At 41.8% G+C, this 144,179-nt stretch overlaps 2 protein-coding genes across 4 annotated transcripts; both read right to left on the bottom strand.

Moving 5' to 3' along the window:
• Positions 1-37,408: 37,408 nt before the first annotated feature.
• On the bottom strand, positions 37,409-50,082 carry STRIP1 (striatin interacting protein 1). The gene is made up of 21 exons (XM_063451966.1): positions 49,885-50,082; positions 46,913-46,982; positions 45,923-45,997; positions 45,631-45,765; positions 45,370-45,490; positions 45,136-45,204; positions 43,847-43,953; positions 43,534-43,661; positions 43,279-43,461; positions 42,953-43,170; positions 42,744-42,809; positions 42,519-42,582; positions 42,289-42,360; positions 42,116-42,190; positions 41,152-41,249; positions 40,939-41,065; positions 40,015-40,115; positions 38,686-38,752; positions 38,380-38,484; positions 38,090-38,294; positions 37,409-38,007 (listed from the first exon to the last, which is right to left on the bottom strand). The coding sequence occupies exons 1-21, from the start codon at positions 50,005-50,007 to the stop codon at positions 37,760-37,762; spliced, it is 2,457 nt and encodes an 818-aa protein (XP_063308036.1). The 5' UTR covers positions 50,008-50,082; the 3' UTR covers positions 37,409-37,759.
• Positions 50,083-68,018: 17,936 nt separating this feature from the next.
• On the bottom strand, positions 68,019-131,063 carry AHCYL1 (adenosylhomocysteinase like 1). 3 transcript variants are annotated; one of them, XM_063452012.1, is made up of 17 exons: positions 130,819-131,059; positions 108,371-108,482; positions 105,169-105,312; positions 104,938-105,038; positions 103,045-103,147; positions 101,981-102,078; positions 101,764-101,870; positions 100,757-100,873; positions 99,790-99,853; positions 94,941-95,029; positions 79,389-79,459; positions 78,689-78,783; positions 77,950-78,048; positions 77,299-77,367; positions 69,565-69,643; positions 69,350-69,470; positions 68,019-69,243 (listed from the first exon to the last, which is right to left on the bottom strand). In XM_063452012.1, the coding sequence occupies exons 1-17, from the start codon at positions 130,906-130,908 to the stop codon at positions 69,237-69,239; spliced, it is 1,566 nt and encodes a 521-aa protein (XP_063308082.1). In that variant the 5' UTR covers positions 130,909-131,059; the 3' UTR covers positions 68,019-69,236. The 3 variants fall into 3 exon arrangements, with proteins under 3 accessions (XP_063308082.1, XP_063308090.1, XP_063308098.1); XM_063452020.1 differs by having other exon boundaries at positions 108,371-108,479; positions 130,819-131,057; XM_063452028.1 differs by lacking the exon at positions 68,019-69,243 and having other exon boundaries at positions 69,346-69,470; positions 130,819-131,063.
• Positions 131,064-144,179: the final 13,116 nt, after the last annotated feature.

Below are 144,179 nucleotides of genomic sequence, written 5' to 3'. Positions count from 1 at the left end.
CCTCCAAAAGCCAGGGACAAAGGGCAGTTGGTCACATAAAAAGCCAGTGACAAAAGGCAGTTTGTCACAGTGTTATTCCAGATGTCATTAAAGAGAAAATGTGAGTTAAAAATTACCCCATATTTGTAAAACATAATAAAATGCATTTAAAAATGGAATAAAAATTCTATAGCGTTTGGAATACAAACCTGTATTCCTAATGCTATGGTGCGCCTTGTCCCTAATTTACTAGGTTCCCCTCACCTCCGCCTTTAAAATCCTTTTTTACACTTCTATTTAGCACTGAGGCTCCCTTGGCACTTGTAGGTCTCCTCCTCCCGCAATGTCACAGAGCTAGTCTGACATAATGTGCAATGCTCACCGCATGCGCATTAAAGCTTCCCTATAGTAAATCATGAGGACGTCCAGTGCAAAAGCATGAGGATGTCAAATGTAATTTCAGAGTGAAATTACAATATTCTTACTAATTTTTGGAAAAATACACAAAGAAATATATATGCTGTAGATTCTTCTAAGGTTTTTATAACTAATTGAAATTATGCATATGCAGTTGTTGTTTTTTTCATAGATTATATGTTGAGTACCCAGTACATAATTGAGGATTTCTCCAATATAGCGCTAACAGGTTTTAATTTTTTGTACTGTTGATTGTGACATTTTAAGGAAGTTTCAAGTGTGTTTTTAGCTGCTTTTGTATATCTTATATTATTATTTTAATTTTTATTATTCATTGCGCTCTCTTATTTGTCTTTTATAATGTTATATGACTGACCTATTGGTCTTCTTCCTGGAGCTGCTATACCTTTTAGACCTATATATCCACTCTCTGAACCTGAATTAAAGACTCTTAAAAAAATCTTGAAGAAACTTTGCAAAAAGGATTCATCAGACCATCTACTTCTCCTGCTTTATCTGCTATATTCTTTGTTAAGAACAAGGACAACGCTATTCGTCCCATCATTGATTACAGAGCGTTAATTAAAAGAACTATAAAAAACAGATATCCTCTACCTCCAATTCCTAAACTAATTGAACGTCTGAAAACAGCAACCATCTATACAAAACCTGACCTTCGTGGAGCATACAACTTAATCAGAATAAAAGATGGACATGAATGGAAATCTGCTTTTCGTACTAGGTATGGATTATATGAATATCTAGTAATGCCATTTGGACTTTGCAACGCTCCTGCCACCTTTCAACACTTTATAAATTATATATTTCATGACCTCTTGGACACATGTGTCATAATCTATCTCGATGACATTCTCATTTATTCCAATAACCTTCATGACCACAGAAAACCTGTAAAATGGGTTATTTCAAGATTATGTGGATGCTTCAGATAATGCAATAGGTGCTGTTCTTTCTAAACAAACAATTCCTCAAGATCTTTTACATCCTATTGCCTTTTTTTCTTGTACCCTTTCTCTGGCTGAGAAAAATTATGCAATCAGAGAAAAATAATTATTAGGAATAAAAGCTTCTTTCGAGAACTGGCGTCATTTACTTGAAGGAACTAAAAAAACCTATACTTGTTTACAGTGACTATAAAAACCTTGAATTTTTACAGACTACTAGAACATTATCAGCATGACAACTCAGGTGGAATCTGTTCTTTTAAAGGTTCAATTTTCACACAGTGTATAGACCTGGTTCAAATAACAAAAAGGCCGGTTCTCTATCACGTATGCATCCTCAAGATGAAACTTCAAATGAACTTATGCAATCGTATCACCTTCTAAATATACTGGAATAACATCTCAATTTATAAACAAATTGATAAAGAAGAACTTCAAATTCCTATCAACTCCAGTTTAACTGAACAAGAAGGTGTTTACTTCAGTGGTGATAAGTTGCATATTCCTTCTTCTTTAAGAACCAAAGTATTATAATTAGTCCATGATCTTCCGCTTGTTGGACACTTGGGAATAAAGAAAACCATTGATCTAACAACCAGGCATTTTTGGTGGCCTGATTTAGTCAATACTGTTTTGCCCTATGTGTCCTCATGTGATGTCTGTCAAAGATCTAAACCAGTCTTACAAAATCCTTATGGACTATTAATGAATTTGCCTATTCCTGATCGTCCATGGAAATCCATCTCTATGGATTTCATCGTTGACCTACCAATGTCTCAAAAACAAACCACTATTCTTGTGGTTGTGGATCGTTTCAATAAAATGTCTAATTTTATTCCAATTTCAAAAATTCCTACTTCTCTCGAACTATCTAAATTGTTCATCTCTAATATAGTACGACTTCATGGTTACCTGACAAAATTATTTCAGATCGTGGATCACAGTTCACATCTAAGTTCTGGAAAGAATTATGTAAGAGTCTTGGATATGTAAATAAATCTTCCTCTTCATATCACCCTCAGACAAATGGGCAAACTGAGAGAGTGTTAGATTAGATGCTTCTGTACCCATCTTCAAGATGATTGGTCATCATGGTTACCTTTGGCTGTATTCGCTTATAACAATTCTCTGCATTCAAGCACTGCATTCAAGCACAACGTTGACTTTTACTCCAATTATGGGTTTCATCCAACCTCTTTTCCTACAGATCTCATTTGTAGTTCCAATCCTTCAGTTAATTTTCAAATCGTAGAAATTATGAATTTGTTCAAAACCCTAAAAAGCAATCTTGAATCTTCCTCCTCAAGCCAAAAGAAATTTGCTGACAAAAAGTGAAGCCCTCCTCCTGAATATAAGGTTGGAGATAAAGTCTTGCTTTCCAGAAAAAACTAACAGACCTTCTAAAAACATAGTTCTTTATTCATTGGGCCTGTGGCGAAAGGAACCTTCCCACTGGTTCTTGGAGGGGCTTGCTTGCCAGCCTCTTGTCCCAGGACTATGGCCCCTGTGATAAACCTTGCTTACAGACACTGTTCGTGCCTTTTGGTACTTGTATGGGTCGGTATAAGGGGCTTGCTGAACAGATTAGATGGATACTGTTTGTATACCGAATGAACTGTCGAACAGATCGACCACCCAGAACAGTCATGTGCTGCTTGTTATCTTCTGACCTCACTAACCGCAACATTCTATGTGGATAGCTGGGTGGCTGTCGTTCGTATGTGCGAACACGTGGTGGCGGCCATCTTTAGCCTCGAACACAGACAGCAGTGTTTGGTCGTCGAGTGCAAGGAACTATAATCAGACACTCGACGGCGCGAACACCACGGGAACTTCCACCTCCAGTTATGTTCAGGAAAATGGATTAGAATGAACGGCATTCGGTGGGTGCAAACTCCTGAACACAGGGCACGAGGCAAGCCTACGCACGAACAGTTTATTCGTTGATTGACTGTATTAATTAATCCCGAAGGAGACGCTCTAAAATGACAACTTGGACCATGTAGATGAACCAATGTTGTTCTGACAAATATCAAAAGGCAGTAATACAAGGCCAAATAATAGCATATGTATCTAATTATAAAAAACAATGGAACCAAAAATACAATTGACTTAATACTGATTTGGCAAACGCCCATTTAACTTATATGTCTGCACCAGTTGATGTGACAAAAAAACAAGTCTATGTTAAGTATCTACTTAATATCAGCTCCTGGCATCAGGGCTGTCGTATGTGGCTACACAACCGCTGATGTTCAACAACAGGGGGCGTGTGGTTACCCTGCACCAGACCCTGATTATCCACTTCCACACTGATACTCCTATTTTCAACATCAGACACACATGGGTCCCGATCTTCGGACCGCCACCCATGACAGAAACACACACAGAAACACACCATGCTTTCCTTATACACAGAAAAATATACAATGCAACCATTACACACACACACACACACACACACAATGCAACCATTACACACAAAGACAATGCATCCCTTGCACACATACACAGAAACACACAATTCATCGCTTACACACAAAAACACACAATGCATCCCTTACAGACACACACAAACACACACACAAAGCATTTCTTACACACACTTAATGACTTAATGCACCCATTACACACACTGAATGCACCCCTTACATACACAGAAACACACCTTGCATCCCTTACACATACAAACACAGATTCACACAACGCATCTCTTAAACACAACCAGAAACACACAACACATCCCTTACACACAAAGACACACTGCTTTCTATCCCTTACACAAAAACACACTGCATCCACTACACATATACACACTGCATCACCTACACAAACTGGTATCCCTATACACTACATTCCATAAAAACATACTTTAGATCCTCTACACTAACACGTAACACATCACACATCCCATACTCACCATCAGGCCCTGGGGGCCCAGACCTTGAGCTGTGCAAGGTGCCCAAAAAAATGGAACTGCTTCCTGTTCTCCCAGAACATTGACTTTTGTGACCACAGTTACAAACAGTCGCCAGAGAGCCTGTTCTACACCAGACCAGTAGAGCCAGACTGCAGCTAGAGCCCATCATCATCCTCATCTGGTTGTAAGTAGGCAATCTAATATATAATTAGTGACACTAATCTCTAATTTATCTCACATTAAAGGGACACTATAGTCCCCTGAACCACTGCACACACTGTGTGCAGAACTGGCGTTAGTTCATATGGCAGATCATATGGGTGGGCATTGTGATGTCACATGGGGGTGCGGCAAATTTCTCTTTTGCCTAGAGCGGCAAAAATCCTTGCACCGGCCCTGTCCACCATTATTTAATTGTTTTCGTGTACCCCTGGGGGTTGGGAACCACTGTTGAACTCTGACATGTGTAAGCCAGATATCAGAGCCACAGTGGGAAGTCACATCATATTTGTACATGTCAGCCAATTTTGATACTGTATTGTATTCTCATAAGAAATTAGTAATCATGAGATTAGTGTCACAGTGCTTAGAACTCTAGCTTATTTCTAAAAGATTAACTTTTCAAATGGATGTTCCTTATTTTAATAAAATGTGTCACATGTTAATGTCAGTATAAACACTTGCATTAACTTTTCAAAAGCTCAACTGAAAATCCACAATACATTGCTTATCTCTGTAACTATTTAGAAACGAGTTGAACCAACAAACCCATTCAATAGGCATTTATAGAAATTAGTCTTACATTTCCACATTTACCTGCAGTTGATGAGGTCTGTAGTAGATTCCCTTTCACAACGCTATTACAGTGGAAATATGATTTCTACCCTGGCATTGATTGATCTCCAAAAGACTGTGTATGCATTTCTCTCAAATGAGCTCAGTGACACAAGGAGGATCATACTGCAAGTCATGTGAACTGATATCATGCCTTTTGGTATTTAAGAAATACCAATCCTGGAAACCATGGAAACGGATAATCTAAATCATCCAAGAGCTTTGATATTGGGACATCTCATCCACTGCTAATAAGCACTGGCACTCGGCTCGCTACTACATGTAAAAAAGAGAATTCAGCCCCATACTCTATTATTCTTCACTTGATTGAATCTGGTGTATTGAACACAGCTGCCTTGTGGATCAGTCAGCTCACAAATAGGAAGGGACGTGTAACTACTGCTGTGGATACAGTTGCAATTAAACTAAACACACTGTGCTGTGCTTGTAAACGAATTAAAGGGACACTCTTAGCACCAAAACGACTGCATCTTTATTTATGGTTTGGTATATAGATGTTGTCCAATTTGTCTGGTAATATAGATCATTACCATTTTGGCCTAAAACATGTCTCTAGTGGCTGTCAGACAGACAACCACCGCAGGCAATTCTTTCTAAAGACATCTAATTTTAGATGATCTTCACTTTCAGCATCATCACATACAGCATGATGATGCTGAACATCAATCTGGTAGAGTAGCAGTGCATTAGACACAAATCATCAGAACTGATGGCAGCACTGGAGGAGTGAGCAAGGAGGAGACTGTCTCGATGTTGGATAACACATAAGCTTTATTGTTATTTTTAAAATTGTTTTTTTTTTTTTATTGATTTATAACAAGGGCTGCCTCAGTAATGTAAAGTAAAAAAGGAACACTTTAGGCCTCAACACAAGCTCTGTGCATTTTAAAACTTTTGTCTAAATATTTACAGGGTGTTTCACTGGTCTTTTACTGATTGGGGCAAAACTATACAGCTGCATATGAGACCATGTGGACTGCAAAATCCAAGCATTGTTCACGCTAGTTAACAATGTCCATATTTTGCAATTCAGGCCCCAAAAGGGCACGAATGTAGTCTGCAATTCAGCCTGAACGCTGCCGGATAGCTAAAATATGGACCAAAACCTTCAAATCCAGGCCCTGATTTTAAAATAATCCAAACTATTTGCCTGCTCGCAGCACTAGCTCATTTATGATTATGTAGGGTGTGGAAAACCTGAGTACAGGAATAAGTCACTGTAGGTCTTGTCTTGTTTTGTTTGCAGAAGTTTTTTTTATAAATTAATCTATATTTAAATTATTATTTTAATTCTATTTTTACTAAATATATATATATCTTTTTTTGTCTGCCGCGATATTCTGGTGATTTTTACCTTTTAATACTACTATATATTCTGCCTATGCTACTATCAAATACCTTTTTTTTTGTTTATTATTTTATTTTTTACAACTCTATATTTTTCCAATTTTTGACCACGTTTCTTGATATTTTTTTACTATTTGTATTCCTTTTTTTTCTCTGTATTCGATAACATATTTGGTCCAAGTTACACCTATATAGTTTACACTTTTTAAGCCTTATTCTTTTGCCCTTTATTTACCCTTCATTATTATGGTGGTTTTAGATAGAAGGGGTATTTTTTATATACATCCCCACATAACCTTTTAATACCTACCGCCCACTTGTGTATCTTTGTTGCTGCTAACATTTATTTACAGCCGACTAGTGCCGCAGTAACTAGTTTTATAGTGCAAGTGCAATTTTGTTATTTTTTTTCTCAAATATGTACTTAAATGTACCTTTTTTCTATTTTCTATTCTCCTTTTTTTTTCTATGTGTCTGAAGGGTGTAGTGTGTGTGAAGGTTGTAGTGTGTGTGTGAAGGGTGCAGTGTGTGTGTTTGTATGTGTGTGAGGGGTACAGTGCGTGTGTAAGGGGGGCAATGTGTGTGTGTGTGTGTGTGATGGGTGTAGTGGGTGTGAGCGGGAAGTCTGTGTTTGTGTGTGAAGGGTGCAATGGGCCTATGCTGTGTGAGATGTGAAAATCTATCTATATGTCTCACCCTCCCTTCTTCTTACCTTTTATCAGGGAGGGGGGACATAATGCTTCAAACCCTGATGGTCCAGTGGTGGGGTGGCATGTTCACTTTAGCCTGCAGCATCTCCAGCTGCTTCATTAGGCTAAAGTTTTTATAGTGACTATAGCACCCCTTCAATTGTTAGCCCCAAGTCTCTTCTATTATGACATAAATGAAACACCTCACAAACATATTTGGGGTTAATTATACAGCATGCTGTGGTTACACTATAGTCGTCCTTTAATTGCATTATTGCTTTATTTAAAGCTGTATTGTCTTGTTCTGCTAGACTGAACATGTAGATTAGAGGTCCTTTAAATAAAGCAATAATGCAAGTAAAGGAACACTATAGCTGTATTTCTAGCACTGCAGTGTCCCTCTATCCCCTGCACCCTCTCCAATTGCAGGGTTAGGGAAAAAGGACACTGCACCCAGACCATTCCAATGAGGTGATGTGGTGGTCTGTGTGTCTATAGTGTCCCTTTAAATTATCTTTGTCTGGGAGGCTGAAACATCATCATCTGAACATCTGAACCAGAGCAAATAGTTGGATGTTTATCAGCCTATACCAGCTTTGGAAGAGTGCACTGTGGCTAAATACATATTTAATGAGTAGTGCAGAGTAGACTTCCAAGTCTTGTTGAGCCAGACTAATCTGTAGATATATGTCAAATAAACTTTAGAGACAGCACATGTACCTGCAGTCCCAAATGCCTTATAGTCAGTCACTGGCCTTGCTTGTGCCTATGATTTCCCCATCTTTGTTTGGATCCAGGGGGCTTGATGATGCTGCACAGTCCAGGGAAAGGTGAGGTGTGCTCAGTTAGTGAGGTCTGCATGCTACTGTTAGATCCCCTTCTGCACCATACAAGAAGACAGTCCTCCTTATGTCTCGGAGTATTCCCTCTCCTTTTCAACATCATCATATGAGAGCTGGCAGCCCTCTTAGAACAGTTGAATAGACTGTCAGCTTCCCCCAGCATATTAAGGTTAGCCACAGTTGATGAAATACCTATGAAACAATTAAATCTGGGGAAAGAAAATTAACTTTCTAGGAGCATGTTGATCAGGTCAGACCCCCACATATTAACTTCGAATTTGCATATGGTGTACCTTAGATTTTATACATCTTAGATATTAGCTTGTATTGTATATTTGTTGCCATATAAGAAAACATTAGAAACACTGCAGTAAATGGCAGAGTAGGAGCAGAGGCATCCCAATATAATGTGATGGGTACACCCATGGCAGACATAGGACATTTTTAGCACTTTACACAGGTCAAGGCCCCGGTCCCAGGCCCGAGTCCGACCACAGAGTCCAATTAATTCTGGACCAAACTGTGTGTTTGCATATATACATACACACACACACACAAACATACATCTGTCTACATATACATCTCTATATATCTATCTATATACACTATATGGACAGTAGTATTGGTACACACCTCTTAGTTATTGAATTCTAGTTTTTCAATTAGACCCATTCCCCCAGGTGTATAAAAATCAAGCACCTAGCCATGCAGTCTGCATATACAAACATTTTTGGGGGAAAAAGTGTTGTTCTGAAGAGTTCAGTGAATTCCAGTGTGGTGCTAGGATGCCACCATTCAATAAGTCAGTTTCTAAAAATTTCATCACTGCTAGATATTCGATGGCCAATTGCAAGTTGTATAACTTGAAAGTTGAAGCAGAAACTCAACCACGAAGCGGAACACCATGAAAAGTCAAAGAGTAAGGCCCACTGAGTGCTCAGGCGCATAAAGGTTTCCAACGCTCTACAGATTTTGTAGCTAAAGAGTTTCAAATTTCCACTGGCATTGATATCAGTACAAAAACTGTGTTGCAGGAGCTTCATGGAATGGGTTTCCATGGTCGAGAAGCTGCATGCAAGTCTCACATCATTAAATACAATGCCAAGCGTCAGATTGAGTGGTGTAAAGCATGCTGACACTGGACTCTGGAGCAGTGGAAACGTGTTCTTTGGAATGCCGAATCACGCTTCTCTGTTTGGCAGTCTGGGTTTGGAAGATGTCAGGAGAATGTTATCTGCTTGTGCCAACTGTAAAGTTTGGTGAAGGAAGGATAATGTTATTGAGCTGTTTTTGAGGGATTGAGCTAGGCCCCTTACTTCCAGTGAAGGGAAATCCTAATGCTTCAGCATACCAAGACATTTTGGACAATGCTATGCTTTCAACTTTGTGGGAACAGTTTGGGGAATTCCCTTTTCTATTCCAGCATGACTGTGCCCCAGTGCACACAAGGTCATAAAGACATGCTTGGATGCGTTTGGCGTGGAAGAACTTAACTGGCCTGAACAGAGCCCTGAGCTCAACCTCATCAGGGCCGGCCTTAGGGGTGTGCGAGCTGTGCGGCCGCACAGGGCGCCATGGAGCAGGGGGCGCCGTGCGGCCGCACAGCCGATTTAAAAAAAGCTTACCGTGCGGCGGGGGCGGAGCTAAAAGCGCCGGAAAACTGCTGCAGGGGAAGCAGGAAGGAGTCCCTGCTTCCCCACAGGTCACCAGGAGCTGCACTGCCTCCACAATTAACTCCACAGGTAACTGTGTGATTGTCATGTGAGTGTGACTCTCTGCCTATGTGTATGACTGTCTGCCTCTGTGTGTGTGTGTGTGTGTGTGTTACTGTCTGTGTGTGTGTGTATGACTGTCTGCCTCTGTGTGTCTGTGTGTATGACTGTCTGCCTCTGTGTGTGTGTCTGTGTGTATGACTGTCTGCCTCTGTGTGTATGACTATCTGCCTGTGTGTGTCTGTGTGTGTGTGTGTGTGTGTGTGTGTATGACTGTCTGCGTGTGTGTGTGTGTATAACTGTCTGCCTCTGTGTGTATTACTGTCTGCCTCTGTGTGTTTGTCTGTGTGTATTACTGTCTGCCTCTGTGTGTGTGACTATCTGCCTGTGTGTTTGTCTGTGTGTGTGTGTGTGTATGACTGTCTGCGTGTGTGTGTGTATGACTGTCTGCGTGTATCTGTATATGACTGTCTGCCACTGTGTGTCTGTGTGTATTACTGTCTGCCACTGTGTGTCTGTGTGTATAACTGTATGCCTCTGTGTGTTTGTCTGCGTGTATTACTGTCTGCCTCTGTGTGTGTGACTGTGTATGACTGCCTCTGTGTGTATGACTGCCTCTGTGTGTATGACTGTCTGCCTCTGTGTGTATGACTGTCTGCCTCTGTGTGTCTGTGTGTGTCTGTGTGTATGACTGTCTGCGTGTGTGTGTGTGTATGACTGTCTGCCTGTGTGTGTGTGTATGACTGTCTGCTTGTGCGTGTGTGGATGTCTTCCTGTGTGTGTATGGCCGTCTGACTCTGTGTGTGTGTGTGTGTGTCACATACAACCAATACACGCATATCACACACTGTTAATATACCCATTACAAATATCACACATAGCATACATATCACACACAGTCATCACACGCACTATTACATACACAGACAACACAAACATAACAGCATACATGGATGACAGGGGGGGGGCGCTGTGAAGATTTTTCGCACAGGGCGTCTAAATGCCTAAGGCCGGCCCTGAACCTCATCAAAGACCCTTGGGATGAACTGGAAAGGAGATTGAGAGCCAGGCCTTCTTGACCAACACCAGTGCCTGACCTCACAAATGCTCTACTTGGCAAAATTCCCACACAAACCCTTTCAAATCTTGTGTTAAGCCTACCAAAAGAGTAGATGCCATTATAGCGGTCAGGTGGTGTGTGTCTGGGGGAGATTAATGTCTATGTATTTAGAATGTAATGTCATAAAAGTCCATGTTGGTTTAATGGCCAGTTGTCCCAATACTTTTGTCCATATAGTGTATCTCAATATATATACACACACACAGATGCACACTTGCAGTATGGTTGCCTGGCCGCCAACGGGAATATTGTTTGTACCGCTTGTGTACACCTATATCAGTACTGACACACTGCCTCATGAAACAACTGTTAACACATAAGAGCAGGAAGCTAGAATAATGCATGCATGGTGCAGCAACTTGTGCAAAGCATTATGGATAAGCATGCTTGTTAACTACTCTGTGTCAAGCGAATATTCTGACATTAATGGCAAGAAGTGGAACAAATTATGGATATAACAAAAAAATAAAAATAAATGTTACAACAAAAGGTAATATGACAAACTGGCCATAGCAAAAGAGAAAGCAGACGTTGTAATATGTTACAATTTAATATTAAGGATAGAGAATTACTTTTTGTAGAATGTTGTAATATAGATCAGACATAAGGAATACATAATTTGGAAGACTATTTCAATTGATGATTCACAATAATAATAATAATAATAATAATAACAATAACAAAGTATTCAACCAGGAAAGGTACATTCCGATTACCGTATATACTCGAGTATAAGCCGAGTTTTTCAGCCCATTTTTTGTGCTGAAAAACCCCAACTCGGCTTATACTCGAGTCAAGGTCTGTATTATGGCAATTTGCATTGCCATAATACAGACCGGGGGGAGAGGGGGGCTGGCAGAGCTGTAACTTACCTGTCCTGCAGCTCCTGTCAGCTCTCTCCTCCTCTGCGCCGTCCGGTCAGCACCTCGGTCAGCTCCCAGTGTAAATCTCGCGAGAGCCGCGGCTCTCGCGAGACTTACAGTGTAAGCTGACAGAAGAGCAGAACGGACGGCGCAGAGGAGGAGAGAGCTGACAGGAGCTGCAGGACAGGTAAGTTACAGCTCTGCCAGCCCCCCTCTCCCCCCCACTGAACTGCCACTGGACCACCAGGGAAGGAGAGCCCCCCTCCCTGCCATATATCAAGCAGGGAGGGGGGACGAAAAAAAAAAAATATAAATAAAATAAGAAATAATAATATAAAAATAATAATAATAAAAAAAAATAATAATAACAAAAAAAAGGGGTATAAGGACCACTATGGGAGGGGGGGGGGGGGTATAAGGACCACTATGGGAGGGAGGGGGGGGGATAAGGACCACTATGGGAGGGGGGGGGGGTATAAGGACCACTATGGGAGGGAGGGGGGGATAAGGACCACTATGGGAGGGAGGGGGGGATAAGGACCACTATGGGAGGGAGGGGGGTATAAGGACCACTATGGGAGCGAGGGGGGGATAAGGACCACTATGGGAGGGAGGGGGGGATAAGGACCACTATGGGAGGGGGGGGATAAGGACCACTATGGGAGGGAGGGGGGGGGGTAAGGACCACTATGGGAGGGAGGGGGGGGATAAGGACCACTATGGGAGGGAGGGGGTATAAGGACCACTATGGGAGGGAGGGGGGGGATAAGGACCACTATGGGAGGGAGGGGGGGATAAGGACCACTATGGGAGGGAGGGGGGGGATAAGGACCATTATGGGAGGGAGGGGGGGATAAGGACCACTATGGGAGGGAGGGGGGGATAAGGACCACTATTGGAGGGAGGGGGGTATAAGGACCGCTATGGGAGGGAGGGGGGGGATAAGGACCACTATGGGAGGGAGAGGGGGGGAAAAGGACCACTATGGGAGGGAGGGGGGGATAAGGACCACTATTGGAGGGAGGGGGGTATAAGGACCGCTATGGGAGGGAGGGGGGGGATAAGGACCACTATGGGAGGGAGGGGGGGATAAGGACCACTATGGGAGGGAGAGGGGGGAAAAAGGACCACTATGGGAGTTGAGGGGGGTATAAGGACCACTATGGGAGGGAGGGGGTGGGATAAGGACCACTATGGGAGGGAGGGGGGTATAAGGACCACTATGGGAGGGAGGGGGGGGGTATATGGACCACTATGGGAGGGATGGGGGGGGGATAAGGAACACTATGGGAGGGAGAAGGGGGATAAGGACCACTATGAGAGGGAGGGGGTGGGATAAGGACCACTATGGGAGGGGAGGGGGAAGTAAGGACCACTAGGGGAGGGGAGGGTAAGGACCACTAGGGGAGGGGTGAGTCAGGACCAATGGGGGGGGGGTGAAGGAACACGGGGGTGGGGAGGTAAGGACCACTGAGGGAGGAGGAGGGGAAGTCAGGACATATGGGGGGGGGGAGGGGGCGGCAAAAAATTTTTTGCCTACGGCGGCAAATATCCTTGCACCGGCCCTGCACACACTGCATTCACACACTGCATTCATACACACACACACTGCATTCATGCACACACACACTGCACTCATACACACACGCTGCACTCATACACACACGCTGCACTCATACACACACACATACACTGCATTCATTATACACACACTGTAAATAAATATTCAATTAATCTATTTTTTTTAGGATCTAATTTTATTTAGAAATTTACCAGTAGCTGCTGCATTTCCCACCCTAGTCTTATACTCGAGTCAATAAGTTTTCCCAGTTTTTTGGGATAAAATTAGGGGCCTCGGCTTATATTCGGGTCGGCTTATACTCGAGTATATACGGTACTCTGGTTTTCAAGTACGTCCTGGGTGTTATAATTGTACATTTAGGAAAGGGAAAAATACTAATTACTTTTTTAAATTTGTAATACATTTTAAACAGTAAAAAAAAAAATGAACCTTTAAGCTACCATATAAAGCAGTTCCATACAGTTCTTCTTCTTCCACCAGACTGTAACTGTCAGTAAGCAGTCATGCAGGTTTTATTTTCCTGGCCTCACTTAGAAGACTGCTAAAATGGCTATGCACAACCCATTATAATATAGTGTACATGTTTCCTCTGCTTAAAGGACCACTATAGGCACCCAGACCACTTCAGCTTAATGAAGTGGTCTGGGTGCCTGGTCCAGCTAGGGTTAACCCTTTTTTTTTTTTTAAAACAGCAGTTTCAGAGAAACTGCTATGTTTATACTGAGGGTTAATCCAGCCTCCAGAGCCTCTAGTGGTTGTCTCATTGACAGCCGCTAGAGGCGCTTGCATGCTTCTTAATGTGAAAATCCCAGTGAGAAGACGCCAGCATCCATAGGAAAGCATTGTAAATGCTTTCCTATGAGAACGGCTGAATGCGCGCGTGGCTCCTGCCGCGCATGCGCATTCAGCCGATGACGTCACGAGGAAGGAGGAGGAAAGCTCCCCGCCCGGCGCTGGAGAAAGGTAAGATTTTAACCCCTTCCTCTCTCCAGAGCCTGGCGGGAGGGGGTCCCTGAGGGTGGGGGCACCCTCAGTGTACTAGATTGATAGGAAAATGAGTGTGTTTTCCTGGCACTATAGTGGTCCTTTAAGACCAATGGCAGCATGCTATACACCACTCAAAATTATGCTCATGGACCTATGGAAACACTGTATTTCCTGCAACTCCCAATGAACAGTGTAACAGTTAATTCCAAAGTAAATTTCGAACTTTGTAGTATAGCCCCTGTTGCAGAACATTTTACCTGCTGCACTGTTTAGAAAGGCATTCATAATCTTGTTTGGGCTTATTTAGTATACACGTCTATATAAATAAAATGGCGCAAAAACTAACAATACACTAAATAAAGTTTGATTTTGTTTGCAGCAACCCGCTTCAGATCTTGGTAATAAGATTTTCAAACAATGAAACAACAAAAAGTGCTGGTGCGCAAGATTTAAAAGACCACCCTTCGTGATACTATGCAGCAAAAGTGCTCTCTGGGTGATTATATGCAAAATAGTGAAATAATATTAACCCACAATATGACACGTGTATATACTTGCAATTCCGTAAGTATACACTGGTGGTATCTGCAAATCGGAGACAAAAAGAAACACAGAAAGCACTCCTAGTGCAGTAAAGTTACAAAAATAAAACAAACATGTATAAAACCTCTGTAGGTAGGTATTGAACTCACGAGTTGAGTGGTAATAGCCCCACTCAAAGCTATAACGCCCAGGGAGGATCAGTCCCTAGAGTGCATGGGATCCAACAGATGCTCTGGTGACCCAGGTTACAGGTAAAAAAAACTCCTTTATTTTAAGCCTTAAAAAGACATATAGCAGCAAAATAAGTCCACCGTCTGCTCACCAGCCCTCTGGAAATGAAGGACAGGGTTCTTTTCCGTGATCCAATCGGCATATAGCAATCTCCTCCTTGCAGTCTCTGGAATACCAAAGTCTATCGAGTCCAAATAAAGTCCTTATTTCATCAGTTTAAAAAAAATGTAATGTTATAAGGATAAAGTATTAGAACTATTTCATAAAGGGGACAAAATAGGAATCTAATCAGAAATTAAAACGTACCTCACACTACTTACATAATATATTTACATAGGAAATATTGTATCCAAGATATACATAGCGCCTGCATTTTATACATGTAAAAAAAAACTCCTTTATTTCAAGCATTAAAAACACATATAGCAGAAAATAAGTCCACCGTCTTCTCACCAGCCCTCTGGTAGTGAAGGACAGTTAGGATGTAGCCGCTGTCCTTCTCCTTCCGATCGTGGTTGGTCTTGCCTGTGCGCAAGCTTCAAACACTTCCGTGTTCCTGGTCCCATGATGCGTTTCGCCCCTCCTCCTGGGGCTTTCTCAAATGAGCAGTATCTCCTCCTACCATTTGGTTTTTTTATTTGCAGGGCTCTTTGACGTGATCCAATCTCCACCTGCACAGAGGGAGTTTCTGGAATACTAAAGACTATCCAGTCCAAATAAAGTCCTTAATTCATCAGTTGAAAAAAAGGTAATGTTATAAGGATAAAGTATTAGAACTAATTCATAAAGGGGATTTTAATAATCAACATAGATCAATAAAAAAAAACTATTAAAAAATTCTGCCCAATACTAAAAACAGATAAAAATCTAAACTTACGATGACTTTTCGAGGTGCCCCATGTCTCAGGAATATTTTAGTCCATGGTTTCTCAACCCAATCCTCAAGTACCCCCTACCAGTCCAGGATTTAGGGATTACCCTGTTGTGTCTAAAGTGTTTTTTTTTCCCAAAAGCACCTTAGATACTATTGAGTAATCTTTATATCCTGGACTGTTAGGGGGTACTTAAGGACTGGGTTGGGAACCACTGCTTTAGTCCATAGTTTTTACAAAGAAAGGATAAATAGACCACTAGACACTTTTCTAGGGCGCCCCAAGGTCTTCTTTAAATGTAAAATGTGCTCGGGGGGTGGAGCCTGACTGTCAAGCTGTGCAGACGTGTGCTGAGTGAGCTCCTGCACTGGGCACATTATTATCTTTATTTACTGCAGTCAGACAGACTATTTCTACACAAAATGGATTAGAAAGGGGAGTCTTTGGCACACTGATCAAGACAAAATTTGTTGATACCCTCATCCTGATTGCCTGACTTACCCCTCTGTGGCCTAAGTGCACGGACGGTAGGGGAGAGACATGCACTCTCTGCTGCTGATACAGCCTACCTCACTACAATATCTCTGCTCCCCCCCACTTTGGATCGGCTGGGGTTATCCTGGTCCCCACTGGGCCACTGCTGAAGTCCTCCTGAAACCTCTCACAAACCTGCTGGCACTTTGGGGCAGAGAGGCCTACTCGAAACAAAATGGCCACCACTCTGAGACCTACAGCCACAGCGGACGACTCAAACCCACCAACATACATGGATACCTTCCTACAAGCTTTTGGCAAAATATGTCAGTGATTCTGGGACAAGCACTACACCCAGACACCTACCTCTGTTCCTCCAGTGCAGGCTGAGGTCCCCCAGTGGTGCCTAATCAGCCGTCCTTGCATCCCAACATGTGTGCAGCACTTCCCCCCTGGGACTGCGCAGAAAAAAAGGTGCAACAAGTCATCCTGGCGTAAGCTCACCCTGCGCAACTTAGACCTACAGGTCGGCTGTGACTCACCCCGCCAAGGGCGATGTACACCACTACATCCTCATCGTGACCTATACGGTCCGACGGATTACACCTCACAAACCCAGCAGGCCGGCTGCATCAACGGCAGTGTTGGACTCAGGGATGTGGAAAAACGGTACCCTCCAAGGCCTGAAGCCGAAATTGCGGAGACCTGTGGCAATCCCGACTCACTGCATACAGGTAACAGGCCACCCACCAAGCCCTGACATACCTCATGGAGGTGAGAGGAGAACACGCCTCCTGCCTCCCGGTGGTGATATACAGCGACCATCACAGGTTTCCAATTTTGGGCATCGGCTGATACCGGACTCACTACTCCAGGCTTGTAAAATGGTTCATACAAGTGTTTTTCTCATGCCATTTGCTCACAACCTGCATTTCTACATCTTTTCACGCCTTTCAGCCTACCTGTTAGCAACGACCTTACCTATTTGATCTTATTTGACCTCACTCTACCTGTGTACAGTGCATTAACATAGTGGGGAATGGGGACCCAGTGGTCTTCTAATCTTGGCCATCTAGTCAGGGCCAGAGTAAGAGTCCAGTGGGCCTGGTGCTGACAATTATGAGGGGCCTAAGTACAGAATCTTATCGACCAAAAACACTAAAACAGTCATACCTCTCAAGCATTATGTTCCTTTTGGAGATGTTGCCGGAGGGAAACCCATAGATGCAGCTATAAGAAAACTCAAATTCTCTTAAAATATGGTAATCTCTCTCTAACTCATGCTTTCAAGTAAATCCATATCCCCTAACAGCAGTGTCCAGTGAAGCAGGAAGTCAATGGGCGGTGTAAAAGGGTGGGCCACTGCGCGCGGATCATGTAATCAGAACTTTCGAAAGGGACGAACATGCCCAAAAAGAAGGCGTGTCTGCACAAAGAATTGGAAGGCTAGCCTGGCATGAATACATGAATAGATAAAAATTACAAAAATAAGTGCTCTCTGTCTGTAAATGAAGCTGCAGTTCACCAACAAGGTGTTCCCTCAACCTTGTGCAGAACAAGACAAATATATAAAGAAAGGTGAACAGCGCTAGCGGTATACACAGATATATATATATTTTACATACGTAATTGGAGATATTCCTCGATGGTATAGCTTAAAAGAAAAAAACAGAATGCAATAATAGTGCAATATGTATTGATGATATAATGGATGATGAAGAAATATAAAGTTCTCACTCACACTTTTAAGAGCTTTATAAGCTCAATGTCAAGAGCCTGGACGGAATAATCCCCGTCTATGGATTTCTTGGTGTGCAATCTTCTAGGTGAACTTTGTGGGTGTGAAATTTCCGTGGTATATGGAATGAGAGAGTACAAAAAACCAATGGTATAGATAGTAGGTGTATATACAGCGCAAATAAAAGAGAACCTACTTACATAGACTAGAGCAATGGACCTGCTCTAGTTTAGACAGCTTCAGGTGGAACAATCCCCACCTAAGGATGTACTGGACCCAAATGTAGCAGCAGCAGGATGAGGTAGGAAGTAGGACTAAAAATAGACTGGGTAATATAAAAATGTATATACTTTATTTTATCAAAATGTTTTAAAAGTGAATGACAAATATATAAAATACCAGTCAAAATAAAATTATAAAAGTCCGTGGTTCTTCCTCACTTAACGCGTTTCGCCTTGGCTTTTTCAAAAGTGCATGTCTGCTGCAGGGGGTCCTCTCGGTTATAAGTCCTCTGTAATTGTGGAAATGGATTCCGGTGTGTAAATTGCGTCACTTCCGGTTTTGTCGCGATGACGCGGACAGGAAGTGCTTCGGGCGCCATTTTGGATATGGGCAAAAAGTCCGTGAGTGCCCACAAAACGGCACAGTAGTTTACACATAAGAGTAACATGTTAGATAGATATTTTCTCATAAAGAAAGGGTAAATGTTATGCCAATACAGGTGTTTAAACATGCAGGGGAGGCATAGAGATATTACATACAGATAATAACTGTTTAGATGAACGTCTGGGCATTAATTTTGTATATACTGATATATGTAATCTAGATAATTAAGAAGGTAAAAAAATAGTAAAATAGAGATATGGGATAATAGAAACACAGGTATGTGAATGAAACAATTGTTAGCAACACTAAGTGCATATTGGAATGTGACCAAAAACAAGATTAAAAACATAAGATACTTAAAACATTATAAAGAGAATTTTTATAAAAAATGAATCAGATCGAATTCTATATTAAGCCCATTGGGGTGGAGGGTATCTAAACGGTAAACCCATTCCATTTCTAGTCTTCCAATATTTCTAATGATATCTCCTCCGCTCCAGTGTGGCTTGTATTTTGCAATCCCTATAAATTTTAGAAGGCTGGGGTCTTTATTATGTTGTAAAAAATGTGCAGACACTGAGTGTTTTTTTTTTGTTTTTTTTTGTATTCTTTATTTTGGTTGTGCAGGTGGTTACAGTATTTCAATCAGCGCCACAACAGCGTGTTTCAGTTGTCATACAAGTTAAACAGTGGCATGATAGTTTGCACATTTTTTTTTTATATAACATGCTGAACTAAACAGTTGATTTATCAGAATATAAGTGAATAAAATAAAGTAAAGTAAAGTTACTGGATGCTCAATATTGCAGGGTCGCCTATGCTATGGTAAAGATTGCATGAACACATGTAATACAGAGCAGAATCTGGCTACGAAGTACAGAAAAATAATTAAGCTATGAATATTAAGGTAATAAAAATACCAGTACATACAATAAAAAATTCAAGGTACCACATATGGAGGCATAGTTTGGTAGATTGGCAACTATTAGCAGTACCTCATTATCTGTATTAATACAACAACGTTAAACAGTGGTGGTAATGCACTTAAGAAACACTGTATAAACACAATAAACTATTTGTGAGGCTATATTATCTTGAGCATGCACAGTGAGTGCAAGGTGAGCTACTGCTTAATATTTTCGTTGGAATGTCTCACTGTAACAGGTCAAGGCAATTATGTCCAGCATATTGGGCAAGAGAATTAGGTAGTAAAAGGCATACTAAAGGAATAATATATTGGACAAAGTTAGACAATTAAACAGGGGCAGTACCGGGATACAACTGCATTCCTGAAGGCCTAGCTAGTCAGACGTCGATAAAGCTGAGTAAGTACATAAACTGTGCACCATTAAGTTATGAGCAATTTGAAACGTATTTAAAATATAAAAGCTTATGTAAAACTCATTATTGATGCTGCATTTAAAGTTAAGAGAACAGAGTTGGTACTTTATGCTATTAGTTACTACAGGGTAGTACAGGCAAAGTAATACATTTAAGAGTGATAAAGGTGAAACATGTGAAGCCAATATTTAACAGATTATAACCATGAATAAGACCGTTAAGCCGCCTGGCAGCCTCTGGGGCCCATGTCAGTCATGACAGAGTGATAAGCTGGTGTCCCGCAATAGCATTGGAGACTCAGATGTTAGGAGCTTAGTCCGATGCAGGGACTTGCCCGGTATCGGTTTCTTAGTTTTACGTCCCATGTAGTCTCGGGGACCTTTCCCGTCGTTTGGAGGGTGAGGGGATTAGGGCCAGTCGTTGATTTCCCCGGGTGAAGCACAGAGCTACAGGCACATGCGACCGTTCTCCTCGGCGTTCAGGCTCCGCCCACTGAGTGGTTTTTATAGCCCTTTTCGATATTTCGGCAATGCTCACTCATGCGTATCTTTAGTGGACGTATGGTTCTTCCAATATATTGAAGTCCACAGGGGCATTCTAATAGGTAGACCACATTGTTGCTATTGCACGTAATGATTTCATTTATATTACAACTTTTTCCATTTCTGTGGGATTTAAAATTTAAAGTGCACTTGTCCATTATGTGTGTTTTTTTACAGGCTATGCATGTGTTACACTTATAGAAGCCTTTATTAATGGTTAGGAAATTATTGTTACAGATATTTTGATTTTTTGTAAAAAATTTTGTCAGCTGTAGTTTTAGGTTGGGGGCACCTCTGAATATTATGGTGGGTTTCTCTGGTAGGGATTTTTTTAAAATTGGATCTTCTTTGAGTAAATGCCAGTTTTTATTGATAATTTTTTTAATATGTTTATTTTTATTATTATAATCAAAAATGAGGGGGAGAGTAAACTTGTTGGTCTGAGTGTCTTGAGGGGGTTTTTTGCTTAGTAATATTTCTCTTTGTGCTTTATCAATTAACGTAATTGTTTTATCAATTTTTTCGATGTTATAGCCTCTTTGTACAAACTTTTGTTTCATATCTACGGCCTGTGTTTGGAATACCGAAGGTTCTGAGCAGTTTCTCTTTAATCTGAGCATTTGGCTTTTGGGTATTCCATCCAACCATGTCGGATTATGGCAACTATCATAACTGATGAAGGTATTTGTATGTACTTCCTTGAAGTGGGTTTTTGTATATAGTGTGTTTTCTTTAATATAAATCTCCAAATCTAGGAAGGTAACTGTCTGTTCGCTGAGATGAGAGGTTAGGATGATCCCCTCATCATTATGATTCAGATGGTCTATGAATAATTGTGCTGAGGACATAGGGCCTTCCCATATAAATAGGAGGTCATCTATATATCGGTAATATGAGACCAGGTTTGCGCTCCAGCCATGTCCTTCCCATATTGTCCTATCTTCCCATTCTCTCATAAATAGGTTGGCATAGCTGGGCGCAAACCTGGTCCCCATCGCCGTGCCCTTGGTTTGGAGGTAGAAGGTGTCTGCGAACCAAAAGTAGTTATTTTGCAAGATTAAGTTTATCCCTTTTATAATAAATTCTATTTGAGTGGGGTCCATATCTTTGTATTTGTCTAGAATTGACTTGACCGCTGAAATCCCTTTTTCATGAGGAATTATCGTATAGAGGGATTTTACATCACAGGTAATTAAGATATAGTTGTCTTTCCATGTGATATCTTTTAGCTTATTCAAGAGGTCTATGGTATCTTTAAGGTCAGATCTACTTAATTTTACATATGGCTACATAAGATCTACTTAATTTTACATATATCAGTATATACAAAATTAATGCCCAGACGTTCATCTAAACAGTTATTATCTGTATGTAATATCTCTATGCCTCCCCTGCATGTTTAAACACCTGTATTGGCATAACATTTACCCTTTCTTTATGAGAAAATATCTATCTAACATGTTACTCTTATGTGTAAACTACTGTGCCGTTTTGTGGGCACTCACGGATTTTTTGCCCATATCCAAAATGGCGCCCGAAGCACTTCCTGTCCGCGTCATCGCGACGAAACCGGAAGTGACGCAATTTACACACCGGAATCCATTTCCACAATTACAGAGGACTTATAACCGAGAGGACCCCCTGCAGCAGACATGCACTTTTGAAAAAGCCAAGGCGAGACGCGTTAAGTGAGGAAGAACCACGGACTTTTATAATTTTATTCTGACTGGTATTTTATATATTTGTCATTCACTTTTAAAAAAATTTTATAAAATAAAGTATATACATTTTTATATTACCCAGTCTATTTTTAGTCCTACTTCCTACCTCATCCTGCTGCTGCTACATTTGGGTCCAGTACATCCTTAGGTGGGGATTGTTCCACCTGAAGCTGTCTAAACTAGAGCAGGTCCATTGCTCATGTCTCTCTTCGAATACAGAGAGAACTATAACATAGATATTAATGATATATTTAATAACTGTAATACAAATCATGAACAAATCATAGAAGAACCTTTGATTAAATTTGACAACATAGAAGAACTTCTAAAAGAATTAGAAAATTCCCTTATAAAAGAAATGAAACTAAAATGGGAAGTAGCTACATTAAGCAAATACATACAAGAAAATATTACCCCAAGAGGCCTAAGACTCTTTAAAATGCCAACCTCAGACACTGAAAATAAAATCTTTATGGCAGATTGGTTTAAACACCTAGAAACATGCACTTTTGGATTAATGAAATCCCTTATCCAGGTTAAAAATTAGAAACTTATAAATCTAGATAAAAAAATCAATTCAGTAAAGGAACAACTCACTCCATTCAGCGACACACAAGAATTTTATGACTCATCACTAAAAATTAAAAAAAATGTTGAAAAAACTGAAAATGACACCAAAAAAATGAAAATAAGTAAATACAACAGAGACATATATGACTATACACACAACCAAGTAAGAACTTACAACACAAGGAAAAGACCTAACAATGATAACAACACATATTTAAAAAATTATCACCAACGTAACACAACGTAACACATATAGACCCACACATTCACCTTATAAAGGCAATCCCTATAGACAAAAACCCCAACCAAACCACGAACTCACATACAAGAAACAACAATACAGACCCAGAGAACATATGTAGTGTGTTTGCAGTGAGTGCAAAGTGTGTATAGTGAATGTAGTGTGTTTGTAGTGAGTGCAGAGTGTGTATAATGAATGTAGTGTGTTTGTAGTGAGTGCAGAGTGTGTATAATGAATGTAGTGTGTTTGTAGTGAGTGCAGAGTGTGTATAATGAATGCAGTGTGTTTGTAGTGAGTGCATAGTGTGTATAATTAATGTAGTGTGTTTGTAGTGAGTGCATAATGTGTATAATGAATGCAGTGTGTGTAGTAAGTGCAGTGTGTATAATGAATGTAGTGTGTTTGCAGTGAGTGCAAAGTGTGTATAGTGAATGTAGTGTGTGTGTAGTGAGTGCAGTGTGTATAGTGAATGTAGTGTGTTTGTAGTGAGTGCAGAGTGTGTATAATGAATGTAGTGTGTTTGTAGTGAGTGCAGAGTGTGTATAAGGAATGCAGAGTGTGTATAGTGAATCTAGTGTGTTTGTAATGAGTGTAGAGTGTGTATAATGAATGTAGTGTGTTTGTAATTAGTGCAGATTGTGTATAATGAATGCAGTGTGTGTGTGTGCGCTGGATGATGTGTGTGTGCGTGTGCTGGATGATGTGTGTGTGCGTGTGCTGGATGATGTGTGTGTGTGGATGTGTGTGTGTTGGATTATTTGTGTGTGTGTGTGTTGGATGATGTGTGTGTGTATGTTGGATTATGTGTGTGTGTTTGTTGGATGATGTGTGTGTTGGATGATGTGTGTGTGTGTGTGCGCTGGATGATGTGTGTGCGCGCGCTGGATGATGTGTGTGTGTGTGCGCGCTGGATGATGTGTGTGTGTGTGCGCGCTGGATGATGTGTGTGTGTGTGCGCGCTGGATGATGTGTGTGTGTGTGTGTGCGCGCGCTGGATGGTGTGTGTGTGCTGGATGATGTGTGTGTGTGTGTGTGTGTGTGCGTGCTGGATGATGATGTGTGTGTGTGTGTGTGTGCTGGATGATGTGTGTGTGTGTGTGTGCTGGATGATGTGTGTGTGTGTGTGCTGGATGATGTGTGTGTGTGTGTGTGCTGGATGATGTGTGTGTGTGTGTGTGTGCTGGATGATGTGCGTGTGTGTGCTGGATGATGTGTGTGTGTGTGTGTGTGTGTGCTGGATGATGTGTGTGTGTGTGTGCTGGATGATGTGTGTGCTGGATGATGTGCTGGATGATGTGTGTGTGTGTGTGTGTGCAGGATGATGGGGGGGAGCATTTTTTTTTTAAAACTTTGTGTGTATTTTTTTAGTTTATTCCCCCCTCCCTGCTTCTTACCTTGTCAGGGAAGGGGGCGATCACCTGGTGGTCCGGTGGGGGAGCCAGCCGCTGCACGCAGGGGCCATCACACACTGTGTTCCCTCGCCAGCTCTAACTCCTGCGAGACTCGCCTGTGCGGAGCGATGCCATGGTAACCCGTGGCAACGCTCTCACAGCCACGGGTCTCGCGAGAGTTAGAGCTGGCGAGGGAACACAGTGTGTGATGGCCCCTGCGTGCAGGTAGCAGGGCAGGTCCTGCAGGACTGGGAACGGGAACGGCGTTCCTGCATTGGAAAAAGTGCAGGAACGCCGTTCCCATGCGTTCCTGCAGGACTCGAGCCCTGGATGTGAACAAATTTATTAGGAATGCGACATTAAAAAGGTTCTACACCTCCAAAAACTTAGAAACTAACAATGTAACCAAAACCCACTCCAATACAGATGTTTTTAAAAATAGTCTTTTAAAAAATAAATCTACCTTTTATCCATCTTATTATAAATCCGGAGCACTTGAAATCTTTGAGAAAAAGGTAAACAGAGACATTGCTAAAATAGAAACCAACTATAAATACGACACATTTAACCTAAATAGAAAAGAAAGAGAGACCATAAAAATTTTAAAAAATGATAATTCTATCGTTATCAAACCGGCCGACAAGGGGGGAGGGTTAGTTATCCTATCCAAAGAGATGTACGAGACTGAGGCCTATAAACAACTGAATGACCCACAAACATATGCTAAATTGAAAAAAGATCCTACAGGGGATATAAAAATATTATTAACAAACCTCCTAAATGACGGTAAAGAAAAAGGAATCTTGACCCCAAAAGAATTCAATTATATAAACACAACCCACCCAAAGATCCCCGTCATATATTTTCTCCCAAAGATCCACAAAGACCCCCTCAATCCACCCGGGAGACCTATTGTCTCTGGAATAGGCGCCATCTTGGCAAATTTGTCGGAATACATAGACATCATGCTTCAGCCATATGTAAAATTAAGTACATCTTACCTTAAAGATACCATAGACCTCTTGAATAAGCTAAAATATATCACATGGAAAGACAACTATATCCTAATTACCTGTTATGTAAAATCCCTCTATACGATAATTCCTCATGAAAAAGGGATTTCAGCGGTCAAGTCAATCCTAGACAAATACAAAGATATGGACCCCACTCAAATAGAATTTATTATAAAAGGGATAAACTTAATCTTGCAAAATAACTACTTTTGGTTCGCAGACACCTTCTACCTCCAAACCAAGGGCACGGCGATGGGGACCAGGTTTGTGCCCAGCTATGCCAACCTATTTATGAGAGAATGGGAAGATAGGACAATATGGGAAGGACATGGCTGGAGCGCAAACCTGGTCTCATATTACCGATATATAGATGACCTCCTATTTATATGGGAAGGCCCTATGTCCTCAGCACAATTATTCATAGACCATCTGAATCATAATGATGAGGGGATCATCCTAACCTCTCATCTCAGCGAACAGACAGTTACCTTCCTAGATTTGGAGATTTATATTAAAGAAAACACACTATATACAAAAACCCACTTCAAGGAAGTACATACAAATACCTTCATCAGTTATGATAGTTGCCATAATCCGACATGGTTGGATGGAATACCCAAAAGCCAAATGCTCAGATTAAAGAGAAACTGCTCAGAACCTTCGGTATTCCAAACACAGGCCGTAGATATGAAACAAAAGTTTGTACAAAGAGGCTATAACATCGAAAAAATTGATAAAACAATTACGTTAATTGATAAAGCACAAAGAGAAATATTACTAAGCAAAAAACCCCTCAAGACCCTCAGACCAACAAGTTTACTCTCCCCCTCATTTTTGATTATAATAATAAAAATAAACATATTAAAAAAATTATCAATAAAAACTGGCATTTACTCAAAGAAGATCCAATTTTAAAAAAATCCCTACCAGAGAAACCCACCATAATATTCAGAGGTGCCCCCAACCTAAAACTACAGCTGACAAAAAATTTTACAAAAAAATCTAAATATCTGTAACAATAATTTCCTAACCATTAATAAAGGCTTCTATAAGTGTAACACATGCATAGCCTGTAAAAAAAAACACACATAATGGACAAGTGCACTTTAAATTTTAAATCCCACAGAAATGGAAAAAGTTTTAATATAAATGAAATCATTACGTGCAATAGCAACAATGTGGTCTACCTATTAGAATGCCCCTGTGGACTTCAATATATTGGAAGAACCATACGTCCACTAAAGATACGCATCAGTGAGCATTGCCGAAATATCGAAAAGGGCTATAAAAACCACTCAGTGTCTGCACATTTTTTACAACATAATAAAGACCCCAGCCTTCTAAAATTTATAGGGATTGCAAAATACAAGCCACACTGGAGAGGAGGAGATATCATTAGAAATATTGGAAGACTAGAAATGGAATGGGTTTACCGTTTAGATACCCTCCACCCCAATGGGCTTAACCCCTTAACGACGCAGGACGGTTCAGGACCGTCATCGGCATTTTTGCATTGCCGACCGACGACGGTCCTGAACCGTCCTAAATTTAAAATGTACTTACCCGATCGCCGTCGTTCCCCCGGCGGCGATCGGCGGTGCTCCCGGTGTGGGGAGACTGCCTGCAGCCCAGACAGTCTCCCCATGGCGGTTTAGGACCCCTGGGGCCATGTGATCGCCCAACAGGGCGACCACATGGTCACAATAGGTGTCCTAGACTCTGCCTGCAGGGGGACTGTCTGTGCTGACAGGCAGTCTCCCTGCAACTGTAAAATCAAAAAAAAAAATTAAAGTTATAGTTAATAAAAAAAAATATATTATTATATATGTGTATATATATGATATATAGACATATATTATACCTATATAATATATGTCTATATATCATATATATAATGTCATGCTAAGTGTATTTTTATATTAATATGTACATATATTAATATAAAAATACACTTATGAGGGGCGGGGCCTGACCTCGGAGCCAAACGGACGCTGAATCCTGTAGCTCCTGCTTAAAGAGGCAAAAACATGAGAAATCTACAGAAACACGGCGATAAATCGACTCATAAAGGCCACCTGCTGAGAGGTGACAATAAGGGGCTTAAAATGATACCAAACAAGCAACCTTTCCCACGGTACTCCCCTGTACTTCTCTGGCGGCCTACAAGCATGGACGGCGCGGAGGCGACGGCCGCTCCTCCGCTGCCACAAACTGCTGTGAAACGCATTCCTGGCCCTTGCTCCCCCCCCTCTGGACCGGCGGGGGTTATCCCGGTCCCCACTGGGGTGATTATACACTCACCTCTCACAGATCTGACATACACCGCGGAACAGCACGGCTCACTGCTAGCTAAAATGGTGGCCGACAACAAGCCTGTGCCACTCCAGCCATCACTGGAGGAACGCATCAATCAGGCCTTTGAGCGCTTCTGGGAGCAACTCGAAAGCAAAACACAGTGCCAAACGCTGAAACCACCCGCCGCATCTCTACCTCAGCCTGATCAGCCACACACTACAGCCAAACAGAAACTCATCGGGAGAAGACTTGGAGCGGCGCCAAAAACGGGGAGGCGGAAACGGAAGCCTCACCGCCGACTGCTGTGCCCTACTACACAACGCTGCCGCCCTGGCCCAGAGCGTACCAGAGAAAACCAACTTAAGCACCCCTACTTCCCTCGAACGGCTCACATACAGCATACTCAACGGAACTCACACAAGGAGTACCAGCACACGATCCAGGTTTCATACCACCTCAACCCAAGTGACCTCGAAGCTCTGACCTTGCACTGGTGGGATATGGTGAGGAGAGCGAGGATTCAGCCTCACACAAGCCACGCTGAGCCCGAAGTTGGGGTGGGCTGAGGGGACAATAGTAGGCTCATCTAGGCTAAACCGCCTTACTATACAACATTGACAAGTCAAAGCCCCCAAGAAACACTCCTAAGCATTTTAGATAATTTTGATGATGGAACCCTAGTAGTTTAATGTACCTCCTACTCATTCATAAACATGTTCTGTTCTAGCATAAACCATGAGGGGTATAGGTTAACCCTGGTGAGAGCGATATAAAGCTTACTGTATATAGCTTGATGTGGGTAGGGAAGCAGACTGCCTGTCGGTGCCTCCTTGTTTGTTCTCTAATGCCCAGTGGATGCTAACTCCTGTTAATAGTTTGCTAACGCAGTATAATTGTTGACCTTTTTATTTTTACTTCTACCTGTTACTCGCCACGCCTTGTTTATACGCTTTACTTTCATTTCTGTGTACAATCATAAGACGTGTATGTTCTGCCTGACTAACTATATACCTAAAAATGTGCTAAAACCTAAATGTCATAACTGTAAAATTCTGTAATAATACCAATCTTGCATATGCTATTGTGGCATTGTGAGATGCTTATGTTCACTCAAGCACTCAAAAATAAAGAATAAAAAAAAAAAAAAAAAAATACACTTATAATTAATTTGCACACGTATATATATAATATATATAATAACTATATATATTGTATATATATATTATTATAAAATACGAATAATAAATAATTTAAATTAAATTAAAAAAATTAAAAATAATAATAAAAAATTGAAAAAAAATTATATATCTATACGAAATTTTATTCTAACTGTATTTTGATATTAATATATATATATTTATATCAAAATACACTTAGAATGAAATTGTATATATATCTATGTATATTTAAATAAATAAAAAGAATGCGAACTATTCATATGTCGATATACAAAATTACATAAATAATTATATAAATATACACGTAGACTTCAAATATATAAATATGCATATATATTTAAATTCTACGTGCGTATTTAGGTAATATTTTTACATAATTAAGTTATTTTATTGATTGCAATTTAAGGGACCTGCCTGCCAACCCAGGCCGAAAGACCAGAGAATTTAATTTGATATCACTGTATTTTACCCTGTAACGTTCTACGACACCCTAAAACATGTACATGGGGGGTACTGTTTTACTCGGGAGACTTCGCTGAACACAAATATTAGTGATTCAAAACAGTAAAACATATCACAGCGATGATATTGTCAGTGAAAGTGACTTTTTTTGCATTTTTCACACACAAACAGCACTTTTACTGATGATATAATTGTTGTGATACATTTTCCAGTTTTGAAACACTAATATTTGTGTTCAGCAAAGTCTCCTGAGTAGAACAGGACCCCCCATGTACAGGTTTTATAGCGTTTTTGAAAGTTACAGGGTCAAATATATAGGTCAAATATTTTTACATTGAAAATGGCCAGGTTGGTTACGTTGCCTTTGAGAGCATATGGTAGCCCAGGAATGAGAATTACCCCCATGATGGCATACCATTTGCAAAAGAAGACAACCCAAGGTATTGCAAATGGGGTAAGTCCAGTCGTTTTTAGTAACCACTTAGTCACAAACACTGGCCAAAATTAGCGTTCAATTTAGTTTTTTACTTTTTTCACACACAAACAAATATGAACGCTAACTTTGGCCAGTGTTTGCGACTAAGTGGCTACTAAAAAAGTCTGGACATACCCCATATTGAATACCCTGGGTTGTCTACTTTTAAAAAAATATGTACATGTGGGGTGTTATTTAGCAATTTATGACAGATAACAGTGTTACAATGTCACTATTGATACATTTTAAAAATGTATGTTTTGAAACCGCAATATCCTACTTGTACTTATAGCCCTATAACATGCAAAAAAAAAGCAAAAAGCATGTAAACACTGGGTATTTTTGAACTCAGGACAACATTTTGAATCTATTTAGCAGTTTTTTTCATTCGCTTTTGTAGATGAGTAAAAGATTTTTCACATAAAATTCAAAAAACGTGTATTTTTTTCAATTTTTCATCATATTTTTTCATTTTTTTAAAATTAAATTAGATGAGATTATATAAATAATGGTATGTAAAGAAAGCCCCTTTTGTCCTGAAAAAAACAATATATAATTTGTATGGGAACAGTAAATGAGAGAGCGGAAAATTACAGCTAAACACAAACACCACAAAAGTGTCAAAAAGATGCCTGGTCGCAAATGTACAACATCGCAAAAAAAGTCCAGTCCTTAAGGGGTTAATATAGAATTCGATCTGATTCATTTTTTATAAAAATTCTCTTTATAATGTTTTAAGTCTTGTTTTTGGTCACATTCCAATATGCACTTAGTGTTGCTAACAATTGTTTCATTCACATACCTGTGTTTCTATTATCCCATATCTCTATTTTACTATTTTTTTACCTTCTTAATTATCTAGATTACATATATCAGTATATACAAAATTAATGCCCAGACGTTCATCTAAACAGTTATTATCTGTATGTAATATCTCTATGCCTCCCCTGCATGTTTAAACACCTGTATTGGCATAACATTTACCCTTTCTTTATGAGAAAATATCTATCAAACATGTTACGCTTATGTGTAAACTACTGTGCCGTTTTGTGGGCACTCACGGACTTTTTGCCCATATCCAAAATGGCGCCCGAAGCACTTCCTGTCCGCGTCATCGCGACGAAACCGGAAGTGACGCAATTTACACACCGGAATCCATTTCCACAATTACAGAGGACTTATAACCGAGAGGACCCCCTGCAGCAGACATGCACTTTTGAAAAAGCCAAGGCGAAACGCGTTAAGTGAGGAAGAACCACGGACTTTTAGAATTTTATTCTGACTGGTATTTTATATATTTGTCATTCACTTTTAAAAATTTTTGATAAAATAAAGTATATACATTTTTATATTACCCAGTCTATTTTTAGTCCTACTTCCTACCTCATCCTGCTGCTGCTACATTTGGGTCCAGTACATCCTTAGGTGGGGATTGTTCCACCTGAAGCTGTCTAAACTAGAGCAGGTCCATTGCTCTAGTCTATGTAAGTAGGTTCTCTTTTATTTGCGCTGTATATACACCTACTATCTATACCATTGGTTTTTTGTACTCTCTCATTCCATATACCACGGAAATTTCACACCCACAAAGTTCACCTAGAAGATTGCACACCAAGAAATCCATAGACGGGGATTATTCCGTCCAGGCTCTTGACATTGAGCTTATAAAGCTCTTAAAAGTGTGAGTGAGAACTTTATATTTCTTCATCATCCATTATATCATCAATACATATTGCACTATTATTGCATTCTGTTTTTTTCTTTTAAGCGATACCATCGAGGAATATCTCCAATTACGTATGTAAAATATATATATATATATCTGTGTATACCGCTAGCGCTGTTCACCATTCTTTATATATTTGGCATGAATACATCATGCATGCTGGCCAACAGTATCCTGAGCTTGGCATAAATGTGTTTAATGATACGCTCGCTCCATGCTTTCTAAGGACTGTCCCCTAGCACTCACATGTCAACATGTCTCCTTACCTTCTTACTAGCAGGCAGAAGCTCCTGGTATACAGTCTGAGATACAGAAAAGGTGGATGTAGTGAGTGTAAAAGAAAGGGAACATGCCACAGTGTTAGAGAGACCAAAGTCAGCATTACCTTAACTAATTTCATTTTTGAGCTAGTCCACACAAGTTTTGTTTTCATATATCCCTCTTAATTTTCCATACTTAAGCAAGAGTATGTGAAGAGTTGTTAGGGTTGCCACCAATCTTGGAAAAAAATACAGGCCTTACTAATTTGCATAACTAATTATGTATGTGTGACATTACATGATGTAAATCCCAAGGAGTGACATAAGAGAAAATTCAGTGAAATCACCCAAAAACTACTTACAGTTTGATTCTGCTTATAGATGGATTGCTCCCAGTGTCTCTCTGTCTCCCAATGTCCCCTAGTTTCTGTGTCCCCATGTCTACCAGTGTCCCCAATGCACTAGGGGACACCGAGAGACATGGGAACACTGGGAGACATGTGGACACTGGGAGACATGGGCACACAGACACTACGGACACTGGGAGACATGGGAACACTGAGACACCAGGGACACTGGCTTGGAGACATGGGGAAATTGAGTCCCCAGTTTTCCCAAGTGTCTCAGTGTCCCCATGTCTGTCTGTTTCCTCATGTCTCAGTGTCCCCATGTCTCCCAGCATCCCCTAGTGTCTGTGTCCCCATGTCTCCAAGTGTCCCAGCGTCCCGAGAGGTCTCCCTGTGTCCCCATGTTTCACAGTGTCCCCATGTTTCACAGTGTCCCCATGTCTCCCTGCAGCCTTTATCCCATCTCTCACTTCCCTGAGCTGCAGGCTGTCTCTGCAGGTTGGGAGCTGCTGTCTGCACTCTCTGTGCTGTGTAGCTGCTCCCCAGTGGATCAGTGAGTAGAGAGATGCTGTAACTTCCTACCCCTGCCCCGCTCCACACACACAGTGACCGCTACTGGCTGGTGATGGTATTGCAGAGTAATCTCTGTTTATACTGAGAAAAATAAAAAAATTTACTGCAATATCGGCACCGGCCAGGCAGCCTCAAATAAATGCAGACCAGATGGCAACCCTAAGAGTAGTGTGTTTAAAAAAAAAAGTTTTTTTTAAATCAATCTATTCCATGGCCCTGGGGCTGGAGCTGCAGCTCTATCAGCCCCTATGTTAATCCGGCCAAGCATCTAGTTTGTTAAACAATGCTTCATGTATGTGCCAGTATGTCCCTTATTGCAAATCCTAGCCTATAACCTAATGCACATACCAATCTTGTCTACCCACGTAAGGCACTTATTGTCAGTTTGAAGCTAATGTTTTATTATTTGTTTTACTCTACCAAGACAATGTAGCTATTTCTTGTTACCTTTTCTACCAAAAAAAATAAAAGAGAGTGCCGTATATCTTGACGTTTAGCGTGTATAACATATGTCATTCATCAATATTGATCTGTGATCTGTGTACTTAACTCTGCACTTTGAAAAATAAAGAATTAAAAAAAAAAAATTAAATGTGCTCTGCATGTAAAAACACACAAAAAAAACCTAATGGGAAACCCGAATTAAAATTTAAGTCAGAAAGGACACAAAAAGAGGTGTGGAATGTCAGTGTCTCTGAACATTTTAAAACGGTACATGGGCAGGACCCAAGTGGCCTGGAATAGAGATTGGAGAGGAGGTGATTTTATTTGGAAGATTGGACAGGAGGAGATGCGGTGGATTTTCCAACTAGAGACTTCCAGTCTTGTGCATTTTTTTCCCTATATTTTAGATCTTTTTTAACTTTTATAGTGTTTTTTGTATTTAGACACCTCTCATCTATCTATATACATACCTATTTTGTCCTCTTCATTTTGCATAGTTTTATGATTTATTGCATATATTTTATTGCATGAGTTTGCCCATTTTTCCTACCGTTTTTATTCATATTTATATATATTTTTTTTCTGTTTTCTCACACTCCTTCATTTATTTTTTTTAACATACAGGAGAAGGTCATATTTGAATTTTAATAAGCGAATTGTTTTGAGTAAGACAATCTTTCCCTTTTTTTGAAATCTGGTATAGTAATGGGAAAATGAACATCGGTTACTTGGTTAACATGCAGACATTACGCATTTCTTGGATTCGATATTTCCTATGTAAATATTTTAAATAAGTAGTGTTAGGTACGTTGTAATTTCTGATTAGATTCCTATTTTGTCCCCTATATGAAATAGTTCTAATAATTTATCCTTATAACATTCCATTTTTTTAAACTGATGAATTAAAGGGACACTCCAGGCACCCAGACCACTTCTGCTCATTGGAGTGGTCTGGGTGCCAACTCCCACTACTCCTAACCCTGCAAGTGTAATTATTGCAGTTTGTTATAAACTACAATAATTACATTGCAGGGTTAACTCCACCTCTAGTGGCTGTCTTCTAGACAGCCACTAGAGGTCACTTCCTGATTTCTAGCAAGGAGTTTCCTTGCTAGAGCGTCGCTGGACGTCCTCACGCTGTGTGAGGACCTGCAGCGTCGCTCATTTCCCCATAGGAAAGCATTGAAAATCTTTTTCAATGCTTTCCTATGGGGAGCGCTAATGCGCATGCGCATTAGATCTCCCCGGCCAGTGGGCGGGATCAGTCTCGCCCACCAGCCGACGGAATCAGAAGGAGGAGCAGCGCGGGGGAGGGACATTGTCACTGCCTCAGGTAAGTGACTGAAGGGGTTTTCACCCCTTCAGTAACCGGGGATTGGGGGGTTGGAGGGAGGGGGAACCTCCAGTGCCAGGAAAACGGATTGTTTTCCTGGCACTGGAGTTTCCCTTTAAGGACTTTATTTAGACTGGATAGACTTTGGTATTCCAGAGACCCCTCTGTGCAATGTGGATATTGCTACATGCCATTGGAACACGGCAAAGAGCTCTGCAAACAAAAGACAAGCAGTGGTGGGAGCAGATACTGCTCGTTTAAGAAAGCCCCAGGAGGAGGGGCGAAACGAGTTACGGGACCACGAACACAGAAGTGTTTGAAGCTTGCACACCGGTGAGACCAGCCACGATCGGAAGAAGGACGGCGGCTACATCCTAACTGTCCTTCACTACCAGAGGGCTGGTGAGCAGACGGTGGACTTATTTTGCTGCTATATGTGTTTTTAAGGCTTGAAACTCTTTTTTTTTTTTTTACCTGTAACTCGGATCCCCACAGCAACTGTTGGATCCCACATGCTCTAGGGACTGATCCTCCCTGGGCGTTTTAGTTTTGAGTGGGGCTATTACCACTCTCAACTTGTGAGTTCAATACCTACCTTCAGAGGTTTTATACATATTTGTTTTATTTTTGTAACTTTATTGCACTAGGAGTGCTTTCTGTGTTTCTTTTTGTCTCCGATTTGCAGATACCACCAATGTATACTTACAGAATTGCAAGTATATACACGTGTTATATTGTGGGTTAATATTATTTCACTATTTTGCATATAAACACTCAGATAGCACTTTTGCTACATAGTATCACTAAGGGTGGTCCTTTAAATCTTGCGCACCAGCACTTTTTGTAGTTATTTAGTATATATGTTTGTCATGGAGATTTTTTTACCTACATATTTCCACTTCAGTGGCAGAACTAAAGTAGAGAGAGCCCTGGTGCAAGAATCTGTTATGCGCTTCCCCCACCCCCATTGCAAGGTAGGCCAAAAGGTAGATTTCCATCTGTTGTACAACTGTAAGCTTATTTTTGTATGGAGCAGTAGTTTACTTGTGTGTAGTGTTGGCATTTGAATGTTGAGACATATGCACATACACATATAAACACACTAAAACACAAAGATACACACATACACAGGTACAGACATGCAGATACACAGAAACACAAAGGCAGACACAAATATGCAAAATGTACATGGTTTAGCCACCAGTTTCCTACCTTTTGGGTGCAGGAGGGTGACTTCCCTGGGGTCCAGTTGGCTGGTTAAAGCTGTTGGGAGTCAGAGGATCTCCCACAACGCATCCCCTCCTCTTTGCCTTTCTCCCGCATGGCGCTCTGAGAAAGCTGGGATGATGTGACCAACTATCACTACCTCTTAGTGCTTCTACCTTTAAATGGACCAGTCGCGCAGTTAAAGGGCCGCAGTGCTGACCGGGCCCCTGAAGACACCTTGCCATCAGGTGGCACTAAGTGCATGGACCATTGATGAACCACACTTATTGTGCAAGCTGTAACAGTGTCAGGTTGAATTTAAGGAACTCTACAATGCAGGACATTCTTATGGGAATGCTTGTCTATAGGGAGTGCATGGCTATGTATTTATGCAATACATTAATTACATATCATCCCTTGAGCAATGGTAGAGGACCCCTTTTTCCTGCACAGCTCATTCCCTACATACAGGTTCGAAAAAAACGGAGGTACAAACTGAAGCATGCCGGGAGTTGTAGGAACAACTGGAACCCGGAAATGATGTATCGGCAATACAAGCCGAACCGGAAGTGACGCGACGGCATCTAACCAGGAAATGAAATTCAGCTGCAGGACGGCGAGGAAAAGGGCGCGAGTGGAGGATTTATAAACTGGATACCAGCAGACTCACAAGCACAGACTGAGGAAGCCGATAAGGACGGCGAAACGCGTTTCTGGGAGAAGAGGAGATTGGACATTTTAGTAGTAGTATACTTATACATGCTACTTCGTATGCATTTTATATTTCTTTGTGATACTCAATAAATGTAATTTTTTAAATACCCTTACTCCATCTCCTCCATATATCTGGTATCCACCTGAGGGAAGTGTCACCTCTAAATTGACACTGATGCCTACAGCACTTAGAGCCAGTCCCCAAAAGTCTCTATAAAAGGTGAGCACCAAATTTATACTTGTGTTCTACAATACTTAATTGAAGATAAATCTGCACTAGGAGTCTTCTTTTGTGCTTTATTTTGGAGATATAATCCGCAGACAGAAGGAAGAAAGGAGCATCTTCTATTCCTAGGTGTTGCTGCCTACCTTGAAAGGCACACTGGTTGATGTGTTTAGAGCCTATACCCTCATAAAAGGCTCTTTACAATGTGAGTTCCCCCTTTTATACTTTTCACTCTATTATCAAGTTATCTGACAGTACTACCCTATATATTTCCTTTGTTTATTTTTCATGTACACCCCGTGCCTATTGTAAGGGGTAAGTGCATAAGGATTATTTACATTATACTTTTTAAGCGCTGCACCTATATCAAGTGTTGGTTTAATGTTTCTCACACTCTAAACTCACTGCTTGGTATTCTGTTTTTTTGAGTGCATGGCTATATGCTTGATTTTATGGACTTGTCAGCACTGGGTGTGTATGCTACACAACTGAAAATCAGATTAAAATGAGGGACATCGACAATGCACAATACAAGATACATTGCTAAAAGGAAATATATTCATCTTATAAGAATATTCTACTGGAATAAAGAATCAGTTTACACAAGCTAAAGGAATCCCATTTATTTTAATGAGAACAAAGTCCACAAGTACATTTAAAAAAAAAAACTTTTTCTTCAAGACACATCAAAAGGAATGTGACATCATATGTAATGGAGTATCATAAATAATAAACAGAGCCTCTCCAATTAACTGGTTCTGGAATTTTCAGGATAACATGAGGCACACATCTTTACAGTTCAAAAAGGCTTATGGCTAAAGCTGGAAAATCAGGAGAGCTTGATCATATTGCACACTAAAAAAAAAAAAAAAAAGCTTGTAACAAATAGCATTTCGGAATTTCATATTGTTTCAAGGATTGGAGTGTTACGTAATTTAATCACTCTGCACAGATATGAATTACTGGAGTAGCTCCTCCCAGGATATGGGTTTAGAAAACACTTCTCTTTCAAGCCAGAGATCATAGTTCATCTGAAAGTCCTCTGGCAAATCCACTCTCTGTCCCAATACACTCTGAAGACAGTTATCAACAGGGAGAAAGTCAGGATTTCTGTGAGTCCGATCATAGCGCCGCGAGTTGAAGCGTTCAATGTTGGCTCTGAGAGCACATTCCTCTGCTTGGAAATCCCAAGGACGCGCATCCAGGTCTAAAGCACAGTGAGGAGAAAATACATAAAGGCAACACATCTTACCATGCATAAGGTAGCAAAATTTGAATAGGATACATACCATTCCCATATGCCCAGTCATCATTGAGACGATGCCGAACTTTCTGATATATGGCAGACATTGTTTTCATATTGCTTTTCCGCCATTGCCGTCCTAAGTACTTAGTTTGGACTTTAAGTAACTTCAGCACGTACAGCTGCATCATTGCTTGTTTTACTTTTAGGGCTCTCTTAAGGATAGGAGCAGACTTGAAAACTACAAGCATCTGTAAATAAATATAAAAAATAAAAAATCATGCCCATGTTACACACCAAAAACAAGCGATCTACAAATACCCAGTTTTTACTCACCATTGTCCTTGAGTGCTTCCACTTTGTCAACTTGTTCAAAATGCGCAGAAGATTAATGCAAGAAAATAAATTTCTCCAACAAAACCGATTGTTGTCTCCTGCTTCCTGCAATAGAAGTCAGTTGCGCCATATTAGCAAAGCTGTTAAAGAAACATTTTTCCCTACTTGCATTTTAGGAATTCTCCAACACAATTTAAATCATGTATTACTAAGCCATATAACAACTATTTTCCAGTGTTCACACTGTGCCAGAGGCAATAAAGCCCTTGAGATCAGCACTGGAGAGATTCAAAGAAAAAGACTTACTAAACTCTCAGCAGTTAACTCTGGCAGCTCATGGACAACGCTGTATGGATAATCCAGAACTGAAATACTGTAAAAGAATAAAGTTAGTGCAAGTTAGATCTAGGCAGTGTAAATACAAATCAATGATAAAAAAATTCTGATTTTGTTTTTTTTACATTTAAATTGGATTTATTTTAATAAAATGCTTTTGGATAAAAGAAATCTAGTAAGTTACAAAAAAAATCTAAATTGTTTTCTATTGAAGATACATTATAGTCCAAATATTATTTAGCATGAAATCGTGATTAGTTATGAGGCTCTACATTCATTCAAAATGTGAATTTTTTTGGTAAACAAATTTCATTAGTCCAAGTTAAAGGGGTTCTCTAGTGCCAGGAAAAGAAAAAAAAGTTTTCCTGGCACTGTAGAATCCTGCAATGTCCCCCTTCCAGCCACTTACCTGAATCCAGCATCGATGTCCCTCGGCGCTGGGTCAGGAACCGGCCGCGCTTCTCCCCCGCCAACGTCCGCTGGCAGGGGTGAGACCTAATGCACATGCGCAGCAATGGCCGCGCTCGCATTAGGATCTCCCCAAAGGAAATTATTCAATGCCAGAGGTCCTCACACGTGGAGGACGTCCAGCACCGTTTAGACGACCAAAAGTCGTCTAAGAACCCAGAAGTCCCTCTGGTAGACTGCCACTAGAGGAGGACTTAAAACTGAAATAATTACACTTACAGGGTTAAGGGTGATGGGAGTTGGCACCAGACCACTTTGAGGGGCTGAAGTGGTCTGGGTGCCAACAGTGTCCTTTTAATTGAACTTGTGTCTGTAGATATAACATGCACCTTTTTCACAGCAAAAATGTTATAAAATAAACAAAAAGAAAATGACCTATAATCCCATTGCTATTGTGCAAAAATTATTTCAGCGTTATCTAAATATTTTTATTTGGTATATACCAAAATCAGTTTTATATAACTGTTAAACGATGTTAAAATGTATTTTTATCATCTGGTTGCAAATATTAAAATTATAACACCTAGCAAGAATGAGTCTTTATGTTCAGAAATCCCGTTTTAAATCAAGTCTTACTTACTAGTGGTTTCAATTGACTTGATTTAAATCAAATTCACCCTGGATTTAATGTAGCCCATAGGTAGTTTTTGTATTCATATTAAAAAGCCCTGGGGTATTCAAGAGGCTGCACTCTAGTTGTTCATCTTCAGCACAATTATCCTTAAAGTATAGAACTAAAACAGTTGGTTAGCTACCTGTTGGCAAACCCTGTATTAAGATAAAGTCTTTGATTACACTTTTTGCCCCTCTCTTATTTCTTAGCATTATTACCTGTTCTTGGCAGTAATGTATGACATGATATTCTGATTAAAAAATTTCAATATTAAAGGAATACAATTAGCAAAAACTAGATGTTGTGCCATGTACTCCATCTGGGGATAGAAGAATAAAAGAAACAAAAATAAGTAAATATATGCATAAAATCACATAAATGGCATAAGTCTTAAAATGAAAAAATATGGAACATACATACAGTCAGTAAACAATGGAGTAGACAAAGAAGGATTATGTTTATTATAAGCAAATCAATAAATCTACGCATATACAAGCAGGGTAGATGGAATTTGTTACTTGAAACCGTCTCTCTACCTGTGCAATGGGTACTTCGGAAATGGCCAGGAGATTCCTAAATACTCATATCAAGCTTTCCCTTACAAATACGGCAGAGGTATGCGGTCACTTTCCAGCCCAATATATACACACACTTCATAGTAATTCTACTTGAAAATAAGTTCATGTTACTTTCTTTTAACAGTTTAAATGAGCGCCCAGTGTTCTTTTTAGAAGCGTGAGATGCCAACAACTAATGCAACATACACCATTATAGATTTTAAACTTCTATTTTTGAGCTCTGAATATGGTGGAAATTCGTGAAGAAATTATAAAAAGGCTGGTTTCTGGTAGTATTTATTTATTTCAGTGAAGTGGGTAAAATGCAGTTTAAATTGAATAAACTGTATTTGATATGCGTTAATGTTATATGGGGTAAATGTTCATAAATTACGCTAAAAATAAGCTAATTTACAGCTGGAGAAGCTATATGTGAAAAGCTACAAAATACACTATAGCGTACACAAGGCCAATATAGTGTTACAAGGAGATACGTAGTGAATCAAGATTATCAGTAGATCACTGATCATCCATAGGGACACTGGGGAGACTGACATAGTAAGTATTTATAAATTAAATACAAACCTGATAAACATGATTTAGTTTGAAGTGTTTCAGCAACAAAAGCAGCACGGCAGAAATTGCTTTAACAATAATCTCTTTGTGCCGATTTACGTCTACTCCAAGTTTCATGCTTTGCAGTACTGTGGTCCTAGATAAAACCAAATGTTTAATATTGCATACGTAAACAGGTGAATTTTCATTTTTTTTTTTTTAACAAAACTTCCCTCGACTTACGGCATTTCTTCAGGTAGCACATCTGCCAGAATATTAATGGAATCTGTTTTGGCTTTGGAGGTAGGAGCTGCAGCAAGCAGGATCTTCAGTAAGGCAATCTGAGACATTTAATAAAATATAATGCTAAATTAACAAGGTTAGGCACTTAAGTGTAATTGTCTTTAATTCGAAGTACGTTTCCGCTTTTGGGTCATAATAACTGATCTAACATCAGAGTTGACTGTTTTTTTTTCTTATTTTACAAAATTAGGTACCATAGCCCAACATATTAAATTCACGACATTTAAAATTTTAGGGAATCAACCAGGTATGTAAGCAGAAAGAAACTGACAAAAGTCATGAATTGAAGTGTGAAGGTTTGAGAATTCAAAAATAAATTCAGCTTTCAGGTCTCAACAGTTAAAATGGAAAGAAAAATCTCCAAGTCAGCTATTTGGCCTAAAATCTGAAATTGCTTATGTGTTTTGCATACTAAAGTACAAAAAAGGGACAAAGAAAACAAATTAGTGTGTGGTGTTTTCCACCTAGAAAGGATGTAAATCTATTTAACTATTTTTATCATTACATCAGATGACTGAAAGCCAAATTAGGAGTTCTTCTTGACACAAGCAAACAATCTGATATATCAGCTCACAAAGAACAGAAGATAAAATTCTGCTTCAGTTATGATGTATTGCATTCATTATCTTGATTGATTATGAGACCAGGATACCTAGGCATAATAGTGTGTGTAGCTTGTCTTGAAGTAAATATATTTCATTTATGTATATAAAGTAGCCTGTGAATCAGTAGCTCGATGTACTACTGAAAGACGCTTAAGCTAAAAAGGTAAAATCAATATAAGAGCAACCGGTCTTATTTTACGATTGACACAGTACAAAGCAAATCTGTGTAACTGTCACCATTCGAGTAAATGGAAATTGCGGCACATGGGTGCAAGTACCATTAGGCATGTCATATTTACCATATACTGGGGCAGACTAGGAAGGAGTCCTTGGTACAGTATTTCTGCAGAAACTTGCTCTACCTCCTCTTCTCCCTGAATTCATGAAACAGAAGTCAGAGATACAGAAATGCAAAAATATAAAAATAAAATACAATAAAAAAAAAAAAAAAAAAAAAAAAAAACACACATACCCCAGACAGAGGACATCTTAAGAATTCTTCTTCTAGCCTTATTTGAACCTCTGCAATAGACGTGTATTTGTGCTGTGGTAGACAAAAGCAGAATCGGAAGATAACATATGCCTCATAAGAATCAATGAAAAGACTAAAATACAAATGCTTACATTCTCAATATCACAATTAGCTATTCCAGGGCAGATGCAATCTGCAGATAAGTGCTTCTTCAAACTACAAAAACTCACCAACTTTAGGGTGCGAATACTTTCATGAATGGGACGTGGTAGCCCAACCACTGTGTCAGTGTCACTGGGGGAAGAAAAAGGCACAGCATATTAACACACCAATATTCCTACCAAGTGAACTAACGCCAACATCCGACACATAATGCAACGCACTTCCTACTTTGAAATCAAATCCATACACTGAAAAACACACATCATTCAACACAGTTAGATCCAAACACTCACCTGCCCAGAGTGTACCCAATGAATTTACTACGACTGGATTCCAAAAATATTTCAATATCTTTCTCCCTGCAGGGATGAACCATAAGAAAATAAAGCACAGACTAGACAGAAAAAAAAAAAAAAAAAGAGAGAAAACTGCTGTATTGTATTTCAGGACGCAAACACTCATATAAAGTCATAAAAAAAAAGTACAGTGTAAATGGTCTCACCTAACTTTGGGTGCCCAAGGTAAACCTTTTGGGAATGCTAAACGATCAGTGGAAGGATTTGTTACTGCTGGAGGCATAACCTCTTCCCTCTCCAAAGGAAAAGGTTCCCCCTCAAGACTGTTATCTTCATCATTTTCTTCTTCTTCATCACGAGAATCATCTGTTTTGTACGGGTCTCGCTCATTAAAAGCATCAAGGTTATCCTGCTTAATGAGGGCCTTGAAAAACAAATGAACAAGCAGACTTGCAATTAATCTATCTGCACCTTCCCAAATTCCCCAGCTTTTAGTCAATAGCTAAACTACCAAGATAATCCTTCCTTTTACCTTATGCTCCCGCCGACCTCTCCTTTGTTGCTGTTCAATTAAGTCAGATGCAGATGCTGGAGGGGATGCAGCTCTCATATTCCGAATTACTTTAATACTGTCTTCAGGAAGTGGTGGAAGGCCCAGCATCTCTCGCTTTTGAGATTTCAACTCCAGCAGCTCTTCAAAGCCACCAAGGGTGCACTGCAAAGGATGTAGGACATCAGATACAAATATATATAGACAAATTATTTAAGAGCACGGTATCATACTCACCAACACAGTTTTCCACAGGAGTAGTAACACTTTCTTCATGGGAAAGTGAGGAGCATGGCCACTGCAGAACTTTGTAACCATACCAAAGAGCATCACAGCAAAGGGTTCACTGTTGTACAGGGGGGACCCTGTAGTAAGAAAATTCAACACTTAATAACCATTCATAACTATTGTTTTAAATGTGTGTTTTAACAAATATAAGAAAAAAAATACACATTACTGAAGTTCACAATGTATTATGCATGAATACTATTTTTTTTGTCAAGTCATATGTGTATTGCATGACATTTGCAAAGTTTAAAAGACACTTCACCTAGTTCTGAGCGGAACGTCTGCCTCATGGCTTTCCACTCTGCACTGTCCCCTTCTCCCTCTTCACGCAAAGTGTCCACCATCAGGTACATAATGTTCAACAGAACTCTGCAAAGAAACATGCAGAAAGCATTCTGAGCTATAGACCTTTTAGCAGCACAATGAAGAGGAAAGGGAGAATAATGCATACTAAAACATAAAGGCTTATTCATGAAAGACCAAATGGCCCCGTACTCAACAGGGTAAATCCATCTTAACAGTAAAATTCATTGTTTAACAATGTCCAGATTTTGCAATTCAGGCACCGAATGCCGGATGCTGAAATTCGGACCCTATCTACTAAGTTTTTAAAACTAGCAACTGGGCAGTCATTGCTGCCCAATAGGTAGAAAGGGTATTTCCGGTTATAAAACCCCATTTGGTGCCGAGTAACTGCGGAGCAAATATGGATTTATTCTTTTGCAGCAGGGTATTTTTCCAGCAGGGTATTTTGAGATGAAATTCTTTTCTTTTTTTTTTGCATTGCAGGATTATGGATTTAAAAAAAAAAAATTTATTTAGGGAAGAAGATTTAGACAAATGAAGCCTTCAGATGGTAAGTATCATTTATTTCTTTACAAGTATTAGTTTTAATACACCCTCAGTATTACTCAGGTGAGCAGGTGTAGGTAAGGCTAGTTTACTTTGAGTGGTTTGTTAGAGGTGGACTGGTTTCTTTACATTATTGAGAACCCCTAACCTGCTGCTAATGGGTTGGGGCTGGAGGACACGGTTATATTATAATAGCCCCCGCCCAGCAGGTTTACAACCTCCATTATAATAATATGGGTGCCTTACAGACACCCATAGGCCTTTTTATTTATTTTTACTAAAAAATTATTTTTTTAAATTAAACATCGCATTGCTGAGGGTTTTTAACATTTTCCTTCTAGTGCTGCCAGAAGCTAAACAGAACTTCAGATGATCAATTGACTCACAAAATACAACTGAACAATAATTAGTGAATGTGCATCCTACCGGATGCATTCAATTCAGAATTTTGTAAATATTTGAGATTTGTGCATATTCCAAACCCTATTTGCATACGATTCGGATGTCAAAGCACGGATATCAATCCGGACACAAACTGCATCCAGGTGATTGCTGCTAATTTTATTGGCTTTACTAAATGTGAGAATTTCCGTTGCAGTCAGAATTCGGTGTTAAATTAATACGCCTAACAGAATTTAAAGCAAAACATATAGTTTAGAATACATTTGCGTTTAAAACTAGCTACATCTTCTTCCTTACCGCAAGTCTGTGCTGTCAGCTAATGAAATAGCAGGTTTCCTCACTGCATTACTGCAAGCTGCACTGTTTCTAGAAATATAAAACATTCGGGAATGTTAAATATATAAAATACATTTTTATAGGAGCAGGCATTTGGTATTTGTTTTGTTTGTCAATTGTGAAGTTTAACAATTGTTTTGTCAGAGGGACATCCATATAGGAGGGTGTAGTAATGTGACAAGATTTCGTACTCACTCTACTTCCATGTTTAGAAGTTCTACGAGAGCATTGAATGCGCCAGCTTCCAGCAAAAGAAAGATGTTATGTCGTACCCATGTCTGAACTTCAGTTTCTGAGGTACAGTCCCCAAAAGTACCTAAAAAAAAGAAGAGAGGAAATGTATATCAGAAACTGTGTTTAGAGATCACAGGCTAAAACAAAACAAAGCAGTAGACTAAACAAAAAAAATAAAAATCACTGGAGTGGTGTAGAGCTTTGTTAATGTCAACTGCTCACCTTGTGCTACATAGAGAATAGCCCGAGCCACCCTAAGTCTCTTCTCTCTTGCCGTGACTTCTAGTGCATCCAGGAGACGCATGGTGTGTGCACGCTGCTGAGATATGTCTAGCTCTGTCCATTTCTTATCAGGAACTACAGGAAATAAATCATGAAAACTAAATGCAACATGTTTAAGATATTTGTTTTCCTCTTAATAGCTTTGCAGAGAGCTTTCCCTACTTTATGTACCACTGGTTTGTGCACATATACACTTACTGCCATACAGCATATCACAGGAACAGAGCCTCACCATGTAATCTGAAATCCTCTTCAAAGCATTTCCTGTTCAGCAGGAATTCTGGACCCTCTGTGTAACTGTACAGCTCTAGAGGCACACAGAAACATATATAAAGTAATTAAAAAAACAGGAGAGAATAAACTGCCACAAACTTTAAAATATAAACTTGTTTTAATCTAATGATTCTTATAATGACAACAAATTGTGAAGATGCTGGATAAACTGTTTACTAAAAAATAAATAAAAAAACAAAAACAAACCACAAAAAAAAACAAAAAAAACTTGTCAGACAGGAACACAAGGACAATACGTTTTGAGAGTTCTACAAGGTTATGAAGAGGTGTGTTAAAACCATGATTTTGGGAGTTATTGAAAGTTTAGCATGCAACAACTGCAGATCTAGTATCAGAAGCTACTCCAAGTCGTTGCCTTCCCCATTGTTCTTGTTCTTCATCTGTGCCAGGGAATAACCTTTAAGATGCTTTTCATATTGAAGCCATGCAGACCAGCACATGTGTATGGCTGTCCAATCACAGACTTCTCAATCAGCTATGTTACAGCTCACTGAGAAGCCTTTGCACGGATGATGTGCTCTGGGCAAGCACCTACCATTTGTGCTACATGGACTAAGATAGCCAGAAGAGACACCTGTGTGTAACAGGATTTAATTATACAACTGATAATTTCTATAGAAATCAGCACTTTTATGAAATAAAAGTTTGTTTTTTTTTAAAAGTGATGCACTCTTCACATAAGGCATTTTAGCAAGCTTGATTGCTTTATAAAAGTATGAAAATATGTATCTGTATTCAGGAAGGAAAACAAAACAAATGTAACAATAAAATACCCATAAAAAAGCAAATATTCTAAATGTTGTTCCAATGAACAGCTGAGTGAAAGTGCTCTGACTTATATACAAAAGAAATGATTCATGTCAGTTTAAACAAATACATGGTTCTAGTTTATGAAATATGAGTGGAACCTATGACAGCAGTTCCCTACCTGATAGTTCTGCAGCCCATTTGTCCGCATCAGCATACACAAATTCAAGATCTGGTGACTCCGAGTAACCCTATATAGCAAAAGTATAAATCAAAATCACACAATACAAAATAAAATAAAAATAAAAATCTGAAGAAAAAAACAACAACTTAGGATTGCCATACATATCACATTTGGAACATATGTGACATTTTAAGAATTAGCAGGTACTGAAAAAGAAAATGATTTGCCATGTACAATCTCTTTAATACTTTACATTCTTTCATCTATTGTAGGACTTTCTCCCAGCTATTCTAAAATTGAATTACTTGGACATAATTTATTAGCACAAAGCCAGAGCCAGAATATCACTCATAAGGCAACATGGCAAATGCCCAGGGCACCTGTCTGGGCTTGGCGCTCTGGCTGTGAGGTGGCCCACCTGGAAAATATCTCCCTTCTTGGGAGTCCTGCGGTCATTGAGGAAGTGCTGCTACCAGTATTGGTGCAGACCACAATGCTCCCCCACTGAACCACAAAGCATCCTGTAAAAAATGGCCTCCACTGGACTACCATATATAACAACCATCCTCCTGGAAGCAAGCAGGGCAAACAAGAAAAAAACAAAAAAACAAAAAAAAACACATCTCTAGCAATCAACAACCTTCACAAACACAACAACCCCTTTGTTCAATTTATCCCCTCACACCAGTGATTATGCTCATTACTCCCCTTCTCATCTGCTTTTAAGAGTATACAACAGTTTTTTTTTTCTTATTGTAGCAGAAAGGAATAAAAAAACAACACTTTTTGTTGGAGCATTTGGCACATACTTTGTAACTTTTTAAGAATTAGAAGGCTGAAGAAAAGAGATGCCGTAAATGCTCATTAAAGTATGAGTCAACATCTATTTCAAGATCTTTGTTCTAGTGTACCATTCAAATTACATTAATATTTATCACAGGGCTTAAAATGTTGAGTTCTATGCCACTTGCCAGGCTTTGATCGTTACTTGCCACTACAAGCCTGAATGTGCCATGGAACATTCATTAGAGGTGAAGTTCTACTCACCAGGGCAAAATGTTCATTCGCCAATGGTTCGTCATGGTTGGTAATTTTAGGCACTCTTATCAGAACACCAGTTATTTTAAGAGTCACAGTAAGCAATATAACCACTATAGCTCACAGTAGTGGTTATTCTGCAACAAGTCTGCAGGTGTCATGCTGCCCCCAATTTGTTTCAAAGTGATTTCAAACTGTTTGACAGAAACCAGGGATTTTCCTAAGTTACATCAAATGCTTCTGCTGTGCCTTGACTAATGTAGAAGTGCACTTCCAAAATAGCCAACGAAATTTTAGAGGCAGTGATTAACAGAGTTCTAGGGTGGATTAACCAAAGTTCATAACCACCCAAAGCTAGAAGCGCTCTGACAGACTCTTTTAACTCTTTTTAACTTTTTTTTTTAACTTTTTAACTCTTTTAAGATATTTAACAAAACAAACAAACAAAAAAAAAATACAACAAAGCAGGTTACTCACCAAGCCAGTTTCTCTTTGGCCACAGACTTATGAGACAATGCAAGACACCTCAAATGTTTATAATTCTATGTTGCACTGTCACTTTACCATCACCTTCTTCCTCCAAATTAAATTAATACACCAAACACCATAACCACTATAGAGTTATATAGTGGTTATGATGCCAGGAGTGCCCTGCACCCCTCACTCCTTTGTAAGTAGTCTAACCACTTTTACCTGAGGTCTGCTGGTAGCTGCTTTACGCCTCCACTACTGCTCATGGAACGCTGGAAGCTCTCTGTCTGAGCTAAACTCTGGTTGTGCAATCAGCTGATGCCTACCTCCGAAGAGCAAACTGAAGCTCCCAAGCAGGACCTTATGGCTCTTTGTCGGCTGTAGTGAAGGTGAAGGGCAGTGTCTTGAGTACCCCATGTAAGAAGTCAAACTGTTCTAAAATGGTTTGACTACGTACAGTGAGGGGTACTCATGGCACCATAACCACAACAAAATGCTGTTGTGGATATGGTGTTTGGAGTGTTACTTTAAGGGCAAACTAGTCAAGCGGCAAACAAAATTGAACGGGTTTGAATTTTGTTAGGATTTGAGCTGGACTGAAGTCTCCAACTGGCTGAAATCCTGTAGGCTTAACCTCCGGGCCCAGATTAAAAAACAAAAAAACAGAACTGTTTGCCCGCTAGCAGCCAGAAAACAGTTAAAAACCCTTGTCAGGACTGGTTGCCCTGTTTAGTAGGTATGCCCACACCTGCCATGGAGGTCTTATTGATCCTCATAAAATGTATTTTTTATTAAACTTTTTTCAATGTGGCGGCTGGCTAGCTGCACTGGTCAGCCTTCACATAATTAGCCTTTGAGGATTTTTAACTATTTGCACGATGGGTTTCTAGTATTGCAAGTGGTCAATTAGTTCTTCAAATTATCAATTCAATTGCAAAAAGCAAGTGAATGACCATTTGCTGCCGTGCGTTCTGCCAGATGTATTTGGTTTATCATCGTCCGTCCTGTTGATGTTGATAAATTTCTGATTCCGGTGATGTAAATTGGTTCCGATGCAGATATTAGTTATTCTCCAAACGCATCCAAACCAAAAGAATCCTGACTGTATTATGTTTAATAAATCTGAGACTTGCCAAAGCTGTCTGAATCTAATGGTTTAAAAATGCTGTGTTTATTTAATAACCCTATCAGCCTCTTTGTTGAAAAATAAAAAAAACAAAAACCTTAATTGTGCTATTTAAAAACAATTCTTTTCCAGAACACATTCTCCCCCATGACACCTGTAAACATTTACCTGACATATGATATAGCTATGCTACCACTAACAGCATAAAACAGTTATCTGCATAGAAATAGGAGCCCAGAAATGTTCTACTGAATATATTACAGTAAAATATGAAAGCATTCACTTTTGATTACACAAGCTCCCCACAAATATCTACACCCCCCCCCCGTCTAACCTCCGAGTCTTTGCGTTGATTGCGGTTATACTCTCGCCCTTTGCCAGGTTGGGGACTTCCAACTGTAACACCCCCAACTCCCGTCCTCATCTTGTTATTCACCGTCAGACCGGAGGCCTCCATCTTCCACCGGTGGCGACACGCCCGTGACGTCAGTATCGCGAGCAGCGAAAAAAAAAATTAAATAAAACTACTTCCGTACAATGGAACGCAAGCATCATCCTGCGTCATCACACGTCGCCATCAGTGGTAGAGAGCTGTTGGATTACAAATCTTTATTTAAACATTCACAGTGATCGCAGTGTGTGAATAACAAGGAGTGGTGGAATCACTCAGTACTGTATCTAACAGGGTTTAAAGGAATACTACACGGGTGGCATTCATAGCTTAATGTGTGGGGTATATTTTTATATACAGATACTGTGAGAACTCACCCCCACACATTTTATTCCCCTTTAGAGATTATAAAAATCCTTCTGGACCAGTGGTCCTCCCTGTATTTTTCTAAAGAAGCCATGGTGGCAAGACACAGCCAATAGGGGAGCCACACTTACCATAAATCCCTGTGGCGGCAGTATTCCCTGGCATACCTCTCTCTCTTGAACAAATAAAATATAGTGGGAAAGGAGCCTAAAATTGTTACTGCCCTGTTGGATTTGGGGCTAGAGTTCACTCTCACTACTGCAACCACCAGGACCATTATCCTTGCTTCCTACAAGCACAAATTTGTGGTTTGGACCGTTTATTTTTAAAAGGGACAACAACCCCAAATAAGTTTTTCCAAATTTTTATACAGTGCACGGCAATTAGCTATAAGTGACTGGCGAGTGTTTTTCCTACCTCTTCGCACTCTGCAGAGACGTTCTCACTGTTTTATTGCTAGATATCGACGCACAGGTTATAGTGTATATTCGTATGGATCTAGGGGGCACTCAAGTGGTGCCCACATTGGCTGGTCCATGTCCACATCGCCCCAGGGCTCCGTTGCCGGGGAGATGGGACATCCACCCCTAACACGCCTGGCTAGGGGTAAGACCAAGCGATTTATGTACAAATAAAAAAAGGTTAGGTTAGCGCTAATAATACAGTGAATAGGCAGCGGCCTTGCAGAGGGTAACCCTCTAACCCTCTATGTGAGAAATTTACAATAAGAAAAAGAAAGGCTGCGCCAAAGGAAACATTTATCAAAAGAATATAAATATATATATAAAAAAAAAATAATAAGTTCCAATAAATATCTGAAGGTTTATATATATAGTCACTGATTCCGCTGGTAGAGTATCTTCTCTGTTTATAGTAGTTCAAATCGTCTCGTGATATGGAAGACACAAGAAGAGAGAACCAATCGTGTGGAGTGTACAGATAAATATTACAAAAAATAAAATTTAAGTATTTCACTCACATTTGGATGAGCTATGGCCAGCTCAGGTATAACAGGCATACAGCGGAATAATCCCTGCTTGTAGGATATGTTGATGTGATACCGGAGAAACTGACGGAAGCAAAGCACAGAGAGATGGACACAGGTTTCTTCAGGAAGGAAGAGATTCTTTATTGGATCACCGATCGGGACTCAGAGGGACTAACGTCACCAAAATACAGCAAGTTCTGAGCCCCGGACAATAGTGCAGGCTCCTTATATAGGCACATAACTCCTCCCATATTAAGCTCCACCCGCACATTCTCTTGACCAATCAATACAAATAAGAATTAACTTCCTGCTTGACCGCATGGCTTGTCCAGCACAATGGAGGAGGGGAATACTATATCCTGTATTCTTGCACATGCTCCGTACACTACTGATCGTATCTTGCCTCGTGCAACCAACTGATCGATACGTCAGCATATGCACGTACACATGCCACGTGGTAATCTCGGCCTACTAAATTTATTTTTACCGAGATTCCACCACATTCCCCCCTTTGATGCCTCTTGATATTTCACAATTACTTGAGGCATCACTTAACCTTAGTTTGCATACACCGCAAATTACCTTGAACCAGACCAGACTTATCTTATGATGTGAATCTTCAACACTCATCTTCCTGCATTGGTTCTCCCTGATCTAGAGCCTTATATTTATAAATTGCCATTATCTGTGCAGCAGCCTTCCTTTCTGCTATATTTTCTATCAGGCTTTGCACAGACCTAACTACTAAGGGTATAAGACACGGCAGGAGTAGACACAACATTAAAATCAGTAGGACTCCACCTACCACTGCCTTAAGCCCTCCAAACCACTCATACCAGCTACCAAACCAACTACTTGGATTATCCCCTTTCCATACCTGAGTAGGCACATGCGCTAGTTTAACCATATGGCTAGTAAGCTCAGCTATTGCTTGCCCTTCGTCATCTATTTGAAGACAGCAATTGCTCAGGTTAAACTTCCCACATACACCTCCCTCTACTGCCAAAAGGTAATCCAAGGCTAATCTATTTTGGTAGACTGCTGTCCTCATCCAGGTATTATGCTTCGCTAGAAGATTGAGCGCTTGTGATGTCTCGTTAGTAATGATCTCAACCACCGCCTGTAATCTTATAATACGGTTGAGCATATAAATAGGGGTTCTATAACCAAAGGTACCATCTTCTGCCCACGTGGCTGGCCCATAATAATCTATAATACGCTGGGGAGGCCATTCATTATCTTCCCAGGCGCCTATCTCTATGGGTCCCCTTTTCTTCCTATGATTCACATCATACACTTTAACACCTAAAGTCTCACCTGTTTCAATAGGTAACAAGAAGAAGGATGGTTTGAGCATACCCAACACACATGCCCCTTCCCAGTCCTGTGGCAACTCCGAATAGGCTTTCTTACCACAGATCCAGTACAAACTTGCTGGGGCTCTCCAGGTAGATGTGATAGATAGGTCAAACCACACATCCTTTAAATTGGCGTATCTAGCAAACGGGTTAGATGGCTCTGAGACATTTGAAGCCGACCACCAAGTTGTATTCTTTGTATCATCATCATAAGCTTTTTGCCCTAGACAAGTTAATTCTCCTACAGAAGTATTATACATCATTCCTTTCCTTGCTATGCAAACATAACCTATGATGGAGGTCTTTAATCTCCACTCAGATTTACCTCTAACACTCATATGATAATCGGCTTGTGTAGATATTAATTGGTCAACTGCCTCAGAACCGGACATTACCTCCTTTGCTTCCCAAGGCCATTGGTCTCCCATGTTAGTACCTCCACACACATAGCAGTTGGTAACATTAAGACTACCGGCAATACTTTCGGCTAAATCGATGAACAGGTTTTTAGCATTATGGGGGATCTTATTATCTATGCTCATCTCTTCATAAAAGGAATGGTATACTTGATGAGTTTGGGAGGATACCGTATCAGTCTCTATCCCTATAAACAATACTGTCCCAGGATCTAAACCCGTCCCATATATTTGAAACCCAAATAAATTACCATACTTGTCTAAGAACTTGTCGGGGTTATTTATAAGTATATGGACTGGATTGCATTCCATAGACTTACAATATGGGCTGGTAGGCAACTTAGTCACAATCATGTCCTTGTCTACTGTCTGTCCCCAAGTTGCCCACCCCACACAAGACCAATATGGGCAAAAGTTATAGTCTCTATTTGGGCATCTAGGACTCACATATTTATTTTTACTACTGGGACAAATATATTTATCGTTAGACCCATACGTCCTCTCCCATCTAAGATCCCCACATACATTCCACGGCTTTCTACCACTTGATATCGCCTTACACGCATCAAATAGCAGAACACCCGAAGAATGTACGGATTCTAACACCGTCTTATTAATTAGGGTCCCCTGAGGATCTCCATTCCTGAGAGTCAACCAAATTGTACGAGGTTGATACTCCGGACTGAAGCACTTAGGTTCTCCTACTCCTAAATGGCACACACTATATTCTATATTTAGGTATCTACATCTTGATACATCTCCTTTACACTCGTATTGTGAATGCCAAATTAGGGTTTGGGAAATATGGTTACCTGTTCTTGTAGTCTTAATGCATACCTCACAGCTAGGAGTGTCGGTACCTCTACCTTCCTGAATATAAAAATACACATAAATAAACATTATTATAAGCACTTCTTTCGTCGTCATCCTCAGTCTTCGTCCGTGCGAAGGCACCTCAGCTTCCAGGATGTAAGGGCTGCAGGGAATGGAGTTCTGCTCGTCTTCACAGGGGTCCCTTCGAGACTTACCTGGCTTATATACTATACGTCGGTGAGCGGACAGGCTTTATTATGGCCTCCTCACTCACGTACCAAGTCTCTGAAACAATAAAATTTTGTAATCCACAAAGTTCCTCGTCACTCCGACTGAGTCGTGCGTTTTAACCGGATCTTGCAGGGATTCTCTGGATCTGCTGTAACTTGCCAAGAATCGACTGCTGCTGGTTTAACCCTGGAGTGATGTATCCACGGAGTCACTTCGGCTACTTTTATCGCTGTAGGGGTAGACAAAAGAACAACATAAGAACCTCTCCACTTGGGCCCTAACGGTACATTATTCCACTCTTTAATCCACACTTGGTCTCCTGGGTGGTAACTATGAACTGGGGGATAAATATTCACAGGTAATCTATCTTGTACCCATTTCTGTACCTCCTCCATAGTCTTACCCAACTCTACAACCTGCTGCCGGGTAATTCCTTCTCCCAACTGACTCAAATCCCCCCTTAAGTTACCAAGTACGGGAGGTGGTCGCCCATACATGATTTCAAAAGGAGAGAGGCCCATCCTTCTGGTAGGTGTACTGCGGATTCGCAATAGAGCTATGGGTAAGAGAACGTTCCACTTAAGTTGGGTTTCCTGACACATTTTAGCCAACTGATTCTTAATAGTTCTATTCATTCTCTCTACCTTACCAGAACTCTGGGGTCTATATGCCGTATGAAACCTCCACTTTATACCAAGCATATGAGTCAGTTGTTGTAGGCACTGATGAACAAAAGCTGGACCATTGTCCGATCCTATAGAGCAGGGTAGTCCGTATCGGGGTATTATTTCTCGTAACAGGAATCTCACAACTTCTCCTGCTTTCTCTGTACGAGTAGGACATGCTTCTACCCAGCCTGAATAGGTGCACACAATTACCAACAGGTAATGATGTCCACCCGATTTAGGCATCACTGTATAGTCAATTTGTAAATCGGACATGGGGAGTCCCCCCATAAACTGGACTCCTGGTGGCTTTACTGGTCCTTGCCTTGCATTATTTTTAGCACACGCTACACATCTTCGTACAATGGCCTGAGTCAAGTTGGACAATCTTGGTATGTAGAAATGTTTTCTGAGAGATTCCTCTGTGCTGTCTCTCCCAGAATGTGTCCCGTTGTGGTAATTTTGGACAATTTCTACCGCTAGTGATGCTGGAATGACTATTCTTCCATCTTCTAACTGATACCATTTGTTCTCCAAATACTTTCCAGGTTCAGTCTTTAACCACTCCTCTTCTTGAGCTGTATAAACTGGAGTCCATTGAGACAGTGGAGTTGGTATAAGAGCAGCTATATGCCCCACATACTCCTGTCTTCCCGATTCAGCGGCACGCTTAGTTGCACTATCTGCCATCCGATTTCCCTTGGTTACATCACCATCTCCTCTCAGATGCGCTCGACAATGTATGATACCGACTTCTTTCGGCTCCCACACTGCTTCCAATAGTTATAGGATTTCAGCTGCATACTTGATTTCTTTGCCTTCTGAATTCAATAGTCCTCTTTCTTTATACAAAGCTCCGTGGGCATGAGTGGTTAAAAACGCATACTTGGAGTCCGTGTAGATGTTCACTCTTAAACCTTCAGCCAATTGTAACGCTCGTGTCAGTACTATCAATTCTGCCTTTTGTGCTGATGTTCCTTTCGCCAGTGGCCGAGCTTCTATCACCTTGTCAATTGTTGTTACTGCATATCCTGCATAGCGGATCCCTTCTTTCACATAACTACTGCCGTCAGTGTAATATTGAACATCGGGGTTCTGGATGGGAAAATCACGAAGATCTGGTCTACTTGAAAATACTTCATCCATTACTTCCAAACAATCATGTTGACTTTCAGTAGGTTGTGGCAAAAGGGTAGCTGGATTTAAGGTGTTTACAGTCTCTAAATGCACTCTTGGGTTTTCACACAACATTGCTTGATACTTGGTCATACGGCTATTACTAAACCAATGATTTCCTTTGTAATCCAACAACGTCTGTACTGCATGTGGGACTCGTACATAAAGTTCTTGACCCAGAGTGAGTTTATCGGCTTCAGCTACTAGCAGGGCGGCTGCAGCTACGGCTCTTAGACAAGGTGGAAGTCCGCTGGCCACTGCATCCAGTTGCTTAGACATGTAGGCAACAGGTCTTTGCCATGATCCCAAGTACTGTGTCAATACTCCCACAGCCATTCTTCTTTGCTCATGTACATACAGGTAGAATGGTCGTGTGTGATCAGGTAGACCTAATGCTGGGGCACTCATCAAAGCCTTCTTCACATCTTCAAATGCCGTTTGCTGTTCTTGAGTCCATAAGAAGGGGTCGTGCTCTGTACCTTTGATAGCTGCATACAGAGGTTTTGCCAGTATCGCGTAGCTGGGAATCCATATCCTACAGAAGCCTGCTGCCCCCAAGAATTCTCGCACTTGTCTTCTATTCTTGGGTATCGGTATTTGGCACACAGCTTCTTTTCTCTCTGGCCCCATAATTCTTTGACCTTCAGAGATATGGAATCCCAGATATTTGACAGTTGGCAAACACAACTGAGCCTTCTTTCTAGACACCTTGTATCCTGCCTTCCAGAGAATGTGTAGTAGATCGTGCGTTGCTTGCTGACATATTTCCTTTGTAACTGCTGCTATCAACAAGTCATCTACATATTGTAACAATACACACTCTCCTGGGATGGACTCGAAATCCAGTAGATCTTGACTTAGAGCTGAACCAAATAGGGTAGGTGAATTTTTAAACCCTTGGGGCAGTCTTGTCCAGGTCATTTGGCGTTTTGAGCCCATCACAGCGTTTTCCCATTGGAAAGCGAAGATACATTGACTTTCTGCGGCAATTCGGAGGCAAAAGAAGGCATCTTTGAGGTCTAAGTCTGTAAAGTAAGTAGCCCCGCCCGGAATTAAAGCAAGCAGGTTATATGGATTGGGTACAACTGGATGTATACTAACAACCGCATCATTGACTGCTCTCAAGTCCTGCACAGGTCGATACTCATCTGTACCGGGCTTTTGAACAGGCAGCAATGGGGTGTTCCAGGGGGAAGTACAGAATTTTAGGATACCATACCGTATGAACTTATCCAGATAAGATTGGATGTTCTTCTTAGCCTTCTGCGGGATGTGATATTGTCTTAGGCTCACTGGATAAACCCCAAGTTTTAGTTCAATTTTAATAGGTGGAATATTGCGGGCCAGTCCTGGTGGGTTGTTCTCTGCCCAAACTCCTGGTATGTTGAATAAGGATTCATCACTCCTAGGGTTTTGGCTAGTCAACGCTGTATAAAGTCGCCACTCTTCTTCCTTTGGTACGGATAATGTCATAATACCTGAAGGTCCATTAAACTTTAAGGATGTTGTTCCATTTGGTAGGAACGTAATCTGCGCTTGTAACTTAGATAGCATATCACGTCCCAGCAATTGGACTGGACATTCAGGCATATAAAGGAATTGATGTTTTACTACGTGGCCTCCCAATGTACAGAGTCGACTTTTAAGAACCGGTTTTTCAGCACTTCTTCCAGTTGCTCCTATTACAGTAATAGTCCTTCCAGATGGAGGAGCAACTAGGTTAGTCACCACTGAATGTTCAGCACCAGTGTCGATCATGAACGCACTCCTTTTTCCCCCTATTGATACATCGACCATAGGCTCCGCTCGACCAAGGGGGATGGAGCCCGGTCGGTATCAATAGTCCTCCATGACCGTGTCAGCCAATCCTACAAAGTCCCTACCTTCTCTATCGCGGGACCTTTGCGCTGCTGGAAAATACCTATCTTCCCTAACACTTCCTCTGTTCCCATTGCTCCCTCTATTACCATTACTCCCTCCGGGGCCTCCTCTACCTCTCGCTCTGCCTCTAAAGTTTCCGTATCCTGCCCTGGGTTGGTCTCTCTCGTACTGCTCTCTTTGTGGACACTCGTTCCTCCAATGCCCTTCTTCCTTGCAATACGCGCATTGATTCCTACTCAAGGGCTCCCTATTCCATCTACCATCGCCTCTATCTGGGCCCCGTCTATCTACGCCTGCGATCGCTACCGCTAACATATCTGCCTTTTTACGCATCTTGCGCTCTTCCTCTTTCTTACTTTCTGTTTCCCTGTTCATGTATACTTTATTCGCTACCTCCATTAGTTGGGTGATAGACATACCTGCAAACCCTTCTAACTTCTGTAGCTTGCGCTTAATATCTCCGTAAGCTTGGCTGACAAAGGCGGAGTTCACCATTCGGGAATTATCTGCGTCTTCCGGATTAAAGGGGGTATACAAGCGGTATGCCTCCAATAATCGGTCATAAAAGACACTGGGCGCTTCATCACTTTTCTGAATCACCTCAACTGTCTTCGACATATTAATGGCTTTCTTTCCTCCGGCTTTCATGCCAGCAATTATAGCGTCTCTATAGGCTCTGAGTTGAACCATATCAGCACCATTTACATTCCAGTCGGGATCGGTGTTAGGATAATGTGTTGTGGCCCATGCTGCTGGATTGGCTTGATTCAAAGCACGGGCTCTATCCTCTAGCGCTTTAATGGCCGCTTGATTAATCCTTGTCCTTTCCTCATTGTTAAACAAAGTCATTAATAACTGCTGGCAATCAGCCCATGTCGGGTTATGTGTCTAAACTATTGAGGTGAACAGATCAGTCATAGCTTGTGGTTTCTCAGTATACGAGGAATTGTGGGTCTTCCAATTCAAGAGATCGGTTGTCGTGAACGGGACATATACGAAGACTGGGTCAGCATGTGCCATTTGACCTGCGGCATCGATATAGGCTGACCCGGGATTCAGACGAAGAGGCATCTGATAATGTTTTAATTGTTGGGTACCGGTCAGTTGTCGGGTTAGTATGGGGCTACGTAGAGGGGCGTCAGTTAGAGGTTCCGGTCGGGGGGTAATAAGGCATGAGGATGTGGGAGCTTGGTTTTGGGAAAAATTAGTAAATAAAACACTTCGAGCCGAGCTAGAAGAAGCTTGACCGGAAGTCTGAAGTGGCGCCAAATCAGGATATTCAGATCTAATGGGGGTTGGTTCTGGTTCCGGAAGGGGAGATTTAGTACGAGAGGGGGTGGATTCTGTACTGGAGGAGGAAGCGGAAGTGGATGGGGGCAATGGGGAAAGGGGTGCAGGACTTCCTGCATTCGCGTCACTTCCTCTTAAAGGAAAGTAAGGGGGCGGCAAAGGGATCTCGGACTCAGGGGGCGTGTCCAAAATGGGCCTAACACCAGTCCTAGTGGACAAACAAGTCCTAGCCACCATGAGGCGACATTGCTCCTCGTGGCATGTCTGAATCCATTTTGGCGAGTCATTTACGGCCTGTCTCCAACAATCAATATAAGGAAACTGCCCGTAAAGTTCAGGCCTACCTGATACAGCCACGTGTAAGCGCTGTACCAGAGTTGGATCCAAACTGCCACGTGGCGGCCATGCCGCAACCAAAGTAGGCCACTCCCTAGTACACAAAGTGACCAAACGTACAGGAGACATTTTAACCCCAAAATCACATGTTTTGAATCCCTTTTTAAAATTCTTCACCATACAACCTAAGGGATCCGGAATCGTTGACTCCGACGCGCCCATACTTATCAATGGAACGTCGTTGACAACGAATACTATGCACGCGTACTATTCAACAGTCACACCCGTTTCCTCTGGCAACAGCACCACGTGGTACGGTTACCAAGTGAAACGTACACAATAACACAATAAACACTCAGGGAATTCCCGTACACGCACAGCTGTTACACCAGTCACTAAATAATCAATATTATGCCCTTTGGCGAAACTATACAGTCACCCATGCTATAATTCTCTATATATGAATTACCCGTCTATAACACACCCCAGTAACATCGTCTTTTACAAATAGCGGTTACAGTACGGTTAGCATAGGTCAAAGCACAATTTAAGGTCACAATACAATTATTAGTGGTTATGGTGTTAAACATGCAATAGACGACAATGATTAGTACTTATATACAGTGTCAGTAAATATACAGGGTTATGGTACCGTGCACTATGATACAGCAACACACTATTAACACTCTCGCTAGACGGCTGAGCTTGCGCAATCTAACAAGATATACACTTTACTAAACAATCTTTAACACATTTACAATTCCCAACTAAACTATTGGCCAGTACCTTGAATGGACTACCTAAAACTATGTACACCTGTTTTGGTTAGCCACACTGCCCAAGCACCACATATAGCGAGCTAGAGGACCGAATTTACACAGGCGCCTCTTAGTCGATTACTATCAAAAATCTAGTGGGTTCCAAATTTACACGCCTTCCCACTTAGCCAAGATAGGTTGAGAGCTAGCGAACCGAATTTACACAGGCGCCGCTTAGTCTCCCGGTCCCTCCGACCTAGCGAACGTAATATACACCCTAGAACGCTAGTCTAGACAAGACACCGGTGTCCGGCTAGGGCTATTTACACAGGACCCCGCCTGACTAACCAAATCAAACGGTCTGACTAAAGAGCGTTCGATTGAGCGGTGCGCCTTCGCTCCTTCCCTCCGACAGAGGGGGCAGATTCCATACACAAATAACCCCTTATGGGCCTACCGCACAATCGGTATACCCCTAGTGGGTCTGCCGTCTAAAACAGCAGTTGTCTTACCTCCTCGTTCCTGAACCTGAGTTCACACTCATCGACGGGGACACCCCAGCACTTCTTACGTAGAGGCCGATGATCTCCTGGACAACAGACCAGTGGCGCCGAGACGAAGGGAGGTCCACGCAGAAGTTCAGGGGTGCAGCCGTAGAGAACGTGGGCAAAGATAGACCGTCTCACGCCTCTGCCTCTCAGCTACCGTTGAACGATGAGCTTCCCGGCCAATGCACCAAATGATACCGGAGAAACTGACGGAAGCAAAGCACAGAGAGATGGACACAGGTTTCTTCAGGAAGGAAGAGATTCTTTATTGGATCACCGATCGGGACTCAGAGGGACTAACGTCACCAAAATACAGCAAGTTCTGAGCCCCGGACAATAGTGCAGGCTCCTTATATAGGCACATAACTCCTCCCATATTAAGCTCCACCCGCACATTCTCTTGACTAATCAATACAAATAAGAATTAACTTCCTGCTTGACCGCATGGCTTGTCCAGCACAATGGAGGAGGGGAATACTATATCCTGTATTCTTGCACATGCTCCGTACACTACTGATCGTATCTTGCCTCGTGCAACCAACTGATCGATACGTCAGCATATGCACGTACACATGCCACGTGGTAATCTCGGCCTACTAAATTTATTTTTACCGAGATTCCACCACAGATGGTTGTCCTCCAGGGGGTAGTAATGTCCAATTCTCAGGAGAAGATAAAAACAGCAAATAGTGCTCTCTGATAATATAATGTGTCAGTATATAAAATAGAATAAAATATACTCACAAATAGAGTGCAGGCAACACTGCACTCTGGAAGTAGCATTGGTGGTATAATCCCCACCTCAGGATAAATTGAATAAAATGCCAGGAAAAAATATAAAAATAGCGTGTAAAAAGATAATGGCACAAATATATAGCCAAAAATCATTTCTTAGAAAATACACAATATTTTTTTAAAAAAACGCTCCTCAATGACACCGCGAGAGCTATAGTATGATCAAAACTGACCTTTTATGAAAAGGCTAATAAAATGGATACTCTGTTAACAAGATCCCTTAGGCCACGGCAACGGAACACACATATCACGAAGATCAAAAATACTGTGGGAGACTATCAAACGAACCCCACAGCGATTGCCAGTATTTATGGATTTTTACACCAAACTATATAACCACTCGATGGGCGAGGATGCGTACCACAACAGGAACTTCATGGGATACGAGAATTCCTCTCTCTGTGATACTCGTCCCCAAACTCAGCGAGGCGGACTCAGCAGCTCTTGGTAACCAGATCTCGGTTGAGGAAATAGATACAGCAATTTCTGCTCTGACAAGCAATAAGGCATCTGGCCCAGATGGCTTAGACGGTAGCTACTACAAGATATTTAGAGAGGAGCTTCTGTCCCATCTTGAACTGTGGTTTAACGACCTCAGGGACGGAGGGACCCCATATCAAGACATGTCTCTAGCGAACATAGTCTTACTGCCTAAACCTTGTAAAGATGACTCAATCCCGGAGAATTTTCGCCCAATCTCTTTAATTAACCACAACTCCAATATTTTAGCAAAAATATTAGCGAGCAGACTGAACCAGATTCTCACTAGCCTGGTCCACCCAGACCAGGTGGGCTTAGTGCCGGGTAGGCAACTGTTCGAGAATACAAGACGCAACATTAATCTTATAGAGAGACAAACTAAGATGAAAATCCCGACATTGATAAGGTCACTAGATGCCGAAAAGGCATTTCACAGAGTTAAATGGCCGTATCTGTTCGAGACATTACACCACTTCAGTATGCCGGCCCAGTTTATCATGATCATTAAAGCCTTATACTCCAATGTCAGGGCGCAGGTCCGAATAACAGGTGCACGACCTATTCCCTTCCCCTTGTGTAACTGCACGAGACAGGGGTGCCCTCTTTCACCGCTACTGCTTGTTATTTCTCTAGAACCCCTCATGCAAAAGATACGCGCAACACCAGAGGTCAGGGGAATTACCGTGGGGGGACAGGAATACATTATATCGGGAGTCGCTGATGATGTATTATTAACATTGACAGACCCAAAGGAATCCATGGCAGCGCTGACGGGGATACTGGTAGAATATGGCAAGGTGGCCGGATACAAGGATAATCTACACAAATCAAGCGCAGGTATGGTGATGAAAGCGTGGCATATATAGGGAAGACATATCACGTCCACATAGCAAAAGATCACATCAAATACCTAGGCATATGGTTAACGGCGGACCCATCCCTCCTACATCAACAAAACTACGTCCCACTAATTAGGCAATTAATACATGACATGGAGACATGGGTAGATAAACCGATATTGTGGATCGGAAGAATACATTTGGTGAAAATGAATGTGTTACCTAGGATATTGTTCCTCTTTCAAGCTCTCCCGATCCACTTTACTAAATCTAGCCTGGGAGCACTTCAGCAAGCTATCGGTAAGTTTATCTGGCAGAATAAGAAGTACAGGATCTCAAGTAATATACTTTATAGAGCCAAGGATAGAGGAGGTCTGGGACTACGAACCTCTACTACTATTACGTGGCGGCTCACCTTGTCCAAATAGCCCTTTGGCATACGTCCCCCGACGAGAGGAGGTGGGTGGACTTGGAGTCCTCCTTGATGGGCCCGGATCTACCCCAGTTCCCTATATGGATCCATAGGGAACATAGACCTCTAGACAAGGTACCATACCAGGCGATACATTCCTCCCTTAGAGTCTGGGACGCGACCGCCCACAAATATGTCGTGACATCTGTCCCGTCACCAATGACCCCGTTCTTGAGAAACAGAGATTTCCTCCCAGGCATGCAGGCTAGGGGTTTTAAGGGACTTGAAAACACAGGACTGCACAGACTCTCTCAACTGTTTGACAATGGCTCATCTGTCACTTTTGATGACCTGAAAAGCAGGGCCCCATTAAGACCTTTCGATTTTTTTCGCTATCTTCAGCTTAGGGACTATGCCCGAGATACCAGGATCAAAACGGCGGCACAGACATCATTAACATTTTTCGAACAAATGTTCTCGAAGGAGCAATTCCCAAGTGGTCTAATCTTCTGTCTATACTCTCACCTGAGTACTCATACACAAGAATGGGGTGACATCAAGTACATAGACCAGTGGGAAGCAGATTTAAACGAGGTACTGGAGGGCATAGAATGGCAGGAAATATGGGAGGCTGCTGCAACGTCTTCGGTGTGCATCTCCGTGCAGGAACAATCATATAAGACTATGTTTCGGTGGTATACCACCCCAGTAACGCTGTACCGAATGCGCAAAAACCCGACAGACTTATGCTGGAGGGGCTGCTGACAAAAGGGTATGTTTATTCATATGTGGTGCGAATACCCGGGGCTGCAGACCAATTGGTAACGGATTGCAGAATTGCTGGGAGAGGTGTTCGGCAGATAGGTAAAGCTGGACCCCTGGGTGTTTCTACTATCCAGATGCATGGACGACTGGACAAAAATGGAACAATACCTCCTACAAAAAGTAAACCTAGCCACACGAAGAGCCCTAGCACAGGTATGGCTACAGAGGGACACCCCTACAATAGCAATGGTAAAACTAACAGCATGGGTCAGAGGGGCCTTGGATCAATAGTACGGTGAACGACTAGGACGGCAGACTGGACTAACACATAAAATCACACCACACAGGGCGATGGAGAAAAGTAACAGAATGCTACACCCAAGTCCTTTCACTAAGAGTAGGTTCGTAGATGCCAGAGATAGAGGAGGTTAGAAGGGCAATACTCCCCTTGTGAAGCCTATCATTGAGCGACTCCCCCCAGGCCTCCCCCCCTTCCCTCTCTCTTCTCCACGATCACCCCTAATTATCTATTTTCACTTCCTCAAGGATGTTCTTTCTTCTTCTGGTTTTAATCTTATATTTTCTCTTTCTTACATTTGGACAATCGAGCAAAATGGGTTTACAAAAGGATAATACTGGAGTTCTGACAGCAAATATAATTGCATATACTCCTAATTGTTTTCAATGCAAGCAACTGCACGGTTGTTACATGTTATATTCACTACAAAAGACCAAACAGGATGTGTAGGGATAATTGAAGATGTGAATCACCAACTGGGGAAAATCAGGCAAATATTTACTTAACGATTGCAAAGTTATGTACTATATGCAAAGCTGCATGTGCATTCAAGAGGATAACGAAAAAAACTAAAAAGCAGAGAGTATATGCCTTTGTTCACGTCTTGATTTCAGTGTATATGCTATGTATCAGATGTCCTGTTTTGGAATAAAGAATAAAAAAAATAAAAAATGACTGCATCTGTATATAAATTTGCCCTAAAATCTGGTTTTATGTTCATATATGTTACAGTAATCTCAAAAAAAAAAAAAACACACAAAATTATTGTATTGTTCTTTTATAGTGATATCGCAAACATATAATTTTCGGTTCGCGAACGGCGAACTTCCGCAAATGTTCGCGAACGGGCGAACCGCCATAGACTTCAATAGGCAGGCGAATTTTAAAACCCACAGGGACTCTTTCTGGCTACGTAAAGCACGTAAAATAAGGGGGGGGGGGGACCTACTAAATAACAATAAGGGGGGGGGGGACCTACCGTCCTCCCCCCCTGACCGGTGGGTGGGGGCCGTAAAAAAACAATAAGGGGGGACCTACTGTCCCCCCCGGCCCCCACCCCTGAGCGGTGGGTGGGGGCCCTAAATAAAGAGAGGGGGAGGACCTACTGTCCTCCCCCCGGCCCCCACCCCTGAGCAGTGGGTGGGGGCCCTAGATAATAATAGTGGGGGGGGACCTACCGTCCTCCCCCCTAGCCCCCCCCCCCGAGCGGTGGGTGGGGGCCCTAAATAAAGAGAGGGGGGACCTACTGAACAGTGGGGGGACCATCCCTCCAATTACAGTGCTCTGTGTCATTTTACACAGCGTGGGAAAATTCCAAAGAACTTTCCCACGCTGTGTAAAATGACAAAGAGCACTCTGATTGGCTTAAACCCACCAATCAGAGTGTTCTTAGCCTTATTGCAGGGCGGGGGAAGGCTTTATAAGCCTTCCCCCGCCCTGCGTAGCTCAGTCTGCACGGAGCCCTCCATGGGTGAAGATGGATTATTTTTTTGCGCTTGGGTTTTTTCTTTTTCGTCAGGTTTTTTTTTGCGCTCAAGTTTTTTATTTTATTTTAAGTTTGTCGGGAATGATGGCTTTTTATTTGGCCTTTTTTGGGGCTGAAAAATGAAGATTTTAGAAAAAAGAAGACGTCAAATGGCAAGTTTAATTTTTTTTTACAGGTTAGTTTTTTTATTCCCCCCTCACTATTTTTAGGGTGAGGGGGGTAGGTAGGGGATAGCTTGATTTGGGTGGGGGGGTGACTAGGGGCTTGGGACCCCTAGTCACCTTGATGGGGGGGGGGATTTTCATTTAGGGCCCCCACTCGTCACTCAGGGGTGGGGGCCGGGGGGGGACAGTAGGTCCCCCCCACCATTATTATCTAGGGCCCCCACCCACTGCTCAGGGGTGGGGGCCGGCGGCGGACAGTAGGTCCCCCCCTTATTGTTTTTTTAGGGCCCCCACCCACTGCTCAGGGGTGGGGGCCGGGGGGAGGACAGTAGGTCCCTCCCCTCTCTTTTTTTAGGGCCCCCACCCACCGCTCAGGGGTGGGGGCCATGGGGGAGGACGGTAGGTCCCCCCCACCATTATCTAGGGCCCCCACCCACCGCTCAGGGGTGGGGGCCAGGGGGAGGACAGTAGGTGCTCCCCCTCTCTTTATTTAGGGCCCCCACCCACCGCTCAGGGGTGGGGGTTGTGGGGGAGGACGGTAGGTCCCCCCCTTAATTTTTTTTAGGGTCCCCACCCACCGCTCAGGGGTGGAGACCGTGGGGGAGGACGGTAGGTCCCCCCCCACCATTATCTAGGGCACCCACCCACTGCTCAGGGGTGGGGGCCGGGGGGAGGACAGTAGGTCCCCCCTCTCTTTATTTAGGGCCCCCACCCACTGCTCAGGGGTGGGGGCCGGGGGGGTCAGTAGGTCCCCCCTTATTGTTTTTTTAGGGCCCCCACCCACCGCTCAGGGGTGGGGTTTGGGGAGGAGGACGGTAGGTCCCCCCCCACCATTATTATCTAGGGCCCCCACCCACTTCTCAGGGGTGGGGGCCGGGGGGAGGACAGTAGGTCCCCCCCCCCCCCCAAACACAGGTTACTGGCTATGGAGGATAATGTATAATAAACTCCAAAAAAAATATGAATGCAGCTTCAGAATTAATCTAAATTGTATGCTGTCTAGGAGGTGGGAGGGTCTGGGAGGGAGGGTCTGCTGCTGATTGGCTGGAATGTGTCTGCTGACTGTGAGGTACAGGGTCAAAGTTTACTCAATGATGATGAATAGGGGGCGGACCGAACATTGCATATGTTAGCCATCCGTGGCGAACACGAACATGCTATGTTCACCAGGGCTATTCGCCAGCGAACCGTTCGGGACATCACTATTCTTTTCTATATTGAATATATCATTCAAATTATGTGTTAGAAAACGTATGTGAAACCCTAGGCTAATGACAATAACAAGAGCCAATTAGAATTAGAAATTTGTAACGATGCAATGTTTGTGGACCCAGGACACACTTGATAACAAGACAAATCTCAATGTATCGCTCCTGGTAAAATATTTTGTAAATAAATAAAATATCCCTCACATAGAAATCAAAGTGCCCTATCTGTATTAATTAATAACTGGTACAGAAGAGAAACACTGAGCTACCTATGTATCAGAACAGGTGAAAGTCTCAAAACAAGTCTGCAGACACATTAGGTTACATTGGTTTTAGATGGTTTTTAAATAAAGGTTTAGAAAGAAACGTTACAAGTGTCCAGAAAAATAAGGTTTCCCTGCTCCGTGAAATTGCCTGGGAAAAGAAAGGCTCTCAAAACAGTCCAATGTCACCCAGCCATCTAGAAGTCTGTTTCCCCCCAAAATAGAGGACTTTGTAATTGCGTAACTGCACAGATGTACAATAAGAAAATGTCAGAGAAGATATACATACATATATATTCTGCTCTAAGGAGCAATCACCATAATAAAATCAAACCAAAATAATGTAACATTTAATACCCACAATAGAACCGGTTTTACCTGGATATATCTCCCCCAAATTTCACAATTTCATGTAGGTTGACACACTTTCCAAGATGCACAGGAAAATGGTTCCGCCTGTCCATTTTCTGTTTATAATCCAATTACAAAGTCATTATTAAGAGAAATTAAAAGTTAATTTGATGAAATAAGACAGACACAATTATTCTTAATTTGACTTTATTCATGTATTGCTTGTTTGCAAAAAATCATATGTAATAGTGCATTCATTAAAAATCATTCATATATTTATATATAAAATAAATCTCTCTCAAGCAAATCATTATAACATGCCTTTCTAAGAATCTACGAATGGTTAAAGGAATCCTATAGCTGCTTAGATTGGGTCTGCTTTCAGCCCTTTGCTCATTTTCAAGTGATATTCATTAAGAACGGCAAAGCATTATTCCTGGATTTTAAGGTTGATTAAAAAAACACATGGAGCACCACCATCAAAAACCCGAAGAGGCTACAAGAAGGCAGTTAACACATGCATGGCATAGGTGTGTCCAAGCACCGTAAATCTATATGGCTGCATACTTATTACATCTTAAGTGCATATTTTACGGAACTTTGATACTGCTGGAGAAAATTACGCCGTTGCTTGAAAGGAGTCACAGTCATATCTATATGGCAGAGCAGGACCGAGATATTTAATAACTAATATGTATTCTTAATTAAATAACTTCATAAAATCACTTATGATTGTGGAGGGGTAGAATAAAAATTGGGTTTCTCATAGATGATTCTTAGATTGGCTAAGTAAAAGCAGGTGTAGTATGTGAACACACTGACCTTGGTATTCAGCAGGATGATTAGACAGACACACATTGTGCTGTTGAATTCTACAGATAGAACATGTAAGTTATATAGAGAGCAATTAGCTTAGCTTGTTCTGGAAGCTCCAAACCAGTCTGGTCCTGAAAACCACGAGAGCAGCAGACTGCACATTATGAAATAGTACATATAATCATGTAGGTCCCATCACACTCTTAAAAGCGAGTAAACGTGATTGAAGAAGCAGACTAAGTGATCTTCCCGAGATTGGCCCACTGTGCTTGCAGATATATTAAACCAGAACTACAGAAAAATAAATTTAAAATAGGAGGTATTGATGTGACTTAAGGCAGACAAACTTGCAGAGCCCCATGAATCTTGAATAATGTGCAATTCAAAGTTTAGCACTGGTTTTGGAGATTGTACAGGTCAGAATTCTGGAGATCTGTCAAATTACAAAATGAAAAGAGGAATACATGCAAACAGATACAGGAAACCAAATACAAGAACATCACAATAATGTGAAAACAGACATAAAATAGGCTGGTTGTTTGTTTCTAAAGCGGTCTTGAGAAATCACAGTAAGAGTGTCCAACTTGAACTTTCAATACCTGATGAAAAAGAAGAAAAATATATACATCATGCTTATTTCTGAAAGAAATACCATCATATTTGCTAAATGTACACAACCCCCAATTATTATTGAATATGTGTTACCTATAGTAGTTGGGTTTAAAAGGTCCATTCTTATTGAGCCCTAGGTACTTTGCTTGTTCATCAGAAAGTTCTGTTAAATGTGCATCAAAGGAAGGCAGATGCAGGCTTGCAACATATTCATCTAAAGTAACCAAGAGCAATAGGTTAATGGGACAATCAAGGTGCAAACAAAAAAAAAAAAATATCTGTTAGGACCTGTGCAGAATCGGACATACCCATTTTCTTGGGCAACAGGTAAACATCCTGTTTGTATCGACCTTCTGGAGCATTATACAGTTCAATTAGAGCCAGTGCCTAAAGGAAACAGAAATTACATTACAAAATATTCTGTAGAAAAATAGTCAAATTTTCACTTAAAGGGACACTGTAGTCATCAGCAATATAAACATTAAGAAAGAGCACAGTAAATTTGAGCTAGAGTTAAACCAAAGTTTGAGTCTTGGCTGACCTTTATGACTATGTGTTGGGTGAGTTCGTGGGCTCCGTGTTGGCATGCTCGTGAGTCAAGTTCCTGCTGAGGAGAGGCTCTCGGCCCTTGGCACGAAAGGAACAACCGGGTCAGGGTTTCATGACCTAGCTGTGGCACCTACAGGTGTGCCGGGGTCGGGTTCAGTGATTCCCAAAGTGGTGTAGAATTTAGGAGTGTCTGCCAGTATTCGGAGAGTGTGGACAGTTCTGTTCCGGGTAACCAGTAAGGTACCCTGAGTCCCCCAGCGGTAAGGCACTCCCTGAGACCAGAGGTGAGTCATGATGGGACCCAGAGTTCTGCACCACTATAGTGTTGTCCTGGTCAGAACCTGTAAAAAAATTCAAGGAGTCCTCCTCAAACTTCAGTGGGGTTTTGCCCCATACAGCAACCATGATGCGAGCTTTATCGGTTGCGGTGGTGCAGCGGATAATCACATCCCTCGGTCCTGAGTTAGGGGTTTTTGCCATGCTGGCTAGTCGAAAAGGACCATTCAGGGTAATCTTTTTGGCCACTGCTGGTGAGAGTATGGCAGCTAACAGCCTCCTAGTATAGTGTGGAAGCTCTTCTGTTTTATTATTGTTGCGCCTGCTTTGGTCTTCGAGTGCTACCAGTTGCTGTGACATGGTGTGATGGGGAGTATGGAGTTGTTGTACTGGGCCCTCCAGGTTATTCACTGTGGTTTGAACACCCAGTATGTCTTCCTCTATTGCCCTTATGCGGTCACGGTTAGCTTGGATCTCTGTGCGTACAAGTGCGAGGTCTGCTGCCATCATATTATGGAGGTCTGCTATGAGCAGTTTGAGGTCTCCTTTAGTGGTTGGTGCTGAGCCATCTGCTTGCTGTAGGCTTTGAATTTGCTCCATTGGGGAGGTTTGTTCGGGTGCAGGCTTTCCTCTCCCGGAGGTGGTGCGGTCATAGTGTGGCCTGCCTCAGCTGGTGTGTTCGAGGTATTGGGCCTCTGAAGCATGGCCCTGATGTCGGGCTTTTGTGTCCTGTGTTTCATGGCTGGGGTGTCGGGCAGCGGGGACTACCAGGATGGCTCTGGCGTGCTCTGGTTGTGTTCCCCATGAGGCTGTCGAGGAGTGTCTGTAGGACTCGTGGCGTCGGCGGGTGGTAGGCCCCGGCTTTGTGCCTTGGTTTGTGTTGTCTCAGGGTGTACTGAAAGGGCATCGATCTATGCGGGAAGGTGTCCTGATTTCAGTTGTCAGGGTTGCAGGGCTGGATGGAGTGCTGGACGGGAGAGATTTGGGGATTTTCGGTAGGCCTGTGAGGAGTTCCCAGAAATGGCGTCTGCTCAGGTTTGTGGTTATCTCCACCCCTCTATTTTATGGTCTGTTACAGATGCTTGGAGTGATAAAGGAAGGGAATTAATGACTAAATTACCTCTAAGCAGGTTTTGACTCAAAACTGTAAACTTGTTCACCTAAAATATGTGTATGTTTTGGTATGTGTTGTATCATTATGTTACCCTGATTATTTTTACAATAATGATTTTTTTCTTGCTAAACATATGCAGGATTATTCAGAAAAAACAAAACAAATAATGTATATGAGCGCTTATTTAGTGCAAGTGTTATAATAATTATATGTGCAGATATATATGTGCAAAATATCTCTTAGCTGCTACCACACTGATCTGCAATTCTCCAAAAAACACACAAAAGACAGAACTATATTATACCAAATACAGTGGAGCGCTTAAATTGTGAGTGAAAACAAGATTTGTTCCTATACCATTCACTCTTGTATCTTTAGCAGTCCAGTTTCGTGTATACCTTTTATTTAGCTTGCTTGAATTGAAATGGAGGATTAGCTCATTTCTCCACAGCGGGAAACTGGTGGAGTGTCCTTTGCTGTCACTGCTGCCTGCGCTACTGGCTCGCCTGCTCTCACTAGCCCCACGCAAGAAGTTCCAGCCTCAGCAGCCGGAAGCCAATGCCAGCTCAGAGCTCTCAACTCAGGAAATAATTCCATACCCCTCCTTCCCCCTTCCCTGCTTCTTCTTTGGAATGAACGGACTATGAGCTCATTATGTGTATTATTTATTTACATTCACAATTTAAGAGCTCCACTGTACTTGGTATAATACAAGCAGGATTATTCACTAAAGTGGCCTAAGTAGCCAAACTGGAAATTTAACGGATAATTTTTTCAGTTTGGCTATTTTGACCTTTAAATTTGAAATTCACTTTTCAAGTCTGACTTTAGTGAAGTGTGCTTTTCAATGAATACATTACTTGGAAAATCATATACATATTGAGCCATTAGAGTAGAAATGTCTACTATACTCCATCTGCTTTTTTAGATTTTTTTATTTTAATAACAGGAAATAAGAAATAAATGAGTCTTGCAATCATAATCCACATTTTATTAAAAGACACGGAGGCGAGTATTATGCCTAAAATGACACTATAGTCACCAAAACAACTTTAGCTTAATGAAACCGTTTTGGTGTATATATCATGCCCCTGTAGTCCCACTGCTCAATTCTCTGCCATTTAGGAGTTAAATCCCTTTGTTTATGAACTCTAGTCACACCTCCCTGCATGTGACTTGCACAGCCTTCCTAAACACTTCCTGTAGAGAGCCATCTAAAGTTTAGCCTTTCTTTATTGCAAGTTCTGTTTAATTTAGATTTTCTTATTCCCTGCTATGTTAATAGCTTGCTAGACCCTCTTGTATGTGATTAAAGTTCAATTTACAGAGCAAGAGATAAAATAGTTTAAGGTAAATTACATCTGATTGAAAGTGAAACCAGTTTTGTTTCATGCAGGCTGTGTCAATCAAAGCCAAGGGAGGTGTGGCAATGGCTGCATAAACCGAAACAAAGTCCTAAATGGCAGTGAATTGAGCAGTGAAACCTGAGAGGCATGATCTATACACTAAAACTGCTTCATTAAACTATAGTTGTTTAGGTGACTGTAGTGTCCATTTAATCTCTTTCTTTATTCCTCAGCAGCAAAGAAAAGATATTGTAGATATTCAAAGAAAACAAAACAGCAGTTACACTAAAGGGTATACCCCATAACTTGTAATCCAATGAGAGTGTTCCTAGCACAATAATGCCCCATGTGACCTTAATCCACTCCTCTTTCTTTGCTGCTGCCTCAGCTGAGTACAATTTTTCATACCTCAATTTTTATTTACTGTATTTATGTTTGGTATATTTACTGCCTTTTCCCCCACAGTTTTTAACCCATTTTATGTTCTCCTTATAGGAGCATTGTTGCTCATTTTCCCTTCTCCCTCCCTGCAAAATCCCTCTCTCACTCCTCCTCCTCGCATCAGTCATCTTGTCGGTTATTTATTTTCCGACCATTCCGGTTGCCGTACTGTAGCCTCAGATCTGAGGCTCCTTACTTCTACCGGGTACCGTTTTTCCCAAGGTCCCGGTGGCTTGCGGCTTTGGCAGCGTCCGGTGTTGCTCGCGCACATTACAAGTGCGCATCACGGTGGCCATCTTGGGGTTGGCGGTTTTGCTGTGCTTTTTATTGCACGGCCAATACTCCTTGTTTTAGAGTTGGATTGAGCCGTTTGGACGGCTGGGTTGCTGGGCAGCTTACCGGTGCTTCCCAGGAGTTAATTCCTGAGGGAACACTTGGCAAGCTTGCTTTGTGTTAACACTGTGACTTCATTTTGTTGTATAACTCTGTGCTTTGTATACTTACCATTTCCACTGCACTCCCCAGTCCTTTTACTCTGTAGGATCTCCCTATTCTGTAACCCTTATAGTGCCTGGCCCTCCTATAGACTATTTTTTCTGTCACACTTGTGGGAAGTAATTACTCTGCCATGCATATAAAGAGGTGGAAGATTCCACTAAGGTCTCTTTCACTAGTGCCACCAATACCCCTACATCCCCAACTGTGTCCAGGCCACCCACATTAGATGAAGCAAATGAATTCTGAGGAATTCCATAAACTCCTAGACGCTACTATGCCCAAGTCTGTGACGCAAGCCATCTTTACCGCTATGGGGGCCATGTCAGATAATCTGTCCCACTCGATCACTCATGCACGGATGTCCACCCAGCGACCTACTCTCATTTCTAACCGCCCCCCCCCCCCCAGAGTAAACCGGTGGCCTCCAGTGGGCATAAATCCACTCAAAAATCCAAAAAGGGTATGGTCCTAGACTTTAGCCCGTACCTTTGGCTTGGTACAAACCCCATCCCTCAACCACCTCACAGCTAATGTTCACCTGGCCCCCAAATTTATCTTATTAAGAGTTTCTAAAAGTGAGAGGGGAGACAATCTATAGGACGGGACAGTAAAAACGACCATGGGTCCATCTCAAAAGGAGGGTGGAAAAAGCCAGACAACAGGGTTCCAACCTTTCTTCAGTAGCAGACCACTCGGGGGAACTCCCAGAATATGTGCATATTTGTTCCTTTAAGCCCAGAAAAACACCAGCAAATGTTCAAAGGCATTTTGCCCATTCTATATAGCGTCACAGGGGTAGTATACCACCGCATCATGACTTTCACAATTTGCCCTTGTAAGCCCACATAAACCGAGACCCTGTGGGTAGCCTCCCGCGTGTCTTCCCATATGTCCCCTCCTGCTCCTCTTCCACCTCACATTGCCACTGGCTCACCAAGTACGATCAACCCACACCTTAGGACTAGCGCAGCTAGCGTTATAAATTAGCGATAAACAGCTAGCATTAAAGGGACACTATATAGTCACCAAAACTACAGCTTAATATAACGGTTCTGGTATCTATGATCTGTTTTAATGTAAACACTGCCTGTGTTTGCATTGTTACTTAGGGAGACCGCACGTGGCAGGCACTCAGATGGCCACTAGAGGGGTTTCCTGGGCCAGTGCTGGACAACATGCAGCACTAATGTTTAGCATCTCCACGCTCTGCATTAAGGCACTGAACTTTCCCCATAGAGATGCAGTGATTCAATGCATCTCTATGAGGAGATGCAGATTGGCCAGTGCAGTGTTTGGCTTCGCCCACCACCCCTCCTCCTTGGCTGACATAATCTGAGGCCCGTTTAACCACTTCTCTCCTGACACATACCGTTGATCGTTTGTTTATCAATGCATGACTAAGGCCACGTAAGCCTAAACGTTGCATATTTATGTGGTATCCTGTGTGCACCAATAAATTCTTCTGTAGACCACCTGCATTGTGTAGTCTGTGGAATATACATTGGCTGTACTTTTATGGACTGTGGATCCCTTTTTTTCACTGTGTTCCTACCTGGGTGCTGTTGATCTGGAGCCAGTGATAACCCTCAGTGCCACACCAACCTACTGCTATAACCTGCAGGTTTACAAAAGTTGACAAAGGGTCGAGCTTAAGTCAACCTCCACATCCTTTGTCCTTGACTGGCCACTTCTCACCTCCTCCCAGCATGGAGTCACATCATACGTTCTCTGTGTTTACTTTCAAGGGATCCTGAGAGTCAACACAGTTCTGTAAGCCACTGGAAGTGCTCACCAGGCATTTGCATGATTTCATAAGCACACAAGGGCAGAGGATTTCCAGCAACCATCATCTTGGAAATGCCAAGATCGAGGTACTGGGAATGAAGATCCAGTGGGACCGGTGTAACGGAACCGCTGGCACCCCGACCGGGTACCCTCCGCTGACGGATGCTCCTAGTGCTTTCCGAGGTCTCCAAGCACTCCACCAGACACCATAACCACTGTAGACTCCCACGAACCGCCGCAGCTTGGTTGGGGTCTCGCCACGCTACCCACTCTGGACCCAAGACCAGGGTCTAGCTTCCAGTAGATGGACCTCTCCGAATTCCAGAGAGCAGGAACAGGAACAAGCTCTTAGCAGAGCTCAGCGATAATACCCTGGGGAGTATAGTGATTATAGCAATCCCCAGAGTGTAGTTCTCCAATCCCCCAAACATGAGCCGAAACTTCATGAAGGTACAAGATGATCTGAGGTGCTAGCACACCCAGTCTGCTTTTATTTCCATCTTACACATAAAAGACAGCCCACAGGGGCGGGGTAAAATAGCCAATAGCATAACGGTTGCAACCCACACGTTCCCTCCCCTCAGATAACCGGTTAACATAATTATTACAGCCAGGAAAACTACAGTTTTTATACATGTGCTATAACTTTAAATCCCTACATCCAATCTTCCTAAAAACATATTTAGAATCAGCACACTTTAAACATAAACCCTTCCAAAAATCAGACAAATCCCTCCAGTGGATCAAAAGTTAGGTGGAAGTCCTTTATGACCGACCGCAAGCACAATTTCCTGCCCAAAACAGTTCCATAGATTTGGGCTGTGCAGTCGGTCAATTCCATGCAGAAAAAAGACTAAGTCCCATTCGAACGGGCGTTCGAATATTCGAACGGGACTTAGTCTCTGAAGCTGAAAAACCGAAGTGTAAAAGAAGGTAAGGGTCAGCGGTGTTTGGTAAAATGTGTAGCCGATTTCAGTTCCATGGATTTGGCTACACACCCCGCTGACCTCGTTCGAAGGAACAAAGATGGCCGCCGCCACGTGTTCGTTTGTCGAATGGCGGCCACTTCGACTACTTCGGCACTTCGGCTGCATCCGAAGTGCCAATTTAAAGCTGCAGAATTGTTCCATATTATTTAAAGGTACAGTCTTATAAAATCCAATCTGCTAAACGAGTCTTTAACAGGTAATACCTTCCAGGGGCCATAGTCTTAAAGGGTATTGTTACCCAAAGTCTCAATATGTCCCCAGACAGTTCTTAAAGGGCCAGCAGTCGCACAATAAAATACAATATGCCCAAATGTTGCACCTGAAGGGCCAAATCTTCCAGGGACCATAGTCAACAGGTAAGAGGCTGGCAATCAGGCTCCTCCAACAACCGTGGGTAAAGGGCAGTTTGTCACCAATAAACTCAGTGACGAAAGGCATTTCGTCACAACAGGCATAACAGCAAAGTTAAATAGAAACAAACATCCATGGGGGTCGGCAGGCACCATAGAAAGGCTGATGGATGGAGAGTAGACAAAGTGACAAAGTTGCTTTACTAATGAAAATATAATGTAGCACTGTAGAAGATGCAAAATATGAACAAATATAAACAAAAACGATAAAAAGAAGGAGTGAGGACTACCATTCCTTTTGATTTGTAGGTTTTATTTAAAGCCCGATTTATGTCTTTTGTATATAAACATAACTGAAATACTAATTTCTTGTATTTTGTAACCTTGCTGGCAAAGCTCTCAGACGCCTTTTATCTTTTCGTTCAAGTCAAATGAATGGTTTCTATTCCATATATTTAAGTATCAGTTGCTAAGGAATTTATGGTGCTATTTACAAGATTCTGACTATATTGTTAATAGGGATTAGTATCAATATGCTATTACAACAGTGTACAACATATAACTTATTTATGTGTGTTACATTGAAATGCTTTACAGTATATTACACATACTGAAACATGAGGGTTTGAGAAGCGCTTAGCGTATAGGTAATCAAAATCCACACTCTATGCAATGCATTAAAATTCAAACCTACCTCTGTAGTGGCTGTTATTGATAGAACAAACGTAGGGATAGTTGAGCAGCTCAGATTCAGGAGTCGACCCTGAATAAAACAAATATATATTTATAAACTATGCTTTCCACATCAAGAGATTTACACATCACAAATGCAATACAAATACTGTATATGAGAAAACACAATATTCATGGTACAATGATTTCCACACAGGACAGGAAATGTTTACAATCGAGAAGCTGCAAGATATTCCATTATGGATATAATATTTTGGAGAAGACGTTATGTAGTATTAAATATGCCAGGAATGTGTGTGCATTTAAGCAGATGTTTTTATGGTCTTATATATGGTACCCCTTTTTTATATCAAGCAACCATTTGTAAATTTACTTTTTAAGAATTAAACATCTAAAAGATGTATTATCCTCTCCTTTTTGGAAAATGTCACTTACTTTAGATGCTTGACATTTCTCTAGGGAGCGCCCAAGACATTTGTGACATATATACAGTTGTCATAACATAGTAATCGTTAAATGTGGCATATTTTTGGTTTTGATTGGTTATACAGTTTTTTGTTTTTTTAGATTGATGGTTTTAATCCATTATAGATTGTTGTACAGCAAAGCGTTACCTATAGCAAGCACTTTCATAATACCCATAATTTCTTACCTCCGCCAGCAAAACTATCCTCTTTCCATCTGGCCAGATCACATGGTCCACTTGAGACCGGATACGTTCCCATGTCAGCTCAGGCATGCGAAGACTGCTCTGAAAAATGATATTCAAATCATTATTGAAGATATACCGATGGTGTGCCAAGCCGGCTACTGAAAATTCATTTCAGTGAGAAAGATCATGCTTATTCCTTTCTTCCAGTACAGCCTGTGTTCTAAAATGATGTTCAATACCCTTTAATGCAAAGTTATCAATTTCTGGCACCCCATATGTGATGTAATACAATATATGCACAGAGAATTATGGGAGTTGTAGTCCAACATCATCATAGGGGGAGGGGGCAACATTTGACTTTAGTGCAACTGTAGAAAATTCTCTAGGAGATCTTTGACTTCAGTAAAAAGAAAAATATATTAGAACTTAAATAAGACACTATTACTTATGTATAAGAATGATTGCAGTCCATTTTATTTTTTATTTTTATGCCAATCCATCCTTGAAATGTTAGCCGACCCTGCTTTCCTCCATCAAGAAACTTTCCACTTTACCTTCATTTTCTTCTGTGTCCTCCCACATCTAGGCCATTAATAAAATTGGTTACTAGCATTGGATCCACTACAGAGTATTCATAATTGAACTAGTTGAAAATATATATATTCTATTACGCTGGGGAAATAGTAGACAGGTTCAGAAAATCTGAGATTGTCTCAAATCTTATAAGGTCAAAGCTCACCACATCAATCTCAGTATTAGAGTGTCCCATGTTGCACACAATGCATCCATTCTTCATGCGGTCCAGATGTTCTCGTGTCACAACATTTTTATTACCTTTTGAAACAAAATCATGGATTTAAAAAAAAACAAAAAAAAAAACAGTACAACCAGAACACTACATCAATGACAGCATCACTGCCTTTCCTGGATGAAAACCCCTGCCATGCGTGTAGTTTAAAAGACTGAAAAGAATAGTGATTGATCAACAGTATTTAGGTTTAAAAATATAAGGGGCACTCTACGTCACATAACCACTACAGCACGGTGTAGTGGTTATATCTCCTAGGATCTCTGACCACTGTTTTTACAAAACCATTTAGAATCTGTTTAACAAAACACAGGGAGCACTCCAACCCCATACCCACTACCCAGCTTGCATGTGAGCAGGAGTCAGATACAATAATATCTATAACAGATAGAACATGTTTAAAATGCTTTAAATGCAAGGGGGTAGGCATATTATAATAATTATAAACCTGTCAGTGCTATGTAAGTAGTTTTTATGTAATAATGATACCTTTCCAGCTTTATAAATCGGTACAGTAAGCTATAGTTATGGTGATTGGAGTGTCCTTTTAAGCAATGCTTATTTTGGGTAGTGTTTCATATTCTTGTATTTTTTCCTTCTAAGTATAGTTGGATAAAGTTCTTTGGATTACCTGTGCAAGTGATAACTACGTCCATCTGCCGAATGACTTCATTCAGTTTTACCACACGAAAACCCTCCATACTGTAAAACAAACAACAAATAGTGACTGGGTAGTGCTAGCAATGCAAGACCAAAAAAAACATTTCAGTTCAGTATTTAGCAAATATGACTTCACACCAGGCAGAATTTTCATTTTCACATATAGTACAAACACAAACTAAACAGAAGCACAAGTAAGACAACAAGGTGTTTAACCCCTTAAGGACCAAACTTCTGGAATAAAAGGGAATCATGACATGTCACACACGTCATGTGTCCTTAAGGGGTTAATAACAAAATTCAATTAATGCCCATAATTTGCAACTGCAGAATATGTATGGATGTATAATAAGTCTATTATATTTATAATGGACGCTTTTTTACAACAAGTAAATGCAACACATGTAACATGAAAATATTGTGGTGTAAACATGAGAAACGTTATAAAGTAAAAGCTGTGACACACATAACAACACGGTCTGAGAATAAGCAAGTGCATTCTTTTGCAGGCCAGCTCTCCTGCGATATGGTAGCAATGGTTGCCGATTAACAGTTTAGTAGTATGGCAGTGGGGCATAAGGGAAGTTTAAACCTCCCTTATACTAATATAGTGGATATAATGCCCCCTCCCCTCCCCCACACATATAGGCATTATATATAAATATATAAAATTTACATTTTTTTATTTAAACATTTTCTTATTGTGCCAGCTGGCTATGATCAACCCTTACACTGCCAAAGATTTTTTTAATGCCATTCAGCAAGTTTGGCCTGGCTATAATCCGGACCAAATTAACCCCTTAACGCCGTTACGGCGTGCTATGCAGTCACGGGTTAAGTGGGCTTTAAAGCCGTTATGACGGCATAGCACGCCGTAACGGGTTGCAGCCCCAGGAGGTAAGATGTATAAAAAATAAATAAAATACAAGTGTAAAAATAAATTAAATATATTTTTACATATATATAATATGTATATATATTATATATATAATATATATACATATTATATATATGTAACGTCATACAAAGTGTATTTTAATATTAATATAAGTATATATATTTTTTTTTTATAATTCTTTATTTTTCAGTGCATAAAGATATCACAACGTGTATGTGGTACCCCAACGGCATTCCACATACTATCAATAACAAGTATAACAGTGGGGTACATGTTGATGCTAGCACTTTTTTTATATTTATATGAGGGATCGACTCTGTTACCAATAGCTTATGTGTAAGTTTTGTGTGTGGAACGTTGCTGGTTCAAAAGCTTGAGTTGAGAACTGGTCAGCTGTCAGGTTTTACAATGGTAGAGTGAGTTTTCTGTTATGTGTAGTGTTGGTTGATGGTGTCCACTGCTTGTATTTTGTTGGGCTAGTGTGTCGAGTGTTAGGGCTAAGCTCCGCTCCACCGGGTGGCTTAAGCTAGGGGTACTGTAGCGTAGGCAGGCTTGCCTGGTAGATTAAAGGGTGAGTGTAGTGAAACATAAACATTTAACATTGGACATTTAAACATTAAGCTTTACTGTTCAGGTCGGGCAGAACTCGGTACCATCAGGGTTGTAAAGGAAGTCCAATGAGGTCGAATTAGCATGTGATTTGGCACAGACAATTCTGGCTCGGGCCGGGGCAGATCGGTCAGGTGGTAAAAGCATGATAGTCACTGATATGCCCAGGCAAACCTTGGTAGGAGTTCACCCCATTCCCTGTCTCGGCTCCCGATCTCTTTGTTGTGTGCTATTCTCATAGCGGGTGTTCAGCGGATTGTGGTTGGAGGTCACCTTCAGGTGGTTCAGCTGCTTCAACAGATTTGCTGATGTAGGTGCCCCTTTGGGTGCTGTTGGTGGTCTCCGTCGCTTGTCAGGAGCTGAGTGCGACCCCTGGTCAGAGTTGCGTCCGGACGCTTTACGAGGCCTTCGCCTCTGTTCCCTCGCTTGTGGTGCGCTAGCCGGCCGACGGTTGCCCCTCCAGGTGTGTCTCTTTAGTTTAAGCAGCGGTGGGCCATGCGTGTGGGTTCTCCGCCCGCGTCGAGGCCCGGGTAGGTGGGGTCTGATGCGTGGTCTGCCACCTAAGGGTCGGGGGGCATCCCCTGCTCTGCTCACATGCTTTTTCTCGTTTAGTGGCTCCGTGGTGCTTTTCAGAGCTGGTTTATGTGCAGGGGGGGTGCTTGGCTGCCGCACGCCTGTTTCGGCTGTTTGGGTCCGTGCCAGCGTGGCCCATAGCCGCTCCCAAAATCGGTCAAATGCTGCTTTTATCTTGTCCTCATGGGGGATCCCACCTATTGGTTCCGCTTGTGGAGACTTGGTGAGTGTAGGCCCCGGATCGTGGGTGGCGGCCGCCATTTTGGTTGCCAGTTGCGGGTTGCTTACGATCCCAGGGGTTTGTGGGAGTTTGTGGACCGTGATGACCCCCACCAGTCCGTAGGGGGGGGGACGTGGGCTAAGCGGTAAATCAGCGGGATATGAAGGCGGCGGGAGAGCGGCCGTCTCTCCCGCGCTGCCTGTGTGAGCAGGCCGCATGTTGGTGCCGTGCGGTGTGTCAGCAGGTCTCAGTAGGTGGATCGGGGCACCCGGCGGTCAAACTGCTCGTTGTTGGTATCGGGGTATTCGCCAGGTTGTCCCCCGCTTGGTAAGAGCTGACTTGGAGTCAGGCGTGCCGAGTTGCCTGGGTTTTACCCCAGAAAAAGACGATTTGGCTCAGGAGCTGTGTCTCGGCACGTCTGCTCAGTCCGGCTGCTCGGCTCCGCCCCTCATAAGTATATATATTAATATTAAAATACACTTAGAATGACGTTACATATATATAATATGTATATATATTATATATATAATAGATGTACATATATATATTATATATAAATACGTATAATTAAAATAATAAATAAATAAAATAATAAAATAAATAAATAAAATATTGAAACAAAATTTAATATAAATTATATATGCATATGTAATTTCATTCTAACTGTATTTTGTTATTAATATATATATATATATCGGTAACAAAATACACTTAGAATGACATTCTATATATATCTATATATATATATATAAAATACAAATAACCGCAAATATATATATATATAGATAAATACATATAATTACATAAAAGATTACATTATTATACACGTAGAATTTAAATACCTATAAATGCATATATATTAAAATTCTACATGTATATTTAAATACTCTTTTAACGTAATTATGTGATTTGATTAATTAAAATTTGATTGACATGCCTGGCAACACAGGGAGAAAGTGCAGCGAATTTAATTTGCAAGCACTATATTTGACCCTGTAACTCTCCAAGACACCATAAAACCTGTACATAGGGGGTACTGTTTTACTCGGGAGACTTCACTGAACTCAAATATTCGTGTTTCAAACTGGTAAATTGTATTACAACGATGATATTTTAAGTAAAAGTGACGTTTTTTGCATTTTTTACAAGCGAACGACACTTTTATGGTCTATATTATTGTTGTAATATGTTTTACTGTTTTAAAACACTAATATTTGTGTTTAGTGAAGTACCCCCCATGTACAGGTTTTATGGTGTTTTGGAAAGTTAGAGAGTCACATATAAGGCTTGCATTTCATTTTTTTCACATTGAAATTTGCCAGATTGGTTATGTTGCCTTTAAGAGCGTATGGTAGCCCAGGAATGAGAATTACCCCCATGATGGCATACCATTTGCAAAAGTAGACAACCCGAGGTATTGCAAGTGGGGTATGTCCAGTCTTTCTTAGTAGCCACTTAGTCACAAACACTGGCCAAATATTCGTTTTTTGCTTTTTTCACACAAAAACAAATATGAACGCTAACTTTGGCCAGTGTTTGTGACTAAGTGGCTACTAAAAAAGACTAAACATACCCCACTTTCAATACCTTGGCTTGTCTACTTTTTCAAATGGTATGCCATTATGGGGGTAATTCTCATTCCTGGGCTACCACACCGTCTCAAAGGTAACATTACTAATCTGGCAAATTTCAATTTGAAAATGTAATGTTCTATATTTGACCCTGTAACTTTCCAAAACAACATAAAACCTGTTAATGGGGGGTACTGTTGTACTTGTGAGACATCGCTGATTACAAATATGTGCATTTTTTTTGCAGTAAAACCTAACAGTATTATGACATTCACAGTTAAAATGTCAGACGGAAATGCAAATGTAAAAAAAAATCTTATTTTCTCACATTTTTTTTACTTTTATTCATAATAAATGATGTTCCATATATGAATAGTTAATGATAGATTAAAGCCCTGTTTCTCCTGAACAAAATGATATATAATAAGTGTGGGTGCATATAATATGAAAGAGGGGAACTACGGGTGAACAGACATTTAGCGCAAATTCCAGTTTTTGTTTACGTTTTGTTTTGATCAGAACGTGTACTATTGACTCCGTCCTGAAGGGGTTAATACTCATTCAAAGTGATCTGCAAAACCCAGACATTGTTAAGTAATTATTTAATAGTAATAAATTTGCAGTTCAAATGCCCAGTACAGCACAGAATGTTTTTGCTCCTTTCATCCGGGGCCATTTGAACTTTATTGACTCTGTTCAGTATCAGTGTAGTTTACCAAAAATTCAAGGTTATTTTCAAGGAGTCAGAAAAAAAAAATACTATAAATTATGCAGCCAATACAGTGAATCATTAAAGAGCTACATAAAGCTTTATAACCACAAAATGCTTACTATAGTGGTTATGATGCCTAGAGTACCCTGGCTCTGTTTACCTGGTGTGACAAATGCGGCTTTCCACAGGCGTTTGCCACGGACTCTTGGAGAGACCTGCTGGGCAACCTCTTGCCCACCGGGGTTGGCCAGCGACTGTAAAGACCCATATGTTATTCCCCCTGGTTCGTCACTTTCCATTCATGTGCATAGAACCGAACACTCCCTGGCAGCCATTCCCATGGACCAAAACTGAGAATAGACTTCAGGGGGACTTAGCCGCGAATGCCCTGTAACTATTTTCGTCATGAAGACTTTGCGGTTCCCATCAGCACTTAGCCGCGATGGTATGGAACTATTTTCAGCATGGGACAATGCGTGCAGTCGGTCAAATTATGACTTCCAGGAAATTCCTGAACCCCTGAACCAATCTGGGTGATTTTTGGATATGTTGGTCACCCAGATCGGGGCTGTCAGGGGATTTAAATTTTTGTGGGGTTTGGGAAATGTGTGTTTTGTGCTTGGAGATAGTTGAGTTTAATACAGTGCTTGACTCAATTGTCTCCCAGGCATAGGCATACTTATTTTGTATGGGAGTGTCCTGGACCTGAGAACCAAAGTAAATGTGTATTTGTTTTTACTGTAGTCTACTCTCAGGTCTAGGGGGGAGTGCCCCTTGCATGGGACCTGCATAGAATACCAGTTGTGGCTGCCATTAACCCCTTAACGACGAGTGACGGACGAGGTCCGTCACTCAGGGGATTGCCTTAAAGACGAGTGACGGACCTCGTCCGTCACCCGTTAAAATTAACCCCAGATCGCCGCAATCGCGGCGATCGTGGGGTTAATGGTGCTCCGGTCTGCCTCTGCATTAGAGGCAGACCGGGAGCACCGGATCCGGCTGTCCCAGTACATGTGCCCGCTCTGACAGCATGCCAGAGCGGGCACATGTGCTCTCTATACTCACCTCCGCCTCCCTGCACTTCCGGGTTCAGTGTGAAGTGCAGGGAGACGGATCAGTGTTGATCCTGCCCCCTGGTGACAAAACAATAAAGTTTAATTAAAATCCCACCCCCCTTTACCCATTTTAATAAAAAAATTAACCCCTTCCCTGCCAATTGATCACTGACTACAGTGATCAATTGGCAGGGATTACATTTTACTATGATCTGATTTTTTTTTTAACCCCTGAGGGTTAATTATTATTTTTTTTAACCCTCGGGGGTTAAATTTATTTTATTAATTAATTTTAATATTTTAAAGTTATAAATTTAGCTAGCTGGGGAGGGTGGAAGTCAGTGGCGAATTGGGGGATTTAGTATTAGGCTAACTAGGGGTTAACGTTAAAAAAGTTTAAAAATAAGCTTTAAAAAGTTAAAAAATTAAGTTAAAAAAAAGTTTTAATAACGTTTAAGTAAAAAATGTAAAAAAATAAACCCTTTACCCAGTCCAAATAAAAATTAACCCCTTCCCTGCCAGTCGATCACTGCCTACAGTGATCAAAATACAGATCACAGTATTATACTGTGATCTAATTTTTTTTAAGCCCTGACGATTAACTTTTATTTATTTTTTAACCCTCAGGGGTTAAATTTATTTAATTAACTAATTAAAATATTGTATAATTAAATATTTTGCTAGCTGGGGTGGGTGGGAGTTATGGGAAAATGGGGAATTTACTGTTAGTGCTGCTTACTGCTAGTTAGGGGTTAACGTAAAAAAAAAGCTTAGAAAAATGTTAAATCTGTAAAAAAAAGTTTTACGAAAGTTTAGGAAACTTTAAAAAAATTAATAAGCAAAACAAAAGTTTAAAAAATAGTTTTAAAAAGTAAAAAAAGTGTTAAAAAGTAAAAAAATACATTTAATAACGCTCATTACCACTACACCTGGTACAAGCTAGCGGAAAAATGATCCCACGCTAAGGTTCAAAATATGCCTTTTAAAATACCCTGGGATGTCTTCTTTAAGAAATGGTATGGCTTTATGGGGTATTTGGTTTATATAGCCTGGTAAAATACTCTAAAATGGGACATGGGCACAAGTAAAAATTTAAAGTTTGAAAAAAATGGAATGGCTGTGTCCCAAATGTGCCCCTCCGATGTCCACATATACCTGGCAAAGGTACATAAGGGGGTATTTTTGTACTCAGCCGACATAGCTGAGCAACATATGAAGTATTATACAGTGGTAGTACACATAAGGTTTGCAAAATATACTGTGCAAACTCACTTTGTGTGTCAAAAAGGCAGAAAAAACGCTTATTACCACTACACCTGGTACACGCTAGCGGAAAAATGATCCCACGCTAAGGTTCAAAATATGCCTTTTGAAATACCCTGGGGTGTCTACTTTAAGAAATGGTAGGCCTTTGTGGGGTAGTTTGAATTTAAAACCTGCGAAGATGCTTGGAAATTGCACTTAGGCCCGGCGTCAAAATTCAAAGTTTGGTAAAAACTGATATGGCTTGGTCTCCTATATGGCACTGTAGCTTCACGAAATAGTGCCATAGACATACAATGGGGGTGTCCTTTTACTCAGAAGACTTAGCTGAGCATAATTTGGGGGGTTTGAACTTAGTGGCACATATGAAATATACAAAATGCCCAGCAAAAATGCAATCCGTATGTCAAAAATGCACAAAATTATTTTTTACCACATACTTTGGCATGTAATGGTAAAAAAATGGGGGCATGTTAAGGCACAATATGCACCTTATGAGATACCCTGGAGTGTCTACTTTTACAAATGGTAGGCCTTTGTGGGTTTTTTTTGAACAGTCAAACTGTTATAATACCCCAAATGGAAGCATACGCTCATTAAATCCGTCTCTCAAAATTCTACTGTGAATACTGAAAAGGACAGGTCTCCTATTTGGCACTGTAGCTTCACAAAATAGTGCCAAAGACATACAATGGGGGTACCGTTGTACTCAGCAGAAGTAACTGAACACATAATAAAACTTTGTACAGGACCACTCACACCATATATCCCAACAGTTGTTTCCCCATACCCCCATATTACGTGACCGTACTACTCGAAATTTTCACTGTACTAGCCATTGAATTCAGATTGGGAACAAGTGGGACACGGACACCCCTCTGAGAGTTCACACACTACTACACCACTAGTTACTGAGCCTCTGCGACCGACCGGACAGTGGCTCTGGACTTCGTAGGTCTCACCACCACCCCGACTTACACCTGTGTAGACCACACTACTGGGGGACCCAACACCGCGGCTGCCCTAGCTTGCTAGGGAACGGTACGGTCTTGTAGTCCACCCAGCTACACAGGACTCCCTCGTATTGAAGGGATAACTTTGACTCTTATTGACATCACACCTCTAAGCACTCACACCGGGGGCCTTCTGGGACGGGCTGAACTGGGCGCGGGCCGAGCCGCCCCCAACTCCTGGGAACTGTGACTCACGAAGGTTCTACCTTCTCTCTTCTCTAACTATACTTATATTCTTTTTCCCCTTCCACCCCCCCCCCCTCCCTCTCCCACCGGCAGTTGACGTGCGCGAGGGCCACTGGACCCAGACCTCCTGAACACGACTACGGAGACGCCAGCGACTTCGCCCACACTAACTCCATGGCGTACACGGTAGCACCTCTACATGTTCTCACGCAGAACTGCCGAGGCCTTAACTCGCCTGAGAAGCGCACGCACCTCCTAAGGGAACTCCAACGCAAACGGATCTCAGTAGCAATGCTACAAGAAACGCACCTCAAATCCTCGGATACCCATAGACTGAAAGACAGGGGTTACCCAACCAACTACCACAGCACTCACCCCGAAGCCCGAAAGGTTGGAGTTGCGATACTGTTGGCTGCTAATCTTGCCTTCACTTTGCTAGACCAAAAGACAGACCCTAACGGTAGGTTCCTTTTTATCAAAGGCACGATTACGGGGAGGACATACACCTTTGCCTCTATTTATGCGCCCAACGCAAAACAGGCGATGTTCTTGTGCAAAACATTCCGCCAACTGGCAATATTCACGGAGGGTTCGCTCGTCATAGGGGGGGATTTTAACGCACTGCTTGATCCGTTGCTGGACTCCTCGACAGGACACAGCAGTATACCACAAACCGCGATCAGGGCTATAAAGAAGACCATGAGGGACTCAAGACTAGTGGATGCGTGGCGGACCATACATCCAACGACTCGAGATTATACGCACTACTCGGCCATACATAGGAGATACTCTCGCATCGATTATGTTCTTATACAACAGGAAGGCCTACGACATCTACAGTCAGCAACAATCGCACCGACACCATGGTCGGACCACAGCGCAGTGTCCGTGAAGCTGGACTCCCAGCTGTTCAGGCCCACCAAGACGGAGTGGAGACTGAATGAGTCGCTCCTGTCAGACCCAGGAGTGCAGGCTGCCCTGACGGAACACCTCACCAACTACTTCAGGGAAAACGACACGGGAGAGGTGTCAAAAGTGACGCTATGGGAAGCGCACAAGAGTGTACTTCGAGGCCATCTCATCAGGATTGCCTCTCGTAAAAAAAGGGACTCGCAGCAACGTATGTTGGAGCTAACCGATCAGATCTCCCGACTGGAAACACAACACAAGCGATCACAGCTCGAAGAGCACTATCGCTCACTCCTGGACGCTCGCCGACAACTGGCGGACCTGGTAGCCAACAAACACCATAGGGAGACACAACGATCCAAGGCCTTCTTTTACATCCATGCCAACAAGGGTGGGAGGCTCCTGGCCCGCATGATCCGACCCCAACAAGCGAGGGCGCAAGTACATGCACTCCGGAAGACCGATGGCACACTCACACAATTCCCGGAAGCAATTGCCACTGAATTTTGTAACTACTACCGACAACTGTACAATTCCACACCGTCACTTCCCGACGCCCGCGGAGCGGACCTACAAGACGCAACATGGCGTTACCTACAAGGTTTCCAACCAGCCACCCTAACACCAGAAGAAGCGGAACTACTGGAGGCCCCGATCACCACGGAAGAGGTGCAGGCGGCGATTAAGGCAGCGAAGAAAGGGAAGGCCCCGGGACCAGACGGACTTTCGGCGGGATATTACAAATCATTCAGAGACATTCTTACGCCACATCTAACGGCAGCCCTCAATCGACTCCAGCAGGGAGACACATTCCATCAGGAAACGTTAGCAGCTACTATCACGGTAATCCCTAAACCCGGCAAGAACCCCGAAAACTGCAGTAGCTACCGGCCAATCTCGCTTCTCAACGCGGATGTGAAGCTATTCACCAAGATCATTGCCACCAGACTACAAAAATATGTACCGCGCTTAATACATCCGGATCAAACGGGTTTTGTGCCGGGAAGGGAAGCCAGAGATTGCACACTCCGGGCGTTTTCCATACAAGCATTAGCCCTTAGGGAGAAATCAGGCCTGCTAATGCTTTCAACAGATGCCGAAAAGGCCTTTGACCGGGTAAACTGGAGTTTCATGATGGCGACATTACGAAAGGTGGGACTGGGAAGAGGCATGATGACTTGGATTGAAGCGCTCTACACAGACCCCAGCGCCAGAGTAAGGGTGAATGGTGCGCTTACGGACACCTTCGCCATTCACAATGGCACGCGACAGGGTTGTCCACTATCGCCACTCTTGTTTGCCATCTCGCTGGAACCGTTCCTGGATAGAGTGAGACATACACCAGAGATCAGAGGGTTTAGGCATGGGACCCAGGAACACAAGGTAGCTGCATACGCAGACGACATGCTCTTCTTCGTAAACGATCCAGCTGAATCCCTGCCGGTCTTGATGCGAGAATTCGATACGTATGGCCAGTTATCAGGGCTGAAGCTCAATTTGACTAAATGCGAACTATTAGACGTCTCAACCCCGACGAACACAGGAGAACGAATTCAACGTGAGTACCCCTTCCATTGGTGCCAGGATCAGATGCGATACCTAGGAATATGGATACCCAGGAACCCGACAGAACTGTATGCCAAGAATTACATCCCCCTCCTGCGCACAATACTAAACGACCTTAAGAGCTGGAATTACGACCACATATCCTGGCAGGGGCGTATATCGGTAATAAAGATGAACATTCTCCCGCGGCTACTTTACCATTTTCACACCATCCCCTGGCACATCCCGCCAGGATTTTTTACATCTCTTAAGTCGGCGGTGATACAATACGTCTGGAAGGGAGAAAGGGCACGACTCAGCTTTGACAAGCTATGCCTATCTAAGAACTGGGGGGGCCTGGCATTACCAGATATCCGCAAATACTTCCATGCCACGGTACTGCAGCGGATCAGGGACTGGCATGTGGCATCTGATGACAAATTGTGGGTGGCGTTGAATAGAGAAGTCACAAACAAAGCCCTCCCTAGACTCACATGGCATAACTCGGCGGACGTAACCTCGAAGCTGGGTGCTGAATCACCCGTCACTCAAACGCTAAAAACATGGTCTCACCTGAGACGAAACCAACATATCTCCCCACAGCCGAGCCCCCTGATACCGATAACTTATAATTCGGAGATAGGCGGAGGACTACATCGTTCTTCCTGGCCAATAGAGGGAAGTGGGGACTTTGTCCCAATATTCGAGGTCCTCAATAACGCGGGAATACGAAATCTTCGGGAATGGAGTGGAATACTACAACCGACACTGCTGCACAGATTTCATTACGCGCAACTACGACATTTTTACTACAACCTCCCCAACAGGGTAGCGTTACATAGAGAACAGACGTGGTTTGAACGCTCCTGCATGACCGGCTCCGCCGCCGATGGCAGTGTCTCAGTCATCTACCAACAGCTAATAACAGGAGACCGCACACGGAACACGGCGTTCAAGCGAAGATGGGAAGAGCTGACGGATAGGACATTTACTGATGCACAATGGGAGCAGATATTGATTTTGCAGCACAAGAGCTCCATTAGTACCAACTACCAGGAGGTCAACTTCAAGCTACTCTCCCACTGGTACAGGACTCCATCTCTATTAAGTAGAATATTCCCGGGGTCTACAGACACTTGTTGGAGATGTGAAACCCACACAGGCACAATAAGACACATCTGGTGGGATTGCGCAAAGATTAAGCCGTTTTGGGAAGACGTACAACGGGAAATGACAACCATCCTGGGTGACCTACCTGACTTCAACATAGAAATGGCTCTACTCCATCACACGGAAGGCTCAATAGCCCAATACAAGAGGTCGATAATCCGCCACCTACTAAATGCGGCCAAAGCATCCATACCCGCTAAATGGAAACAAACACAACCACCAACTATGACAGACTGGCTTCAGAGGATAGAGGACATACACACGGCCGAGGCGCGATACGCAGAACTGCTCGGAAGGAGCACCAAACATGTCGAAGCCTGGACCCCGTGGTATGTATACCTCTCAAGACCGGGAGCAAGAAGACCGTAAATCACATTATTTCACACGGTTCAGGAGTGCCCGAGCGCGCGCTGACGAATGGTGCCAACTATCACCCCCCCCTCCTTCCCCCCCCCCCCCACACATCTGTATTCCCCCCCCCCCTTCCTCCCCCCCTCCTTTTCTCATTTTCACAACGTACAAGGTCTCTACTCAAACCCACGCGACCTACTTCTGGGACACAGTGGCGGCGGCTCGGACTGGCCCGGGGAGGTCGGATCAGGGGTACCCGACTGTGAGGATGCGCGAGCTAAAGGCGAAATAGGCGGTAGATCCCAGGGAGGCATACCAGTACTATCACCACAAGCTGACTAAAGGGACAACTAGGGAACTGACCATACTGAGAGGCGACCCCAAAGTAAAACACGCTAGACCGACAAAAGGAAGGGAATAAAACATACACCCTACGACACTCCAAGGCACCTCATCAGACGTTTGACTGACGGACTACTGAAGTAGACAGACACACCCAAACCACCTATGTAACACGAGGGACTACTAGAATTCCCATCTTCGGGAGATCCCAGATTAGGGTGTGGATTTGGGGGTGGCGCCCTTAGTGGTGCATTGTAAGTGCTTGGAACTCACAATCTCGCCTGCAACACAACACACTTAGCTTAACATCATATGCCTACACATATCCGACACTACCCCCAACTGGGGATGCGCAGGTTCTCCCAGCCATATATGTCACATCTCACCATGTATGAGACTACAGCTCTTACCTACTCTCTTGGCTATTAGGTCTATATGCCAGGTCACTTGGAAGGACTGCAGAACAGGGGCTTCGTGATATCTTCTTGTTTAACCTTGCTTGTTTGATTATTGAAGTTACTGGAAATGTTTTAGCTCGAAAAGATGCATCAATCTATAGTCGTTCAATTGTTTAACTTGCTCAAATTACCTACGCTTTACTGACTGATAAACAGCCATATGACGCTTGCTGAATGTTAGATGAGCAGAAGCTAACGATGCTTATTTTCAATGTTGAGTTACGATCTGATATACAGTATATACACTGTTGTGGTGTATGAATATTTGTGACTTTGTACTCACCTGATCGTCATAATAAAGAATTTAAAAAAAAAAAAAAAAAAAACTTTGTACAGGAATAGCACACACCAACTTTACAAAATACACATGAGAAGTTCTTTGTTATAAGTTTGTGTGCGAAAACACCCCAAAAACACAATTTTACTCCAATATTTAGCAGAGGTTGGCGGTAAAATGGCTACGTAGAAAGTGTCAAAACAACCTTAGGTAAATAGCCTGTGGTGTCTACTTTATATAAATATATACTATTGTGTGGCAATTTTGTTTTCTTTTATGGCTATAAAGCTTACAAGACAAACATACCAAATTCTAAAATCGCTCCACATTAAAAGTTTATTTTACTCCTTGTGCTTTGTGACCTGTAACTACCAAAAAAAACTGAAAATCCCAGACACATTATATATTCTGTAAATCAGAACAACTAAATGAATTTATTTTTAATTACTTTCCTTAACCTGCACTAATTAGGCACACATTATTATTGCAAAAACTGTAAAAAAAAATTATAATTTTTTTTTGCATTTTTCTGTATTTTTTTTATAATAAATAAGCATGTATATATATATATATATATGTTACATCAAATGAAAGCCCTTTCTGTCCTTTAAAAAACGGTATATAATATGCGTCGGTGCAATAAATTAGTCAAATGCAAATTGCAGTTGAACGCAAACAGCAAAAAATGCAAAAAATGCCGTTGTCACAAAGTGAAAGACAAGCTTCCGAAGCTCTGTCCTTAAGGGGTTAAAGAGATTTGTTTTACCCTTCATGAAGTCTAGGCTAATGTTTGGGGGATTGGAGAGTTATATTCACTCTGGGGATTGCTATAATCACTATACCCCCTTGGCTTACAACAATTGCACTTGTAAGAGCAGCCTGCTTTGCTCTCTGGACTAGGAGAGGTCTACCCACTGGAAGCTGGATCCTGGTCTTGGGTCCAGGATGGGTGGAGGACAGCGAGACCCCAACCAAGCTGTGGTTGTTTATGGGATTTACGGTGGTTATGGTGTCCAGTGCGGTGCTTATGGTACTCAAGGATTACTAGGAAGCAGTGATTGACGAAAGTACCCGGTTGGGGTGCCAGGTGGTCCGTCACACCTGGGTCTCTGCCAATACGGCCAGTGACGTGCATCCAGCTTCTATAGAGCTGCAGAAGCCAGATGCTAATCCCACTGGCCATTCATTGTGCCAGATCATCACTCTCAGCCAATGAAAGCAACTGCATATAAATATAAATATAAACAGACATTTGCCAGTCTGAAACACTGCACATACAAGTGCAAGGCACCATGACCACTTTAAACCACTGAAGTGGTCATAGTGCTTGAAGGAACTCTAAACCCTAAAGAAACACCATCAATATAACAGCCAACTGTAGTGATTATGGGGCCAGGGTGCCCTACTGCCCTTCCAGGGTTTGTGAACAGCTAGACCACTTACCTGCGGTCTGGCGGTCACTTCCATCTGTGGAGCACGAAGCCCCCTACAAGGAGCTTTACTTCGCTTCACTGAACTAAGCCTTGCTATGCTGGACTGGCTTACTGGCCGTGTGAATATTCCAACCGCTTTCAGCCAGTAAAGGACTGCAATGCTGGGCTAGCTCAGTGCAGAGTGCTTCAGGATGCAGAAGAGGTGACCAGCACCCAGCGGAACCCAGGTAAGTTGTCAAACCATCTGCACTAGTTAATACAGTGGGCTGTAGTATTTATAGTTCTTGTAGTGTTCCATTAGTAAACAATGACAGAATAACTCCATTATAATAAACCAGTATTTAAAGAACTTACATCAAAATGCAAAGATTCACTCATTTAATAGAGGTAGGGCTGTACAAAGCTCAATTGGTAAATAAGAAGAAGACTTTCCATCTTACCATATGGTCTTAAGAGGCCAGAATGTCATTACAGAATAACATGCCACTGACCCTTAAGTATTTAAGTTGGAATAGAGGCTTCTGGCAGACAGATTTACAGCACAACAAACGGTAGGAGATAACCAAAGCTCTGATTGGTGGATATATACAGAGTGTTCATCTCCACATTACAATACATTACAATAATAAAAAAATAAAAAAAAAACACGACACAGTTAGACAGACAGTCATTGTAAAGCATTCACACGAAAAGCAGACAATCTGCCTAACAATCTGCCTGGACCAGTCACTGACATTGTAAAGCATAACATTAGTATTTACAGTTTTTAAATATTTATATTCTCTAATACAACTATTGAATAATTCAGATACATTTTAATAGGATACAGGCCGGCTATGATGATGGGTAAATTTCAGAAACTATATAAAATGCATCACAATCCAGCATTTCTAATTTTGTCCAGAGCAGCATTAATAAGTATTATTCAGGCACATTACCAAGCTTGCAGAGCGCAGATTGGATCAATCTCTGTGACATGCACAATGGCACCAAGGGCCTTTAGAGCTGCACTGCACCCTTTCCCAACCTGCATTAGGGACACACAATTACAAGCTATTCAAAACATCACATATAAGCATGACTGAAGAGAATTATACATGTCCAGGTAGTGAAAGAAAATAAAAAAATGCATCATTACAAAAGAATACCACACATAAAATCTACAAAGTATAGAGACACTATAGGCATGGAAACATCTTTAGTATACTGAAGTAGTTTAGGTGTACAAATAATGACTCTGCAGTCTCAATACTCTACCATTTAGAAGATCACTTTGTTTATATAGCTCTAGTCACACATCCCTTTATGCGATTTACATAGCCTTCCTAAACACTTCCTGTAAAGCAACATCTACTGTTTAAAACTTCCTTTATTTCAGCTTGTTTAATTTCTTCCATACTGTTCTGTTAATTGCCTTCTAAACCATGCAGAAAGCTCCTGTGTGTGATGAAAGTTAAATTTACAGAGCAAGGCAAAAAAAAAAAAAATCTAAAGCAAGTTAACATCGGATTTAAAAGTATACCATGTTTTTTCCCATGCAAGCGGTTTGTGTCACAGAAAGGGTAGATGTGGCTAGGACTGCATAAACAGAAACAAAAAAAAAAAAGTTATTTAACTCCTAAATGGCAGAGAATTGAGCAGTGAGACTGCATACACTAAAACTCCCTTTAAAGTTGTTGTGACGCCTATAGTATCCCTTTAAGTGTATAATGCCAAAGTAAGACATTGGTTCAGGAAAACAAAGTGACATAAACAAGTTGTCAAATATTATTCAAGTGTAAGAAACTCAAAGTGAATTTCACATTTTAATAGTTGAAGTGAAGCATTGCTAACTTGGAGAATTTTTCCAGTACAGTTAATTTAGACTAAAATTTTAAATTCAATTTAATTCCGGACAACCAACCCTTTTGCATATGTTTGTATAAGTTGTTTCTATATATACACACACTGTATAAAGCGCATTGTCTATTAGGGTACTTAGGGATGCTTGCTACCTTATCTGTTGACAAATAGAGAAACAGCCTCTCTCTGTGGTATTATTTCTTACAGAGGATTTTTTGGATCTCTAATTTAATCTGAAATGCTTTTTATCAAATGGAACAATAAGGGGTTAATCCTTGATGTATTTTTTTTGTAAATTCTTTATGTCATTCCACAGGGGAGTATTAAAAAAATATTCAGGAGGAGAGCAGATACATGAATACATCTAGCAAGAACAACACACAATAACTAACAGACACGCATGCTAAATAAGTGTTTTTATAAAATTAAATGTAAGCGAGGGAGCAAAGTAAAGAAGTGACTATATTATTCCAATCGTGGGCACGAGGTTTCACCATGAAGTAAAAGTTTACACCTGAGGATGCTATGCCCCCTTATGGATTCACCCCCTTCCAGGAGATCCAGGAGACTCAAATGCTAACAAAGGTTATGCTAACAATTAACCTGGAGGAAGGGGGATGGAAATTAAGATTACAGTAACATCCAAGTACATCTAGATGGGTTTAAAAAGCTGGATTTACAGACCAGGTTGCAAATAAATCTCACAGAATGTGCAATGGCTAGATGAGTAAGCAACTATTCTAAAAAAAAAAAAACAAAAAAAAAAAAAACAACAAAAATAAAAAAACAGAGAAAGAAATAAAAAGTAAAAAAAACAAATCAACAGAAATGCAATAGCTGTTCGTGGTGGAGGAAAGTAGGCATTCATAGGGGGACATGAAACTCAACACACCAGGTTGCGGCCTGTCAGGTCTTAATGCATTTGTTTTTGGGACAATATCTCCAGGTGTTTTGTTTTTCAATGACATAATGTAGATTTCCTTTTGGCATCTGGTTGAAACAGTTTCAGTTTGTAGCCCACGATTGCTGTGTTTGGGCAGTTGTCAGAAATACATCAGAGTTACACTGGCCTAACAGATGTTTTATTGCACAATCTGCAGAGATCCAGAATATTTCAGTTCTCCAGCCATGCACCCAGTAGGAAATATGCCTTCTACTGCCAACTGTATGTTCACTCTATTTTTATTATTATGTGGGTCTAACAGGTGGTTTTTTTTTATTTCTGAATACCATATTTCCTTGGTAAAATAATTACAATATGATCGGTCTATTGCAGGCTTTTATTTCCAAGCCACTGAGTGTCAGATCTGAAATAACTAACATTACTGACATAATGTTGGTCATGATTGGGCAAAGACTGCAACCTTGTTTGCCTATTCTTATTTTGACACACAGCTGATGGGGTCACATTAATTAGACTATTTTTTATTCTCCTTTTCTGATCTTTACTTCTTTTATTTTCTCTATACTTGTCAATGTATGTAGTCCTTGCCCCCTCTCCTGGGTGTTACTGGAGAAAGTTCAGTGTTCTATGGTGTACAATATTGCAGAAGAGTTCATTCCTCAGCTGCTGCCTCATCATTTAGGGGTTTCTGTTAGTATTTGATTATTAAAAAAAAAAATGTTTTAGTGCCACTAGACAGAAAATAGGACAACATTTAGGCAACAACTCCAAAACCAGAGCTCTTTTAACAATGGCAGAAAAAAAAAACCAGAAACAAGGAAATTAAGCTATGACGAGTCTCACCTTCCACCATTTGTTTAATTTCATTTTACGCGTTTTATCAGATTTAAATCTGGAGATTTTACTTTTGCATGCATAGCCGAGTTTACAAATCCTTTAGGAGTAGCCAAAAAAAGAGTCCGTATGTGCAGTATTTTGGGAAGATATAAAGCACTTTGATTGCAAAGGTATTAGTCCTCCCCCAGCAGCATCATAACCCAACCTGAAATGAGAGTTCTAGGCTGGCTAATGTTAAGTCTGTGCATAGTTTGTGTCTATTAACCGCATGAATCGCATGCTGGCAGACAAACAATGGCAACATGCCCTGCCTCCTTTTGCGATCAAACCAAAGTTATTTTAATAAATAAACTGGGTTTTTAGCACATACGCTTAAAAAAGGGTAGGCAGCTCAAATGACTAACCCAGAGTCTTTTATTTCTGGTCCAATAATAAGGTATGTAAAATAAGAAGAGGGAGTAATGTCTTGATAGGTTTCTGAGGCAGTTCTTAGAGGTAGTATGAGATGTGGAGACAGAAATATGTGCTGTATCTTTCTGTATCCATATATCATACTACCTCTGATTCTGCATCTACCTCAGACACATATCAAGGAGTTACTCCCTCTTCTTATTCTACGTACATTTTTGCTATTTAGTAACTTAACGGGTGGGAGAACATTCCAGCAAAGCTTGCTACAGCCAAAACAGTGTTTTACTAAAACACTGTTTTTGGTTGGAGTAACCCTTTAATGTTATATTCATTTAGAATTAAAAGGATTTTTAAAAGAGCTTTAGTTGAATGTCTAGCTCTTGTGTGGGCACTAAAGAAGCTCCAACCTTATTTGTACGGTCGACCATTCACCTTAATGACCGACCACAACCCCCTAACTTGGCTGAACCGAGTGGCGGGGTACAACCCCCGATTATTGCGCTGGAGCCTGGCCTTACAACTGTACAATTTCACCATGCAGTACAGGCCAGGCAAACAATGGAAATGCAGATGGATTATCTCGCCAAACCGAACTGGAACTTTAAAATTGCTTTTCCCGGACATCCCCAAGCCAACCCGGCAGGGTCTAGGCGGGTATGCCGACCCATGGACTAAGGGGGAGCAGTGCAAGAAAACCCAGCATTTCCCAGACTTTGTTCGAACAAGATTTCACCTGTTTTCACCGACCACCCCCTGGATCATTATCACCAAAGGAAACCATCAATTAAGCGCTCTCCTCGTGTGCCCATCCTGTTTGCACAAAGGAGGCAGTGGAACTTGGTCGTCGAGTGTCTGGAACAAAAATCAGACACTCGACTTCCCGAACACCAGTCAAATTAGACGAACGCCTGCTTCCTTTTCCCGAACAGCTAGGAAAGTGCTGTTCGGTATGGATCAGGGGAACAATCGCTACTATAAGCCAGGGGATTCCGTTCGTGCATTATTTCGGTTTTGTAACTTGTCGAAATAGACCGACCGCACAGCCTAAACTCATGGAACTGTTTCTGGGCAGGAGCCTCTTGTGCGGTCGGTCCAAGTGGGACTTCCATAAAATTCGAAAACTCCTGAACTGATCTAGGTGATTTTTGGATATGTTGGTCACCCAGATCAGGGCTATCAGAGGATATGACTTTTCGGGGGATACCATGTATTTTGCTTCATCTCATTGATATGGTTACAATATTTCGATTTCCTCCATTTTAATGCCAAACCCCAGCAGAACATCCCCTCTGTGCTGCTTGGGCTAATAAGGGAACTTTTTCTTAAGATGAAATGAGCGGCTGTGATTGGCTGAGATGTCAACTAAACGCTTTCACCCTATCACAGAGCGCATTGCTGGTGATAAATATGTATGGCTCGAATTAAGTGAATAATCTATGCCTTACCATACTTACAGTAGGGGACAGGCTGTGGTTTGCCTTGTTTAGTGTTAAAGTGCTTGAAAATGGTTTAACACTGAATTGAGGGACTGTATCAGGGGACTTGAAACTCTATATTTAATTCAAGAAATTAAATGGTTATACCGTTTACAGTGTCCCTTCAAGATTAAGTATTTTCTAGTTTGTGTACTTGTCCATCTCCAAAGTTGATAGCACTGCACTCAGGAAGCAGCAATTAATGTAACTATGTACACTGCACATGGATGGGTGCACATTCCCTGGAGACCAATCAATGTAAATATCAGTAGTAGCTGGACTGTAAATGATTTAAAGTATGGACTTCATGTTACTCACCTCTCCATAGCCACACACCACAACCTGCTTCCCACCAAACATCACATCTGTGCTTCTTTTCAACCTGCAGAAAATAAATGATATAAAAACTTGTAATAGTCCCACCTAAAATGATGCCAAATTAAGGGGGGAGGCGGAGGGATCTATAGTGCCAAGAATACAGCTGGGTATTCTTGGCTCTATGGTATCACTTTAACCCCTTAAGGACACATGACATGTGTGACATGTCATTATTCCCTTTTATTCCAGACGTTTGGTCCTTAAGGGGTTGAAGAGAAAACCCTTCATTTGACTGCTTCCTCTTCATAAAAGTAATCCCCACAATGTGCTATATATGTATGTTGAGCACTTTATATGGGTGTTCAGTTTTGCTATGCAATACAGACCCTATTGACTTGCAGAAGCAGAATATCTGTCATAATGTGTCCCAGCAGAACCATAACAGTAATCTTTGCATGCTTCTCTGCCCAGCCTGCCATTGGATATATGCGTTGTGTGAAGTATGGGAGGAAGGAATGGTTAAAACTCTTTACAATGCACAGAATTTCGAGAGCAGAATGTCTACTGTGTTCCTGCTTGACAGTGCTACAATATTAGTAGGATGGGGTATGGTATGGCACTGAGGAGATAAATGGGAAGCTGAAAAGGCACACAAGATATAGGTGAGAAGATCAGGATAGACACATGAAGGAGTGTTAATTCCTATTAGCAGACTTTTTATCCACCATAGTTGCAGAGGTAAAACCGGGTGAAATATTTCATGCTCTGTATTAATCTTTGCACCCATTTCTGTATTAGACCTACTGTTCCTACTTGTGCCCCCCTCTCAGACAACGCTCCCCTCCACCTTAGGACTGCATAAATAGAATGATGCACATTTTTGTTTGTGTCCCTTCAACTGAGTTTACATTTAAGTGGAAGCAGTACCACAATATTCCTCATATTCCTCATTATCCTGTATTCTCACCCATCCAATATGGATTCACGACAGCAGTACAGATTATCAAATTTCTGCTTGGTGACAGAGTCGTTCACATTCATAGCAGGCACACACAGCTTGCCAGCCTTGGATAGTTGATAAAGTCTAAATAAAAAAATAATGTACAAAATTAATGGTGTTCATTTCTCAAAGGAAGATTGTGTCATGCTAGTAAAGATCATTAGAGGCATGAAAAGAACTTAAAGGGAATTGCATCACTTTGAATTAACGGTCTTATTCAAAAACTTTAGCATTGAATGAGACAGTTTCCTCACATTGCAGTCTGAAATAATCACGGACGTATGATTACATTTTTCATGTGCACCTGCTTCGTTCTTCTTATGCTTTCCACACCCACACAACGGAGAAAACGGATCTAACCAGTTAGTGCCCTATCCCTAGAAATGCTTGAAAAGTGTATTGGGTATGCCTGACAGATTTAAACATGTATTTACACACATGCATTTAGAAGATCTTTTCATTTTGCAACATTCTGACAGTGGGTGAAGAGAGAGAGTCTGATCAGTGTGATCATGCAGAGTAGGTGCCTGTATTGGGTTTCTTTCATCGACTGCTGCACAACGGTGTCCTGTTTGTGTTATTAGTGTTGTGCAACTAAGTTTATAGTAATATTATAAACGTTTATTACGCACTTTGCAACGTTGTTCTTGCTTTATTTTGGTCTGTATATTTGTTTGAAAGGGTTTGCTTGCTGGTTAAAAAAAAAAAAAAAATTATATATATGTTCTAATAAGTCAAATTTCTACGACTCCCTTGGTGCATAGACATATAATTAATAGGGAACATCATAACCAAATGTAATTTTATTTTTTTTCATGTCCTGTATGCTACATGCTTGAAGACTCTTATCTACCAATCTTATCATACAGGTATACATTACAGGGTTTTTGGATCATTTGATAATTTCAACGTCATGACCACATATTAGCAATGGCTCTCCACAATGAATCCAGTAAAGTTCTGCAGACCCTTACCTGTGCACTCCAGTTACACTTTCCTCTACAATACCACGGATCTTTTTGTAAATATTTGGATACTTTTTATAGACCCAATGTGTTAAATCTCCTCCATCATCCAGGATCTGGAATACAGTTTGAACAGTCAGTAAATGAAGAAGCACATGCAGAGTGTTAAACAACAAAAAGATTTCATAGAACACATGCAATTGGAAACTTTTGAAATGCAAAGTACCATATTTGCCTGCCAACCAGCATTTGCATTCACGCAGCGGTCAATACACCACCAGAAATCATCTTCGGATTCTCCTTTCCAGGAGAAGACTGCAACACCTACATGGAATATCTATGTATTAGTGTAAAAATGTGGCAAAATATATGTATTTATTTACCCTATTCTCAATGTAGACAAGAATAACAGTAATTAATTGTGTAGAGGAAAAAAAAAAAGTTACAAAAATAGAGTATCCCAATTGAACTTCATACATTTGTTCCCTTCTTTTATTTTACACATTGTGAGGCGGTACATAACGAGAAGACTAAAATGTACATGATCTGAACTGTGCTCAAAGACTGGTGAACTTTGAGCAGAGAAGGCCAAAAAGCAGATACCCAACTTTTAAAGAATGACAACTTCCATTATGATATTTGAGACTTAAAAGAAACACTCCATGCACCAAACCACTACAGTCTGCTTTTACAGCCCAGTTTACCTGAATCCTTCTGGGCACCACCGCTATCTCCCCTGCTGCTGGAAACTCTTGCCACTAAGACAAGCCTGGCTGTGCAGAGACACACTTATTGGTTGAACGTGCTCAGTTGGTGCTATCAGCCAATGTGCTGGGAGTTAATGCAGTTTCCAACACCAGGTGAGGTAAAGATAGGTACCCGGCTGGACCCAGGTAAGTGTTCTTTTTTTTAACTGCTCCTATACAGTTTAACTACTTACTCTGGTAGGGCGCACTCTTGGCACCATGACCACTACATCAGGCTGCTGTAAAGGGGCACTCAAAACAAAAAAACATAACAGGTATAGCGCACATGAGGGTACACCTGTAATGACTTCCCAGCAGCATGGCTAAGGCATACATTTATGCGTGTGGTGGTGGGTAGCTCTATTCAGTGCTAGGATGGGGTAATAATAAAATGTAAAAAAGTCTACCCTCTCTACTTTTTTTATTTTTATAATTAGTTTATTTTTTAAACACACCAGGCTGGAGTTGACCTAATTTTTTATGCATTATGTACGCCAGACTACAAAAAAATAAAACCATTAAAACATAGACCAGGTATACATACCTGACTCAGCCAAAGCAGCAGCCACTTCATTTTGAGTTGAATAGATGTTACAGGCACACCAGCGGCACTGGGCACCCAGGGCACAAAGAGTCTCAATTAGTACCTGAAGTCATATCAAGAGGATAAATAGAAAAACATTAAGTAGGATGAGATCAGCAAATAACAGAGGAGACATTGTGTGCAACAATACAAAAATTATGAACAAACACATAAAAATACACTTTATGCTTTCACATTAAACATGGATATTAAATCTCCACAGAAAGCAAGAAATAAATTTGGAGCAGCGTATTACTTATTACTTTGGGTGTTATTAATAAAGAGTGATTACAAGATAAAGGAGAAGCAGCTCTCTATAAAGAAATTCCATTACACTTAGACACAAAGGACATAAGTATAATGTTGCTAAGCACATTTTGCATTCAAAGGCTGTGCTGAGGGCTTAGGACTGCACTCTGGAACAGCAAGAAACTGTTTTCAACGATTAAGACTGTCTATGTAGTCAATTGTTCATTCTTTTGGCAAGTCAATGATATAATTATAGAGATCGGTCATGCAATATACATCTGGCAAACATCACAGCTGGATACAGACCAGTTATTGAGGTGCATGATTACCCAAGTGTGCAAACAACGTAAGAAACAGAAGAAAGGGCTTTGTAAGAGAATGGGGGAAAATACTATAACATGCAGAAGTGATTTCGGAACAATGCTTAAGAGGATGTAATTTTGTCCCCAGCAGAGCTACCAGGGATAGCCAGCAATGTAACTCTCCAGCTCTTTGACTACCACTCTGGTGACTCACAATCATGGTCACCAAAGTTCTTGTTAGGAGTGCTTGGCTCAAAAACAGGCACAGAGCTACCTTTGACTTCACCTGGCATACAACATTAAAGTTTAATAGTCACCACAGAACAGGCATTTGTTGAATTAGGGATGCTAGTGAGAGTTGATTAGTGCAGAGCCTTTTTAGCATGGATCACATGATAAAAGACACCGGTACAGAATCTAAGAAAGCACACATAAAACATTAGTCAGTTTTAGTCATCATTAAAAAAGTTGAACTGGGTTTGTAGTAGGCCCACTTTAAAGAGGATGCTAGAAGGGAAGTGTGCAGAAAGAATATAGAAATTCAAATGTAACATTGGGAACCGTGTTCTGCTGTACTTGAGAAAGGACTGGTTTAAAGTCAAATGATTCCAGATTAAATCCGTTTTTAAACATACATATTTTCAATATATGTACACCAGAGTGGTAAAAAATAAAATCAATAATAGTAATAAAAAAAAAAAAAATATATATATATATATATAAATAAAAATCGCAGAACACCTTTATTAGGCTTCATTGGAACCAGACTCCCCAACATCACAACTCCTCATAGTAGAGCTGTTTACATATTCAATATAATACAAATATACAACCCCCCCCCCCCCCCCCCCCCCGTAATTATGTCCCTTTTCAGCAAATACATTAGCAATTAAAAGTAAGCTTTAATGAAAGCATGGTGGGTTCTATTCATTAAATATCGAGCTGGTTACTGAGTTAACCAATTAACTAAAACTTAGCTGCTACAATTTGCTAAAATTCAGGTTTACATATGAACTCCAGAAGAGATAGTTTACACCAAATTCACATATACTAGGTTGCCTTCTATAGTCACAAAACAATAATGATTTATATGTACTCATGAAATGGATCATGACACTTTGTGATCTGTTGCAAGCAAGAGTAGATACACAAGTCTAAGATGGTTGAAATTTTGCTAATGCTGTATCATATTGATTGCAACTTGCTAGTAAACTCGATGCTTAGTGAATATACCCCTGTGCTTCACTGAATGCACTCATCACATTCTTCCCCACAAACAATACTTCTGATCTTTTGCACTAACCCCGGTCTGTGCCGTGATGTGTGTGCAACCCACTATCTTCGCTCCTGATAGAGGTTTCTCCCCCTGCGCTCGCTTCCTCAGGGAAATCAGAGCAGTCATTTCTGGAAATGTCACAAGGGAGAAATAGCTTACTCAGGATATAATGCACCTGAGCCTTGTCTGGCTATCTCCTTCACATATTGTGCAGATGCTTCCTTAAGAGCACAATTCCCACAAACCCACAAAAGTCACCTTGCTCAGCAATCTCAATCTCCCGTCGGCCAAACTCAACCTGCTTAATGTTCTTCACACAAAAGTCGCTGCTGCCTTTGGAGTTGGTTTGCTGCTTGTCTCTTGGAGATGTCTCATCATCTGAACTATCTGTGTAAGAAGCCACTAAGAGCATGCAAAACAGAAGAAAACAAAATGGGTCAATGAGAAAGGGTCAGCTAAGAAAATAAAAAAAAAAAGACTAGAAATGTTCCCTGCATGGTCATTGTGCCCACAGCATGAGTGTGTCTAATGATGAGCATGCACTGTGCTTCCTGGAGACAGTTCTCTTGTGTCCCTAAATGAAGGACACCAGGGAACTGAAGTGGGACAGGAGGCATAATATAGCACATTAATGAGGACAATACAGATCAAATACATTAAAACTGTATTGCTGTCTGGAGTGTCCATTTAGCTTGTATGAAGGAATCTCTGATAGTGAGCAGAGAAGGGAAGCATTGGGAATTAATGATTGGCTGAGATCCATTGGAAAACAGTTAAACACCTTATTATTATCGGTATTTATATAGCTCGAACTTATTACGCAGTGCTTTACAATATTCTGAACAGTGGGAGATTTAACAATAAATGAGACATTTACAAAATGATACAGGAACAATAGGTAGATGAGGACCCTGCTAAAAATAAGCAGATAGTGCCGAGGGACTCCAAACTTCAAAACAACGTAATTAAAGCGGCACTGTCATGCCGAACTTACCTTTCCTCAATCTCTTCCTCTTCTCCCCCTCTCTCAGGATCTGTTATTCTTTTCTTCCTGTCTTCTTTAGTTTTCTTTAAAATCATAAGACAAAGTAGGGACTCTGTCTTATGGAGGATTCCTCCGCTTGACCAGCTCTGACCAGCGGAGGAGCAAAGTGTGCTTCATTTCCGCTGGTCAGAGCAATTTTCCCATGATCCCTAGCTTTCCTCCCAGTTCCCACAATGCTTCCTGTCAGTATTGCCGAACGTCCTGTCACTTAGACAGAACGCCGGCAAAACTGCCGAATTGCATCCTAACAGAATGAGCACTGTTTCTCCATTGGTGTTAGGATGCAATTCGGTACTTTGTTCGGATCGGAATTTCATTCTGATGAATGAAACCCCGATCCTATTCATTGCTGTGGCTGCATCTTGCAGCCGCTTAGTAGATAACTCCCTAATTCCCACGGTATCAGGGAGCTATCTACTAAAAGGCTGAAAGACCTAAACTGGTCTTTCAGCCAACTTTACTAATACTAAGTAAAAATGAATAGTAAATAATATGCCCCTACTCGCTATACCGCGAGTAGGGGCATGTCTAGTAAGCAGTGAGCAGCCTGTGGCCAAAGAACTGGCCAAAGAACTTTCCCACGCTTGTAAAATGACACAGAGCACTGTGATTGGATGGATTTCAAGCCATCCAATCACAGTGCTCTGTGTCATTTTACAAGCGTGGGAAAATTCCAAAGAACTTTCCCACGCTTGTAAAATGACAAAGAGCACTCTGATTGGCTTAAACCCACCAATCAGAGTGTTCTTAGGCTAATTGCAGGGCGGGGCAAGGCTTTATAAGCCTTGCCCCGCCCTGCGGAGCTCAGTCTGCGCGGAGCCCTCCATGGGTGAAGATGGATTATTTTTTTGTGCGCTCGGGTTTTTTCTTTTTCGTCAGGTTTTTTTTTTGCGCTCGGGTTTTTTATTTTATTTTTAGTTCGACGGCTATGATGGTTTTTTATTTGCCCTTTTTTGGGGCTGAAAATGAAGATTTTAGAAAAAAGAAGACGTCGAATGGTAAGTTTAATTTTACTTTACAGGTTAGCAATTTTATTCCCCCCTCACTATTTTTTAGGGTGAGGGGGGTAGGTAGGGGCATTTTTTTATTTGGGTGGGGGGTGGGTGACTAGGGGCTTGGGCACCCCTAGTCACCTTGATGGGGGGGGGGGGGGAATTTACTTAGTGCCCCCACCCGCCGCCCAGGGGTGGGGGCGGGGGGAGGACAGTAGGTCCCCCCCCATTATCGTTATGGCCCCCACCCGCCGCCCAGGGGTGGGGGCCGGGGGGGGAGGACAGTAGGTCCCCCCCCCCCCTACTACTATTATGGCCCCCACCCGCCGCCCAGGGGTGGGGGCCGGGGGGGGAGGACAGTAGGTCCCCCCCCCTTATTACTATTATGGCCCCCACCCGCCGCCCAGGGGTGGGGGCCGGGGGGGGGGGGAGGACAGTAGGTCCCCCCCACCTATTAATATTATGGCCCCCACCCGCCGCCCAGGGGTGGGGGCCGGGGGGTGGAGGACAGTAGGTCCCCCCCCCCCCCTTATTACTATTATGGCCCCCACCCGCCGCCCAGGGGTGGGGGCCTGAGGGGAGGACAGTAGGTCCCCCCTCATTCCCATTATGGCCCCCACCCGCCGTCCAGGGGTGGGGGCCGGCGGGGGAGGACAGTAGGTCCCCCGTCCCCCCCTTATTACCCTTTTTTTTTTTTTTTTACAGTGAGCAGCCACAGGCTGCTCACTGTTTAGTGGACATGCCCCAACTCGCGGTATAGCGAGTAGGGGCATTGGGGAGATTTTAATCTCCCTTGTGCTATTATGGGGGTCATATAGACCCCCATAGAGTGAGGGGGGGACCTGGGGGGCTTATGAAGTGGTGGGGAGCACTGCTCCCTGCCGCTTCTGTCTTTACATATTGCAAGGAGGGAGCTGCACGCCGGTAGCTCCCTCCTTGTAATAAACCGAACAAACAAACGAACACTGATACACAGTGTTAGTTTGTTCGTCTGATTTTTTCTATTCATTCATTCGTCTGTCTGATGAATGAATGAATAGGTGAAATTCCCGTTCGCATGTCCAGATGTTTCACTGGGCATGTGCGGGAATCTCAGGGCTATCTAGTGTGGGTAGATGACGTGTCCCACAGGGACTTCACCTACCCACACAAAGATGGCGGCGCCCTGAATATAGATCGGGGCAGAAAATAAAGAATAAAAAATAGGTAATGTGGGGGGCTTAGGGGCATTTGGGGGTGACTAGGGGGTCGATTGGATGTAGTTGAGGCGGGAGGGGGGTTAAAAAAAAAACGGAATTCGGCATGACAGTGCCGCTTTAAGATAAAAGTTGTTCAGAAGCAAGAGAGACCTCTTAAGTTGCAGACCCCACTGTAATGTCAACACCAAGTGACACAAATGATATATGCAAGATTCATAACTCACCAGAACTATAGCTGTCAGTGGAGGACTGGGAAATGGACCTCGATAGAGACCTACGTCCGGTTTTGGTGGGAAACTTGGTAAACTCCTGCATATCATCAGCAAACTGGATCTGCTTTAGGAGACAAGATTAAAACATATACCTGAAAGTCTAAAGAATATATGTATGAAAACATTCATAGTTCGCATAAAGAAAGAAAAACTAAAATTTCCCTATCTCAAGTGATAATGCACTCAGTAATTTTCAGCACTGCTCATAGCTGGCATAGAAGAATCTGAATAACTCTGATTTGGACCCTGGCCCATATAGGGGAAAAGGACAGCAGAACAAGATATCCATTTTTTTACAACCATGTATTTAGTCTTAATCTTTTCATGTTTATTGTATGTACCGCCATATGCACTTTGTTTAATGCCTGCACTGTAATTTATTATTGCAAGTTATAAAGGATCCTCTATTTAAAGTTATAAAAAAAAAAAAAAGTATAATAAAACACACTTTGAAATACAGAGACAAACTGATGCAGAAGGTTTTTGAAGACCCTCAATATTGCAGGGGCCCTAGTTGTATCACGTATTACCGATTAACCTCATTTTGCAGGCACAACATAAATAGGGATTGAAGGAATCACCAGTATTTGCTTACGGTTTCAAAACCGATATACAGAAATTCACACACTGAGGCCTTGGAGGGGAGCTAAGGATTAACTGTGTAATCCCTACCCTCTGAGAGGAATGGAGCAATGCAGAGCAAAATCTACCAATATTAATATATATCCAAATCAGCTTAAATAGGTTCTGGAGTTAAAATCAGCTGCAGTGAACAATGGGGTGGGAGGGGGAGAAATGGCTCCTTTAGGGATTACAGAAAAACTACTCAGAATACCATAGTGAGGAGGTAGGGCTGCATGCAATTCCTTTTAAGTAACCACACATAGCCAAAATTACCATTGAATAACAAACGATGCAAAATTTTGTTTCACAAAGGAAGGATGCCTTTGTCTTTCAGATCATGAACAGCATTAAAAAACAAAACAAAAAAAAACCCCAAAAAATACTGGCTATTGATTGAGGTAAGCACTGGTTTCGACTAGTTTGTTTCAATTGAAGCATGAAGCAGTGTCAAGAAAAAGGAGAGATGTGTAGGGATGGCATGGCGAGTGTGTAAAAAGGGTTCATTACTGTGCTGGCTAAAACAACAGGGTTATTAAGAAGAAATGTTGAGCCATCACTCGAACATTCCAATGGAACACTGTCCTAGAAACATTAATTGTTAAAGGGCTTACATAAGACAGTAAGACAAACTATCAGATGCCATTCATTGAATCCCATATTTAACTAAGCTGCAGCCACATCAGATTTAAAATGCAAGGCAATATATTAATTGGATACTCAAAGCACCAAAACTACTTGTGTTCCTATCAGACCTGTGCAGGGAGCCTTCTGTCCCAGTCTCAATGTGATTTGTAAATTATAGGGTCACCTAATTTAGAAAATCATTGGTATCGCAGAGGGAAGACCATTATAATTAACTACATAGTTTTAAACTCCTCGTTTTGCGAACTACTTGTTTTACGACGGCTCGCACTTACGACCATCTCTTTTGCGGGGAGGCAAGTGTCAGCCGCCCTAGGAATTAGAGGGATTCCCTGCTCTGCTGCGTTCATCTATGTTCGGGGACTTTTCCCCGAACATAGACTAACGCAATAGAGCAGGGAATCCCTCTAATCTATGTTCGGGGTAATTAACCCCAGCATAGATTAGAGGGATTCCCTGCTCTTGTGCGTTGGTCTATGTTCGGGGAAATGTCCCTGAACACAGACATGCACACCAGAGCAGGGAATCCCTCTTAACTATGTTAGGGGAAATTTGCACGAACATAGACAAGCGCCAGAGCAGGGAATCCCTTAACTACTCACTTACCGACCAATAAGTTCTACGACCAGGTCCTAGGAACGGAACCGGTCGGTAACTGAGGAGTACCTGTAGTCTTTAGTGTATGAAAGTGTGCCTGAAAAATTGCTTAATTCATGAACACATTATGGATTAAGATGAATAGATTGCTAAATAGTTTCATTCTGGTCTATTCATAAATTAAACTACACGGACAAAACATTGCATAATCCTGTGTTAAAAACAATGGGAATACAAAGATTGTCTGAGCAATCTTTACCATTTCCTAGTCCCTCTAGAAATTGCAGCACCCAATAAAAAAAGTCAAGGTTTCACTATTTTTTATGCATGCATTATCTGCATAATCCATTAAAAAGGGGATAAACAATGAATGGTATAGGTCCTTTTAAATATGTAACATTGAATGCTTTTTGTATTCTTACAGTTACTTAGTTTAATGATCTGAACTATGTGTGTCAAAATATTTTTGTCAGTAAGTTAATTGTAAATTTAGAGTACCACACAAAACAGGAAACCACATATTTGCATTTTGGGAAAAGAAATGGATTTGTTTATTTAACACAGCTGCCAAATTGCTCTGGACACAAATAAGTTGGCCAGTGTTGGAGTCAATAGAATAAACATACTGGCCTCTCTGACCTCTTTTATACTCTGTGACCTTCATAAAATGAAATATGTTTAATTTAAATTTAGTTTTCCATACAATATATCAGCAAGGCTTAAAATTTGAATTCCAATGCCACTAGCCTTAAAAGCTGCTTACCGCGTAATTGACCAATAATACACCCCCGCTTCAAAACTCATTCAGACACAGATAATATGGCTTTAAAAAGGTCTTGAGGCATGAGCCTCCTGACTAGGGTTTTCAAACTTTAATGCAATGGTCCATAACAAATGGAAGGCCTTTTTTAACGTTATTTAATTGTTAACCTATTCTTTACCATCCCCAGTATGTTAGATTTCAAACACATGACTCGTTAGGTGTTTATCTTATTAGTCAAGCTTTATTGGGCCAACAAGAGCCTTCTACTACTACCAGTTAATGCCAGCAATTGGCATGTCTATGTCGATAACTGCACTACTCTTTTATATAAGGTGGTCCTCATTTTGCGATCTACCTGTTTTACGATGGCTCGCACTTACGACCAGCTCTCTTGCATGGTGGTAAGTGCGAGCCATTGTGGGAATTAGAGGTATTCCCTGCTCTTGTGCGTTTGTCTATGTTCGGGGAAATGTCCCTGAACACAGACATGTGCACCACAGCGGGGAATCCCTTAATCTATGTTCGGGGAAATTTCCCAGAACATAGATAAGAGGATTCCCTGCTTTGTTGCAATAGTCTATGTCCAGGGACATTTCCCCGAACATAGAAGAACGCAGCAGTGCAAGGAATCCCTTAACCCCTCACTTACCGACCAATTCGTTTTACGACCATGTCGTAGGAACGAAACCCGGTTGATAAGTGAGGAGTGTCTGGTATACAAAATTCTCAGTTCACTGGAATCCTTGCTACTTTACATTACTTATTACTTCTTTGTTTGTTTATATATTACAGTTTCTCTCATATGTCAATACCTGTACAAAGAAAGGTTTTCTCACACCAGTAACTGGAGTATAAGTAAAAAATAAATAAATAAATATTGCTCACCACTGCAAATATTTTACTCACAAATTTTGAGCCTTGAGATCACCCAACCCCAAGGACATGCAGGTCAAGGCAGGTATAAATTTTCTGCTTTTAGGGCTGCTACGGGGGACATAGGAGGTTTGTGCCAGGACAGGGAAGGTGTGATTTGCTCTTAGACAGCTGCAGACCAAGGTAATTTCTCCCTCATGGTGTGGGGCTCAGAGCTAGTAATCCTGGCTGCGCTCTGATTCCCTGAGTGTCGGTCGGGACAGCGAGGTAGGGATTACTGTGGTCTACATTTACTGTAAGTATAGACTATATTCCATGCATCTCTATGCGGAAAAGTTGACTGGCACAGCGTGGAGTTTTGTTGCGCATGCACAAAAGTCTTGCAATGCTTTCCTATGGAGAAGCATTGGATTGGCTTAGATCATTAAGATTAATTATCATAGCCATGGTGGTGGGGCCAGTCACAGTGTTACAAGCACAACACAAAAAAAATAAAAAAAATAAAAGTGGCGAGTAAAAACAGCTTCTCATGTGATTGGAGGGGGCATGTCACCTAAACATACACACTCAGTAATTTGAAACTTACTAACTCACACAGAGAGACAATGACAGAGACAGACACACACACGGCAACACTCACACATTATTTGTTTTATTTTAATGTGTCCACCCAACCTCCCTACCTTTGGGAGAGCTGGAATGGATGCTTTCCCTGCGGTCCAGTTAAGGTGCTGTCATCTCCCAACTCTGCTCCCTGCATTGCGGGGGCCGGAGTGACATCATATTCTGGCTCCCGGCATCACTGAAGGGTGCGCGAGGGACCAGAGCAGGCAGATGACCGCTCCCTTCGCCAACTAACTCCACAATCAGCCGCCCACCTTTCTCCATGAAACGGCTGCCCACCTGCCTTTGCTTGCCATGAGACTCCTGCCTGCCTCCGCACCCAAGCATCCAGTCACCTTGTGGGCTGAACAGGCTCACAAATCCCAGGCGCCAGGACAAATTTAATGGTCGCCATGGCGACCTGGCATTTTTCGAGCCCTGCTCTAACCCTTTAAAACAAAAAGTGTATTACAGTCACAAAAACAACAATGTATTGGTTCTGGTGTCTATAGCCTGACCCTGCAGGTTTTTTTTTGATGCAGACACTTTCTTTTCAGAAAGAGTTTACATTGCTGGCTAGTTATACTTCTAGTGGCAGTCACTAAGAAAGCCATTAGAGGTGCTTCCTAGTCCAGTGTTGCACAGTGTGCAGAGTGTAGTGACACTGAACATTATCCACAGAGATGCATTGATGCCAGTTGGCGCAGTGTGGTGTTTTGCCATGCATGCACAATAGCCAGACCCAGATTATCTCAGCACTGCACTAGACCTTCTGGCCCTCAGACATAATTATAAAAAAAACAAAAAAGTAAAAATAAGGCTGCGCTACCCAGAGTGCATAATAAAAAAACAAAAACCCACAAACATACGCACAAGTCCAAGTGAGTCCAAGTTCTTCCTTAAGCCTGACACTTCTTGCATGACATCCCTTTTCCTCACTGCAGGCAGAGGATGTTATGGAAGCAGGACATATGGGGTGCACCGTTAGCGGTCTGCTGCCAGCATAGCAAAAATGCTGCAACGGGGATTAAATTATCAGGCTTGTATAGTGCTAGTGACTCAAAATAAGTAAACTTTTACCCCAGGAACATGTCCTTTATTTTTGGGCATTCGTTCTTATATAGTAGAGGAGGCTATATAATTAAAGTGTACCTGTCATTGTACATAAAATTACATTTAGAGAAAAACTGTAAATTCTTTGAAATTAACACAATTGAACAAACAAAAAACATGTAACTTGCTTAACCTTCTTCATGAGATGCTTTTTCTTTTGCATTTGTATTAAATAACCTTGATCTTATTTTTTTTCTAATGCATGCACTATCTCTAAGCTCCACAACACCATTTCCTCTCTCAGAGCACAACCTCTTATCATTTGTTCTTGAAAGCCCCCTCACATAACAGCCCTAACGCCCCTCAACTCAGAAGGGACCTGAATTCTCTTGACCTCAAGCAACTCTCATGTCACACATGTCATGTGTCCTTAAGGGGTTAACTCCTAAATGGCAGTGAATTTAGCAGTAAAATCTGAGAGGCATGATCTATACACTAAAACTGCTTCATTAAGCTAAAGTTGTTTAGGTGACTATATGTTCCTTTAAGCAATATGACTTGTGCATAACAGAAACATAGTGGGATGAGACATGACTGGGCAGTCACCTTAAATGATTACACATTATTTAGGAAGAATACAAAAACCAGGAAAGGTAGTGGGGTATGTTGTATGTCAACCATGTTAAAGCCATAAATTAAGCAAGTGGAATATGACAAGAAAAATGTGGAAGCTTTATGGGTAAATGTCTGCTTGTAGCAAAAGAAGGGAAATCAATTATTTGTTAGGATATGTTATAAAGCACCAACTGTTGATACTGATGAGGAAGAACAGCTATGAGAGCAAATTAGGAAAGCTGCACATCTGGGTAACACGTTAATTATTGGAGATTTTATTTACCCAGACATATAATTGGGATAAGAGGGACTAATAGTTCAGCAAGCGCAATTAGGTTTTTAAACCTGTTAAATTACACCTTCATGTAACAATTGGTACAAACACCAGCTAGAAAGGATGCTTGTCTGTATTTGGTTATAACAAACAATGTTGAGCTTCCACCTGCAGCATGGTCATTACTTGGCAGAGGGGATTTCATCACAATACTTCAAGCACTGGGGGGTGGTCGGCTGTTAAAGCTAGACACCTTAATGAGCAAGAAAGCACAAACTCCTTTGATTTCTCTTTGCTACATGCAATTGCAACACTACTACAACACAATACCGCATAAAGATAAGCTACATCACAATCTCACTTGGTTTGAGGACCTGTGAGTGGGGGACACAGAGCTGGAGAAAGCAGTTTTGATATTCTATCAACACCTCCTAGTTGGTGATAGGGAAACAAAGAATACTTTTAAGAGGCAGTGGGATGGACAATTGGGCAAGATATTTTTAGCTGCACAATGGGAGCAGGTTTTACTATGGCAAAATAAGAGCTCAATCAGCTCTCAATACCAAGAGATGAATTATAAACTCCTTTCATCTTGGTATACATTTTTCCTGCAGTCCCATCAATCTGCTAGAGATGTCAGGAATGGCAGGGGACATTGTTACATATATGATGGGAATGGAATCCAAGAGAAATTGGATTATGTAAAAGTTGTACTACTGAAGGCAACAGAAAATTGTGTTAGGCTTGTCAATAAGAGCAAAAAATTTAAGAAACTACTGTGGTACTACACAAAAGTGGCCAAAATAATAATAACAAATACAAAAAAAAAAAAAAGTTAGCATTTAGGAATTATAAAAAACCCAGAGTGAGGAAGACAAGACAGATCAATAAGATTAGGCAGAAAGAGGCAAAGCAAGTTATAAGAGCCACCAAAGCACACACACAGAAGAAAGAATAGGACAGTCAGTAAAAAAAAATGGGGATAAAACATTTTTTTTAGATACATATTTTAGAAAAGTAATGTAAAACAAGTATTAGATTCAAAACAAAAAAAGGTAGGTATGTAGAAGAGGATAAAGGTCTAGCTGACTGCCTCAATGAATATTTTTGATCAGTATTTACAGATGAAAATGGAGGAAAGGGGCCCCAGTTAGGAAAAAGGACAAATTCGTAATTTATTACATGTGAGTTTACAGAGGAAGAGGTTCTATTTCAACTGTCAAAATTAAAAGACAAATAAGTCAATGGGGCCTGATGGAATACACCCAAAGTTATTAAAAGAGCTAAGTGGTGTAATAGCAAAACCATTAACAAATTTATTTAACCAGTCATTGGTAACAGGAGTAGTCCCAGAAGAACAGAAATTAGCGAATGTTGTGCCCATTCACAAGAAAGGTAGTAGGGAGGAGTTGGGCAACTATAAGACAGTAAGCCTTACTTCAGTAGTGGGGAAAATAATTGCCTCCCTGGATCGTTTCCTTATCTCATTTATTTTTTACCACTTGTATCTTGGAGAGTTGGAGTTTAACTGGGATGTGTCAGGAAAGTAGGGATGGGGTGGGGGTCTGCCTGTGGTCCTAGAGTATGACAGGATTAAGTGCAGTCTTCTCCCATTCGTGTAGGAGCATGAATGTATGTTGAAAACACACACACAGAGAGTATAGGGACAGCAAGTTGAACACCATTATTGCAGTTTTATTTACGGCTCCACTTTAAGGGATAATTAGGAGAAGGAGTGAATTTATGTTGTTTCACCAAATCACTGTTCAAGATATTTTTACTCCTAGTTGTATTGAGATTGTATTATACATTTGAAATCTTGTCATCGGATGCCAATGTTTATTGATTGAGACTTGCCTTTCTCTTCTTCTTCTCTATGTATACTGACAAATCTTTTGAATAAAAAGTGAACATAGATTTAAAAAAAAAAAGAAAAAAAATGAGGAAAAAAAATAAGGAAGTCAATGATGCATGCAAAAAGACGTTTAGATGGACTAAATTAGAAAATCAGAAAGTGGTGACAAAAGAGAGTAAAACCAACCCAGAGTACATAAATTCTAAACAAAATAACAAAACAAAATGAAAACAGAGATGAGTGTGTTGGTTAATGAAGACTAGGAAAAGGCAGACATTTTTAATAACTACTTTTCCTCAGTATATATTAAGGAGGGGACTATGGCAACACATATGCAAATAATTGCTGAACAAAACCTTTTGTGGTTGGATGACCCAAGACAAGGTGCTACAGCAACTAAAGAAAGTTAATATAAACAAGGCCTAATGGCATTCACCCATGAGTGTTTTTAATCTTTCAAAATGATTTTTCCTTTCTGGAATTGTACCAGGAGAATTGGTGGAAGGTAGACACTATAGGTTCCTATATTCAAAAAGGGTTCAAAAATATTTGCCTGGAAATTATAGACCTGTGAGCTTAACTTCTGTGGCAGGGAAAGTATTTGAAGGGTTGTTAAGGGATAATATTCAGGAATTCATTGTGAAGAACATTGTTATTAGAATAAATCAGCATGGTTTCATGAAACTTAGGTTATGTCAAACAAACTTAATTGCATTCTACAAAGAAGCAAATAGAAGTATACATCAGTGTGTTGCAGTAGATGTGATCCATCTTAATTTTGCCCAAGCATTCAATACGGTTTCACACAATAGGTTAGTGTTCAAACTAAAAGAAAATGAGTGAAAATTATTTTTCCTTGGGTGAACATTGACTTAAAGGTAGAGAATAGAGAGCTGTCACTAATGGTATTTTTTTTAAGTTGGACGTGAGTGGTGTCCCTCAGGGTTCTCTTTTGGGACTGCTTTTAGTTAACATTTATAAATGATTTTGAAATATGCTTTGAGAGGGTTTGCAGATGACACAGAACGCAAAAAGTAACATAATGTGAGCAGGATATTACTTTGCTGCAGAGGGATTTAGACAAACCTGGGGACTAGGCACTCAAATGGCAGATGACATTTAATGTACGTAAATGCTAAATTATGCAGTTACATAGGCTGAAAAGAGACATGTGTCCATCAAGTTCAGCCTTCCTCAAATTAGTTTTTTGCTGTTGATCCAAAAGAAGCAACAAAAAACAAACAGTTTGAAGCACTTCCAATTTTGCAACACACTAGGGAAAAAATTCTCTCTTGACCCCAGAATGGCAGTCAGATTTATCCTTGGATCAAGACGCTATTACCCTACATTGAAAAATTATATCCTTGAATATTCTTTTTTTTTGCAAGTATGCATCTAGTTGCTGTTTGAGCATCTGTATGGACTCTGATAAAACCACTTCTTCAGGCAGAGAATTCCACATCCTTATTTTTCTTACGGTAAAAAACCCTTTCCTTTGCCTTAGACTAAATCTTATTTCTTCCAGTCTAAATGCATGACCTTGTGTCCTCTGTAAAGTCCTGTTTGTGAATAGATGTCCACACAATGGTTTGTATTGGCCCAGGATATATTTGTATAATATTCTCATATCCCCTCTGAGGCGACTGTGACGGACCGCCTGGCACCCCGACCAGGTACCTCCGTCTATCGATACTCCTAGTGCTCACCGAGAGTATAGCAGGATCAGCTCTTATAAGAGATAGTGATTAGAACCCAAGGGAGTATAATGAGTATAGCAATCTCCAGAGTGAATTCAGCTGTCCCCTCCACACATAAGACGAGGCTCTATGTTGAGGGTGAAGAGGAACTGATTTTAATGGTGCCACACTTGGCCTTTTATGACAATCCCCATGCAAGGGGCAACCCCACATGGATCTTGTGGAGAACTACGGTACAACGCCACAGACCAATAATAACAGAGTTACAAGGCATGACACTCCCACACATAGCATACAATCCCTCCCCTCTGCCTGGGAGATAAATCAGTCAGATACTGTATTAACTCAATTATTTCCAGGCAGAAAGAAACAACATATTTTATAAAAACCCCAAAACACATAATATCCCCAAAATGTTATATCCCCTGATAGCCCTGATCTGGGTGACCAACATTTTTCCAAAAATCACCCAGATCAGTTCAGGAATTCTATGGAAGTGTCAGGATCGGGACAGGGATCCAACACGCAGAGTACAAACAGTAGCCAGATACGTATACCGGACCTTAGAATGGCCGGACTAACGTAAGTAGTACAGTATAGAATGGTCAAAGACAAGCCGAGGTCGAGGGTAACAGAAGACAGGTAAGCGAGAGACAAGCCGAATCAAGGGTAACAGAGATAAGCAGAGTAAGGTAAACAAGCCGGGTCAAAACCAAAAGGGATAATAGAATACACAAGCACTGAGTGACTAGAACAAGCTAGAACCACGACAGGGCAATGAGCTAATGAAAGAAGCTCTGTTAAATACCCTGTTCAGAGCAGTAACCACGCCTCCGAGGCGTCCTGATTGGTCCTGCAGCAATTGAGTGACAGGTCGTTCCGGGGGAGTGTCCTGATGACAACTTCCTGCCTAGATGCTGTAAAAGGCAGTCACTCCCTCGCGGCTGGCCTTGCATGACCGGATAGACCGTGGGGAAGAGAGCCATCAGGCCGTCTGGATGAAGGAACAGCTAAGTCTCTACCTCTTTCGGAGGTAGAGACCACAGGTACCCTGACAGTACCCCCCCTCTCAGATACGCCCACCGGGCGGAATACACCAGGGCGAGAAGGGAATCAAGAGTGAAACGCCCTGCGGAGACGGGGAGCATGCACCTCCTCCTGAGGTACCCAACTTCTCTCCTCAGGACCATAACCCTTCCAATCGACCAGATATTGCAGTTTCCCCCGGGAGATTCGAGAATCAACGATGGAATTGACCTCATACTCCTCCTGACCCTCCACCTGAACTGAGCGGGGAGGGGCGATCGTGGAGGAGAACCTGTTACATATTAATGGTTTTAGCAAGGAAACATGAAATGAATTAGGAATGCGTAAGGCATTAGGCATCGCCAAACGATACGCAACTGGGTTAATTTGAGACAGTACCCTGTAAGGTCCAATATATCGAGGAGCAAACTTCATGGACGGCACTTTTAACCGAATGTTTCTAGTACTTAACCATACTCTATCGCCTGGAACAAACACCGGTGCTGCCCTTCTACGTTTGTCAGCGTGTTTTTTAACCAGCATAGAATTGTGCAGAAGGATTTGTCGAGTTTGATCCCACAACTCTCTTAAATTGGCAACATGAACATCCACCGACGGTATCCCTTGAGAAGAAGACTCCGAAGGAAGGATAGAAGGATGAAAGCCATAATTCAAGAAAAAAGGGCTAGAATGCGTAGAATCACAAATGAGATTGTTATGTGCAAACTCCGCCCAAGGAATCAAACCGACCCAATCGTCCTGGTGTTCTGAAACGAAACAACGTAAATATTGTTCCACTTCTTGGTTAGTGCGTTCAGCAGCTCCATTGGACTGAGGATGATAGGCAGAGGAGAAATTCAATTTGATGCCTAGTTGGGAGCAGAATGATCTCCAAAAACGGGAAACAAATTGGGAGCCTCTGTCAGAGACAATCTGGGAAGGTATCCCATGCAAACGGAAAATCTCCCTGGCGAATATCTCCGCTAATTCGGGCGAAGATGGGAGTTTAGGTAAGGGAATGAAGTGAGCCATTTTAGTAAATCTGTCTACCACAGTGAGGATGACAGTCTGCTTTTTAGAGATAGGCAAATCAACAATGAAGTCCATTGCCAGGCAGGACCAAGGCTTTTCAGGAACCTCTAAAGGGTGCAGAAATCCGCATGGAAGCGAATGGGGTAGCTTGGTCTTGGTACAAACTTCACATGCCCCGATGAATTCTTTAATATCCTTGCGTAAGTCAGGCCACCAAAAATCTTTAGAGACCAGCGCATAAGTCTTGCGAATGCCAGGATGCCCAGCCACCTTGCTGTTATGGAGACAGCGTAGCACCTCCAGTTGGAGAGCGGCAGGAACGAAGTGTCGATCCCCAGGGGTCTGTTTGGGTGCCAAATGCTGAAACTTCATGATCTCAGAAAGCAATGGAGAGTGAATCCTGAGATTCGTGTTCGCGATGATATTCCCCTTAGGAACTATGGAGGACAGAAGTGGTTCAGTTATAGTGGATGGTTCATATTGACGAGACAATGCATCGGCTTTAGAGTTCTTAGAACCAGGTCTATACGTAAGTACATAATTAAAGTGAGTGAGGAACAAGGCCCAGCGAGCCTGCCTGGCGGACAAGCGCTTCGCCTCCCCAATATAAGACAAGTTCTTATGATCCGTTAGAATAGTAACAGGGTGTAGTGTCCCTTCCAGTAAATGTCTCCACTCCTTTAAAGCCTTAATGACCGCTAACAGTTCCCTCTCCCCGATGTCATATCTGCTCTCAGGCCCAGAAATTTTTTTAGAGAAGAAACCACAAGGGTGTAACGGTTTATCCACCCCTAACCTTTGAGACAGAACAGCCCCAACTCCTGTCTCAGAAGCATCGACCTCGAGCAAGAAAGGCAGAGTCGTATCAGGATGAACTAGAATGGGAGCTGAGGCAAAAAGTTCCTTGAGAGTCTTAAAAGCACCAAGAGCTTCCTCAGACCAGAACTTAGTATCAGCCCCTTGTTTGGTCATATTGGTAATAGGCGCAATGATAGAGGAGTAACCCTTAATGAAGCGCCTATAGTAGTTGGAAAAACCAATAAACCTTTGGATAGCCTTGAGTCCTTTGGGCAAAGGCCAGTCTAAAATAGATTGGAGTTTACCAGGATCCATTTTAAAACCTTCCCCAGAAATCACGTACCCAAGAAAGTCTACCTGAGACTGATCAAAACTGCACTTCTCCAATTTGCAGTATAGACCATGTTGCAGAAGTTTGTGTAACACCTTTCTGACCTGTCTATGGTGAGTCTCAATCTCCTTAGAGTGTATTAGTATGTCGTCCAGGTAAACAATAACACAATCATGCTGAAACTCCCTAAGTACCTCATTAATCAAATCTTGAAATACTGCAGGAGCATTGCATAGTCCAAATGGCATAACAGTGTATTCGTAATGGCCATACCGGGTATTGAATGCCGCCATCCACTCGTGACCTTGCTGGATTCTCACCAAATTGTAAGCCCCTCTGAGATCTAACTTGGTGAAGATTTTGGAGCCTTTAAGACGATCAAATAACTCGGTAATCAGTGGGATAGGATAGGCATTTCTGACAGTTATTTTATTCAAGCCTCGGTAATCGATACAAGGTCTCAGCGTGCCATCCTTCTTCTTAATGAAAAATAACCCTGCCCCGGCCGGAGAAGAAGACCTCCTGATAAATCCCTTTTCTAAATTCTCCTGAATATACTCCTCTAGAACCGAGTTTTCCTGAACAGACAAAGGATATACATGGCCCCTCGGAGGCATAGTCCCGGGTAGAAGCTTAATTTTACAGTCAAATGACCTGTGTGGCGGCAAAGAATCGGCATTCTTCTTGTCAAACACTGCCCTTAAGTCTAGGTAAAGGTCTGGTATTTGTCTCTCTGTGGACTGAGTAGGATTCTCCTGTATGTTAATATTAGCTAATGGAGAAACCTTGCACAAACACCGATCCTGGCAGCCCTGGCCCCACGAGAGTATCTCCCCTAACTCCCAATCGATAATAGGGTTATGTTCTTTCAACCATGGGTACCCCAGAACTATGGGAACGGAAGGAGACGAAATGAGCAGAAGAGATAAATTCTCCACGTGTAGGATACCAACATTTAACTCAATGGGTATGGTCTCACGAAAGATAACAGGGTCTAGTAGTGGTCTACCATCTATGGCCTCAACAGCCAAGGGTGTCTCCCTTAGCTGGGATGGGAAATTGTTTTTACTAGCAAAGGCTTGGTCGATAAAATTCTCAGCAGCACCGGAATCTATCAATGCCATAGCCCTTACTACTTCCCTCCCGCAAGTTAAGGAAACTGGTAGCAGAAGCCTGTGATCTTTATAATTAGGAGTAGAGGACAAAATAGAAACACCCAAGGCCTGTCCTCTAGAGAGACTTAGGTGCGAGCGTTTCCCGGGCAGTTAGAACAGTTCGAGAGTAAATGACCCTTAGCTCCACAATACATACACAAACCCTCTCTTCTCCTGTACTGTCTTTCCTCCTCAGAGAGGCGGGTATACCCTATCTGCATAGGTTCAAGAAGCAAAGATACCGTGGAGTCAGGACTTGGAAAAGCGGGGGCTAACCTAAAAGAAGGTCTCCGGTTCCTCTCTCGAGTGTTCTGTCTCTCTCTTAAACGTTCATCTATACGAGAGATGAATGAAATTAAATCCTCTAAATTCTCAGGGAGTTCTCTGGTAGCAACCTCACCAAGGATTACTTCAGATAAGCCATTCAAAAATACATCCATATACGCCTGCTCATTCCACTTGACTTCTGACGCCAGAGACCTGAACTCTAGTGCATAATCCACCAGTGTTTGGTTCTCCTGTTTCAGACGCAACAGTAATCTGGCTGCATTAACCTTTCTACCTGGAGGGTCAAATGTTCTTCTAAAAGCAGTTACAAAGGCGTTATAGTTATAAACTAATGGGTTATCGTTCTCCCATAATGGGTTGGCCCATCTCAGAGCTTTCTCAATAAGTAGGGTGATAATAAATCCTACCTTTGCCCTATCTGTAGGATAAGAGCGAGGTTGCAATTCAAAGTGGATACTAATTTGGTTTAAGAAACCACGACACTTCTCAGGAGCCCCACCATAGCGTACTGGGGGGGGTAATGCGAGAAGAAGCACCCACTGTGGCTACCTCTAGACCTGAACCGACAGGAGAAACAGGGGTATTACGTATCTCCTCTGGTGGGTTATTGGCACGAGATAATAGAGCCTGTAGCGCAAGCGCCATCTGATCCATTCTGTGATCCATGGCTTCAAACCTAGGATCAGGAGAAGCCAGCTGACTGTTTGTACTTGCAGGATCCATTGGCCCTGTCGTAATGTCAGGATCAGGACAGGGATCCAACACGCAGAGTACAAACAGTAGCCAGATACGTATACCGGACCTTAGAATGGCCGGACTAACGTAAGTAGTACAGTATAGAATGGTCAAAGACAAGCCGAGGTCGAGGGTAACAGAAGACAGGCAAGCGAGAGACAAGCCGAATCAAGGGTAACAGAGATAAGCAGAGTAAGGTAAACAAGCCGGGTCAAAACCAAAAGGGATAATAGAATACACAAGCACTGAGTGACTAGAACAAGCTAGAACCACGACAGGGCAATGAGCTAATGAAAGAAGCTCTGTTAAATACCCTGTTCAGAGCAGTAACCACGCCTCCGAGGCGTCCTGATTGGTCCTGCAGCAATTGAGTGACAGGTCGTTCCGGGGGAGTGTCCTGATGACAACTTCCTGCCTAGATGCTGTAAAAGGCAGTCACTCCCTCGCGGCCGGCCTTGCATGACCGGATAGACCGTGGGGAAGAGAGCCATCAGGCCGTCTGGATGAAGGAACAGCTAAGTCTCTACCTCTTTCGGAGGTAGAGACCACAGGTACCCTGACAGGAAGTCACATTTTGAACGACTGCATGCATGGTCCCATGCCTAAAACAGTTCCAAAGAATCAGGCTGTGCAGTCGGTCTACTTTGGGGATTCGAAGAGAAATATAAAATAACGAATGTATAGCTTCGAGGGTAGTCTCAGTTTATGTCTCTTCAGGAGTTTATTCTTACCGAACGCCGTTCGACTCCCGTTCGAATAGCCGAACATCTGTGGAAGGAAAGTAATCAGCGGTGTTCATGCCATCTAGTCTCCGAGTGAGTTCCATGTACTCAACGACCAAACACTGCTCATTGTGCTCGCGGCTTAAGATGGCCGCCCCCACGTGTTCGAATGCCGATTCGAACCGTTTCAGGAGTTCAAAGTGCTGCTTCACAATCAGTTTATTACAGGGGCCATAGTCACAGGGCAGGAGGCTGGCAAAAAGGCTCCTTCAAAACCCAGTGGCAAAGTTACTTTCGTCACAACAACGTTTTTCTAAACTATAGCGGTTTAAATTTGTTAACCTTTCTTCATAGCTAAAATGTTCCATTCCTTTTATTCATTTTGTAGTCCACCTCTGCACTCTTTCTAGTACCATAAAATCCTTCTTTAGAACAGGTGCCCAAAATTGCACAGCATATTCAAGAAGTGGTTTTACCAGCTATTTATAAAGAGGCAAAATGATATTCTCATCCCGAGAATTAATGCCTTTTTTTCATGCATGACAATACCTTACTGTGGCCTTAGCCACTGCTGATTGACATTGCACATTGTTGCCTAGTTTGTTGTCTAAAACAATCTTCAAGTCCTTCTCATTTATCGGTATTCCTAATTCGCTTCCATTAAGGGTATAAAGTGCATTATTTAACTTTGCATCTTTCTACATTAAATTTCATCTACCATTTGAGTGCCCAGTCCTCCAGTCTATCTAAATCCCTCTTCAGCAAACTAATATCTTGCTCACATTGTATTACTTTACAGAGTTTTGTGTCATCTGAAAACACTGAAATATGACTTAATGCTTTTTTCAAGATCATTTATAAACATGTTAAATAGAAGGGGTCCCAAAAAAGAAACCCCGAGGGACACCACTTGCCACCTCTGTCTAGCTTGAAATTACCATTAATGACAACTTTCTGTACTCTATTGTTAAGCCAATATTCTACCCAAGAACAAGAATTTTCATTTAGACCGATTTATTTGAGTTTTAACACTAATCTATTGTGTGGAACTGTATCAAACGCCTTGGCAAAATCCAAATAGATTACATCCACTGCAACACCTTGATCTATATTTCTACTTACTTCTTTATAGAATGCAATCAAGTTAGTTTGACATGACCTATGCTTCATAAAACCATGCTGATAACCACATTCTTCTCAAGGAATTCTTGAATATTATCCCTTAATAACCTTTCAAATACTTTCTCAGCCTCAAAAATTAAGCTCACAAGTATAATTTCTAGGCAAGGATTTTGAACCCTTTTTGAATATAGGAACCACATCCGCTAATAATGTTTGTATCAATTAATTCCTAAATATTATCCCTTAATAACCTTTTAAATACTTTCTCAGCCACTCAAGTTACGCTCACAGGTCCATAATTTCCAGGCAAAGATTTTGAACCATTTTTAAATTCAGAAACCACATCTGCCTTCCTCCAATCCTCCGGTGCACTTCCTGAAAGAAAAGAATCTTGAAAGATTAAAAACAGAGGTTCACTTATGTCTACGCTTAGTTCCTTAAGTACTTGTGGAGGAATACAGTCAGGCCCTGGAGCTTTGTTTATATTAACTTTCTTTAGTTGCTGTAACACCTTGTCTTGAGTTAGCCAATTACAATTTGTCTGCACATTTTTTGCAGCAATCAGTTTCATATCTATTGCCATAGGTTCTTCCTTAATATATACGGAGGAGAAATAGTTATTTAAAAATTTCCACCTTTTACTTGTCTTCATTAACCAACACCCCTATCCTAGTTTTCAGTGTACCTACACTTTTTTTTTTTTTTTTTTTAATTTATGTACTTAAAGAATGCTTTGGGGGTTGGTGTTGCTCTCTTTGGCTATCGTTTTATTCATTTTGAAGCTTATCTAATGTACCCAGGAAGGTGAACCTAAATCGCACAGGGTTGAGCAGTGAAACTGCAGTGGCATGATATATACACTAAAATTGCTTCAATAAACTCAAGTTGTTTTAATGCCTATAATGTCCATTTGAGACATCACAGCAACACTTCACCATTTTAAAATGTGATTAATCATAATGGTGTGCCTTTGGAAAACATTTTGTTTCTGTGTACATGTGGGGTGGATTCTAAAGAGTTTATTCGCAAAGTGATAAGCTACAATCCGGGCAACAGAATCCAATTGATAACGTTTTTTAGGCTGTAGTGGTTATGAAGCTTTGAGTAACCGTTAAATTAAACAAATTGGATCCATCTTGGAAAGTTCTGACCTGCCTGTTTGACCCCTTTATATTTTAATTGTTAGAAGAACCAGTGTGTATCATTAAAGTGGCTCTGTCACCTCAAACTTGCCTTTCTCCTATTGGGTCTTTGTATGTATGTTTCTTTAACCCCTTAAAGGGACTCTCCAGGGAGGAGATTTTACTTACCTGGTTCCAGCGCCGGGAGCCTCGTGAAGCCGCGCCCCCTATTTCGTCAAAATGACGAAATAGGCGGGCGCGAGCAGGGAGCAATCAGACACCCGTCCCCCGTGCCCGTCCCCCTCCTCCGCTGACAGGCTGGAGAGAGAAGGCGCGCACACAGTGCCCTCTCTCTCCTGAACACGTCAGACGTATTTTAATACGTCTGACGTGTACAGGGCCTTTTAAGGGCCCTGCGTGATAGGAAGTCCCTCTAGTGGCCGTCTGAGTGACGGCCACTGGAGGTATTCCTATCAATCAATGTAAACACTGTATTTTCTCTGAAAATACAGTGTTTACATTAGATTGCCTGCAGGGAGCTATAGATAGTACCTGAACAACTACATTAAGCTGTAGTTGTTCAGGTGACTATAGTGTCCCTTTAAGGACCAAACTTCTGGAATAAAAGGGAATCATGACATGTCACACATGTCATGTGTCCTTAAGGGGTTAAAGGGACACTAGTCACCAGAAGAACTACAGCTTAATGTAATTGTCATGATGTCTACAGCCTGTCCTTGCTGGCATTTTAATGTAAACACTGCCTTTTAAGAGAAAAGGCAGTGTTTACATTGCTGCCTAGTAACACCCCTGGTGGCAGTCGTTTAGACAGCCACTCGAGGTGCTTCTGGAGTTGTACGTTTAGCATCTCCACACTCTGCATTGAGGCGCTGAACTTTCCTCAGGGAGATTCATTGAGTAGATGCCGACTGAGACAGAGAAACTTTATTTCTATGGGAAAGCATTGGAATGGCTTAGATCATCATGTTTGATTAACTCAGCCAAGGGGGCATAGCCAGCCGTGACAGGATCTGCACCACACTAAAAAGTTGAATTAACTCACCTTTTTAACTTGACGTAAAAGGGGGCGGAGGACTAAACAGTAATTTTAGACTACAGTGTCAGGAATACACGTTTGTTCCTTTAAGACTGTTCTAATTTATTTTTGGATTAATTGTACATGTGTATTTGTGTTGTAAAAGCTTTTGCCACAATATAGCTGTTTAACATGGCTAACTTCTAAAACATACTTCTAAAACATACTCATTTACCTCGATAGGGTCCTTGGGTCCCCCTCACCCTCTGGGCTCCCCTCCCGCCGGGCGCTAGGGTGAGGAAGGGGTTAATACCTTACATTTTTTCCAGCGCTGGGGACTCTCCTCCTCCTTTCCCCGTCATCGGCTGAGCCGCACGCGCATTCAGCCAGTCCATAGGAAAGCAAAGCATTCTCAATGCTTTCCTATGGACGCTGGCGTCAAGCGCATCTAGCGGCTGTCAGTGAGACAGCCACTAGAGGCTGGATTAACCCATTTGTAAACATAGCAGTTTCTCTGAAACTGCTATGTTTACAGCAGAAAGGGTTAATCCTAGATGGACCTGGCACCCAGACCACTTCATTAAGCTGAAGTGGTCTGGGTGCCTATAGTGGTCCTTTAATAGTTACAAAAGAGTTTTCTGTGGTTCATGAAGTCCACTTTGGATTAAATTTGATGTGTTCAATGGTTTCTGTAAAGTGTTAATCACTCTTTTTCAGGACAGTGTTCACTTAAATGGATACTATAGGCATCAATATAACTTTAGCTTAATGAATCATTTAGTAAACATAGAACAAGTCCTGTAGTCTCACTGTTAAATCTTCCGCTATTTAGCAGTTAAATCACTTGTTTCTGTCCATGCATGCCTAGCCACATATCTCCTGGCTGCATGAAAAAATGGTTACAATTTCAATCAGATGTTAATTTGCTTCAGATGTTTTTTCTCCTGCTCTCCCACACAGGAGGCTACTGCAGTGTCTAGAATGCCATTAACAGAGCAGGAGATAGGAAATTCTAACTTAAAAATAATATGCAATAAAAGTAAGTGTAAACATTAGATCTCTCTTCACAGGAAGTGTTTAGTAAGGCTGTGCAAGTCACACAAAACGTGGGGCTGCATAAACAAAGTGATAAAACTCCTAAATTGAGTACTGAGACTGTAAAGGCATGATCTATACATCAGACCTGCTTCATTAAAGGAAAAACAGGGTCAGGTCCTGTTAAAAACACTTAAAGGACCACTCTAGGCACCCAGACCACTTCAGCTTAATGAAGTGGTCTGGGTGCCAGGTCCAGCTAGGGTTAACCCATTTTTTTTTTTATAAACATAGCAGTTTCAGAGAAGTCTTCCCCCAAATCCTCTAGTGGCTGTCTCATTGACAGCCGCTAGAGGCACTTGCGTGATTCTCACTGTGAAAATCACAGTGAGAGCACGCAAGCGTCCATAGGAAAGCATTGTAAATGCTTTCCTATGCGACCAGCTGAATGCGCGCGCAGCTCTTGCCGCGCGTGCGCATTCAGCCGACGGGGCGGAACGGAGGAGGATCGGAGGCAGAGATCTCCCCGCCCAGCACTGGAAAAAGGTAAGTTTTACCCCTTTTCCCCTTTCCATAGCCGGGCGGGAGGGGGACCCCCTCAGGGCACTCTAGTGCCAGGAAAACGAGTAGGTTTTCCTGGCACTAGAGCGGTCCTTTAAACCCCTCAGCCCCCCTTATATAAGCAGAAAACTCAGAAAGTATTGGATTGGCTGAGGTTGTTAACTCTGATTATTTCAGCCAAGGAGGCGGCTCAGGTGTGGAGCCAAATCAGCATCTCCATGCATCTCTATGGGGAAAGTTCAGCTTTCTATGCTGAGCATCGTGCCGCACTGACCCTGGAAGCACCTCTAGTAGCTGTCTGAGTTATTTCCACTGGAGGTGTCCCTAGGGAGCAATGTAAACACTGCCTTTTCTCTGAAAAGGCAGTGTTTACAGCATAAAGCCAGCAGGGACAGGCTGTAGACACCAGAAAAATTACATTAAGCTATAGTTTTTCTGGTGCCCTTTATGCTTGAATGTTTAAAGGAACACTGTACTGCTGGGAATACAAACATGTATTCCTAACACTATAGTTTTACCCTACCTATTTTCGTGTCTGCCCTTTTCCCAAGAAGGTTTAAAAAGGTGAGTGTTACTTACCTATACTCCCACGAGTCTGACTCGATTCTCATAAGGGGACGTGCCAATAGTCACTGTCAAAACTGTGGTGGTTTAAATTTCAGGATTAAAACTAAAAGGGCCACTGCAACTTAATTGAGAAGAAGTAGTCCAGGCACCTTTATGGTCCTTTAACACCTATCAAATGAAAGATTCTATCAGAATTGATCACTTCTGACATTGTATGCTTGGGTGGGTTGTAGAGATCATTTGTATAAATTTCATACAGATTATTTGTCTTAAATGCCTTAATAATAGTTCCAATTTTCTGTATTACTGCTTAATAAATCTTTCTATTGTATCCTTATGAACAATGACACAAAAAAAAATCCAGTCAGGGAAGTTGTATGTCAAGGAATTGTTACAAAAGCTGTCCATATGCTGCAAGAACAAGTAAATACACAAGGACTTTGATCCATCTCACTGTACACACAAAGATCCCCTAAATTACATTTCACAAATCAGTGGAGTCACAGCGGTCACTGAATTAGATGCACTTAGTACTGCAAAGTACCCATCATACTTTGGTTGCTAATATAAAACATACAAATCAATATTGAAAATCACAGTTGCCTCAAAGCAGTATATTTATTTTCTCAAGTAAATGAGATATGGATATGCAGGTTGTAAATCATAGTACAAAACATACAAATATGTGAGATAAGGAAGCAACCCCTAGATTTGGTAAGCATGGGTGGTCTAGCAAATCAGGTAGATCCACCTAGTAACCAAGTTGCTCTGTACCTGCTTGGTACAAGATAGCTTCCACCCACTATGTATACTTTGTACAAAATAAGAAATGATTCTCTGAATAGAACACGCAAGAAGAGATTGAAACAAACCGAGTCAACTTGTAAGAGATACATTGCACAGGGTGATATTAGTACCAAGACTTTTATCATTTATTTTATCATTAATGGATGTGATAGTAGACGTGGGGTCAGTGTCAGTGCAGTTATGGAGATGCTGCAGGGGCAATGCAGTTCTGCAGACTTGTGACAGAGAATAGGGTAAGTCAGACATGTCACCCCTGCTGACACCCGCAGTATGCAGGCAGTGTCTGGCCCCCTGACCGCTACCTGCTGGCTGGGCAGCTGATGTGGACTACCTTTACCATCATGCTCAGGCAGCAGACTGACTGGCCGTCATCGCAGACACATTCCGCATCAGCCAAGGTTAGCGATTACCGGGGACTGGGGGTAAGTGACGTCAGGGAGACCGGCATTCGTGAACGTGACGTCATTACCTTCTTGGGGGTCTTGCTGACAGCAGCCATGAAGGTGAACCTGTCAGACGCGTGCGGTTCATCGCCTGAGGCCGCTTCCATCGCCGACATTCTGACAATTAGAAGAAGAAAACAAAACCAACTCTTGGTTCGGACTCCGGACAAGATGCCAGGCGAGGAATGTGGTGACTACAGCGCACTGACTGACTGATTGACAGCGGCACCGGGAAGAATAGACGTCAGCACAGCGTGTTACGTCACCACGCCCGAGACTGGCAAACTAATCCGCGCGTCAAGTGAGGGCAACGGGGTGACGTAAAAGGCCGGATCAAAGAACGCGAACTGGGGGAGAGAGAGAAAATGGGAGGCCGTGGGTTGTTGCTGGCTTAGAGAGTCACGAGATGACGATACATTCCTTAGGCTAGGTGTCCGTGCTGCACTCTGCTGACATGTGATGGCGTTACCCGCAGGACACAGTGAGCAGTGTCAGGGCACAGGGGGCTCGGTTTTACTCCCAGGAAGCTTTGGCGCCATGCAGTCTACGCTGAGTATCTGGGTTACCCAGGATATAGTGGGCTGGTTCACTTGGTACACTGGGAAGTGAGAGAGTAAATGCTGCTTGGTACAGGCTACCAGCAACCCATCTTACTCCTCTCATAAACTATAGAATGTAAAATGGCGGGCTCCTCATGCGCATCAAAGGCTGTCAAACTAAACTCCTGTATGCACTCAGAACAATTATACAACCTCCAATTCGTGAACACCAGGAGAGGGGTGTATCTAAACAAAACCATTACTTTTAGCTACACTGCCACAGAATGGATCTAATTCACATACAAAGGGAGGGAAATAATGGAGGTGAATAGTGTAAATATTTAAAGACATTTTTTTTTAGCTCACTAGTACAAATTAAAAATGAAGCTCTTTAACATCAGGTCTCAAATAATACTAGAAGTGAGCTGGACCAGTTGTCAAATACCTTGGGGAGAAAAATGACAATGCAGCTAACCGGAAAGGAAATCTAAGAATATAATGAAGGCTTCTATAAATAATTGATCATTTCTTTGTCATTGACTTATATGTATTTTAGGAATCTCTTGTTTGTCCTGTAATCTCTTTGCAAGGCTGGGAAGAAGTTACAATGACACAGACTCTTGTTCACAGTAAACCTCTCCAAATATCTTTATTTTATATATATATATAATTTTTTTTTTTTTTTTTTAACAAGGCGTGCTTTTATTCTTTATCCAATGAGATAGTTACACCTGGTCTTACTGGATTGACACATCTCACAGCATATATGTAAAAAAAAAAGTATAAACACAGATAATAGTGCAGACTGTTGGATTAAATATACATTCAGAACATATTATTTACATAGCACCAGCAAAATTCCGTAGCGCTGTACAATGGGTGCGCTAACACACGTAATTGTAACAAGACAAATGGGCGCACAGAAAGACGGGTTGAGGGCCCTGTTCAGTGAGCTTACATGCTAGAGGGAGTGGTCTATAGTGACACAATGGGTATAAGTAGTAAATAGGTTGCTAGAAAAGTATTCACTGTGAACTTAATAGGCTATTTTTGACAGTTGCAGGAGAGGAGTCATGGGGGAGATGAAAATCCGCTAAAAGTTTAAATGTTCTGCTTTCCTGAAGAAGTGTGTTTTCAAAGATTTTTTTTTTGAGGGTCAAACACAAACTGGCTTTAATGGCACATGGACATCGCTATTTATGCAAAACCCCAGGTCCAGGGACAGCCCCCTCTGGACCTGATGGGATACAGGGACAATACAAACAGTTGACCAATGACAGTACACTGCATCGCTTAACCCCTTAAGGACCAAACTTCTGGAATAAAATAAATAATGACATGTCACACATGGCAATTCAATTATCTCCAAGTGCCCAGAATCCCACGTGTTATTCGAACATGTAAAAACAGCATAAAAATACATATTTATAACAATTTAGTAGGCACCCCTTACATTCTACCATTCATTAGATAGCTCAGATCTGAGCAAATCATAGATACGAATAGTGCTCAGACCTCACGAAAGGTATAGCCAGTCTCTTGTATATAAGTCCTTTCGTGTTTCTTTTGTCCCGAACACGAGATGGCAGCCATGTTTTCTTTTCTTTTTTTTTTTTTTTTTGAATTCTTTATTTTTGTTGTGCAGTTAGGTACATTGTAAAGACATGTGCCACAACAGCGTACAGTTACATAGAAACAAAGATAAACTCAACATTGGCATGTAGAACTCGCACTATTTTTAGTTATAGGCATAATAATCGAGGCAGGAAGATCTGAGCTATATACTAATAGTGAACTTACAGGTTGTCAACAGCCTGACTACATTACGCCTCTGAGTTGCCCGTGTAATTTGAACACACAGATAAAATGAAATTTAAACATAAAAAGAAAACAAAGGGAAAACAGAAAGAAATAATACCATAACAGAGCAGAAGAATGTTGTCGACATTTGTGTCCCTCAATAAGATTGTGTCATATGAATTAATGTGTTAGGTCGTGGGCATTTATTGTGGGACTTTTCCCTGCGGGCCCCTGATAGGTAGTGCTATCTCAAATGATGCTCTTCAGTGATTATAGTGGTAACTGTGGGCTCGTCTATCTGGGTTGCTCGTCAGGACGTTGGTATTTCCTTTGGCTAATGTCAGGTGTGGCAGACTGTTATTTATAGGATGAAAACGCTTAATTGGTAAAAGGTACGTCAACTAAGATTAGGTTTTACGCCCCTCTGGATCAGGTCATGTCGAGCTCATAAGATGTGGCTGAGTGTTATAATGAGAGGCGGGGGGTTAGCGTTGGCCTTGTAGTCTATGCGCCTGGGTGAATGCAGGCTGCCTTATGTTAGGTAAGTATGTTATGGGTTTTGTAGTGGCTATCATTGCCTCAGAGACAAGTATCGGTTTATAATAACAAATTAAATAATTACAAATTATTACAAATTAAACATGGGAAAGGAGTGGATCAAGCAAACTGTGCAAGGATTTGCTGGGTTTGGCTGGTAAAAGTCCCGGTACACTTCGGATCAAGGGAAAGTCTTAAGTGACTGACGCGGCGCCGGCACTAGCTGTCGCACCCTGTGGGACAAATGGGGTGATTTTGGTGGGGTCCCATCTGCGCATTACCGCTGGGGCCTTCACCGGTGCAGGTGGGCGCAGACCATCTCGTGTGATGCCGAGAGCCTCCAGCAGGGGATCTGCCTCAGGCAGTTCTCGTATGGAGTAGGTAGTTTCGGCATGCGTGACCAGGAGGGTTCGGGGTGTCCGCCAGGTGTATCGGATGTTGCGGTTCCTGAGGAGGGCGGTTAAGGGCTGGAGCGTTCTCCTCCACTCCATCGTGCTCCCAGATATATCGGCATAAAACGTAAGTCCCATGTTCTCAAAGGAGTATTGGTTGGTACCCTGAAGGGCCGCCATCACTGCCACTTTGTCTTTCATGGATTGAAAGCGGATTATCAAATCCCTTGAGGCCTCCGCCGGGGCCGTCCTCTGCTTCGGTATGCGGAATACACCATCCAGGGTGACGGATCTGGCGTGCTTGGGAGTCAACAGCGCTGCCAGCAGTCGCCTTACCACATGAGGTAGTTCAGCCTCCGGGGTTTCCTCTGGTATTCCCCGTACTTTGAGGTTTTTACGCCGTCTTCGGTCCTCGAGGGCGGCAAACCTTTTCTCGGTGTTAGCTTGCTGGTTCTGGAGATCTCTCACCATGCATTCCAGAGTCGCAATTTTCTGCGTCTGAGCATCCGAGGTGGTCTCCAGCCGTCCTACTAGGCCTGTGATATCCGTGCGGAGGGAGGCCATATCGGCCTGGAGAGTCTTTTGGAGGCCTGTGAGTAGGTCTTTCAGTGCCCCCATCGTGACCGGTTGGGAGTCTGGGTTCTGTGAGGCTCGTGGGACGGGTTCCCGGTGTGGAGTGGCTGCAGGTACCCCATACATCAGGTCCTCATCCGAGGATTCTGAGATTTCGTCCAGATAGTCGGCCATCTTGGGCCTTGCCGCCTCGTGTACTTGGCGGAGCATATCGCCGATATCCATCCCCATCCGAGGTTTGTCGGGTTTCTGCTTTTTGGTTTTCCGTCCCATGTTTGTTGTGGTCGGAATCAGGGTAGTATTATCGTGAAATGTGCGGTATAATTGCGGTTTTTGCTTCAGATTGCCGGAGCTCAGAGAAAGTACGTCTGCTCGCTTCAGGCATCAGGCCACGCCCCTTTCAAAGATATTTTGAAGGAGTGGAGACTAGGTGGAAGTCTAATTTAGAAAGGAAGGGAGTTCCACAGAAAAGGTGCAGCCCTGGAGAAGTCTTGGAGGCGAGCATCAGATGTGGGAGTACGGACAGAGAATAGATGTAGATCTTAGGCAGAGCGCAGGGGCCACGACGGGACATACTTATGTGTTAGGGAGGATAGGTAGGTTGGAGCAGCATTATGTAGGGACTTGTAAGCAAGCACCAGAATCTTAAATTGAGCTCTATATCTAACTGGAAGCCAATGTAGGGACTGACAGAGGGGGAGGTGGACAGGAAAATGAGCCGAGCCTTGTCGCCGCATCCATAATAATTGCAGCGGTGCAATCTGGGAACACATAAGACCATTGAGAAGGGGATTGCAGGAGTCAAGACGAGAAAGAACAACGACATGGAACATCCCCTTATCCGCGTCTGGTGTTAAATAGGGGCGGATGCGTGCTATGTTTTTGAAATGGAAGCGGCAAGATTTGGCTATCGACGGGACATGAGGGGTGAAGGAGAGATCAGAATCAAAGAAAACACTTAGGCAATGAGCCTGCGAGGTAGAGGTAATGGTGGTGCCGTTGACTTGGAGGGTGAAAGACACGGAAGTAGCAACACCTGAGGGAGGAAAGACCAGAAGTTCTGTTTTGGACAGGTTGAGTTTAAGGTAGTGAACAGCCATCCAATTGGAAATCGCGAAGAGGCAGTCAGAGACATGAGTCAAGATGGGCGGTCGACAAGGCCCAGGCAAATATGAAATATGTTTTTCTCCATAGCTTTTTGGAGGGGCCGGGCATAGCAGGAACCATCCACCTGGCCGTCGTTTCCGGGGCTCATTTCGAGCAAATCGAGGCTCCTTTTTTCCTACACAAGTATTTCACGAAACCAAGGCTCCGCCTTTCTTCCCATCCAGGGGGAGACCTTGGAATTTCCGCTACCCTTGAGGTACCGTGTCAGGTAGACGCCCTTATGGTAAGTACCCATTTTCCCCCTCAATCGCAGGGACGGGTGGCGGGAAGGCTGGCCCAGTTTTACAACGGGTGGGCTGCCTTGACAACAGACGCTTGGGTTCTCCAAACTGTACGGGGTTACTGCCTAGAGTTTCTGTACATGCCTGTTCCGCATTTTGTCCCCAAGGAACTTTGCCTGTCGTGGGAACAGGAATCGTTGATCTCCACGGAGAAGGGGCAATCCAGGAGTTGCCGTTCGACTACCTGGGCTTCACGAGCAACCTATTCTTGGTACCGAAGAAAGGGGGAGGGGTTCACCCCGTAATAAACCTCTGACTGCTTTCCTTCGGTACCAACACTTCCAGATGGAGGGCATCCACTGTCTTCAGGATCTTCTCCATGCGTCGGATTGGTTGGCCAAGCTGGACTTGCGGGATGCATATTTTACGGTTCTCATAGCCAGGGAACACAGAGACTTTCTCCATTTTACCTGGTGAGAGAAACGTTGGAAGTTACGTGTCTACCGTTCGGTCTATCATCGGGTCTTTGGCGTTTCACCAAGGTCATGAAACCAGTGGTGTCATTCCTCTGTACAAGGGGTGTTCATCTGATTATCTATCTAGACGACATCTTGATCATGTCCCAGTCGAGGAATCCGCTATAGTTACATGTCAGCTAGACGACCGTGTTGCTTCAGAACTTGGGTTTCCTGATCAGTTGGGAAAAGTCAGTACTGAACCCCATGCAGTCAGTGGAGTTCTTGGGTTTCACTGTGGATTCTATCAGGCAGTTCCTGTTCCTCCCAGACTCCAAAATGAAGGCCATAAAGAAATCAGGCGGACCCTCCTGGTGGAGGATCTATCGGTCAGACATTTAGCATGGGTGATCGGCCTGCTTGCGGTTTCCATCCAAGCTATTTTTCGTTCGGGTCACTCTTACGAGGTGAGGCTGAAATTGGATGAAGAATCCAGAGACGAGCTGATCTGGTGGCTGGCTCACATGGAAGCCTGGAATGGCAGGGCCATCTTCGGGTCAATCACAGGCATGGTGATGGAATCCGACGCCAGCTTACACGGTTGGGGTGCACGCTGTGGCGCCGTTTCTCCCGGTGGCAGGTGGGTTGAGTGTGAGAAGACATTGCGCATCAACTGTCTGGAACTCTTAGCAGGGTCCTTCGCTATTTGCAGTCTTATATCAGGTTGCGCAAACTGCTGCGTTATACTCAAGTTGGACAATGTGTCAGCCGTGCGTTGCATCAACCACCTAAGGGGCGGATGCTGGCGATGATGGCAAAAGACTTCTGGCAATTTTGTCTCCACAACAACGTCTCAGTCATGGCGGAGCACATTCCAGGCCTGGACAACATTTGGGCCGATTTGAATTTGCGATATTTGAGAGACTGGGGATTGGCACTTGCACGCTTTAGCTTTTCAAGGTTTAGAGCGGTTGTGGGGGCTGTTCGAGGTGGATCTGTTTGCATCCCGACTGAACAACCAGTTACCAAAGTTTTACATTTGGAGGCCAGATCCGACGGCTGTGGCGACGGACGCATTCATTCAGAATTGGCCGGATGCTCAGATGTATGCCTTCACTCTGTTCAACTTGATTTTTATGAATGCTTTCTAAATTGGCCCTTCACAATTGTACGATGATGTTGATCGCTCCTCTGTGGAGATCGCGACCGTGGTTCCCTCGGTTACTGGAAATAGCGATAGACTGCCCATTTTTGATTCCAAACTTTCAGAGCCTCCTTCTGGATCTGGATGGGAACTCACACGGTTTAGTGGATCAGGGCCTTCTACACCTGATGGCGTGGCTCCTTTCCGTGGACCTTGGACTCTCCTGGGCGTTCCGGAGACAACTCTCCATCTCCTTGATAACACATGGCTGCCAGGTACTCGATCAGCCTATCGGTCATCATGGTGATTGTGGTCTGGTTGGTGCATGGGACAAGCACTGGATCCCGTATCTGCCCCTCTAGATATGATTTTGGAATTTCTCACTGGCATGTTTGAGTTGGGGAAGGTGTATCGCACCATCAAGTTGTTCCGCTCAGCTATTTAGGCGGGGCATCATGGTATAGAAAGTTCTCTGGTCGGTGGACACGCTTTTGTGTTTCGTCTGCTTAAAGGGATTCGCTTTACTAGAGCTAGGTTCTTTGCCTTTTGGGACGTCAATGTAGCCTTACAGTTCTTGACGTCTTGGTATCTGAATCAGGATTTGACGCTTAAGCAACTGTCCGCTAAGTTGGTGATGTTGTTATGCCTGATCTTCTGCAGTCGGATGTCAGGGCACTTGATTGAGATGCCGTTACTTTTACCCCGGAGGGTATCTCTTGTGACATCTCCAGGAGGACGAAGTTGACCTCAGAGCCTTAGTTTACCCTAGGTTCCAGAGCGTTACGGCACTCTGCCCGGTGGAGTGTGAAGACATAACTGAAGGTTACTCAACCCCTACATTGCCTGGACCTGTACACTCTGTTCCTTTCCTTCCGTGCTCCTCACCTACCGGTGACGACTCCTACGTTGGCGCGGTGCATAATAGGAGCCTCCGTGTCTTTAATAAAATTCCCAGATTTTACTATTAACATGACGTAAAGTCATGATTTTATTAAAGACACGCAGGCAAGTATTATTCCCACCTGTCCTCCCGGTATGGGGATTTACTGGTCTTTGTTTCTGGAAGAAAGAGGGGGGGATCTTGGGAGACACACACAAGCCTTTTATAGTCACTTCCTCTGTTATGTGATTGGTTGCTTGTGTACTATACAGTTTTTTTTCTCAATTTGAGATATTTATATTCTTCTCTATCTTTGCTGCTGAGAGGATTAAAGAAAGTTATGCATAGTACTTGCCTCTGTGTCTTTAATAAAATCATGCCTTTACGTCATGTTAATAGTAAAATCTGGGAATTCTCGTGCATAAAATTCTTGTTGTGCGACCTATATAATTTAGTCCACACGGACAGGTGAGCATGTAAATAATTTTTATAGTTTATAATGAGAATTTTAATTGCTGCTACTGAAGATGTACAAGACATTGATAGAAAATAATTATTAAAGTACAAAAAGAAAACTGATAAAGTTTTTAACAGGGCAACACCATTTATATGTCAATACTCTGGAGGACAAAATCAAATGGTGAGACGGATTATAGATAATTATTGGCACTCATTATTGGATGACTCGATCCTAAAAGATATCCTACCTTCAAAACCGAAGATTGTCCACAGAGGGTATGCAACCTTAAGAGAATACTTAGACAAGATTCTAGAAGCCCCAGGGAAAAACAAAGAGGGATTTTTTTAAACATCGTATCAAGGGTTTTTTAAATGTGGCAATTGCAAAGCTCGTGCAAAAACAGGGGAAAAGAAAAAAATTCCCATAACAAATTTTTACAGCTAACGATCGCCTATACGACATTAGGGATGGTATGATTTGCAGCTTCCGCCATGTCACATACATGCTCACCTGTCCATGTGGACTAAATTATATAGGTCGCACAACAAGAATGTTACGCATGAGAATTGGTGAACATGTGTACAACATTAAAAGGGGGTTTGCACTTCACCAAGTGTCACTCCACTTTAAAGACCATCATAATGCAGATCCCACCAAACTCAAATTCTTTGAAGTTAAAAAATAAAGGGAGACTGGAGTGGTGGTGATTTTAATCAGAAAATAGGACAGGCAGAGGTGAAGTGGATATACAAATTATACACCATGATCCCTAATGGCTTAAATAATTTTGAAATCTGACGTTTTTAAAAATAATTTTAAAATAAATATTACTTATCTAAGGATTTTGAATTATTTATTTTTGATTTATGTATTTTTTACTTGATATTTTAGTTGTTTATAACAGATTAAACCAAGAGAAATTTTTTTTAAAATTTAAGAGACCAATGTGTGGTCCATGGTGTTCATCAAATTTTGTATCTAATATCCATTCACTCTGCCTGTCCATTTTATTACATTGAATTTTAAGTTTTGCACATATATATATTTTTTTTTTATAAATTCTTTATTTTGAAAGATTTTTTGTTTTATGGGGTGGGGGTACAGAAAAGAAAATTGGGAAATAGTTTGTGGTACAGTGTTTACATAACATACATTTACTGTTATAGCAGTCGCTCACCATAAGTATAAGTGCTAGTCAAACAGTCTTCGTTACAACAGTTGTCCATTGCTGGTATACCCTTATTATTTTCTTAACATTGTTCGAACATTTCCCTGTTGTTATAACATTTTCTTTACAAATTGCGTGATAGGTTTCCGTAATGGTATTAGGGTGGGGGTACAGAAATAAAGGGGATGATTGGGAACATGGTTTTTGGCACAAGGTTACAGTTTGAACTTAAACATCAAGAAGCATTTAGTGTAATATCTTGTGACTTAATGGTCTGCTTGGTCGTTTGTGAACGTGCTAGGTCCAAGTGTTTTTGTGGGGGAGCGTGTCCGCTCTGGTGCTCTGGTTGTGGATAGGTTCATGGTGTGTGTTGTCTAGTAGTTACTTGTCTGTTTGTATGATTGATGAGTTGTACTCAATCTTGGTTCCTATTGTTCCCATTTAGGGGTTTGAGGGGAGAGAATGATAGTGGGGGTGGGCCGAGGGTGTGGGAAGTGGGGTAGGGTAGTCAGAAAGGTTGGATAGTCCTTGTTTTGGGTAAGTGAGCCTAGTGGACTGTGGACTATGTTAGTCGAGTTTGTGGGCTCTCAGTGAGGGTTTCTTCCCTGTCGGATTCAATGGCTTTGTGTGGGTTATGATGGTCTGTGTCCAACTGGGTGTGTGTCAAGTGATGTGGGTGTAACTCTGTCTCTGGGAGTCCCCAGATGCATAGTCTCGTGTTTTCTCTGTTATGTGGCACTTTTTCTAGAGAGTTAAGGTGGTTGTTGTGAGCTTTTGGGTTGTGTAGTGCAAGTGATCTTGAGTAAGGTAGGTTGGGTGTGGTGTGAGTGTGGTGTGTGCAAGTGAGAAGGTGGGGGGTGTGGTGTGGGGTGAAGGGAGGGGCAATGTGTTGTGGGTTACAGGTAGGGAGGGGGGTCTTGTAGTATTCATGGCTGTGCGCCTTGGGTGGGCTCACCCGCCTGGTCTGTCACTCTGTGTTAAGTTGTATGAGTTAGGTGTGAATTCATACAACCATGGGTCCCAGATTTTGTTGAAGTATTTAGTGGTGTCATGTATAAGGGCTGTAAGTTTATCCATGTTCATGGCTTCGTTTATTTTTCGAGTTATCTGTGTTATTGTTGGGGTGTCTGGGCTTCCCCATGTTTCGGCTATTGCTCTCCTGGTGGCTAGCGCCAATTTGGCTATGAGTTTATTTTGTGCTCTAGGGATGTCCTTGAGGGGTCTGGATAAGAAGAGCCAGGGGTCCATCGGGATGGTTGTGTGAAGTGCCTGTGTCGCCTTTTGTGCTATTTGCTGCCATAGTGTGGTTACCTTGGGGCATTCCCACCATGTGTGTAGGTATGTACCCCTACTCCCGCATCCCTTCCAGCAAAGGTCAGAGTTTGTTTGTTTCATTTGTTTTAGACGTAGCGGGGTGAGGTACCATCTGAAAAGGGTTTTATAAGCTTGTTCTTTGTGATTGACACATATGGATATCGTTGCAGTGGCTTCCCAAATGTCTGTCCAGTCGCTTTGTTCCCGCACATATATATTTTACTTAGTATGTTTTCTTATGAGTTTTATGGTAAAAAAAAAAAACCCTTTTTTCCACCCCCTCCATCTTCTCGCTTTTTTCTATTTACACAACATGCACTTTTTCATTTATAAATATGCACTTTATTCCTGCTAAAAAAATTATATGGCAAATCATTAAGTATGCATCTATGTATATTTTTTAAAATGATCTTCATAAAACTCAATGATGATTTTCTCTCCTTTATATTAGGATTTATAAATTGTGCTGCACAAATGTATGTGTTTAGCTAAACTATGGTTTTCAAATGTTTTGTTGTTTTTTTCATAGTATTTACAACCATGTATATTTTAAATGTTTATGTAAATTATCTACCATACACTGTAAAATACAAGAACTTTTTACAAATAAGGACTTCATTTCCATGTAACACCGATCAAAGATCGTAATGGAGTATGCAAATAAAGGTCTGATTGTTGTACCTATCAGCAACAAGGAGCATATGCATCCAGACCTTTAAATACCCTTCTCCAAGATGGCTCCGATAGCATCACGGCCTGAGGAAGCCGGGCAAACCGGCGAAACGCGTTGTCATATGTGGGGGCGGAGACTGCAGAGAGCTCAGGAAGAACTACACTAAAGACGCTTGTGTTGCAGTGAAACCGGATCACTGCGTCCCGGGCACACAAGATACATTGAGACAGCCACTCCAGCACCACCACTTGATGTACTTTGAAAAAGCCTGGCAGTGAGTAACGGCGTATGCCGAGCCTACTCACCACGCTCTTTTGTAAAAGACAGTGTGTTTGTTTCGTTTTTTTTATATCACTGATTCTAATGGAATAAACGTATTTGCACTTTACTGTAGACAACATATGGGTTGTTTTTCTACAGTATCTGACAGATAACCATAATTTCGATTTCCTTAGCCCAAATATATGGGTACCTTTTATGGGAATCTTTGTACATAAAACATATGATGTTCTGAATGTATATTTAATCCAACAGTCTGCACGATTATCTGTGTTTATAGTTTTTTTTTTTACATGCTTTTTTTATATGCTGTGAGATGTGTCGATCTGGGGCCATCTACTGATCATTAAGTATAATCACAACCATTTCCCTTTTTTTTCATAGTCTACTTACTTTGGGTATATCATCCAACTTGTTATTTCAATATACTGCTCCACTCTTATCTATATATGTTTCCTTTTGACTCTGTTTTGTGTGTTAGCAGCATTTTATAATTAGAAAAGCATAATTCATACCAACTCTAAGTATACTACTACCATTTATTAGAGCACTCCAAAAGCAAAAAGGAACACATTCATGGATGTGCAAATAAACCAGAACTAATCCAGAATAAGTTACTAAAATAAGCAATTAAATTTAATAAACATTACAATAAGACAATATATAGGTTTTTATGCTTGGGGCATATTGTTTTTTTTTACAAAGTTAATAAATAGAGATTAATCACACTGCAGGTGAATACCTACAGATGGCGGGCTCCTATAAGAAATAGGGCTCAATTTAAGATCATGGTACTTGCTTACAAATCTCTACTCATGCTGCTCCGACTTACCTATCCTCATGAATACACAAATATGTCCCTTCTAGGCCCCTACGCTCTCCCGAAAACCTACTTCTATCCTCTGTTCGCACACCTACTTCTGATTCTCACCTTAAAGACTTCTCTAGGGCTGCACCATTCCTATGGAACGCACTTCCCCTCTTTGTTAGACTTTCATCTAGTCTCCACTCCTTCAAAACAAATCTTAAACTCTATTCAGGACAGCGTATCAATTAAACTGTCAACAGCTTTCCCTCCCCCACACTGATTCCTCTTCTGCAACTATCAAAAATAACCTACTAAGCCCTCAGTGAACACTTTTTTAGCAACCTACTTTGTTACCCCTACTTTTACCGTTTGTGTCACTATATCCCACTCCCTCTAGCATGTAAGCTCATTGAACAGGGCACTCAACTCCTCTGTTGCTGTGTGTCTAACCTGTCCAGTTACAATTACATGTTAGTCCACCCATTGTACAGTGCTATGGAATTTTCTGGAGCTTTATAAATAATAATAATCAACAAGAATCTAAAAAAATAGGATATCTGATTGCAACCTCAACATCTCCTGCATTCTGTAGATTAGACCACAGAATGACTTCAATTCCATTTGCTCTGAGCAACAGTTTGTTTAATGAGTTATTAGGCTGGGATTTCTATCTATAGATTTGAGACAATTTATATCAAATAGGTTTTAAGAACAACACAGGAATATTCCACATAAAATATATTTGCCAATTATAGACAATATAAAAAATTATTAACTCTCTTACACTAGTGAAGCTTGAGATGTTAAAAGGATCCGTATTCTTGGCCATAAATTGAGATTGTGATATTATAGTTAGCCGATCCACAAAATATTTATATTAAATAATTGGATCAGATGACATAGAACTGATTTCAACTGCTTTCTTCTGGACTTTCAGACATTCAACACTTTTTTACATTAGTGCCATTTTATAATTT

Source organism: Pelobates fuscus, chromosome 1, assembly GCF_036172605.1.
Source record: "Pelobates fuscus isolate aPelFus1 chromosome 1, aPelFus1.pri, whole genome shotgun sequence".
Taxonomy (NCBI): domain Eukaryota; kingdom Metazoa; phylum Chordata; class Amphibia; order Anura; family Pelobatidae; genus Pelobates; species Pelobates fuscus.
This window is presented reverse-complemented; position numbering and strand designations above follow the sequence as displayed.

Coding starts and splice junctions, on each gene's coding strand:
- STRIP1 (XM_063451966.1), bottom strand. CDS start 50,007: ATGGAGGCCTCCGGTCTGACGGTGAATAACAAGATGAGGACGGGAGTT. Junction 42,810..42,952: donor CCTTGGGCACCCAAAGTTAG/GTGAGACCATTT, acceptor TCATCCCTGCAG/GGAGAAAGATATTGAAATAT. Junction 41,066..41,151: donor GTGCTACCTGAAGAAATGCC/GTAAGTCGAGGG, acceptor GGTTTTATCTAG/GACCACAGTACTGCAAAGCA.
- AHCYL1 (XM_063452012.1), bottom strand. CDS start 130,908: ATGTCGGCGATGGAAGCGGCCTCAGGCGATGAACCGCACGCGTCTGAC. Junction 99,854..100,756: donor CGTGAATCCATATTGGATGG/GTGAGAATACAG, acceptor TATTTTCTGCAG/GTTGAAAAGAAGCACAGATG. Junction 69,471..69,564: donor CCTGTTGCCCAAGAAAATGG/GTATGTCCGATT, acceptor TGGTTACTTTAG/ATGAATATGTTGCAAGCCTG.